The 144,179-nt window shown below is 42.8% G+C and overlaps 1 protein-coding gene and 2 pseudogenes across 14 annotated transcripts; 2 read left to right on the top strand and 1 right to left on the bottom strand.

Moving 5' to 3' along the window:
• The first annotated feature begins 11,164 nt into the window (after positions 1-11,164).
• Positions 11,165-14,165, top strand: LOC147463585 (uncharacterized; annotated as a pseudogene).
• A 25,406-nt stretch (positions 14,166-39,571) lies between these two features.
• LOC147463583 (uncharacterized) lies at positions 39,572-117,118 on the top strand. 14 transcript variants are annotated; one of them, XR_015185221.1, is made up of 11 exons: positions 39,572-39,803; positions 39,992-40,089; positions 45,334-45,408; positions 45,646-45,768; positions 107,875-114,234; positions 114,321-114,742; positions 114,832-115,037; positions 115,114-115,533; positions 115,769-116,132; positions 116,215-116,394; positions 116,527-116,899. XR_015185221.1 is itself a non-coding variant. In XM_086489699.1 (6 exons), the coding sequence occupies exons 4-6, from the start codon at positions 114,399-114,401 to the stop codon at positions 117,034-117,036; spliced, it is 771 nt and encodes a 256-aa protein (XP_086345825.1). In that variant the 5' UTR covers positions 39,572-39,808; positions 39,992-40,089; positions 107,875-114,234; positions 114,321-114,398; the 3' UTR covers positions 117,037-117,118. The 14 variants fall into 14 exon arrangements, 2 of the variants coding, with proteins under 2 accessions (XP_086345825.1, XP_086345822.1); XR_015185218.1 differs by having other exon boundaries at positions 39,572-39,808; XR_015185215.1 differs by lacking the exons at positions 45,334-45,408; positions 45,646-45,768 and having other exon boundaries at positions 39,572-39,808; positions 107,875-108,028; positions 108,170-114,234.
• Positions 55,269-56,993, bottom strand: LOC147463584 (uncharacterized; annotated as a pseudogene).
• Positions 117,119-144,179: the final 27,061 nt, after the last annotated feature.

The following is a 144,179-nucleotide window of genomic DNA, read 5'->3' as shown; positions in this document are numbered from 1 at the left end:
ACAGTGCTGTTTTCGTCGTATGCCACATCGTAGGAGACATGGTAGTCTCAGAGATGTATGTAGTGATGCCATGGACTCAGTTGCTTTGACAGTTGAGGCAGATGTAGTGTCGGAATATACTAGTGACGGGGATGTCACTTTTACTTCGAGCTATGCACGAGATGCTATACATATGGATAGTGCACTCCCTTCGCAGTGGTTGCTAGACGCAGATGCTATGTTTCATGTCACGTCGCATCGTGAATGGTTTTGTAGCTATTCTAGCGGGATGCTTGGCAGTGTACGTTTGACCGATGGATCGGTGCATGCGATACCAGGTGCAGGAGATGTGAGACTGTCATTACCGAGTGGTGCATCTTACTTGTTACGACATGTGCGCTATGTACCAGATTTGACAATGAGTTTGATCTCAATTGGTCAGCTTAGAGATTGTGGATGTCAGATTTCACTACGAGAGCGAGATTTTGTGATGCATTTGGGTTCGCTAGTGATTGCGAGAGGTGCTAGGAGTGGTACAGGTTACCCATTGCATGTGGATCACGGGAGAGACGGTGTTCTCTGTGATCATGCAGCCAGGTAGAGAGAGAGAGAGCATGCGAGTCTCTTTTGCTTGTGGGTTGCAGGATGCTTTGCATGGAGTGCAGAGCAGTGACCTTGTTGTGCAGGTTGCGTCTACGGATGCACAGGTAGAGTGGGACAGCTATAGTGAGTCACAGTAGGATGAGTCATCAGAGGTGATGACAGAGATGACTCACATGGATGCTGAGATGTCGGCTATTGTGGAGTCATTTCTTGATATGCTTATGCCAAAGCTTGATGCAGATTCAGGACAGATGGATACTCTTGGTACACATGTGATATGTGGTGGGCATGAGGAGTCACTCCAGAGCTCGGAGTCAGAGTGCCATGGTCTCTATGATAGGGGACAGGATTACCATGAGTTGAGTTCTGAGTTGGAGGTGGCAGAGGTTGCCAGGGTTGCATCAACATTCGGTGTCCTCATGTACGGGATGCTGATCTCGAGGCCCGACATAACAGCTGCAGTGGGAGCATTTGCAGCAGGGTTGATTAGTTGTTCGATGACTGATCTCGGCATAGAGCATAGGGGAGGTTTGCAGGTATTGGACGGATACTTGCAAGAGTGTATGAGCTCTTGTAGACTCTTTGCAGAGCTTGGAGCTAGCTCTGTGTGGCTTCCGCAGCGGGATGTTTGTCTATCAGTAGAGCCGGATGCACTAGCTCATCGAGAGTCAGTGGGCATAGGTTGAGAGAATATCTCACCTTCTATTAGTTGTACACTAGTAGATCTTGCTTAAAGGCACATTGGCCTTTAACTGGAAGGTTGTTGGGGTTAAGGCCTATGTGCCTTGACCGGTCGCCCAGGTCATGGGCGCCCGCCCACTGTTACCCTATACTTATAGTGAGTATACTGTATAGGGGGAGCTGCCACTTCACAGTCTCCCCACCCATATCTGTGTGTCGTGTGTCTCCTTCTCTCTCTCACTCTCCGTCTGTGGTACCATAAATTCCACAAGTTTATGCTTTCTCAAGGCTACAAACGTAGTGAGTTCGATCATTGTCTATATACAAAGAAGGCTAAGGATGGTAGTTGGCTAATCCTTATTTTGTATGTGGATGACATGTTGATTGCTGGCAAGCACTTGGAAGAAATTTCAGCTTTGAAGTCAAAAGCCCAATGTGGTCGCCCAAGTAAGTGGGCGGGCCGCCAGGTATGTACACATATTCTTTTGTAAAAACCTAATAAGAACTCACTATGCTCTACACATTACAGTAGAGCGAGTTCACCATATCGTCGTGCTCTTCTTCTCGCACTCTCTCTCGCGTCACACTTCCGATCGTAATCCTTCACTTGGAAGCTCTATGAGTTGGCATCATTAAGGGCTTTGTACAACACGAGTCACACAAAGCATTATGCCTTCAATGAGAGCAATGGTGATGCCAAGTAGGCTGAAAATGAACATAAGAGCTCAATAATTGTAATTGGTTGAAAAAGTACGCGCACACACACACAATGCAATTATTAAAAGGCCACTAATCAAAAGCTTACTAATCAAGAAGGACAGTGGTTCATTGATATTTCCAAGAACATGCCAAGATTAATTAGTGATTCTAGTGATTAGGGAGAGGGGAGAGAGGAATTAAGTAGGCCTAGGTATGAACTGTCGGCTCTGACACCACTTGATAGGTTAGTTGATATGGAAGTGTACTCCCTAATCTCCAATGATTAGAATTAGGCTATGGAGGGTGAAGCCTTAGCTTAACCATGGTATTAGGGCTAGGGTTAGAGAGATGGTGATTAGGGTTAGGGTTAGAGAGATGGTGATTAGGGTTAGTTTATGCCAAAATCATGAGCATAGAGAGAGAGAGAGAGACAGAGTGTAGACACAATGATAGGACTCAAAGTGCAAACATTAATTAGAAAATAGCCTCTAATATAGGCTTGGTAGTTTACATCCATTGGCTAGAGAGGTTGCATCCTTTTCCTATTGGACCAATTCATTATTTCATCCATCCTAGTAGACTAGGGATCTTCCCATGTAGTGCCACTAGAATGGGCATACTCTAACAACTCTAAAAGAGGAAGGTCATTGCAAAGTAGCACCACTCTCTTATGCTTGGGGAAAAGTAAGATAACATGATGCTTTCATACTATTTGATCATGGCTCCACCCACAACTTTATGTTGGTTGAGCTAGCTACTAAGCTAGGAATTCATGACTTCGAGATTGGGGATATGGTAAAAGCAAAGAGAGCTTTCAAAGGGCAAGAGGCCTTAGTCACTCCATTGATTAAGAAGCTAAGGCTCCATGTATGAAGTTTCCTAAAAGAAAATTCCTCTTTCCTATAGAGGCAAGGATGTTGCACTTGATGTAAATAGTGCAGACAATACCATATCACTTGTACAGACTTGAACTTTAGACAAATTAAATAAAAGTTCTCTTTCTTGTATGTGGTCCTAATGAAGTCAAATATGAAACTAAAGAGGATTTAGAATTCTTTGGTTTCCTAAATGATCTTCAAGATGTATTTAGGATGACATTCCTAGGGAGCTACCTCCCAAAAAGAGGAAAACTTAGCCATGCCATAGAGCTTCTACTTGGTAGTTCACCTCCTAATAAGACTCCTTATCGAGTCTCACTAGCTCAACAAGAGGAAATTATGAGACAAGTGAACGAGCTTCTGGAATAAGGGATGGTTAGGCCTAGTTCATCTCCATTTTGTTCACCAATTCTACTAGTATAGAAGAAATATGGTACTTATAGAATGTGTCTATTCATTCTAATTATATTGTACAAATACAAAAGTCAGTTGAATACTGTTTTTTTTTTTTTTGCAAACCACCTTCCTAATGTCTAAAGTCAGCTGTCTTTTGAACAAAATGTTCTTTTGCGTGTAAGTATTATCTTAATACAACAACACACACATATATTTATATACATGTACACACATATATAAACGTGTATTCTCTCTCTCTCTCTCTCTCTCTCTCTCTCTCTCACACACACACACACACACACACACATTTAAACAAGACAGCTTGTTTGTACCCTTTGTAGATGAGAGCTTTCTGTCTCATTCCATATACTTGTTCGGATTCCCTATCATGTATTGTTGTTATGAGCTTCCTTCACAAGGATTGGCTTCCCACCATGTAGACCCTACCTTTGCCACATTGTCTGACTGTAGGGATCACACACACATTCTTATTGAGAAAAAAGATTTTATTTTTACCCTCCATTGGATATAGGTCACAAACACTGGCAATCAGGCTCAAGCATCTGCTCATACTCAGTATCATAATCTCAATGATGGTTTGTTTTAATATCTTACAATTCTCTATGATAATGCTTTCTGTAAGAGTTTAGACGTGTCCTCAATGGCTTTATCATTTCTACCAAAAAATTGACAAACGCACGGAGACATACTTGTAGCTGGTTGACTTACAAAATGGGATGTATCTTTTAATTGGATCTAACAAGATATTTTGATGTTCTATAACTGACCTACCCACCTTACCGACACATGCTTTAAAAGGTGTCCCAATAACCTGCTTCATACTTAACCATATGAAAGAGAGTTATGATCCCGTAAGGGCAGTTAGACTTTTGCAAAAATAAAAAACTCTCCTTCTAACCTCCAACATAAACAAACGCCTCCTCTACTTCTTTCTCAGCTCACATCGATGCACCACAGTGTTTGCGTTTGCCTCTTACTCGCCCGTCGACTCTGGCTTGAACATGCTTCTCATTTGCTACTGACACGTTTCCTAGAGAGTTACACACACACACACACACACATGCAAGTACATGATGTCCTTCCTCCTCAATGAACGGTATTATTGCAGGCTCGTCTCTTACATACGAGCATCTTTATGCATGATTCCATCTCCAAACACACACACACACACACACAACTAAGAGGATGGGATTGGACATTCTGCTATGGTTTATCTTCTGTGTGGTGTGTTGAGATGAAGCTCCGATATGTACATGCAATCCCGAATCGATATTCAATGATGGAAGCATATCTGGTCATGAGGTTGCAACCCTTGCGATAAATAGAATCAACTGCTACAGATCCATATATGGGAAAATGGAAGAACAACATTCAGGTAGGTGCATCTGCACCTACTCAGCACATTTAGAATTTATCTTTTTGCTAAAGTATCGTTCTCCTTCAATTTTCTACCTATGCTTAGTTATTCATGGAAATTTTGTTTAAGATGCTTGAAGACCTTTTCCCTTTGTTTGATTGCATTTATCTGACCACCTACCTCTACATAGATCAGATTGACACATCATTGACACATCAATAACTTGGGGCCTTATAGACATGGTCACATTGCTTGAGCAGTACAAATTGGTAATGTGATCATAAGATATCCTTTCATCGGTTTTTTCTATATACATAACACATGAATAAAGTACACTAATGATAAAAAAGTTGAACTAGTAGCTGTGTGGAAGCTTATATTATATGTCAAATCTGGGTTGTTGTTTCTGAGTAATCTATACACTGAAAATAACCTACATGGTTATGGCTTCCTCGTGCATGCACATCATGTTGTGCATTAAGACCTACCTACTCCTTTTTGTGCTTGGATTATGTATAACCTGAATAGATACTGACAGGCTTAGTAAGATATTGGTACTGGTCTTTTCTGTGAATTTGTCAGTGAAACAAACATGATAGAAAAATTTATCCTTTAAATCTAACTCAGCGGCTATGTTCTGGATCGTCTACAGAAAATGGGTTGTTTTATGTATATTCCAGTCTCAAGCAGGAGGTATGCTTACTGGTCCTTTTTGACATGTTCTCAATAAAAAAAACGAGGTGCCGAAATCAATTTTGGAATTTAGCTCATCCGCTGGTTTTTGGAAAAAATTTGCTTCCTTTTGGCACCTATATGTATGTGCATGAAAATTATGTTTTATAATATAACCTACCAGCTAGATATTGGCTTCAAAACTTAGGCATCTCTTCACCAGATCATGTTTGTGTAGCATCATGATTTGCATACATATAGGTGCTTGGGCACCTACTCAGGAGGTTTAGACTTTTTTACTTGCATTTATATGAGAATTTTTTGGGGCCACGGCTCCTAATATGTGTAGATTCAATTGATTATTTTGAAAGCATACATTGAAGATCGTGGCAAGATTGTTACATCCAGTACGGCATATAGATAAGTGCTTATGCACCTACTCAGTACATCTAAAATTTTTGGATTCTCTAAAAATCGGTCTATCTTCATTATTAAGCATACAGGTATATACTCTGGAAAAGATTTGTGTCAAGGAACTTGGACCTTTATCAGATTATGTTTACCTGGCTACCTACCTATATATAGTGCATAACATAGATTCCATGCCATAATATTGAACTTGTGGTGATTCTACCAGACTTTAGGGTTTGGAAGCGGAATTGTGTAGCATTCAAACTGGTTTTCTAATGCACTTTCTGGTCCTATAATGCATTTGGATAATGTTCAACTCTTATTTTTGGATAAATGGTCATATGCACAAGCAAATTGCTAGCATAAGTCATGCTCAGCTGAAAGTTAATGAAAACGGTTTCTTAGTTACTATTTTGGATCTACATTCAGTCATAAAAGGATCTGAGAAGTCTCAACGAAAAGTTAAGGAAAAAGTTTCTTTACTCATCTATATTTAGTCATAGGAGGCATATCCCTATTATTGGTATATATTTCCTCTGAGCCAGAAATGGTAGAGGATAATGATAAAGTTTGTGTATTTATGCTTTTTGATGCACTTTCGGATGCACTTTCTGGGTCCTATAATGCTACCTCTCTTTGGTTTTTAATAATAATTGCAGGCTTTATATGCTGACTGTACAGAACAATTCAAACATCCACCTCACAACATGGTTTTGGTAGAACGGGTGTTGGGGATCCAGTGGCACTGGTATTTGCCTAGGTTGCTAACTACGTTAGTCATTTGGTTAAGGAAAGATCTTAAGCAAAATGTTACTACCTAGTTCAAACTTCTTGTTACTACATGGTTTTTACAGTTGATGCTAGTCTTTTTAACATCTATGGTGGTAGGTATATGACTATAGTTGTATGGCTATAGATGAGTATATTCACTCTAGTAAATTCAATAATGGGAACCGCTTTTCAACACTTTTATCTTTGTTGAATAGATGCATAACTTTTGAAATTAGTGTTAGTGGTTTTCTTTGAGCATACTCCAAATGTTTTTTTTTTTTAAGAGCCTTAATCCTCACGTGAGGGTCTCGGATGAGATGGCATTGGACTAGACTTTTGAAAATTGATTCAAATTACAAAGGAGATGCTATCCGATTTTTTTGGAATTAAATGATGTAAACATTATCGTAAAGCAATAGCCCATTCTTTGTACTTAATATTGGATCTATGTTATGATGTTAGTTTTTGTTGTAATTTTTGACACCAATAACAAGGGGAGGGAGTCGTTGACACCTGTCTTCCCAAGTAATGCCAGTTCTGATAGGCTTGTGTTTCTTTGATGGTGACAGGTAAGAGATTCTTTCCTTGTGATTACAACGACAATTGTAGCAATAACAGAAGATCGTCCAATGTTCGGTTACTTTATTGATGATAGATAACCATTGTATATGATTTTTTGATAATAAGATGTAATACACTATATGTCAGTATCAAATCTAAATGTTAATATAATCTTAACTTTACCTACTTGGTATCTAATATATACATAATATGTGGTTATTTACACATTGACTGGTCTCTAGTCCCATTGTATGGTTCAATAGTTTGTGAAATCAAACTATTGTTAGATTATTCATTCTTAAAAACACACACACACACACACACACGCGCGCGTCAATGTATTTTAGCTTCGGAGGAGTCCGATGGATTGTGCTTCATACATTACATGACCCATATTGTCTCCAACTACAAAACCATGTTCTTCATCCAAAAAGGAAACAATACTCACACATTATATGCTCAACCCTATCCCCTTGACAATAAACACTATCAGAGCTGTTTGGTTTTTCTCCCACTCCCTTCAATGCGAAATGAGGCATTGGGGCAATGGAGATGAGTCACATCAACTTTGAACATTATGCTCACTACAAGTATGATAGTATGAGTAGCACAAACTACTAGAGTGCTCATCATTTTCCCACATTTGAGTTTGCTTCCCTCACACTTTAGCCATGGCCTAGACCTACACACTTTAGCCATGGCTTAGACCTACACACTTTCCTTTCTCCCAAGCACAATGTGGGCTCTCCATGTGATTCTCATCACCAAAATTTTGGAGCATCAAGAATCACTTATCAGCCCCATTCAAAGTACATCACATGTCTCTTTGGCTCCATAGGTCATATTTGACCTTCAAGCATGATAATCGAATATATGTTTATCTATATCTCTCTCTCTTTATCAAGCAAAGAATCCTCTCTCTCTCTCTCTCTCTCTCTCTCTCTCTCTCTCTCTCTCTCTCTCTCTCTCTCTCTCTCTCTCTATTAACGATGCTCATACAGACAATTCTCTCTCTATGTTTTCTTTTTTATCATGCTATGCCACACCCTTTCTCATGAATGCACGCATGTACTCTCTCTCTCTCTCTCTCTCTCTCTCTCTCTCTCTCTCTCTCTCAACGATGCTCACACCGACACTTCTCTCTCTATGTTTTCTTTTTTATCATGCTATGCCACGCCCTTTCTCATGAATGCATGCATGTACTCTCTCTCTCTCTCTCTCTCTCTCTCTCTCTCTCTCTCTCTCTCTCTCTCTCTCTCTCTCTCTCTCTCTCTCTCGCAAGCATGGGAAACAACCAAGAACGACTTCTCGGAGCGCATCAACTTCCTCAATGAGACTCTCAATACAATCAAGCTCGACTACAATGCAATAGATTGTATCACCTCTAAAGGCCCTGACAAGCCTATACCACATGGGCATGCCATCTTGGAATTCGGAAGTAGGGAAGGTCGGCTCAAGCTTCTTCAACAAACACATCTTCTCAAAGGTACCAAGCTTTGGATTGCAGAAGAACTCACTCCTCTACAACTCAAATGCAAAAGTGAAGAGCTTAAGAAGGTACATGAAGCCCGCAAACAAGGTAAATGGGTTGTCTACAAAGGTGGTAAAGCTATCATCCAAGAGTTTTGAAAACCCAAACCGGCTCCCCCCACAGATGACCCCCTTAGGTTTTTGTCTTCCCCCCTTTCATCTTCCCAATGGACCCTTAGTCCTTAACTGATATGTATTAGTGTGATTTGCCACAAAAACGCACCCGTTGTAATGTGTGTTTGGTCCATAGGTCATATTTGACCTCCGAGGACGATAATTCAATCTCTCTCTCTCTCTCTCTCTCTCTCTCTCTCTCTCTCTCTCTCTCTCTCTCTCTCTCTCTCTCACAATACTTTCAAATGCAGCCAAATCTATCTACCACCAAGAAGGGTTGCTGGCAATACTTCTTAGCTAATTATGACATTGATATAGTATAAAAATCTACCAAACATAATATCATGTGTGATTCCTTGAATGACATGCCAAAGATTATTGTTATTGGTTTGGTTTAAATTACATTATTTGATGGAATACAAAAGGCTATGAAGAGAGATGCAATGTGTGATCATATGCTCATACTCGTTCCATATCCACCCCTCGTTAATGCACAAAGATGAGAGAGATAGTGTGTGTGTGTGTGTGTGTGTGTGTGTGTGTGTGTGTGTGAGAGAGAGAGAGAGAGAGAGAGAGAGAGAGAGAGAGAGAGAGAGAGAGAAGGACATTACCTACGAAAATTAGGGAGAGAGATGGAGATGGATAGATAGAAATGGTGCTACCTAAGATAAATACCTAGAAGATGGAAGGAAGGAAGGGGAGAGAGAGAGAGAGAGAGAGAGAGAGAGAGAGAGAGAGAGAGAGAGAGAGAGAGAGAGAGAGAGTATTGGATGAGAGATAAGTGGCCATAGACAAAGGGGGTGAAAAAGGAGGAAAAAAGAAAGGAGACAGAGGGAAGAGAAATCAAGAGATATAGTGTGTGAGAGATGGACAGGGACACGGGGAGAGAGAGAGAGAGAGAGAGAGAGAGAGAGAGAGAGAGAGAGAGAGAGAGAGAGAGAGAGAGAGAGAGAGAGAGAGAGAGAGTGTGTGAGAGAGAGAGAGAGAGATGAAAAGAAGGAAGAGAGGGGGGGGGGGGGAGGACTTTACCTAATAAAATTAGGGAGAGAGATGGATATGGTGATGCCTAAGATAAATACGTTCACCCACATCGAGTGTGCACGTGTGGGTGCATGAGAGAGAGTGATAGAGGCATATAGAAAAATGAGGAAAAAATAAATTGGAGGGAGGAAAAAGAGATCAAATGATGGATAGATAAAGACGGTGCGACTTAAAATAGGTATGTACAAAGAGAGAGAGAGAGAGAGAGAGAGAGAGAGAGAGAGAGAGAGAGAGAGAGAGAGAGAGGAGGCGGGTTGAAATTTGGTGGTGCAACATGGAAGAGCAAGAGGGGTCGTGTTGACTCAAAGAAAGGGCCACTTGATGTTGGTGGTAGAGGCAACAATGAGCAACATTTGATGGTAGTGTGCGACAGAAGTGGAGGGAGTTTAAAAAGATCACTCCAAAGAGCTCCATTCTCCCCTCTGTTAACAAGGTCGTAGCTGAATAGATAATTACAATGGTTTACTTAATGGAGAGAGATAGTTTTCACACACAAGAGAGATAAGAGAGAGAGAGAGATATGTAGATAGATTAAATTATCGTCCACGGAGGTCAAATATGACCTATGGGACCAAAAACAAACCATTACAACGGTGCTTTTCAACGAAAGCGTTAGGTACATTTCAATTAAGGACCGAGGGTCCACTTGCAAGAGGAAAGAAAAACTAAGAGGGGCTAGATGAGGGGGGAGCCGGTTTGGGAGTTTGAAACTCTTGAATGGCCGCTTTAACCGCCCATTTGCCTTGTTTGCGAGCTTCGTGCATCTTCTTGAGCTGGCTTTTCTTAGTCTTCAGTTGATTCGTAGTCATTCTTTGGCAATCCAAAGACTTTGTCCCTTGACAAGGCGAGATTGGCGTAGCAACCTTAGATGCTCTTCTTTGCCCTTGAAGGTGAGGATACAATGCTTAGGTGGCACCAGCCGGAGTGTATCATTGATCCAAGAGACGGTTTCGGGCTCTATGTGAACTGGTTGAAGGATATCATTCAGCTTGGTGATGGCTTCGTCAAGGGTGTCCTCATTGGTGCACCATGGTGATGGAAGTCCCCCAATCCTGACCTTGAGGCCGAGTGATTCTTGTAGCCTACGCTCTTGTAAGACCCCTTGTATCTTAGTGTCAATCTTCTTGGTGATGTCGTGTGCTACCGAGTGAGCTTGGGTGATTTTTTCTTTGACTTGCTTCACCTTGTTGGTAGTGAGATCTACCACAGAGTCAAATCGAGCCTCAAGTTTGCTAAGGCGAGCCTTGAGGTCATGATTCTCTTCCATGACTATGTCCAAGGCTGCTTGGAGTTGTCCATTGCGGTCGGCCTTGCTCGGGGCCGCTATGATGGTAGTGAAACTTGGCCGTGTTCTCATGGGTGTCTTTTGAAGTGTTTTCTTTGCCTTGGTAGCCATGTCCTTCACCTTGTTGGTTGGGAGTGGAGAAATCCACTGGCTTTTTGGTTGAAAATGGATAAATCCATTGTCTGTGTTGTAAGAGGTGTGACCGTCTCAAATGAATTAAGTGATTGTGTCGACCAAAACCTGTTGTGTGAAGGCAAGCTTGTGAGGACTGAGGAGGAACAACGTGTTGAGCGTGCTGAGAGAGCCACACAAAGCTATAAGGCCCGAGGGCACTACTTAAGCACCGAGAGAAGCAGGGAAACATTGTAGCAAGCGTTGTTGACGGGCAGGGTGCTGAGAGAAGAAGGAAAAAAAAGAACAGCAGGGTGGGCTCGAAGTGCAAGGTTGAGCGTTGTCAATGGGCTTGGAATGTAGGGCGGAGCTCAAGCTTAATGCCCCCCTCCCCACACGGCTGCCCCTCGCCCAGGGAGGGGACTGTGGAGGTGGCGCTAGGGTTTGGGGTGCAGCCGAAAGTCTCTAAGCTGAGAGAGAGAGAGAGAGAGAGAGAGAGAGAGAGAGAGAGAGAGAGAGAGAGAGAGAGAGAGAGAGAGTGTGTGTGTGTATGATATACATGGTTCACCCAAGTGTGGGCTATAACCATGGGAAACCAACCACTAAATGGCTTTGCACTTCAATCTTGAAGTAGATTACAAAGGGTTTAGCAACCCTTAATGAAAATCCCACCTTGTTTCACTCTCTTACACCAACTCACACGCTTCACCACTTTACCACCTTCATTCTATTTTGTGTGTAGAAGAGGCCTCCTTTTATAGGCCAAAATGGGTTGCCCTCTCTCATGAGAGACACCTGTGTGTGGCTGCCCTTATGTAGAAAGCTCAAGTACAACTCTCTTATGCACCATTTGTGGTTGTCCTTAGGTAGACAAGTCCACTTGACATTCAGCACCGGCCATAAACTTTGGGCTACCAGCCAACCGGCCACCTATTGATCGTTTTTCGATCACTTTTTGGCAACGACCACGATATTCTAGCAAAAAGGAATATTCCAATAAAGGTTTGGTTTTTCAAAGGGTGATTTTTCTCATGCATGATGGCTTCTCCTCATAACAGGGGCCTTGCAAATGTGAATTTTGAGAATAAAAATTACAAGGGGTGAATCGAACTCCATAACGCCTTCCTCTCTCTCTCTCTCTCTCTCTCTCTCTCTCTCTCTCACACACACACACACACACACTAATATTTGAAATATATCATTTTTCCAACCATATGTAATTCCTATTTATGAAGTTTCCAAGAGAGTTTCAATTGGCATTTTTGAATTTCTAAAGTGACACTATTATATGTTGAGATGCACTTTTCTTGAACAATGAAACATACCTATAAGTTTTTAACGTCGTTGGAACCATCATAGGAACCATTACTAAGAAAAACCATTTTCTTGGCCTTGTTTTTGGCATGTCCAAAGGGCAAAGGCCTTAGAGTTTCCTTCTCTTTTAGCCTGCCGAAAGGGCAAAGGCCCTAGAGTTTCCTTCTTTTTTTTTTTTGCTAAAAATAGTTTTTGGGACTTATGCAAAAACAAAAAGTAATTGTGGGTGGACTAATTACACGATTGGTTGATAGAGATAAAGAATCATCATGCTATGAAGATCATTTCAAAAAAATGATGGTATCTCATCATCCCCTCAAGTAGGCTCTCACAGTAATTATGACAGCAAACCCAAGGTGCAATAACATGTGTGAACTCCACAAAGAAGCAGCACTATAGTCTAGTCTCTAAAGAGTCTTCATCTAGAGTAGCAGATTCTCCACTTAGCTCTTGTCTCATCGCCAACTTCTGTCGTTGTAAGCATCACCCCTAGTCAATGGTCCCCTACCATGGTCGGATTCTACCATTGTAAGTAGATAGCAGATGCTTAGGACTTGCAAGTAGTTAGATTGCATGTGGTATACCAACTTGGCATGCTACAATTAATTTGGAAGTTGTGGTATGTTCCGTGAGAGCATTCATATCTAACATGGTATGAAAGCTCATATGAAAGGCACCTTGTGTAGAGGACATCAAGGACGATGGTTCATACAACACAATCAATGGCAGCAATAGAGCCTAATTTGGTGCAGAATACAATAGGCTATAAGGTAGTTATGGTGTGTCTCCACAAGCCTCTACCCTATCATGGTTCTCAAGACAAGGTAGCAAGGGGAAACATGTGTCATCTTTTCCAAATTCAATATCAACTTTGCCGGTGTATTCTGCAATATGAAGGATTGCAAGGCCCATACATAGGCTTTCCTACTTCTCTCTTGGGTTATTATTCCCACACATGTTCTCTACATGAGCACATTGGAAATTACTAGGAGTGTTGCAAGGGAAACTGCATTGACATTGGCGAGGTTTCTACTTCGACAACGTCAACGAGTGCAAATGCAGTGGGTAGGCTTTTCGCCTCTATGGTGCCTGTTTGGACGCCTGTGGGCGTGATAAGCAAGAGGCTAATGGTACAAGGAAATAAAGCAGTAAATGAGTTACATGAGAAGTGAGAGAAGTGGGTCAAGTAAATTATGCACAGATATCATACAAAATTGTGCATCAGAAAGGTACAAATATAGGTTTAAATAGCCAAATTATAAGGGTGGGCTTGATGCTCATAGATGCATAATACAAACAAATGGATGGACGAGACTGTACCAAGGGTTCGGTATGTCCATCCTACCATATGTACCTTTGAATGCATTATGGTGGATATCTTATTATCTGGCATAAAGAACAGTGTGGGGAACTTTGCGGTATCACAAGGATGCAGCAAGGTAATGATCCGCTTCTCCAACCCCAACTTTTAGTTATTGGAGTACAAAGTGTAAGCACAGCATGTGCTTGTGCTGTGACTGCTCTGCATACTATGCCATTAGACACCTTTAAAACTCGTTTACAGGATGAAAATAAGAGGGACACTCCAAGAGAGATAGTAGTTAGCCTCATTAAAGATGGTGAGTGGAGAGCATGCTACAAGGGTTTGGGGCCTCAATGGTCTATGATAGCAATGTCGATTGTCACTTACTAGTTTTTGAAGTGGTCGTCGACAAAACAATATATCAGGACTGACATATGATTTTACATTTTGTGATTGGGTAATAAGTAACAAAGCAAATAAACTGGGGACTGCCAGGCAAAAGATAGAAACTCAACTTTAGGGGATGGTGTGTGGTGTTGAATTATCACACTCATCTCTAGATGTGTGGTGTTAAATAGAAGTTTCATCTCTTGAGTCGATTGTCTTCAAAGTTCTGTAATTGATAGACAAAGGCAAGGGAAGGTATGCCTTGAAAGTTATCAATCCAAGCTTATATAAGAAGTTTTAAAGTGGGTTTCATGTTTTTAAATATAATTCATTTGCTTGATACCTCTGTGTGTGCATTGGAGTGTTTACGATTCTCCTCATAATGCAAGTTGTCTCAACAACTAGCAAGGGTGTGCATGCACGTGTGTGTGTGTAGGTTACCAAATAGAAGCTCTCTAGAAAGCAAATAAACAAGGGATTATGCCAAAAATAGTAAAGCATAATAAAAAAATCTTGAATTATGGTTGGGTAAGTGGTACAAAAGGAGAATTTTGCAGACCACCAGACTTGGAAGGAGAAGTTGCAAAATGAATAGAGTAAGGATCCCTTCTATTATACATGCCACCATCACAACCAACAAAAAGAGAATGTTAGACACTGGAAGACGTGTCAAAAAAGAGATCCATGTGTTGATGTCAATTATAAGCATAGAGCATATGAACCCTTCAAGGCGGTGTAATGCGAAGTAAAACAACTAAGTAGTACCCTCCATAGCCGACTTGGCATGAATGTAAGAATAAGGCCCAAGCAGCTTCTCCAAGATCTGTAGAATTTGAATGTCATGCACAACTACTCTAAGGTAGTATGCCTCATGTTGCACCAAGTCAGAGAAAAACAGGCCATAGCTCCTCATGTGCAAAGTGTAGTTGAGGTGGAGCCCGATTGCAGTAGAGAAACTAGTGAGTAGTGGGGGGCATATGAGCCCACGGGGGTGGGGTACTGCCACATGCATAGGTAGTGGGAGTTTTAAGTTAATGATGTGTCTTTACATGAGGCCAAAAGTGCAAATAATCCAGTAGAGTTAAAAAAAAGGGTTAGGGTGTGTTCCCATGGCTTAAATAAGCTAAGGGTGCATTTAGATATAAGGCTTGGTGTTTTAGATCCCTCCATCCACTCCCACATTAGGGCCTTAAGAGGGGGCACTAGGCCCCCTCTAAGGGGTCCTAGTGCCCAACACCAAAAAATAGTTGTGCCAAGACTTCAATAGGGTTACAAGTATAGGGTGATGGTGTAAGCCTAAATAGGTTGTGTCTTACAAGTCTCCACAATTTTTCCTTTTCAAAACCTTTTGCACAAAAGGCATTTATCACTTGATAAATGCCTTTTGTGTCTTACAAGTCTCCACGATTTTTCCTTTTCAAAACCTTTTGCACAAAAGGCATTTATCAAGGATTTGATATCTTTTCCTGCACTTTTGGCACTGCTATTGCAGAAGAGGATAGGTTTTAGCTGTGAGAGGATAACTTTATGGGACCAATTGTTAGGTCTATTACTAGCCCTATGAATGTATCTGATCCCTAGGGGTGCATGGAAAAAGGCCATCTTTTTTGGCAAGAGCTTTAGTAAGTTTCCCTTGGTCTACAAATAAGAGAAGGTTGAGAAAAGTAGTGTTGGAAGCTTTTTTGCCTTCAATAGTGAGTTCAGGAGGGTAAATACCATTTTTAGAGAGAAAAATTTCAGGGTTTTGACAGTTAATCAACAAGATATCATCAAAATATCTGAAAGGATAGGCCAGGTTTGTCAGCTTTTCCTTATTAATTGGGGACATGAGCATCTCTTGAAGATAGTTATATTCAAGAACATGAAGATAGAGATTACACCATATTGGTGAAAAAGCTAAACCCATAGGGATGCCATTGGTTTGTCTATAGAACACTTGGTAACATTGGATGTACATGTTATTGATCAACCAATTGTCGATCTCAATCACATCTCCAAGATTAAAAGAGAGTCCATTTTTGTATTTTTTTATTGGTCCAGATTCCTTGTTGGCATGAAGAGGGGAAGTTTTTGAAGGAGATAAACTCTTCAACAGTAGACTTGAAAGCCCATGATATGAGGTTGGTTATGAGGGGGATTAACCCATGTTGAACATAGTGAGGGATGTTCTCATAGCATTTTTCTGTGTTTGCTAAGAAAAGGGAGGAAGCATTGCTTGGGAGATTGAGAATACAATCATAAATGGAGTCAATAATCCACCAAGATTGAAGTATGATATTATGGCAGAGTAATGCTTTTTGATCGAGTATCCTGGCCCTATGTTTTAGGGCAGTAAGGATAACTCAGTGTAGGCACTATTAGCACCACAAGTAAGCCATCAAAAAGAATTTTTGTGTATCTTATAAGATGCCATTAAAAAGGGGAGGGGTAAATGGTTAGGTAGACTCATCTTGTTCAACATAAGTTCTACTAAATTAGTTAGATTTGCTTCACAAATAGTGAAATTTGGGCTAGAGACCCTCTTTTGTATTTCAGAGTGTGCAAAAGCTTTGCAGATAGAAAGGGGTTTATTGGGGAATTTGTCAATACAAGTGATAAGGTATCTATTTTTGAGAGAGTGAATCAAGATATTGCAATCCATATGTGGGGTATAGGAATGTTTCCTTGGTAACCACTCATGACAGTATGCAAAAAACCATTCTTTAACATTGCAATTACCAACCAGTGGGTGGAGGATAATTTTGTCGGACAAAATCTTTTCTAATACAGAGAAAATTTCATGGCAAGCATTGTCTATATTAGGAGCACACGAAGGAATGTGATTGAGTCCGAACTTGATAAGCTTCATTAATCTAGGAGGGATACTTAAATTATGTACCTCAGTAAGTACATGCCCAAAACAAGGTACAAAACCTGGGCTAGAGGGTGAACAATAGCAAGTGGGGGGATTATCAGAAGTAAACACATCCTTATGATTACAGAGTATCCATTTTAGAGTAGGCACGAAGTTCCAAGTGAATAAACAAGCTTCCCATAATTGGAAGGAGAAGATGCAAAATGAAAGAATAAGGATCCCTTCTATTATAACTGCTGCTGACGGGAGCAAAGCGAACCCCGAACCCCGACGGCCTCTAAAACGCCGGGGGCCGAATGGCGCACCTCGAGCCTGCCACGGTAAAGCGAACAGGGGGCACCACCCAGCTTTGAGCGGCTAGGACGCAAACCACGATGATATGAACACCGCAAACTTACACACACACACACACACACACACACACACACAGAGAGATTTGCAAATGATGAAAACCCTCAGGGGTGTGAGGGAGAATTATTTTTTGCAGTATTTACAAATGGCATGCCTTGGTGGTAGAGAGGTAGGGAGAGGAGGTGGTGCAAACTACTTGGTGCGTTCTCTAAGACGACTCAATGATTGTGAAGCTTTCTACCAAGAGTGTGTATACGTGTGTGCATCGACCATTGGAGTCGAGAGATGGACGTGGTTCCCTTCGCATGGTGCAATTCCCAATGCAAACCCAACACACAAGCCCCCTCCCCGTGATGGTGATAGTGTCAACTCTTCCCACTACACTCTACCAAGTGTTGACTTCTCATGGACTGCCCCCCCCCCCGATAGTGACCTCTCAGTGCCAATTTATAGGTGTTGGCTGCTTGGATTATGGTAATCCCAGTGTGATTAGGGTAAGCTTAATCGAAGAGACAAAGCAAGTGGTGGCCCTAGTGTGGTTGACCCTTGCTTTGTTTTGGGAGGTTATTACAAGATGAGAATCTCTAGGTGGGCCTTTGTGACCATCACCTAGAGAGAGGATATTTACAAAAAAATGGGAATTTTACAATGGCTCGGGTGAAAACTGAAGAATGAAAATAACCTATAAATTATTGGAATGGCATCGTGGTTACGTGTTGCCGGCGAATGGTGTGTTGTCGGTGCGTCGGTGTCGAGCGTCCTTCTTTTCGGGGTCGGCCGGGGCATACCTTCGACACATTTTCTCTTTTTGTTGTTGGCGGCGCATGCTTTGGGTCCTTCTTCTTTTTTGTGGTCGTCGTAGTCGCAGAGTCCTTCGTTTCCTTTGTATTTGTAGTGCGTATACGCGTGTGTGTGTGTGTATGTATGTGCATGTGGACGGATGTGTATATATATATGTATATGGGTGTGTGTGCGTGAGTGCGTGTATGTGTGCGCGAACGTGCGGTGGGAACGGGGGGCTTATGTACATAATGTATATATTATATATATATGTTTTTATATTTATTTATTTTTTCCCTTGTGTTTGGCTGCCAGCGGCAGCTACGCCTGCTTGGGGTGGGGGGGGATGGTGTATGTGTGTGTGTGTGTGGTGTGTGTATGTATAGAGAGAGAGAGAGAGAGAGAGAGAGAGAGAGAGAGAGAGAGAGAGAGAGAGAGAGAGAGAAGAAACGTGCTGCGCCTGTACAGGCCGAGAGAGAGAGAGAGAGAGAGAGAGAGAGAGAGAGAGAGAGAGAGAGAGAGAGAGAGAGAGAGAGAGAGATGGCGGGTGGCTGCTGCTGCTGAAATAGAGCGCGAGAGAGGGAGAGGGGATTGGGGTGTGTGTGTGTGTGAGTGTGAGGATGAGGGAGAGGGTGAGTATGAGGGGGTGAGTGTGTGGTGTGGGAAAGCATGGGCTCCATGGCTCCGTGCGCCGCACGAGCGTGCTGAAACGGAAGAGAGAGAGAGAGAGAGAGAGAGAGAGAGAGAGAGAGAGAGAGAGAGAGAGAGAGAGAGAGAGAGAGAGAGAGAGAGAGAGAGAGAGAGAGAGAGAGATAGGATGAGGTGGCGCTAGAGGGAGGGGAATCCCATAGGGCGGGTGCCCACCGGGGGGGGAGAGTGTGTGAGAGGGGGGGGGGGGGGGGGGGTTGGCTTATCCTCCGTCTTACATGCTGTCTCAAGGATGAGAGGAGGGGAGAAGAAGTCAATGGTGTGGGGGGATTAGGGGATAGCGGGCCAAGGGGGGGGGGGAGTGAAGCCGAGGGGAGGGTGAGGCGAGCGGGTGGGGAGAATATTAGCGGGCCAAGAGGGGGGGAGTAAAGAAAGGGGGGGGAAGAGTGTGAGAGAGGGAGAGGGTGAGTGTAAGAATACGGGAGAGTGGGGGGTTCCCATGCGGCTCGACACAGAGGGAGCACGAGAGGAAAAAAACGAGAGAGGGGTCGGGATGAGTGCTCGAGGCTTGCGCCTGGCCGAGGGTGGCTAGTAGGGGGGGGGGGAGGTTTGAGAGAGAGAGAGAGAGAGAGAGAGAGAGAGGATATATAGAGAGAGGTATGTAGGGAAAATGAGAGAGAGAGAGAGAGAGAGAGAGAGAGAGAGAGAGAGAGAGAGAGGCTGGCGTTATTTCATCCAATGCCCGCCGGGGGGGAATAAACTACGTGGGAAGAGAGAAAGGATATCTGAAACCGAGGGCGGCCGGCTAGGCTAGGGTATAGACAAGCGGGGGCCTGAGGGTGATAAGGCGCGGATTGACCAGGCGGTGCCGAGCCTTCCAACAGTGTCGCCAAGGCTCCAGCAGAGGAAAAATAAGTTTTCTTTTTCTTTTTTTTCCTTTGATTTTCAAAAAATGGCCATCATGAGCCCTCTCCCTTTGGCTAGAGGCATTTATGCTTCTAGCCCGTCTCCTGCTTCTTCAGTTCTGGAGTTAGAGGGTTCTCCCTCTTCTAGAATATCTAGCATGAATTCTGGATCAAACCTAAGAAAATACATTTTCAGTCTCCATCCATTGACCCTAGTCTTGTGAATTCTCTCCACACACACACTCCTACTCTTGTGAATTCGCCGTTGTCATAGCGTTTCCTGATGATGTATGGCCCTTCTCATCTGGGTTGAAATTTCTTATCCTTCCTAGTGTCAAATCTGTTGTCGTATCTCAGTACTAACATACCTTTTTCTAGTCCCTTTTCTTTAAGCCCTTGATTGAAAGTGAGACGGCGTCGTTCTACCTGCGATGCATAGTGATTGATTACTTCTTCCCTATCCAGTTGGAGCCTCTCCAGATCCAAGATGTGGTTTCGGAGGTTTACAATCGGATGATGTATTTGGCTAGCCAAAACTCGTAAGCTGGCTATCTGTACCTCAATGGGTAGAATTGCCTCCTTCCCATAAACTAGATGGAAAGGGGTGAAACCTAGTGATGTTCGGAACTTTGTTCTGTAGGCCCAAAGAGATGCCATGAGATGTTTATCCCAATCCCCTGTGTGATTGTTCATCTGCTTTGTGATGATTTTGCGAATCATTCCATTTACCTTTTCTACCAGACCATTGCATTGTGGATAGTATGGTGTGGAATGCCGGCGTGTGATGCCTAACTTCTTCATCAGTTCTCCCACCAAATCACCTCTGAATACTGGTCCTCCATCTGATATTATCTCAAGAGGAGTGCCAAAACGGCAAACGATATGCTCAAAAATGAACTTTGCTACCTCTTGGGCTGTAATGCGGGTGGTGGTTGTTGCTTCTTCCCATCGAGTCATGTAGTCTACGCCCACTATGATGTACAGCTTACTTGATTGGGCCCTTGGTAAAGGACCGATTGCATCTATTCCCCATTTCTCAAATGGACCACATGAGATGATAGGAGTTTGTGGTTTGTAGGTTAATTTTCGATCACTGGACATTTGACAAGCCTTACATGTTTTACACCAATGGTGTACATCCCTGTTCAAGCTAGGCCAAGAGTATCCTGCTTGTAGAATCTTCCTACTGGTGATATCTAGAGCAAAATGACCGCCGCAGGTGCCATCATGGTAACTTGAAATTACCTTTGTGATCTCACTGGAGGTTGGCACCCGCCTGAGAATTTGATCCTTGCCCTTACAATACAAATGGTCGTTTACAAGGCGGTACCTAGTAGCCTTCCTTACCAGCCACTGTTTTTGGCCTTTGGTGTATCCTGCTGGACATTCTCTTGTATCTAGAAAGTTGATGATATCCAGCATAGCATCACTACCTTGAAAGAGGGGTAGCTTTAGTTTGATTGCTCCTACAGAAACGTCTTGTATTCTTTCTTTGGCTAGAGCATCTGCCTCCTGATTTTCTGCTCTGGGAACATGAAATAGCTTTACTGCTTCAAACTTCGTTAGAAGGTCCTTAACTTGGCGAAGTTGACCAAGTAAAACCTGATTTTTATAATCCCAGGTGCCATTTATCTGCCTTATCAAAAGCAAAGCATCACCAAACACATTTAGGCGCTGAATTCCTTGTGAAATACATTGTTCCAACCCAAGAATTAGAGTTACATATTCTGCTTCATTGTTGGAGTGGGAGTGTAATAACTGCTCGATGGAGAATACTCTTTCTTGCTGTTCGTTGAAAATGACTATGCCTGCTGCTGCAGACTGATCCATTGTTCTCTTGTATGCTTTGTCAAAGAAAAGAGAGTGAGCTCTTTCTAGCCTAGGATTTTCTACCATTGGTGTTTCTTCCTTTGCTTCCGTGTTGACCTTCAGCTTCTTCTCATAATGGCGATGACTGAGAATTCCCGCTAAACTAGCCCTGGTGGAGTTTTCTACTTGCATGGTGTAGTCAAACTCTTGTAATCTAATCAACCACTTTGAGATCGTAGATGAGACATCCATGTGTCGCATTACATATGGGAAAACCTCTTCCATTGTCAGGATTACAAAGGGTCTAGGCAGGAGATAGGAGCGGAACTTTGTGGTAGCAAACATTAGTGCCAGAACCATGTGTTCTACTTCGGTAAATCCCTTTTCTGACGAGGTCATGACACGACTAGAGAAGTAAATAGGACACATGAAAGAAGTTTTGGGGTCCTTTTGCATTTGCACGGCTACGAGTGTATCACTTCCCACACTAGGGTTCACATAAAATGGCTCGTCCCACTTAAGAGGTGAAATAGTGGGAAGCTTAGCTAGGATTTGCTTTACCTCAGTAAACTGTTGTTCATTCTCTTCACTCCATGAGAAGACATCCCTCTGGGTGAGTTGTTGTAGGGGAAGGACCACTTGAGATAGCACGTGAATGAACCTGCTTAAGTATCTTACCTTCTGAAGGAAAGAAACCAGCTGTTTAGCGGTGGTGGGTGACGATAAAGATACCAAGGCCTGAATCTTGCTAGGGTCAGCCTCGATCCCTTTTTCTGAAATTACATGACCAAGGAGAGTGACTTTGCTTTCACCAATGTGACACTTATCCACGTTGAGTTGGCCACGCAAGGTTTGCAGCGTGGTTAAGCCATCATAGACTTTGCTTAAATGAAGGGCTCGTGAACTATAGATGCAAAAATCATCTATGAAAACCCGTATTGATGTTCCAAAGTAGGGTTGGAAAACAAAAGTCACATAGCGCTGAAATGTAGTCAGGGCGTTAGTGAGGCCAAACGGCATCCCTCTGTAGACCACATCCCCAAGGTGTGATGAAGGTTGTCTTCTTCTGATCTTCCTCCGCAATGCTAATCTGAAAGTATCCTGAGTAGCCATCGCACACTGTGTACCGCTCGTGACCTGCCACTTCATTGAGTATCTCATCCTAGAATGGGAGGGGAAAGTGGTCTCTCTTCGTGGCTGCATTGAGAGGTTTATAATCCACACAGACTCTCCACGTACCCTTTTTCTTTGGCGTGACTACTACTGGGGAGACCCATTCTGAGTCTTCGACAGGGTAGATGAAGCCTGCTTGTAGCAAACTTCTCACTTCTTTAAGTAGTGCCTCTTGTTGGATTACTCCAAGTCTTCTGAGCTTTTGTACTACGGGTTTACTTCCTTCCTTGAGCTTTATGTGGTGTTGCACTACTGTAATTCCTGTGATCTTATCATAGCCATCAATGAACAACGTAGTGAAGTTACCTAGCATGGAGACGTACTCCTTCCTTTCTTCATTGGTTAACTCATTTGAGAGCATTTTTTGTAACTTACATGCATCCTCCAAGGACTACATTCCCGATGATCCCTCTTGGTTTGTCAAGGGTGTTTCAGATTGTGTCAATCTATTTGGGTCTTTAAGAACGATCCCCATCACTTCAATGCTACTGTCACTTCCGTCGGTGGCGGTCGTCTCTTCTCCTGAGGTAGATGAGTAGTCGTTGGTGGACTCGTCTTCTGAAGCCTCCAAGATCATGTTGCGCTGCTTCCCAGTCCTCATGTCGTAAAATATGGACTTCCCTTCAGCGTCCTTCATCTGAATCATCCCGGTGCTCCAGTCTTGTTTAGCTTCCATGGCCATAAGCCAAGGCCTCCTAAGAATGATGGGGTAGCCCTCCCCTTTGTGTGGTATGACGAAGATGTCTACCTCTACTTCTGTATTGAATGCTTTTACTTTGACCGCATTTACAATGCCCACGCATTTCACTCTAACATTGTTTGCCATCATGGCTCGGCAGGGTGCCGACGTACTTACTTCTAGACCTAGATGGTGCATCATCTTTTCACTCATGACGCATATTTGCGCGCCACCATATATGTATACATTTGAGATTCGTTGCCCCTTGATGTGAGCGTCCATGGTTGGTAGGATGTCGTCGAGATCCCTTCCAGAGATAGCCCCAGCTATCCTGGGCCTTGATTTCCTGGTACTTACCATTTTTGTCCATTGCCTCCTCATTTTGGGTGCAAGGTGGAGTAATTGGGGCCAAGTTATCTTCGGGCCCTGCATTAACACATCCTAAACTAAGTCATAGGGTTTTGCATACTCACCTAGTGAGAAGTCCACGATGTCTATCTTCCACCGCGGTTTAGCTGCTTGCTTGCTAGACTCGGCCTTCCCTTTCATCTTCTCTTCTTTTTGAGATGCTTCCTCGTGCCTCGTACGCGTCACTCCCATAGCATCCACTTCTTCTACCTTCGCTTTTCCTTTGTGCTTCTCTCGAACTGATTCCTCTACCTTTGCCTTTCCTTTAGCCTCCAAGATAATAACACTCACCGCTTGGTTCACAGCAAGTGGTGGGGGTAGTGGCGGAATGAGAGGTTGGGGTGGTGGTTGCTGTTGTACAGGTGGTCGAAGGATTTGGACCGATGGGATTGGTCCTGGTTGCCTAGGTGATGGTGGTCTTGCTCTTGGCGGAGAGATCCAATTCTGTCTCCCCCCTCTATTGAAATTCTGCCTCCTCGGGTGTGGGAAGTAGTACATTCCATGGCCATCTTTTTCGCAGTTGTAACAGTGGTACTCTTGGTTCTACCTTCGTTGTCCTCTTCCTTGTTCTGGATTCCTGCCAGGTGCATGCCCTTGCTGCACCAGATGCACAGATAAACTCTCTAGTTGGGTGGTGGTGCGACTTAGTAGGTCTTGCTGCTCTTCTGATGCCTCCTGCGGTTGGACTCTATGATTGGTTGTTGCAGTCACTTGGGTTGGTCGGGCCGAGCTTGTTTCCTCTGACTCGTTTACTCTTGCTTGCATGCACAACTTCTTGTCTTTAAGGCGGGCTACTTCGACTGCCAACTCATATGTTGCAGGAAACCTTCCCTTCCCCTTCTCTCTAAGCGGCGACCATAGACCAACAATGAAACGGTCCTTCTTTAGGAAATTAGGCACTCCTTCGCCTTCCTCCAGTGAGGCAACCCATATCTCCCATAAGTCCACAAATTTGGACTCGTAGGTGGCATACTCCAGCAGACCTCCATGCTTTAATTCTGTCAGTAGCTGCCATAGCTTCTCCGAGGTTATGCCTCCATCGAACCTCTTTACAAAAGTAGCCCTTAACACATCCCATGCATTCTTGGTGGCCTGGGGCAATGCATTATACCAGGACTTGGCCTCTACTTTCATCAGTAGAGGAAAAATTCTAAGTCATGAAGCGTCGTCATCTTTGTTGGAGACGACACAAGCAATGTCGAAATCATCCAAAAAGTCGGTGGTGAGATCCTCTCCCTTCTTTCCACTGAACGTGGGGAAAGAAACACTTGCCGTGGTAGTGACTCGGGAAATTACAAACTTTTTTAAAAAAAAACATTACATTAACAGTAGCGGCTCATAGCGGCTTTTTACAGGGGTGGGTGGATAGGTTAAAACAAGATAAAGATAGAAACATTAAAGGAATGATGGTAATCCAATATGGGGAGAATGATAGGGTTCGGGGAATTGAGGATTTCTCCTAGTACCGTCGCATCGAATAGGTGTACGATCTTCTGTTGGTAGAAGACTTTCCTATCTACATAGATATTCACATGCATATGCTGCAGGAATCTGAACGGGAATGTCGTCGGCCCGTTTTCCATTATGCATAGAGGGTGGAATACTTACTTATACTCTTACCGTGCCAGTGTTGATGAGTCGGCACATCCACAAGAGGTCGTCACCTTTCGTGGGCTCTACCTTTCCTTAATTGCTCAGCACGTACGGGGTGATGGCGACGCGTCTGACCACTCCCAGCCTCTTGGCTAACAGCAATTGCAGGTAATTTCCGTAGTCAGCGTGTTGCATGAATTCTACTCCATTCAATTGCAAATCGTCCCCAGCCCACTGGGTTTCTCCCGTGGTAGAGAGCTTCTTCAGGATAAGTTGTACAGGGAGAGGAGGAAGATCCTCCACTCACTTTCCAAAACAGCGAGAGCAATAGCCGAACCACTCTTCTCTAGGACATGGGAATCTTCTTACCGCTTCTTCTTCAGGATTGTCGAAGTGGATTGGTAGCACTCGCATGCGTCGTGCAAATCGGTAGGCGACCTTCCGCTGCTTAGCTTCAGATGACTTCCTCTTTGGCAAACTGGGTACAACCCGGCTTTCTGAGCTTGGAGCACTTGCTTGGCCAGATGCTTCTCCCTTCAGGGTCATGTGTTTCCAGACAGGCTTAACTTCTCCTTACCTTTGGCACGAGCCACCCCTTTAGGCCACTTTGGAGTTATAACTTTGACTGCAGTTTCTTTAGGGAAAAGAGGCCTCACCGTTTTCTTCCCTTCTTTGATGTGGATGACTTCTTCGTGATGAATGTCGATGTAGATGACTTCAGCCCTTTCGCTGCCTTCGATGCTGGCACTCATTGACAGTGTGCCTTGGTTGACAACAATGATGGCACTTCACTGACCTCGCACCTGATGCTCTCAACTTATGGTTAGAACGAGCAACACGAGATGGAGAATTTACCTCTTGAATGCTGACAACACTGCAGCCTGGCAGTAGCACCTCAATGAAGGCAGCTAGTGCCTCCTTCGTCTCCTCTTCGTCCGTCCTCCAGTTAGAAAATTCCTTCAGCCATTCGTCCATGATTGATAGTGGGCGTCACTTTCAGCATTGTAAACTGAAGGGTCTTAGAAAGCCCTCCTCAGTGGGGGCACAAAATGACGGGAGCAAAGTGAACCCCGAACCCCGACGGCCTCTAAAATGCAGGGGCCGAATGGCGCGCCTCGAGCCTGCCAACGGTAAAGCGAACAGGGGACACCACCTAGATTTGAGCGGCTAGGACGCAAACCACGATGATATGAACACCGCAAACTTACACACCGAGAGAGAGAGAGAGAGAGAGAGAGAGAGAGAGAGAGAGAGAGAGAGAGAGATTTGCAAATGATGAAAACCCTCAGGGGTGTGAGGGAGAATTATTTTCTGAAGTATTTACAAATGGCATGCCGTGGTGGTAGAGAGGTAGGGAGAGGAGGTGGTGCAAACTACTTGGTGCGTTCTCTAAGACGACTCAATGATTGTGAAGCTTTCTACCAAGAGCGTGTATACGTGTGTGCATTGACCATTGGAGTCGAGAGATGGACGTGGTTCCCTTCGCATGGTGCAATTCCCAATGCAAACCCAACACACAAGCCCCCTCCCCGTGATGGTGATAGTATCAACTCTTCCCACTACACTCTACCAAGTGTTGACTTCTCATGGACTGCCACCCCTCCCCCCCCCCCCCGATAGTGACCTCTCAGTGCCAATTTATAGGTGTTTGGCTACTTGGATTATGGTAATCCCAGTGTGATTAGGGTAAGCTTAATCGAAGAGACAAAGAAAGTGGTGGCCCCAGTGTGGTTGACCCTTGCGTTGTTTTGGGAGGTTATTACAAGATGAGAATCTCTAGGTGGGCCTTTGTGACCATCACCTAGAGAGAGGATATTTACAAAAAAATGGAAATTTTACAATGGCTCGGGTGAAAATTGAAGAATGAAAATAACCTATAAATTACTAGAATGGCGTCGTGGTTGCGTGTTGTCGGCGAATGGTGTGTTGTCGGTGCGTCGGTGTCGAGCGTACTTCTTTTCGGGGTCGGCCGGGGCATGCCTTCGACACATTTTCTCTTTTTGTTGTTGGCGGCGCATGCTTTGGGTCCTTCTTCTTTTTTGTGGTCGTCGTAGTCGCGGAGTCCTTCGTTTCCTTTGTATTTGTAGTGCGTATATGCGTGTGTGTGTGTGTGTGTGTATGTATGTGCACGTGGGTGGATGTGTATATATATATGTATATGGGTGTGTGTGCGTGATTGCGTGTATGTGTAGTTGTATTTGTGCGCGAGCGTGCAGTGGGAACGGGGGGCTTATGTACATAATGTATATTATATATATATATGTTTTTATATTTATTTATTTTTTCCCTTGTGTTCGGCAGCCAGCGGCAGCTACGCCTGCTTGGGGGGGGGGATGGTGTATGTGTGTGTGTGTATAGAGAGAGAGAGAGAGAGAAGAAACATGCTCCGCATGTACAGGCAGAGAGAGAGAGAGAGAGAGAGAGAGAGAGAGAGAGAGAGAGAGAGATGGCGGGTGGCTGTTGGCTGAAATAGAGCGCGAGAGAGGGAGAGGGGATTGGGGTGTGTGTGTGTGAGTGTGAGGATGAGGGAGAGGGTGAGGATGAGGGGGTGAGTGTGTGGTGTGGGAAACCATGGGCTCCATGGCTCCGTGCGCTGCGTGAGAGTGCTGAAACGGAAGAGAGAGAGAGAGAGATAGGATGAGGTGGCGCTAGAGGGAGGGGGAATCCCATAGGGCGGGTGCCCACCGTGGGGGGGGGGGGGGGGGGGGGGCTTATCCTCCATCTTACATGCTGTCTCAAGGATGAGAGGAGGGGGGAAGAAGTCAATGGTGTGGGGGGAATAGAGGGTGGGGATAACGGGCCAAGGGGGGGGGGGGAGTGTGAGAGAGGGAGAGGGTGAGTGTAAGAATACGGGAGAGCGGGGGGTTCCCATGCGGCTCGACACAGAGGGAGCATGAGAGGAAAAAAACGAGAGAGGGGTCGGGGTGAGTGCTCGAGGCTTGCGCCTGGCCGAGGGTGGCCAGTGGGGGGGGGGGGGGGGGGGAGAGAGAGAGAGAGAGAGAGAGAGAGAGAGAGAGAGAGAGAGAGAGAGAGGATGTTAGAGAGAGGTATGTAGGGAAAATGAGAGAGAGAGAGAGAGAGAGAGAGAGAGAGAGAGAGAGAGAGAGAGAGAGAGAGAGAGAGGCTGGTGTTATTTCATCCAATGCCCGCCGGGGGGGAATAAACTACGGGGGAAGAGAGAAAGGGTATCTGAAACCGAGGGCGGCCGGCTAGGCTGGGGTATAGACAAGCGGGGGCCTGAGGGTGATAAGGCCGGCCAATCGAAGGGGGGGGTGTGCCATGCCCGTAGAGGTGTTGTGAGGATTGACCAGGCGGTGCCGAGCCTTCCAACAGTGTCGCCAAGGCTCTAGCAGAGGAAAAATAAGTTTTCTTTTTCTTTTTTTTCCTTTGATTTTCAAAAATCGGCCATCACTGCCACCATCACAACCAACAAAAAGAGAATGTTAGATAGTGGAAGATAGGTGTCAAAAAAGAGATCCACATGTTATTGATGTCAATTCTAAGCATAGAGCATATGTAATGCTTCAAGGGGGTGTAATACACAGTAAAACACCTGAGTAGTACCCTCCATAGCTGACTTGGCATGAATGTAAGAATAAGACCCGAAGAATAAGACCCGAGCGGATGCTCCAAGAACTATAGAGTTTGAATGCCATGCACAACTACTCTAAGGTAGTATGCCTCATGTTGCACCAAGACAAAGAAGAACATGCCATAGCTCCTCATGTGCAGAGTGTAGTTGAGGTGGAGCCCGATTGCAGTAGAGAAACAGCTAAGTAGTGGGGGGCATATGAGCCCGGGGGGTGGGGTACTGCCACATGCATGAGGTAGTGAGGGTTTCAAGTTAATGATGTGTCTTTACACGCAACCAGAAGTGCAAATTATCCAAGTGTTGAGTAGAGTTAAAAAAAGGGTTAGGGTGTGTTCTCATGGCTTAAATAAGCTAAGGGTGCATTTAGATATAAGGCTTGGTGTTTTAGATCCCTCCATCCACTCCCACAATAGGGCCTTAAGGGGGGGAACTAGGCCCCCTCTAAGGGGTCCTAGTGCCCAACACCAAAAGATAGTTGTGCCAAGACTTCAATGTGTGTGTGTGTGTGTGTGTGTGTGTGTGTGTGTGTGAGAGAGAGAGAGAGAGAGAGAGAGAGAGAGAGAGAGAGAGAGAGAGAGGTCCATGCATGCCTCTTAAAGGTGGAAAACGGTTCCATTGTGTATAAGATCAAAACAAAACAAGTGCTTTTGTCTTCGCAGTGAACACAAGGTTCTCACCAAAGCTTGCTTCCATTGTGGGATTCAAGGACACCTCATCAAGCAAGAATTGTGGAAGTCAAAACACTCCAGGTTTCCACTTAAGAGGCAAAACCCCTCATCAAGGCTCAAGAAGTCCTCACTTAGCTCTCTCTACAACGTCGACATAGGTGTAGACTTTTGCCCACTTGTCCACAAGTGGGAATTTTGTTGAGCATGTACTCTATTGGAAGGAGATGATAAAGAAGTGAGTGACTTGTCTCATTGCAAAGGGAGGGAGCTAGTGTTTGGGGAAAGTGTCTCTCAGCTTGCCTTGAACCGATTTGAAATTCAAGACAATCGAGGGAACAAAGAGCATTAAAGGAAAATTTATGCTTGAAATTTGCAAGAAAATAGTGTAAATATAGCTTAAACTATAGTTTAATTTGAAAAATTTCCACCTAAGTATTGGCTTAAAGGGATTTGTGTATGTCATGGGGTAAAGGATTTTCCTAAACCGACCACCACGTCAAAAAACTTTGTCCCTAACAATTTGCGAGAGTCCTAATTAAAATAATCCCTCAATAACAACAAAAACGATGCGCTAGTCTATAGCATGTACAATAGGCAATGAGGAAGCATGTAAATTTGCAACAATATCAGTTAGACGTGAAAAGGACAGATACAACACACACACACACAGTGCAAGGACACTTTAAAGAGAAAAAAATGCTAAAGAGAAAATAAACAAAGAGAGAAACACAAATATTTAATGTGAAGTAGACCACCTCTTTATATAGACACAAAAGGTCTTTTGACTTTCCACCTTCATTTGTGTTTTCATTTCCTTTTTTTTTTTGGCAAAACTCACGATTGCGAGTGATTGTATTATAAAGTCACCAAAAATATACAAATCAACCTCAAGCTCGAGCCGAGCCTTGAGGGACAGAGAGTTACATCCGAGCTTAGTTAAAAGTATCTAGTAGCATACTATTATGAAAAGCCCAATCCTTTACAAAAACAAGGTTTGATCGGATGGCGAGGATCGCTCTAAGCCAATCATCTGAGTTATGCCTTTTATCTACCACATATATTAACTCCTTGGTTTTTTGTACAATCTTCGTGAAGCTAGCCACAGAAAGGTCGCTAATCAAACACACAACCATTCTTGGCCTTCCAAATATTACTGAAGAAACATGATCTGACAATTTGAGTACATAATAGAAGAGCAAGACTTTGAAACTATTTGCTACCAAGACACAAATCCTTCCTGAAAAACCCTATTTTTCATATTATTTGTATCCATTTGCACATCTTTCCTGCAGGGCCCTAATAGCAAGGCATTCCACCTTCATCTATCTTTTCATTTCCTAAACTCACCCTTCACTTACTTGCTCAATATATTTTGAGAGACTTTTTATTTTTTCTAGATTGGGGAGACCTAATTAGATACTGGCTATCTAAAACAAGCCCCTAGTGAAGAAGTGAGTCAACATCTTCGTTGTTTGCGAGTTGTAAAGTACCCTCTTATGAACTGACATATGCTTTGCTTTATAGTTTGTAAAATACTCCCTACACTAAAGAGGCTCATATAAATTCTTTTTATTCTTTTTGTTTTAAACGCCCAACCTAGCCTTCACCTTGTTTGAATGTACCATAGTGTACATTAAGAGCAATAGGAAATGGAGAACACCTCAACATCAAAATGCTAGAGAAGTAGGTCAAACTCCTTTCTCTCGTTATTCTCTCGTTGTGCTATCATATACGTTTACACAATTGGTTTTCCAATTACATCATGTTGGAGGTGTTAAGAATATATCTTGTCCACAAACTGATGAAGAAGTTTGACAATGTAGTGATGCCAGTAGTAGGCGGTCCCAATTTTGCATCAATTTGTTTAGGAAGAATATCCAGAGATGCTGTCATCTCTCCAAATTGAAAATGCACGTAGCCAACACGTGGACAAGTGATAGAGAGAGACTTTTGGTCGAAGACGAGGGAGTCAAAAGTGGGCACGCGAAGGAGCGAAACGGAGACAGAGATGAGTTCGCGGATACAAGGCCCTGTCGGGTTTGAGGGGAGAGTGCCCGAGTGCAAGATGTGCAAATGACGGGAACGCATCTCTCTCTCTCTCTCTCTCTCTCTCTCTCTCTCTCTCTCTCTCTCTCTCTCTCTCTCAATACGCAGAGCAGGGCAGGCTGTTGAAGGGTCGGACGGCCAAGGATCTGTGGGGGCCATCCGGACGCGATGGGGCAGGGGGCGAGCTCAACGTGCAGGCGAAGGGAATGCACTCAACGTCGAGGCGCGTGGGAACACCCTCTGCGCAAAAGCGATGAGGCTTGGCAGGGCGAGGAAGAGGGTATCTCAAAAGATTCCGCTTAATCGGAGCGTAGACCCAGTAGATGCCAATCTGTGAATCGAAGTTTGACTAGAATGCATGGAAATGGCCCGGAGCAGTCTATTATAGAAACCCCATTCTAAAGACATATATCATACAATGATGCAGAACAAGAATTGGTCTAGCCCCCTTAACAAGTTATGGGAAAACAATGGCCGAAGGAAAGGTGGGAGCAAGTAGGCTAATGGAGAACATTTGGAAGCCAAATGTTCTGCAACACATGAAGGTATTTTTGTGGAAGGTAATTTGGGGTGCTCTAACTACGAGGGTGAAGATTCAGGAGAGAGGGATCGGGACAGATCGATGCTTGGGGTGCAGGTTGGCTAGCGAATCGCAGACACGCAAAAAGAACAGAAAGAAAAGAAAAAATGGAGCGCAAACACCAAGAAAGAATGATCTGGCCCACCTATTCATGGAATGCCCAACTATCAGAGGCCTCGCTGGGAAAATATGCAAGTGGGTCCAAAGGACATGAAAAATTGGTGTTTTCAAGACTGATTTATTCCTTGGAGGTAAGAATTTGGGAAGTCATGCCCTCCTCATCAGCACTCAAATTGTTAGGTACTTCTTCTTACATAATGTATGGCAGACAAGGAATCACCGAGGGTTTGAAGGAGATCCTGAGGTGGCAAGCTTCGAATAATTTTTTTAAAAAAAGTAAAGTACTAATATGGACGCTCGGACGCAAGCAAAACTCGAATGATTGGCCTAAGATTACCGATGTGTTGTACCAAGGATAAGGGGGCGGGCCGTTAGGGTGGCTCCCCAATTAGCCGATGTAATTATAGTCTCTCGATGATGTCATGGCTTGGCACGAGCATGGCAAGATCTTGTAATTTGATGGGATGATCAATATAATTCACTCACAATTGTGAGTTTTGCTATATATTAAAAAAAAGAACATATCTTGTTTGACCAGCTTGATGCAAACTGAGGTCAAGAAGAGCATGGCCAACAGAATGCACAAAAAGTGGAGAGAAACTAATGCAAGGCCCTGAAAGCTCCATGAGAGAAGAGTTTAGTCACAAATTCGTTGGCACACAAAAGTCTCTTGCAAAAAAACTCACGACATTAATGATAGTGTATGCTCGATTCTACCTAAAACACACAAGAAGGAAGGGGTAGTGCTCATACAAAACCAATAAACAATTAGAATGCACATTATGTGTATGTGTTATACTTTACAATCAGGATGAAATGTTCTCTGTTCTATTTCCTTGCGATAAAAAAACTATAAGAACCCAAATTCCCTCTTGTCAATTGCTTTTAGATGCCATTGTTTTAAATTTCCTCATTGTGGCCAACATTGAGACTTCCAAAATTATGGGGATGTTGATCACCATGTACTTCAAGCCCAGATGCATGGGCACCTTCAATGCAGTGTCCTTGGTGATACTATTGTGCATGAACTACAACACAAAGGGCAGGTGTAGCTCTGCCTTGTCAAGTTGGCCACCCACATGCTGCATGATGACATGCATTGCACGTTGGCTTTGACAAAACTCATGACGTCATCACAACATAGATGGTATTGATCATCATCTCCTTATGTAAAACACACATAATTGATGATAGAGTCATGTAGTTGACCAAAACTTACACTTGAAAGCTTGCAACATACCATGAGAAGTGGAAGGGAGAGGCCATTCTAGTGATGGGAGAGCTGAGGCAAAAAATTGGTTGATTAACCTTCTAGTCATAGTCGTGGGGGCAACAACGAAGGGGTGGAAACCCCCTTTAGAGTGCATTAGATCTAGTATAGCTTTCCCTGAGAATCCACTCTTTTGCTGCTTTATGGCACGTGCCATTAATAAATAAATATATATATCTATATATATCTCCACATGCCACAATCTCCCTTTTTTCCCTCGAAGGGATGGGAGGTTCTATTAAACCAAAGTAAGTATCTTGTAAGATTCGCATGGAAATGAAATGGGTGCCACCCTACCTAGCCATTTTAACGAGGTTTTCTCTTTTGGTCTCAAGTAACTTCGAAGACCAAGTGGTTATTCTTATGAATGTTTTGAGCTCATCTTTTAGTTTAGAAGAACATTGAAAAGGTACTCTTAGTTTTGATTGATTGAGAGAGAGAGAGAGAGAGAGAGAGAGAGAAAGATGCCTTAAAAAAGAGCTGTGAGATAGGTGCCTTAAAAAAGTACACCCTTTCAATTTAAGCCTATGTCGCATTGGGGTGCCGGTCATCACTAATGTGGCCTTACTTGGGCAGCGCCTTGGAGGGTTGTCTTGTCCACCAGGTCACATTAGGTGGACGGATAATTTGAACGAGCATGGAAAAGAAATCGAATGCGACTTTTGTGACTAATCAACTGAGCAACATTAACTTTGGACGAGGGGAAGGGGTCGCCCATTGCATGGGCGCTGCTGAGCTTGAAGAGGCAGCCACATTGGAGAGGAAACTTGTGACCTCTGTCGCGGGTGACAGGAGAAGGTCATGGCAACTCATGTCATTGGACCAGCTTATTCTGGAGTGTGTCCATTTGGACGGGGCTGACATGGGCCTAGACAAAAATTTGAAATATACTTGAAATCTTGCTTATGCGTCAACTTGTGATTTGCTGAAAACTATCCAACTAGCAAGCCTTGGACGTCTCTAACCCGTAAAAATCCTCAAATATCAAAAACTCTCAAATTGACTGTCCAAAAGAAATTAGTATTACTTGATTTGCCTTTTCATGAGGAATCTCATGAAAAAAATTTATTTCAAATTTGACCAAATTTGCAAATCCCCCCCCAAAAAAAAAAAAAAAACAATTACATTTTTTTTTCCTTGAGTGCCTCTAAACTGGCTTCTCACCCCTACGGAAATCTCCCAAGAGACCTCAAAGACCCCAAGAGAACACCATGGGTACAATCCTAAGAGACCTCAATACCCTATCGTGACTAGTTTGCCTCAAGATGTGTGTGTGTGTGTGTGTGTGTGTGTGTGTGTGTGTGTGTGTGTGAGAGAGAGAGAGAGAGAGAGAGAGAGAGAGAGAGAGAGAAAGGAGATGCTTTGTTGATCATCAAGCAGTTGTTGGGCCAATGGCATGTGAAATGGGATTCGTTGAACCATTGGTTCTATGACATGAAGAAGTTGTTGAAGTTTTTTGAAGAGTGGTTGGTCATGAGACTTTAAAGGAAATTGAGGACCTTCTGAGCACATGCCAGTGTTCATAAAGGTTTTCCAAGCTGCAAAAGCAGAGGATAGTGCAAAAGTCTTGTAAATTTACATTAATAGGGGAGGATCTTATGACCTATGGACGGGATGAAGTGCTGCGGAGGATGCTTTACAAAGAAGCAATCGGTATAGTGCTATAACAATGTCACGAGGAGAGTGGACATCATGCTAAGGACCATGTTGTGTTTTTTGAGTGTTAAGGGCAGGGTTTTGGTGGCCTTCAGCAGTGTGTGATGTGCACTATTGGGCAAAACCTACCATGAATGCCAGACTATGAGTGAGAGGAGGCTTTTTTGGAGAAGCTGGGCATTCAACACCGGTTCTCTTCACCTTATCATCCTCAATGAAATGGTTTGGTGGAGAGTGCAAATGGTCAAATCATAAAGATGCTAACAAATTATGTTTGACCTTTCTGAGTTTCTCGCACAAGTTCTTGACCTAGTTAAAAATGCCAGGGGTGAAGGGCCTCTTATAAAGGGGTGGAAGCTCCATGTTTTCTATAGGCCAAAACAGGCATATGTCAGGATGTAGTAACTACAAATGGCACAATGCATACATTGGAGCCGAGGTAACTCAAGTGACTTAAAGGATAACATACACAAATTGGGCCCGGTTGTGCACTTGTTTAATGCATGTGTATGGAATACAACATATGTATGGGTCTAATGTATGTAAGGATGACGTATATCAATCAGTGTACATTTGCAAGGTCTACATTATGCGGGGTTTCTTATGGGCCTACACAATGTGGGATTTAGGTTGTCAATTTGAAGATTTTTACGCTATATTCTTCCCCATTTTTTGGATTTTCGTATCTCTTGTTCAAAAATTTGAGATAAGTTGCTAACTTGCACACGTGGTCAATGTCGTTTGTCGGTAACTAAGGTATGTCTAAAATGTAAACACTAATCTTGGTTTTTGGCCAGCCAAAGGCAAGGCCTTAGAGATGACTACTCTTTTTGCTTAGCGAACAATCTAAATGTTTTACGTTCTATTCTAGATTTCTCCTATTGGTGGAAGTTTTTTGATGTCCCTCATATGATTATTTAGCTCATTATACTCTTTTATTGGGTGTCCATGAGTGCTTCAATAGAAGTAGCGTAAATTTTGAAATTTAACCAATTTTTTATTGGTTAAAAGAAATAGAAAGTACTCATTACAAAGACGAGCAAATATATCCCAAATTGACACTTAATCATCAACATGTGTGCGAAGTGCAAGTCTTGACTCTTGACACCCAATTTACTCACAAATTCCACGGGGCCATGACTTGAATCCCCTGAGTCAGTGCTGCTCTCAATGAGAAGAAAAGTGTTCCTCGTCTACACATGAGCCGTTGATAGGTCATGAAGGCCGATAAGTTTTGTGCTACATGTTATCGATGTTCATGTCCATGTTGCATAAGATTTGGCAAGCAGTTCCTAAAACAAATCCTCTGCAAGAACTTCAGGAGTGCAACCTCGCAACACTACTTGCTTGGGATCAGGTTGACTTGCATGGTAAGTGCCGCTCATGGCATGAGGCCATCTTGGCCCTTGAGACTTCATGTACTATCTCTTGCATGAAACTTCTTAGGACTAATCCACTTCTGTAAGTGCTCTCTCTCTCTCTCTCTCTCTCTATCTATCTATCTATCTATCTTTCTCCCTGTCTCTGCATCGCTAATGAGATTGTCTAAGGCAGTGAAAATGGTTCCCCTTAAACCCTAACCCATTGCATGAAACTAGCTTCTTGCGTTAGAAGCCACGATCGATATAGAGGATGGCGTCTAGTCTTCTGCCGAAAGACCAAATGATGCATTGCTAGTATATCCAATTGAGTGGCAAGGGATGGTTAGTATGCTGGAAGTAGCTCTTCTTATTAGGGCGGTAGAATGCCGATGAAAAGCAAGAAATCTTAAACTATTTGGACATGCCTTGAAGTGCTTGCAAGCCTTCAAGTGTTTATCATGACGTCCCTGCAAGAGTGTGGCCTTCAAGGGCTTCCTCTTTCATACCATTCTCCACAGATGTGTGAGCAATAGTAAAAGGAGCAACATGCACTAATGGATGCATCATCTTAGCCTACTAGTATTCATGTCTTTTGAAAAGTATGAAGAGCTTGAACCAAGGTTTGCAAATTTATGGAAGTGAGAGAAAGAGAGAAACTCCTCCATTAAACCTCGACTGCCAATGTCAGAAGCTGATGGCCAAGACTCACATGTGGCACATGTAAGAGCTACAACTATCGCTTCATCCATGAGACATTATGTAAAGTATCTCGAGATCCATAAAAAACCAAGCTCATGGCCTTATCGAGACTTGGAAAGCACTATGTAGTAGGTGCATGATAGAGGGATCCAATACATTGAGGGAGTGAGTAGCAAGCAACCCATGAAGTGCAAGATCTTTTGACTCTTTGTGACATAGGTGCATTGGGTTGCATGGAGAATCAAAGGACAGCAAGGGGATTACTCTGTGATCCATCATGATTCATGGAAAACATGAACCCAAGGCTGATTGCATGCTTGATAGATTGAGACTCTCATTCTTGTGGGTAGAAGTTCTCTCTCTCTCTCTCATACACACACACAGGTGTGATGATACTGAATATCTAATTGCCGAGGTGCACAATAAGTAGCACTCAAGGGCAGAAAATATTCAGCAACAACCTATGGTTTGTTTGAGCATTCTTGAGAATGGTAGGCACCATGATGCTATGTAGATGTAGCGACCACAATGTGTCAAGCCAACAAGTTGGTGCAAAGCCAAGGAATTTCTGGCATTGTATCATTGCCTTCAAGAAAGGAGAGTTAAGGAGCAGTTATCGATGGTGGAAAGTGAGCAATGCAATTTGTGAATAGCACTAGAAAGGTAAGGATGACCTTTAGAGATGCTGTCGAAGGAGATGAAGAGCATCAAGGAGAGGGCATGCTTGCCATGCCACTGCAAGCTGCTTCTATCCTCTCTAAAAAAAATGCCCTACTTGTCCTCCTCCTCCTTGCAACTTGTTGTACTTGTCTGTTGTGTCTGCAAAGTGAATAAGCATACTTTGTTGCTGAAGCTATCTAGAAGCAAACCCAAGGTAGCCCAAATGATTTCATACGTGATAGTAGATTGGCAAAAAGTGTCATGTCAGAATCCACATTAGCTGGTATAGTTCTTGCATGGCTAACAAGGGGAATTGATGGTGCTTTGTGTGGGTAGAGGCAAAGGCCTACTAAGTTGCTAAAGTGATTAAATTCAATGGCCTGGCTCAAGAAGGGGGCAACATTATAGGCATCTCAACTGGAAACACAAGGAAGTCTAGGATGTTGAATAATGTTTCAAGTGTAGCTAGGGGATGCTTAAAATGCTATATATAGAACCATGGGTATTATGATAACAGGTCTTGAGTTCAACTCTCCTCGCCGGCTAGATCTTTAAGGTCTCTTGGGATAGTTTCCTACAACGTTAAAACTTTCTTCTTCTCTCTCTCTCTCTCTCACCAATGCAATGAGATTTCATATCCCAAGCAAATGTTGTACCTAAAACAATGAACCTTCCTAGCAAAACAATGTAGAAACTCACCTTTCCCCTTCACCCTCTTATCAGATAAGGCTGGCTTATATCTCAGAAAACACTTCTTCTATTAGGGATTTTCATTGGAGCTTCCTACTCCCCTCACAAAATCAAACATATAGTGGTGCTAGTTGGCTATGCTACTGATAAAAAGGGTATCGAATATTTGTGATTATAGAACTCCTCGGGTACTTAGAGAGAGAGAGAGAGAGATTCTTCTTTATAGTGACCATGATCTTTCTTGCATGGTGAAAGATGGGTCACACACTAGTCAATGGTCATCAAATAGTATAATAGCCTCGACATAAACTATATAGCTTCCACACACACACACACACACACACACACACACACACACTTATCGACAATGTATGTAAAGTTTTTAAACCATATATAATCATCGTTTTGAGTAAACCCCTTAGACGAACCTTGTGATTTTATCACTTATTTCTCTAGCGTTGCTGAGGAGATAACTAATGGTGGGGGAGAGAGTGCAAGAAAGTCTACTGAATGTGCACATTACTAGGCAGGCATCGTGATTTTATCACTTGTCAGAGTCCAGACAACCAATCAGGATGTATGTTAGAATCTAGGGAAAATGTCCAATTTCTAACCTTGAAAATCAAAGTCAAATGGAAGTATAAACGGGATATGTGAGCACTGGTAGGAACCACCTCACACAAGAAGTTTTGAACAAATTTTCACAATAATTCCCACATTGTGACTTATCTCAACATCATGAGCTTCTGCTCGAGAGGCACCGCATACCTAGCTAGGTACGATTGGGGGCATGGGACACCGGCCCACCAATAGTACCTAGCTAGGTATGGAGTGCCTCTCGAGCAGAAGCTCATGATGTTATTCATTGGATGAAAAACATTGGAAAAGTTTTCCTACATGAGACAATTTCTAAATCTTCTTGTTCGAAGATTGAACCCGAGAAGAGAGAGAGAGAGAGATAGAGATCACATCAGCATTGAGCAATGAGCATGCGTTAATGAGGCGACTCGCTCAGGCAAGAGTTAATGTACGTGTACGTGAAAACGTGACAAATAACCCGGGCCCCGGCTCTCACTCTGCTCCCTTGAATCCTTCTTCCTCTCAAACTTCTGCCGCGGCGGTGTCCTGCAGTCTCGTTGGCCATACAGCTATGTACTGTGTTTCATTTGAGCTTCTTCGTGTGCATGTGGCATGTCATGTTGACTCACTTGTATGCAAGCACTTCACCAAGGAAGTACCGCTCATACGTGCACGCACAAACACACGCATGAATTCTTTCACGTGTATAAAGCCCTCTCATCATTTGTGCTGAACGTAAGCAGAATGTGTACACAGGTTTCTATATCTCTGAGAATTGAAGGTCTCTATCTACCAAGATGTAGCTGTCAAATCCGACATTTGGTCCAGCACTCATGTGTATACGTGCATAACAGGTGAGGACCCTTTCCTCACTCAAGATTGGCTATGGTGACAATTTGTTTGTAAGCAGTCTCCCATTATACGCCACTATAACACAAGAAGTTTTGGACAAATTCTCACAATAATTCCCACATTCTGACTTACCGGCCCCCCAATACCTAGCTAGGTACGATTGGGGGCAGGGGGCCCAATCGTACCTAGCTAGGTATGCGGTGCCTCTCGAGCAGAAGCTCATGATGTTATGCATTGTATTAAAAACATTGTAAAAGGCTCCGTTTTCTTGTATGCATACTGTTTATGTGTGAGAGGAAGACTTCAATAGTCACCTAGAAAAGAAAACTCACCCGCTTTAGACTTGTGTTAGTCATCCAAAAGGCAATATAACCATCAACTTGCACCGTGCTGATATTGGTTGTAACTACGACATCTCAGCATAAGGGTTATTTATAACTACGACATCTGCAACTCGAGCAGAAGGAAACTTGGACGAAAGCTTGATGTTGTCCACATGCCCCTTCGTCTCAAACCCACAACCTATCCTTTGATGGTGGTCATTCGTGGGCTAACGATTTACCTGCCGAACCAGCGTTTCAGAAAACATTCCTCTCTATGCTTTTTTAAAAGGAAATTTAAGAAAGTACTTCACTGTTTTCTCATATTTATACACTATTTTTAAGAAACTTGAGGCGTTCATGAAGTTTCAAGCGGCATGATTTCAAGCGGTACTACTAAAGAAGCCCAATTGCAAGTTGAGACACTTTTTCAAAGATTGCACCCAACCATGTTGAAGGGAAGAAGTGTAAGGCTTATGGTTACGCAAGGCTTAGTTATCGGTTACGGACAACTACGCCAACTATGCCGGACAGAGCATTATTAAATGAATAACTAAGCCTTTTGCATGGTCACTCAAGGCTTAGTTATTCATCTTGAATTTCACAACTTTTCCAAAATTAACATAGTTACAAACGGCAGGCATAGTTATTCATTTAATGCTCTTTTTTTGCGTGTGACCAAGCATGAGGCACCGCATACCTAGCTAGGTACGATTGGGGGCAGGGGACCCCCGGACTGGACACCACTTCATGCATACTGTTTATGTGTGAGAGGAAGAATCCAACAGTCACCTAGAAAAGAAAACTCACTTGCTTTAGACTCGTGTTAGTCATCCACAAGACAATATAACCATCAACTTGCATCGTGTTGATTTTGGTTGTAACTACGATATCTCAGCATAAGGGTTATTTATAACTATGACATCTGCGACTCGAGCAAAAGGAAACTCAGACGAAAGCTTGATGTTGTCCACATGCCCCTTGGTCTTGAACCCACTACCTATCCTTCGATGGTGGTCATTGGTGGGCTAACGATTCACCCGCCGAACTAGTGTTTCAGAAAACATTCCTCTATGCTTTTTCAAAAGAAAATTTAAGAAAGTACTTGACCCTTTTTCTCATATTTATACACTATTTTTAACAAATTTGAGGCGTTATTGAAGTTTCAAGCGGCATGATTTCAAACGGTACTACTAAAGAAGCCCAACTGTAAGTTGAGACACTTTCTCCAAAGATTGCACCCAAGCATCTTGAAGGGGAGAAGTGTAAGGCTTATGGTCACGCAAGGCTTAGTTATTGGTTACAGACAACTATGCCAGGCAGAGTATTATTAAATGAATAACTAAGCCTCATGGTCTCGCAAGGCTTAGTTATTCATTAAACCTCCCAAGTATGCCTTGAACTTCACAACTTTGCCAAAACTAGCATAGTTACAAATGACAGGCATAGTTATTCATTTAATGCTCTTTTTTCGCGTGTGACCAAGAATGCGGCTTAGTTATTAGTTCAAATAACTGATAACTAAGCCTTGCGTGACCACCACCTAAGGTAGGAGCATTATATAAACTAAATGAGAATATGGATTCATACAGATCTAGGTGTTGGTTAGGTTTAATGACTTGACATATCGAACGACGAGGTTTCCAAGGTTCACAATTGCACATTGCGCTCCATAGATTTCTTTGTCTCCTTGTCAAAATGTGTCTTTTAGCATGAAGGTCACAATTAATCATATTGATGGGAGTTTGGATGTGATGAAGGGCATCTTAGTGATAAGGATCTTGGTTAGTGACTTTGTTTCAAAAACCCGTTTCTTACTAAATTTTTCTTTTTAAACTTGGTTCTCTTATCATAGAAATCTATAAGCTAGCCATTAAATATTTCACGAGCTATCAAGTTAATGTTGCTTTAACTTGAACACTAGCAAAGAAACTTTTGGTTCTCAGTGTCTTCCTTAGCTTCTTATCTCTCATTCTCATCGTAGTTTCTCATCATCCTTGTTTGGCACCTTCAGTTGGCGATGGTAGCAGGTGTTGTTTGGAGGCTTTCTTCTAGATTGTTGATTAGGCAGAGCTGCCAAGGGTTTAGAGTCCAAGTGTGGTGGTCACTCAAGATAGCTCACAAATGAGCCCAAGATTCTATTTATAGGACTCCTTAACTGCCCTAACCATAGGGCCATGGTCACACATAGCTCAGGCGTCCATTTGTATCTTTGGGGCTGTAACACTTCCTCCCTTGTTGGCACTGCTTGCTTGTAGGGAGTGATACAGGCGTCGAGCGGATGAAATGCTTTACATAATTTTTAGCCTTTTTGAAGCATTTTTAAGATGTTGCTTTTCAACGTTCCTTTTGAGCCATGCTTGCAATAAAAATAGTGCTTGCGTAAAAAAAGCTTTGTCGATAGAAGCAATGCAAGGAGACGAGTGTCACAAGGCGGGCACCACGTGCCAATAGAAAAGAACAGACTGAACAGACTTTTAGCACTTGAATAACAACTGAACTGAAAGAGAGACGACACGTGACACGGAGTGGCGGAATTCTACCCCAGAGAGTATTGGCCCCAAACCTTGGCGCCCCTTTCGGTATTTCTTTATATTGCATCATCAAAGTACAAGCTGATACTCCAGACTCTGCACCTTCTCCAGGAAGCATGCCAGAGAATGAGCCCTAGCCTCATATTTAAAGGCCCTTGGCCTAAAAAGCAGTTTACATGAAAAGCTTTCAAACTCAAAAGCTTCTGGTCCAAAAAGCAGTTTACATGAAAAACTTTCAAACTCAAAAGCTTCTGCTCCAAAAAGCAATGCCAAAAGCTGCCAGCGTAAATCACGGAAATCAGGTTTCTAGAATTAGGGTTTGCAGGTTTAGGGCTAGGGTTTCAGCAATTAGGGTTTTTGGCAAAAATTAGGGTTAGGGTTTTCTGCACTCGTGCAACCACGCCATCACTCTGTGACACTTCTTCTGTTGCTTGTTCTTCTTAGGGTTTAGGTCCCTCGGTCGGTAGCTCCGTTCTTCAGTAGGTCGACACGTCAGCAGTTTGTTACATCTCCCCTTCTTGAAAGAGAGTAATCGTCCGCGATTACAGCATATTTGCAAAACAACTTAAGTTAGTTCAAAAATTTTCGAGGGACATTCCGAGGGACAATCAATTTGCTCTTTTTATTAAGGAGTTAGCTTCTCCTTTCTGCTCTTTTGATCAAGGAGTTAGCTTCTTCTTTCGGCTGTTTTGATCAAGGAGTTAGCTTCTCCTTTCGTCCAGATCGGAACTCTTGATATTCTGGCGTAGTAAAATTAGCCATCACACCCAGACTGTATTGATCTTCCACGGGTGTCTTGATGCACTAAAATTACATACCCAAGCAATCTCATCCAATTAGGAATATTCAGTAGTTGGCACGTCACAATGCAACACAAATGCTTAAATATGCATGTTACAAGACATAGAAACATAAAGCCGTTGATGAACACTCCTCCCATATACCTAACAAGGTCCAAGTCGGGAGATATTCAACGACTCCCTCATCACTCCTCCTGCATAACCTAAAAAGGTCCGAGCCGGGAGATATAGAGGCCTTTTACAACCAAACGTCCCCCAGACCGCAGCCTGCGTCGTTTGGAGGTGCTGAGAGTAACCACTACTCAGACTTCTTAATACTCCTCCCTCATAACCATCCAGGTCCGGGCCGGGAGTCACAACAACAATTATTTTACAAGCATACAACCAAATGCTTCCGAGGCATCGGCCTGCGTCGTCCGGAGGTTTTCAAATATACAACGAAACGCTCCCCAGGCATCGGTCTGTGTCGTTCCGAGGTTCAAACAATACCAAAACAATATTTCTCACTTATCCACCCGGGAGTAAAATCACCAATCATTGAAACCAGTATCAAACTAGAGTCAAACAGTTCAAATCGGCACTAAAACAAGTTCAAAACAGATACCATCCATTTCAAACAAATTCCAAACAGGATCACCAAACAAGATCAAACAGAACTCAAACTTAAAAAGCAATCTTGACATCAGTCGAGCTCGAAAAGTCGACTGACTTTCCATCCCGAAACCTGCACCAAAAATTAGGGTTAGGTTTCTTCCATAAGATCGTAGCCGAGCACAGTATGGTCCATCAGCTCTTGGACAAATAGTGTTTCTTTGGCGGCGATGGTAGTCCCAAGATAGCAATCGCACTCGATCTCCAAGTTCATCTGCTCGTGAAGAGACATCTATTGGGAGATGTCGAGAAACTTCAAGTTATAATCTGCTAGGGATACCACTGTCACAAGGCAGGCACCACGTGCCAATAGAAAAGAACAGACTGAACAGACTTTTAGAACTTGAATAACAACTGAACTGAAAGAGAGAGACGACACGTGACACGGAGTGGCGGAATTCCACCCCAGAGAGTATTGGCTCCAAACCTTGGCGCCCCTTTCGGTATTTCTTTATATTGCATCATCAAAGTACTAGCCGGTACTCTAGACTCTGCACCTTCTCCAAGAAGCATGCCAAAGAATGAGCCCTAGCCTCATATTTAAAGACCCTTGGCCTAAAAAGCAGTTTACATGAAAAGCTTTCAAACTCAAAAGCTTCTGGTCCAAAAAGCAGTTTACATGAAAAAATTTCAAACTCAAAAGCTTCTGCTCCAAAAAGCAATGCCAAAAGCTGCCAGCGTAAATCACGGAAATCAGCCTACTGCCCTTAGGGTCAGGGTTAGGGTTTCTGCAGTTTTAGAGTTAGGGTTTTCAGAATTAGGGTTTACAGGTTTTAGGGTTAGGGTTTCTAGAATTAGGGTTTGCAGGTTTAGGGTTAGGATTTCCAGAATTAGGGTTTCGGCAATTAGGGTTTTTGGCAAAAATTAGGGTTAGGGTTTTTTGCACTCGGGCAACCACGCCATCACTCTGTGACACTTCTTTTGTTGCTTGTTCTTCTTAGGGTTTAGGCCCCTCGGCCGGTAGCTCCGTTCTTTAGTAGGTCGACACGTAAGCAGTTTGTTACAACGAGAGCCAGGTATGTTGCTACAGTTCATTACAATTGAGAGAGAGAGAGAGAGAGAGAGAGAGAGAGAGAGAGAGAGAGAGAGAGAGAGAGAGAGAGAGAGAGAGAGAGAGAGGTATGCTAGTATGTTGCAACCTTACTAGACGTCAATAGTAGTTCTTTTCTCTAAAGTAGTCTATGCAGGGCATTGAGTGTCACAAAAATACGGAAGCGTAAACTGACTTTTTAATTGCACTTCAAATACTCAAGAGAATTTGAGAGAGAGCTTGACACTTCATTGGGGATCAGAAGATGGGAGGTATAGGCCCCTCGACCGGTAGCTCTGTTCTTTAGTAGGTCGACACGTAAGCAGTTTGTTACAACGAGAGCCAGGTATGTTGCTACAGTTCATTACAATTGAGAGAGAGAGAGAGAGAGAGAGAGAGAGAGAGAGAGAGAGAGAGAGAGAGAGAGAGAGAGAGAGAGAGAGAGAGGTATGCTAGTATGTTGCAACCTTACTAGACGTCAATAGTAGTTCTTTTCTCTAAAGTAGTCTATGCAGGGCATTGAGTGTCACAAAAATACGGAAGCGTAAACTGACTTTTTAATTGCACTTCAAATACTCAAGAGAATTTGAGAGAGAGCTTGACACTTCATTGGGGATCAGAAGATGGGCTGCCTCCCCCCATAAAGAGAATATCTGTATTACTAAGGAAGAATCTTTACAAGCACAGGAACATGGCAAAAGTCCGTTCTCTATTCTTTATTTTCTGCTTCTGACTGAGAGTAAGAAAAATACTCTCTGAATACTGAGAGGATTTTCCCTCTGCTGTGAGATTTTGGGAAGCTCTCAGAAGCGAGAGTCTATCTTCCACAAAACTTAACGGAAGCTCTCGAAAATAAGAGACTACCTTCCGCTAACTGTGTCCCTTTATGCATAATCATTCTTGCAATAAAAACAAGGGAGAAACACGCAAAATGCACGCACACATACTTGTTGTAATTTTCTCCACATAACCTGAAAATGTTACTTGAGCACGTTCCGATGCGAAAAGAGATCTTTTTCGCGATGGAATCGCACCAAACCTTGTGTATGCATAGTGTAGGTAGAGAACAACTAGATTCTATATGTACTTTGCTAAAATTCACCCTAAAAGAGATGTTCAGGGACTGAAAACAGAGAATTTACAGCCACCACACTTTACGGAGAGTGCCTTTTGCAACTTCTCGTGACGAATCTTCACCAAAAGCTGGATATGGCTATGGGAATCCTTGTTCTAGACAATGGGAGCACGAGGCCACCACATATGTCGCAAGGGGTTGCTCTCAAGCTTCCATGGAGGGTTCCAATGCATAGAGCACACTCACAATAGGAGGGGGGGGATAGGAGCACTGCCAACACTGAGAAGAGGGGGAGAGGTTGCTCTCTTATAGACTCCAACAAGAAGGAGAAGAAGAGAGAGGGTAAGTGAGTGAGAGAGTCACTTTGCATTCACTTACTTAATAACTTAAAAACCATTCAGCTTTTACATTTTAAAAGTCCCTAAGCTATTAATAAAATGTGCAAATTAACTCACAACTGCACACATGGATATTGCTAATAAAAATGTAAGCTACTCCGAAGCACAATGCCGTACCGGCCTTGCTCTGGCGTTACTTGTTCGCACTTGTCCGGCCATTTGGTCCGGCCACAAACAATTTAAAAGTATTTTAACCGACTTATCCTAAGGCCGTAAAAATAATTCACGCCTTTTGGGTTACTGTTCCAAGGACCCTATCTCATTCTTGTGCTCGCACTGACGCGCTTATTTTTTTGAGCCTAAAATCTGAGGCTATTATCTACCCCTTTATTGAAGACCCGATTTCCCAATCACTAGGGATTCATGGTATTTTTTGCTAGGTTCTCCCTGAGGTGCTCTGGTCCAAATTTGGGCGCACATGAGGCCCCAGAACTGCTAGATCTATTCTAATGTGCACACAACTAATTAGATAATTATTTCCTCGTAAATAAATTAATTATTTACAAAGTTTGACATTGTTACATCCCTCTTGGTTCTAAACAGTTGACCTCAATTGCAGAGCGTCAACATAACTTTGCAAGATGTCTGGGTAGTCCTTGAGATCGGACTTAGTCATCCACTTTGCATCTATAGGGGTGTAATTCTTGAACTTGACTAAATACTTTCGATGTAGGCTTTTGGACTTTAGTTGTCTCTCAGAGTTGTGTATTATCTGTCTAGGTTGAAGGATTTTCTCAATCTGTTCGACTTCTGGAGGATCTTCTTGTACTGGCGCCACTGGAGGAGGTCCAACGTATGGTTGGTGGAGACTTACATGAAAAGCATTATGGATGCACCAATGAGAAGGCAAATCCAATTTGAAAGTCATTTCATTGACTTTATTTGTAATCTTGAAAGGGCCGTAAAATCTATGGGAAAGTTTAATAACTTTCCCTTTTTCGACCTGCTCTTTCAATCTAGCTTTCTCAAACTTAATTAGGACATATTGTCCTGTTTCAAGATTGAGTTTCCTTCTGTGCTTGTCTGCTTTTCTCTTCTGCTGCTCTTGAGTACGAAGAATCGCTTGCTTTACTTGTTGGTAGGCAGTATCAATATTGCGGACAAATTCATATACTACAAAGCTGTTTTCTTTGGTAACCATAACAGGAAGTAAGAGTGGCTTTTCATGAATAATTTCGAAGGGAGATTTACCCGTTGAGGAATGTATGGTATTATTATACGCAAACTCAACTATGCAAACTCAACTAACGGTAAGTATTGTTCCTATTCGGATTGTCTTTCCCACACATAGTACTTGAGGAGGTCTAAAACAGTGGCATTAGCGATTTCGCTTTGACCATCTGTTTGAGGAGGATAGCTGACAAAAAATCAAGCTTAGTCCCCAAGTTCTCGAACAATGCTTGCCAAAATAGACTAGTCATGCGAGGATCTCTATCATTGACAATAGTCTTTGGCAATCCAAGGTGTTTAAAAATTTGAGCTAGAAATATTCTAGCCATGTGATTAGCTTTGATCGTTTTCTTGACTCGAAGGAATTGTGCTTGCTTACTGAATCTGTCTACTACAGTCCGGATTGCATCATTTCCATTCTTGGATCTAGGAAGATCCGTAATAAAATCCATGGCAATACTTTCCCATGGCGTGTTAGGCACAGGGAGTGGCTGAAGCTTGCCATAAACCTTATGTCTGTCATATTTCACTTTTTGGCATATTAAACACTTGCGTACATATTTTTCAATGTCTCCCGGAGTGTTGGCCAAAAGAAATATCTTTCGAGGGCACTAGTGGTAGCAGCAATTCCACGATGACCGACATAAGGAGAATTATGTGCTTCATCCATCACCTTTTGTCGTAAGGGCTGAGCTATGCATATTGCTTGTTGACGATATAGTGGACTATCCCTAATGGAATAAGGTAGCCTTGAGTGACCAGCTTGAAGATCTACCCAAATTGTAGCGAAGTCTGGATCTTGAGGATACATCTCACGGAGAGATTCTAGTTCCTCATGATAAATTGTTGTCATTGCATTGATCTTTGGACGCCTGGAGAGAGCATCTGCAACCGCATTCTTTGTTCCAAAAGTGTGTAAAATCTGAAAATGGAACATTGAAAGAAAGTTGGCCCATCTCATCTGCTTTTCTGATAACTTTCTCTGTGTGAGAAAGTAGCGAAGACTCTGATGGTCTGTTTTGATTATAAAATCAGCTCCTAACATATAATGTTTCCAAATGGAAAGAGCATGAATTACTGCCATTAGTTCTTTCTCATAATGCAACTCTGTATCTTTAAGGCGCCGACTTTCGTAGGCTATGGTGTGATCCTCTTGGTTCGGTCCGTGACTGAGTAGACACTTAAGCTTTTCAAAAGCTTGTTTTTGCCCAGGTCCCCAATGGAATGGAATCCGCTTCTTTGTCAGATATGGAGAGGACCGGCTATGGCGGCAAAGGCTCGAATGAAACACCGATAATAGGAACAGAGGTCGAGAAAACTTCGTACGTATGTATTGTAGTTGGCGTAAGCTATTCTACAACTGCTTGAATCTTATCAGGGTCCATTCTCACCTGATTATGAGATACTATATGGCCCAAGTAGTGAATTTCTTTTAGAAAAAACACTCTTCTTAGCATTCACAAATAATTTGTGTTTGTGTAATTCTTCAAACACTAATGCGAGATGCTTATAGTGTTCCTCTTCTGTCTCTGAGAAGATTAAGACATCATCGAAGAAAACTCGTGTAAATCTTCTATATGAGTGAAAAATTCTATCCATCATTTTGTTGAATGTGGTTGGTGCATTAGTGAGTCCAAAAGGCATCACTAAGAATTCATACAACCCGAAGGTTGTTCTAAATGAAGTCTTATGCACATCTTGAGGAGCTATGCGGATTTGATGATACCCGCTCTTCAAGTCTATACGACTAAAGACACTTGCTCCTTGTAACTTATCAAGAATGTCATCAATCCGAGGGATTGGGAATCGATTCTTGATTGTGATCTTGTTTAAAGATCTATAGTCTATGCATAGGAATGTGCCATCCTTTTTCTGTACTAGCAAGACAGGTGAACAATATGGAGAAGTACTAAGTTTTATTAAGCCCTTCTCTAAAAGTTCTCCCATGTGTCACGTGACACATCCAACCCTATGTTTTCGTGGACAAGCTACAGTATGACCAGGGTTCAGTTCATTCAAGTCAGTCGAGAATAGGAAGTGATTTGGCACTTTTGTGAGTGTGTTCGCAGACCGTGCATGCCCAGGTACTTAGAGTAGATGCATATCATCTGGTTGCGCGCAGCATGATCATCAACATTACCATTAGAATCCATCAGGAGCATTTTCCAATGCATTAAACCTATTTTCCCTATTTTTGACATTTTTCACTTATTATTTTTAAGTGATTTTTGTTGGAAAGTAGGTAGGGCAATTTTGCTAAGTTTGTATAAATAGAAACCTAGCGCTAGCACTTTCTGGCAAAAGAGGCAGCAGGAGCACCTTGCTCAACAGGCAACTTCTCAGCAAGACCAACCCCCACGACAACTCTGGTGTTTTCTCTCACCAGAAGGCCTAGCGTTTTTGCACCAGATCAGCCAACATTTTTACACTTGCAGATTCCCAACGACAGTAGACAGCAGATCAGCCCTAGCGTCAGCAGATTTCCCCGAAACAGTAGATCAGCCCTAGCATTAGTAGTTCCATCAGCAAGGATAGATTTCAGCCCCTAGCGTTTTTGGTTTGCAGATCAACCCCAGCCTTTTTACAGATCTTCGCGACGGAATCAGCCCTAGACTCAGCGTTTTCAGTTTTCAGCAGTCAGTACCCGCAGTAGAACCCCCGAACCTCGCAGATCTCACCTTCCCGCTGCAGATCCTCGCCGCACAGTCAGATCTCGCAAGGTTTGCAGATTCAGCCCGGCAAACGCAGATTTCAGCGTCTGCATTTTCCTTAGTGTTTTCAGATCTGAGCCTGTCTCGTCGTCCTCCTCATCGTCGTCGACATCGTCGGCAAGTCCAAGCATTGTAGAGATTTGTGCAATCATAAGTAGACCGCTCTTGCCATAGAGATTGGGGCCTTTGGAGGAGGGTTTGACAACATTCTGGTGTCGTATTCTTCTCTCTCTATCTCTCAGTCTCAGCACCTTCATTCACAGTGTTCATCACTTTGTTTGTGTCCATTGCACTCTCTCACTAAAGGAACGGAAGGCTCTCCCTTTCGTAAGTAAAAGGAACCCTTGAGCCAGTTCGGAACACTCATCTTGAGCAAAGTTCAACATTCACTTCCGTTGCACATTACATTGGTATCAGAGCTTTGGCAGTGTTTTGTATCACTCAAGGAAAGAACCACAAGAATTTTTTTACTTGTTGCGGTCGCACGTAACCCTAGTCCTCTTGGGCGTGTCGATTCCTAATCGTGTTTTTGAAGAGTGACAAGAAACCAAAGAAATAAGGGCTTGTCCAACCTCCCCTTGTGCCTCTTTTCACTCATTGAGAGCGGACCGTGCACTCAGCGGCCGGCCAATCGACGTGAGGTGGAAAAAAGCAATTTTGGTGTGAGTGCAAGGCCGCCAAGGGGTGCGCCTGCGGAAAAGAGCAGAACTCGGGTGAAGAGAAGATCCTTCCTAACATAGATTGCAAGCGAAAGAAGAACCTCAAGAACCTCAAGACCCCCAAGAACCCAAGAACCCAAGACCCACAAGAACTCAAGTTCCTCGTGAACTTAAGAACCTACGACTTCAGTGGACGGTCATCACTCGAAGCGGAATGGATACTTTGCTCGGAGGTGATGAGCACGAGAGAGGCGAAGAAGAATTTTCTCCACCAGGAGGTTTTTCTGACCCTTCCCCTTCCCCATCTACGCCAAGGATTGCACCAGATCCTATGGAGGAGTTGGAGCAGATGTTTATGGACAACAAGTTAGAACGCGAAGCAAGAGCAGAAATTGATCGTAAGTACGAAGAAAGAATGGCAGCCATAGCACGTGAACGCGACGAAAGAGAAGCAAAATTTGATCTCAAGAACAAAGCCAGACAAGTAATGAACGACTGACGTATGAAAGAGATGTTGCGACTCTTTTCTCAAGTTCAGGCACAGATGCGAGAGATTCAAGAAAAGGAGACTCTCTCAGTCTCTTCTTCTCCAAAGCAAGACACACAGGAATTACATGATTTGCATAACGATTTGAATGATAATGACAAGCATGAAGAATTGTATGACAATGACAAGCATGATGATTTGCATGATCAAGATGTGATTTCTCACGAGCATGATGATTTGTATGACCACGATGTGATTGTTCACAAGAATGATGGGTAAGTCGATACTGTTTCTAGTGAAGCTAACCTCATTGCAGATTCAATCAATCACGAAGAACCGATCTTCGCTTTCGAGTTTAGGTCCAAAGAACTCCCTTAGGAAGAACCGATCTTGGCTCTTGAGCCTAGGTCCAAAGAACCCCCTCAGGAAGAACCGATCTTGGCTCTCGAGCCTAGGTCCAAAGAACCCCCACAGGAAGTACTATGTGTTCGCATGATTAGTCAGCACGCATTGTTCAAGTGTTTCATTCGTGATTGTTTCTTGTATTTTAGTCAGCGTCTTTATGTGATCCCTTTCCAAAGGCATGCCATATTGTACGTTGAGCACGATTCACTCATGAATGAGCACGGATGTATGCGGATTTCTCATGAAAAGCTGAAAGTGCTTGCTTTTCCTTGTGCACAAATCTAACACAGTTCGGAATTTCCTCCTGACTATGGATATTCCGTTTCTGATGCACCCGTCACCCACCTTGTGACGCATCAGGAATACCAATCACCTAGTCCTTTCCTACCGAACTTACTATACAATCTCCTTCGTGATGCTCTATGTCACCCATCCTATGACGCATCAGAGATGTCAGTTCCCAGATGGTCGGATACTTCTTTCCGATGCTCCCTATCACCCATCCGATGTGATGCATCAGAAGTATCCGTTCCTGGTGGCCTTACAGATATTCCCGTTCTTAGTGCTCTCGTCATTACTCTGAATGACGTACTAGGAATGCTCTGTACTCGAATGTCTCCAGTGAGAAAACTCCTCTCACTTAAAATTCCAATAATCCATTTAGAATTATTTTTCCTTGGTGTTCCAAGTGAGAAAACCCTCACTTATATATCCAATAATTCATTTAGAATTACTTTTCTGTCAAATAAAGTCAATTTAGCAACAACGGATGAAAGCCAAAGCTTTGTCATTATCACGCCGTCTGTTGTAGGTGTCGAATTTTACATCTTTGTCACCTGACTTGAATGTTTTGTGCTTGTGGTGCTTCCTCTTAGGACGCTCCTTCTTTTTATGCTGAGACTCCTTGTGGACATGAGTCCTTTCCCTTGAATGCACTTCCTGCTGCGATGGATCGTCAAGAAACATGTCTTCTGGAGTGACTATGTCATCCAGATCCTTAATGAAAGAAAACTGAGAAGAATTAGGAGGATCTTGCTCTTGAACCTTTGGATTAAACCACACATGACGTTCTGGAGGTTTCCTCTGTCTCTCGTGCATGCGGGAGGTTCCAATTAAAGGATCTTTCTTTGGTTCTTGTGTCTTTGGGTTCTGCGGGATTTCTTCCGACCCGATTTGCACTTTCTCCTTCCCTTTCTCAAGGGTATGGAGAATCTTCTGGACTTTTGGATGGGAGAGAGATTTTTGCAACTCTACCACCTGTTGTAGAAGCATAGAGAACTCTATCTCACTTCCTTCCATTTTTGCAGTTTGCCAAGAGTCGTCAATCCCTTAAGAAAGAGAGAGATGACTTTGCTCTGATACCACTGGTATCATCTTCTGGTCACCAATGAAGTGTCAAGCTCTCTCTCTCTCTCTCTCTCTCTCTCTCAAATTCTCTTGAGTATTTGAAGTGCAGTTAAAAAGTCAGTTTACGCTTCCGTATTTTTGTGACATTGAGTATGGGTCATTGAGAGGAAGTGACATCTTCTCGTTATTGCTTCCAAGAACCATGGAATTCAGCCCACTGTCAGCAACACCCACATCATCTGCAATAAATTCAACAAATTCATGAAAGCCTGTTAAATTGGCTATGTATTGCACATTCTTCGATAGGTTATGAACATTGCCCATTGCATGATCTAGTTACGCCGACTCGTAGGAAATGAGAGGCGAGTTTACCTTCTCGTACTTGGGTAAGACAAGACCCATCAAACTCATTGAAGAAGCTCACATACTTGAGTACTACATAACCGTCGAGCTTGACCTTGGAATCAATAGCCCCAGGACTTGCATCAGAGGATGCATCCTCAGCCCGTCTATGAGGCTCATATGCAAGTATTGCTCCATTTTCGACACTGATTTAAAGGTTTCTTCAACATTCTCAATGACGATTCCTATAGCGTGTACACCAAGTTGGTCGTGTGATTGGAAGAAGCGATGGACATCCTCACTATTTTAGCCAGCATAGGAGGTAGATTGCGTTTAAGGTTGGAGCATTCGGGTATGTCTTGTTAATCTCTCACTCATGTAGACTCCATAACTCTCATTGTGGGTGGTTGGGGTCGTGCAACATTTTGGATTGAAAGCACGAACTTATAAAGGAGGCAGGATTTCTACTATTTTTGTGATCTTGAATGGTTGCGATTAGATGTTGTTCGTCCTATTCTTGCATGCTTTGTTCCATAATGGTCGTGCGTGGGTCACCTCGCATGGTTGCGACGAATGGAGTTTGAAGAACATGTAGAGTATTTGGTTAGAAAGTGTCAGTCTTACTCTTGCATGCTTTGTTCGATGATGGTTGTGTGTTTTTCATCTTGCATGGTTGCGACAAATGGAGTTTGAAGAACATGTAGAGTATGTGCTTAATCTAGTCGATCATGTATAAATCCTTGCAGCAAGATGACTAGCTCTTCTATACAACAAATGATCAATACCAAGCAATTTGCCTTTCTTTCTACTTTTATTTTGGCAGTAGCTTACACATTCCTGTGCAGCTTCTAAGTTTCCCTTGGTCACGTGAGTGCTTTTGGTCAATCAAGCTTGACTTGCATTGGCTTAGTATAGAAGTCTTGTTGGATGACGAATTGAAGAGTTCTCTCTCCAGTGACATGGCTTGTTATAGAATTCTTGTGGGCCGGTTTTGATGGTGCATGCGATACGTGCGCTCAAGTGGTTTTCCACAATGTGATTTTCTATGGGGAGAGGGACATGGTATAGGTATGTAGGTCTCTGTGGGGCACTCAGTATGTGTGTTGTGTGAATTAGGGTCATTGGGAGGAAGTAACACCATCTCGTCATTGCTTTCAAGAACCATGGAATTCACCACATCATCTGCAATAAACTCAACAAATTCATGAAAGCTTGTAAAATTAGCTATGTATTGCACATTCTCCGATAGATTATGTACATTCCCCAGTGAATGATCTAGTCTCGCCAGGCCATAGGAAACAGGAGGCGAGTTCATCTTCTTGTACTTTGGCAAGAAAAGACCATCGACCCCATTAAAGAAGCTCACATACTTGCGTACATCACCATAGAGCTTGACCTCTTACTTGCGTACATCACCATAGACCGATGGGTGTGACGAGTTGTGGAGACCTTTGTTGGAGGTTGTGGAGCATCTATTGCTTAGCTTTGCTTAAATGGTAGATGTGTATGCTTTACACGAGGAAGCGCAAGTTGCATTATGGACTTCTTGGAGTGCACTGTACTGCTGTTGCAAACATGTAAATCTAGTTGCATAATTTTCCTTTGTTAGTACTGTTCACTTCTTGTTGCCTAACTATGCACGGAGAGCTTTGATCTTGAAACAATTAGAGGAGCATACTCATCATCATCATCATCATCAGTTGTGTTCTTTTCTTCCATGTCGAAACTCTAGCTAGTGAAAGGCACCAATGTTGCAAGGAATTAAATGTTTGCAATAGCTTGCCAGAGTCGCTTCTTTTGCATGCTCTTGCCTCTGGTTGCAAAAGATTACAACAAACAAAACAAGAAACTATTGGACTGGCCAATTGAACTGTTTGGTTCACGTGCCATACTTGAAGTTTGTGATCTTTGCTAACTAACTTTGTGATCTCGGCTAACTAACCTATAGTCAGCTTCTTCTAGACGTAGCACATGCTCCAGTGGATCTTCAACCTCTTAACTCTTTCTATATGTTGCAAAGCGCTCTCCATCACAATAGCACCCCAATTTGGGCTTTGTTGCGGTATGCGGCCAGAATTTGACAGGTTCAGGTCCTAAGGCTCGTCGAGATTTCGTAAAGTGCTCCCAAATGGTTGTGCTTTTTCTTCGATCATGTGGAAATTCCAACCACTTGGTGTAGCTTTGATGTCGTAGGGAAGCTTGTGCTATTGCAAACGTTCATCCTTCCAGCAGATTGTGTCTGCATTTTCATAGCATAGTAGAGGTGGAAGGTCGATGAGCTCTACATTGGAGCTTTTCATCTCGTCAAGAGTAGACGGAAGGCTTGAGCATGCAATTCATCTTCACCAATGCAAAGCCCTCCTTATTTGGCTGACCTTCTGCTCAAGCATTGTTGAGGTTCGTAAGACTGATCTTGCAAGATGGACTACTGGACCAAAATGTACAGTCAATTATGCTCTCATTGCCAAGTCCATCCATGAAAGAAACATTGGAGTTTACTTCATTGCAATCTCCGTTATATACAAAACGCTTTATCAACAATTGAACCAAATCTTCACTCTGTTCCACATCTTGCAGAGTGGCCGGCAAGGAGTAGGGAGTTCTCAATTTTGAGTTGGGGGAAAGTCAATATTGGAGTCGGACTAGAAACCACAAGATGTACCGTAGTCATATAGATTAGTAGTGGAAGCATTTGAAGAAATCCTTTTCGGATGCGCGTCAACCTCTTTGATTGATCTCTAACAAAGTCGGTAGACCTTCGATCACCTTACTCTCATCCATACTAGAGTAATCGCATGAACTCGGATCGGACTCATGTCTTTAGCTTGTCCAACTTTTTACTCCTTTGGAGTTGATCATGAAGCAGGAAGCAGAGTTCTGCTTCATGACTCCTGACAGAAGGCCGCCTTTTATAACAAATTGCCAAGTTTCCACTAGAGACTGTTTTGACCTTGAATTTGTTGTGTTTTTGTCGCATGTATATGTGAGACCTCTGCTTTCCTCAAACCAGTTTGCAACTGAAAGCAGATAATGTCCAAAAACATGATCTACATTCATGCTTGTTTCATCGACGACACCCTCTTTGCAACAGCCTCCAAGGTTAGCCTCATCCAAGGCCATAGAAATTAGAGCTTCATGTCTTCCAACGTGGTAGGTTCAACTGTTAATAACAATGGCTAGAGTCTACCTAAGAATTGAGCTACTGCTTCGTGGAGATTTTGCGCCAACAACGTGAGAGCTTCCATGGACTTGCAATTGTCATCCCAATTTTGATAGGTACCACGTTCTCAAAGTGATCCAGTTGTGCCAAGACATCTTCTGACGGCGGACCCGCAAATGATTTGGGGCTGACCACTAATAACATTCAAATTTCAAGCGCCTAGCCTTCGAAATCATTCACAAGTTAAATGCGAGTGTAGTAGCAAAAATCAGCTTCGATCATAGGGGTGAGACTCAAAAGCATGTATAGTATTGGGCAACATGTTCATTGTGCCTTGTCTGTATTCACGATCCATCAACAAGAAAATAGGATTGTACAAGAAGGCATGAGATAGGGCAGCATGTAGCCAAGCCTCCAATCGTCTGGATCGAAATCGACCCTCCAAACTCCCATTATCATGTTTAACTCCAAGCTAAGCAGAAACTTCCATCATTATCATCTTCATCATCATTGGTATCGGCGTTGTTAACTAGCTCCCATTGATTTAAATGTTTCTTGGTAAAGCAAGCTTTTGAGCTTGAGAGCTGATGCCTTTCTCAATTGTCACTCGATCCTCTTTCATCCCTTGCACCAATTGCTCCCTTCTTCTAAGTGACGCTTCTACCACATTGTAAATGAGTGTGTTCTGTGGCGCCGCGGCAACTGATCATCAAGCCTAACTTCTTCCCTTCAAGTCCTCTAACCAAAGACTCTTCTCAGATAATCATCCTCTTGATCATACCTCCACTAGTACTACTGTGGGAGCCACTAATCATGTAGTTGATTTCAGTGAATTGATGATCAGATGTTGAATTCACCGTTGGAGATGAGGATCAGTCCTTAAGAAAGCATGAAGAATTCTTGATGGTATTCTTTTAAAAAGCTTGATATTAATAGCTGCAGTTCACTATGTGCGCGCATGTGTGCATGCATGAGAGAGAGAGAGAGAGAGAGAGAGATGGAATGAAATGTTGTATTAACGTTTTCAAAAGGCCAAAATGACTAATGAGATCAATAAACTGGTGAATTGGATAACAAAAACCGAGGGGAAAATTACCAAAGTACCCCTCTGATTTGTGAAAATTCTCAAAATACCCCTCAAATCTAGAAAATTCCCTAAATACCCCCAATATTTTGTGAGAAATGCTCTTCAAATTTTCCTAAATTCCAAACTACCCCTAGTTGTGAGATTAAATCTCTCCAAAGATAAAAAAAATTGTATCTTTTCATAAGAAGACTGATTATCTATCAATACAAGATGCTAAAACTAGAATTTGAGCTAGTTATGTAGGCTTCGGAGATGAATTGCTTCATTATTTTTAGACATAGTTGCCTTTTTTTGGGATGTAGTTTGTGACAAACTACATGCAAAGCACTCGCAAACGGATCTCAATTGTCAAAAAAGAATAAAGATTAGTAAATCTTGAACAATCCAACCAAAATAGATACAAGGGTATTTTGGGAATTTTTGAAATTTGAGGGGTATTTTGGGAATTTTCTAGATTTGAGGGGTATTTTGGTAATTTTCACAAATCAGAGGGGTACTTTGGTAATTTTCCCCTCGGTTTTTGTTATCCAATTCACCAGTTTATTGATCTCATTAGTCATTTTGGCCTTTTGAAAACGTTAATACAACATTTTTGAAATTTGAGGGGTATTTTGGTAATTTTTCCAAAAAAAGATACTAAAATGAATCTAGAAGTGCGACTAGCTGGAACTGTGTGGGGTATGATGAATCCATTATCTATACTTTGCATGTCGAGACAATATGGCTCGAATCCTTTGCTATAGTCTCTGTCGATGCTGTGAAGCTCCTCCTTAGTCGTGGGCGTCTCGATCTCCCTAGCTCCAATGAATCTAGAAGTGCTACTAGCTGGAACTGTGTGGGGTATGATGAATCCATTATCTATACTTTGCATGTCGAGACAATATGGCTCGAATCCTTTGCTATAGTCTCTGTCGATGCTGTGAAGCTCCTTCTTAGTCGTGGGCGTCTCGATCTCCCTAGCTCCAATGCTCGGTCAATGAGAGTACCTGTAACGGGAGAGCACGATGTGCCAACGAAAAAGAACAGACCGAACAGACTTTAGACGCTTCAAAAAAACTGAACTGAAAGAGAAACGTTGCACACGAGACACGGAGTGGCGGAGTTCCATCCCAAGAGAATATTGGTCCCAAACCCTAGCGTCCCTTTTGGTTTTTCCATTTTTTTTCCGAGAAAAAGATCCTTCCATTAGTTAATAAAGCTGCCCATAGGGCTACAAACCACCTCTACAAGAGAGGGCAACATCAAAGACATGGGGAGACTCTCCCAATGAGAAAACAAAAATATGTACAATGAGGCTAAATCACAAAATGGGAGGAGGGAAGAGGCACACAGGTGGCCGGTAGTGCCATCTGGGCACATCCTGGTCCAAGGTAAATAAGGGCTTTGGGCGCCAGAGACACAGGAAAGCCTCTTTGCGCTCCCGCATGCGGTCGGAGCTACCTTGAAGTCTCTCGAACTGACCCTTGAGAGTATGGATCAACGCCAGCCAAAAGTCACGAACTGTCTCTGCGGGTGGGACAAGGCGAGCCTCGAATTGCCCATCTGTCTGCGGGTGGGGAACGAGAACGAGAACTACAACCCCGTGCCAATGTTCTCACAGATTGCCCTCCAAAACAACTAGTAGACCGGGGATCTCAGTCCGATTGGGCTTAACTGTCTTCTTTATTGGAATGAAGTGGGCATGCTTATTGAATTTGTCGATGACTGTCCAAATGCCATCATGCCCACTCTAAGTCTTGGGAAGATAAAAAATAAAATCCTTGGCCATGCGTTCCGAGGGACGGGAGGTATGGGTAAAGGCTGAAGAAGTCTTGGTACCTTATGCCTGTCAAACTTGACCTTTTGGCATACTAAACAACTGTAAACAAACTCGTCCACATCCTTTTTAAGCCTCGGCCAGCAAAAGTAACGCTCAACACCCTTCAAGGTGGTATCTATGCTGCGGTGGCCGGAAAAAGGTGGACAATGGCACTGTCAAAACCTTTTCCCTCAAAGGTTGTGTAACACACAACATCGTTTTCCGCATCAAATAGCCGTCCCGTATGGTGTCACAAAATGATGACATGGCTCCTAAATTGATGACCCAAAGTTATACGTTGTCCCCCTAATAGGGTCCCGTCCGATGGGGCCCTAGGGACACTAGAAGATTAAAAAGAGAGAAAATTGTGTGGAACTGATTGACATGGCAGCTGTACGAACGCTTTGCGATTTGCGCTGATCGATGATGTGGCAGTTGTACAGAATTTCGCAATTTGCACTGCAAGCTTACGGTGCCTGCTTTTGGTGCCAGTTTTTGGACCAGAAGCTTTTGAATTGATTGCTTTTGGGGCTTTGCTTTGAGCATCCCTTGTAAGTTTATAAGAGTCCTTGGGGCATCACTCTGAGGGCATCTGGACGGTCCGTGGGGAATTGTACCTGGCAATGATTAATGATAAAGAAATACCAAAAGGGGTGCCAGGCTTTGGGGCCAATACCTTTGGGCACGGAACTACGTCGGGCCGTGTCGACTCTCTCTCTCTCTCTCTATTAAAGTTCAATGACTTTGAAGTTTTTGTTTGTGTGTTGCTATTGATTTCTCGCTTGGAGGTTCAAGCATGCTATAGTGGAATAGCCTGCAACTATCTCTTCACTCTGTATCCAATGAAAGATATTTGCAAAATCAAGATCTGTGGCGTACTGATCTTCCATATCCTTGAAGCTTCAATGATGATCGTAGAAATAGTCAGAACCAAGGGCTTTCTAGACAACGTGTCTGCCACTAAATTCTTCTGTCTGTGAACATGGACTATATGGAAATGAAACTATGACATGATGTTAGCCCACCTCATCTGCTTTTGCAGAAGCTGCTTCTACGACAAGAAGTAGCGTAAATTGTGATGGTTTGTGAAGACGGTAAAGTCAGTTTGGAGTAGATAGTGTTGCCACTGTGTAAGAGCATGGATAACTGCCAAAAGCTCTTTCTCATAAATCTGCACAACCCGTTGTAACAGACTTGGACACTCCAAGTCAAAAATCTACCGCGACAACACCATATAACCACTTCAAAACAGTCCACAATTCACAATTTATTCGACACTTGGCCCGGCGGAGTTTCATGCCTAGAGATATTGGCCCCAGAGACTGGCGCTCCTTTCGGTATTTCTTTTTGTATTAATCCGAGTTCAAAGTACAAGAGTGCGGGTAGGCGCTTATGCTCAGACTCTGCGTCCAGATGCTCTGAGTTGTGAGAGGCCTGCTCACATATTTTAAGGTTACAAGGGATGCCAAAAGCAGAGCCCCAAAAGCTGAAAATCAAAATCCCCAAAAAGCTTCTAAGTTTAAAAGCTTTCAGAATAAAGCAAAGGCTCTTTCTCTCTCTTTCTCTTGCTTAATGTGGAAATAAAGCAATCCAAAAAGCTCCAGCTTTCTTTAATAAAGCAGAAGACTTTCTCTTGCGTAAAATAAAGCAACAAAAAGCACGCCAGATTTTTGCCCAAAAGCTGCCATAAATCCCGCTGCTGCTTTTGTTCCGTGAATGGCGTCGCAATCTGCGGAAGTCCGTACAACAGTTCCACGTGTCATGCCGTACTGCCTTGCCACGTCACCAGTTCAACGTTCTCCGAGAGGGTCTTTGCCACTGCAAGAGAGTGTGTATGTGTGTGAATGGGCAGCCATGTCACCATTTGTGACCCCCGTCCAAGACATGAAACGCTACGACATGGCCTTCTTGCATCAAGACTGCTGTTAGAATGCGACCACAAGCATAACAGTAAACTTCGAACGGTTTTTGCAAGTCTGGCAAGGCCAACATTGGTCCTGTGATCAACTTTTCCTTGAGAGTCTGAAAGGCTGCAATCTCTGTCGGTCCCCAAGTAAAAGGAACTCCTTTCTGAGTCACCATATGCAAAGGAGAAGCTATCTCTGCAAATTTCCGAATGAACCGCCGGTAATATGAGCACAAGCCCAGAAAGCTTCTAGCCTCATGAACATTCTTCAAATCAAGCCAATAACGAATAGTCTCAATTTTGGGCGGGTCCATCTTTACCCCTTCTGTTGAGACGATGTGTCCCAAGAAATGTATCTCAGGCAAGAAAAACTCGCTCTTTTTCGCATTTGTAACCAACTTATGCTTGCAACAAGTGGTGTTTGTGTTCTGCTTCATTCTTGGAAAAGACGATTATATTGTCAAAGAAAGTGCCCACAAATGATCGGTCCTCTCTGAAAATCCTATCCATCATGCGGTTGAATGTAGCCGGAGCATTCGTAAGACCAAAAGACATCACCAAAATATTCATACAAACCAAAATCGTCTTGAAAACTGTCTTGTAGACGTTTCCGGAAGCAATTCGGATATGATGATAATCACTCTTTAGATCAATTTGGCATGTAGAATCCTGAAGTCTCTCGAGTATATCATCGATCCTCGGAATGGGGAATTTGTTTTGGTTCATTATTTCTTCATTTTGGGCTTGGCTAGGTCGGTATGATGGCCGGTTTGGTGGTGTTCTATCGGGAATCAAATCAATCGTATGGTTTTCAAGACGTGGAGGCAATAACTCGCCTGGTAAGCCTTTAGAGAAATAGTCAGCCTGCGCATTGTCGTTGCTTTTCTAGATCCTTTGTTCATCATTCAATTCTTTCAAGAAAATCAAGTAAACAAAAAGATTGGATTTCATTAATTTTGAAATGGTTGGAAGCCAATACCAGTGGGACAAACTTGCTGACGCTTGTCCTAGAGTCACTAGAGTATGAGTGAATGAGAGAAAAGGTTGAATTATCCCACATGTAATGGTGCAAAGTTGTAGAGCTACTTAAAGCTCCTTTCATGAATAAACAAATCCATTCCAAGTTTGCTTTACATGTCTCTTGTCTATGGTGAGCTTGTGATGGGTAAGCAAACTACTCAAGATCGTGTGTATGAGTCCAAGTTAATCTATCTTGGAACCTAATTCGCTTGAGTAACAATCTAGCCTACACACACTCACACGCGTGCACAATGTTTGTCTATCACCCACGTTAGCTAGTATGATCCCATTCGCATCAAGTGGTATCAGAGCTATGATATGCTAGCTAGGTTTGTTGTTATGCATTTGTGTGTTAGTGATTAGCATCTCCATCAGAGTGATTAGTATTTCTTAATCATTGTTATGATCCATCGGTATTTTTTATAACTAGTTGCTTCTCTCACTAATTAAGCCCTAATCTAGCTATGTGCAAGAGGCTACTATCCTGCATGGCTAGGTAGGCTTGATTAGGGAGAGGATTAGTATCCATTTTTGCATTTGCATTTAGATCACTTTTTGGTGTCGATTTTTTGTAGTTTGCATCTTCAATTAATTTCTCCAATTTCGTGATCACCAAGCTTTGCTCACTTCACTTCGAAGCTCTCGTTGCAAGCTTCTTGTAGAGCCCTCAAGCACTCCAATCGGACATTGGGAGCTCCCTCATCCATTTAATTGGCTATATTTAGGTGTGTGTGTGTGTGTGTGTGTGTGTGTGTGTTATTGTGTGCTTGTGTGTATGAGACATTGCCAAAGTGGGCTCTTCAAAGATATTTTCGAAGGCGTTACCCAAAGGCACAAGCCTTGTTGGCAAGCTTAAATTGGGAAGGCTATCCTTGGCTCGGCGAGGTCGTGGGGTTGATATCCCAATTTTAGCAATCGAGCAAGGTGCGCAGATTTGAGCTACGCGGTAAATTACAATTTGCTGCATGGTCGGGTCCGCAAACGATTGATCACGCGCTCAACTCTTTTTTGGAACCTCGCTCGTTTGCCCGACGCGTTGCCCACGCTTGCCCGGCTACCTGTCCGTTGGCTAGAGCCCGACTGCGCTGCCCGCTTTAGTCAACACCAAAGCTCCTTTGCTTAGGGCACGACCCCACTGCTCCAAAAGCTCGACCCTCCAAGGGGAGCAGTCCCACGGGGAGGAGCAATTCATTCAAGTCTTGGCACTTCTAGAGCCCAGTCCCACCGAGCTGCAGCAAAGCCAATTCAAGAACTTCAAAGAGCTCACCAAGGGGTCTCTCCCACAAGCAAAAGTCTACAAGCACGAGGCTTCAAAGGTAGTTTCTTGTGCATAGCTCTCAAGAGCTCCAAGTGGAAGGCATCAAGATAAAGCAACCAGAGATTGTGAAGGGTGACTTCACACAGGTGAAGAGGTACTTGACATTGAAGGCAAATTTGAAAGTACGCATTAGAATTGAAAATCTTGCAGCCAAGCACAATTTCTTGCAATGTATGTCACTACATCTATTATTAAGGAAAATAATGTCATCGTGCACTTGTGCGGAGTCAAGACACTGGACTTGGAGAGTCTCCAAGTGCAAAGACCACTCCAAGGCACCATGGGAGAATTTGGGAATTCCACCTCAAGAGGAGGGAAACTGGCAGCAACAGCATTTGCATCCGTGTTAGTTTTTGTATCAATGGTTTTTTGCATCGTACTTGTTTTCAATAAAGCTCAAGACAAAGCTATGGTAACATCGACATCATTGGCACCAACATGGTGCGGATAGAAGACTCCAAGAATGGAATGAAGAAAAAAAGGGGAGGATGGGCGTGTTTCAAGAATCAAAGACAAAGATTTCTACTTCAAGGGGAGGATTCCTCTTTTATTGTCATCCTGTGTGGATACCATTTTGTCATTCTTTGTGGAGACATCTTGTGTGGATATCATGTGTCATCCTTAGTGGATAAACAATCTTCAATGTATTATCGGAAAATGGTATAACCTTTCTATCACCCAAGTGTGGTAGATGGGTTATGCCATTTCCCTCTTAAATAGCAGGTCTTGAGTTCAACTCTCCTCGTCAGATAGATCTTTAAGGTCTCTCAAGATAGTTTCCTACGACGTTAAAACAATCTTCTTCTTCTTCTTCTCTCTCTCTCTCTCTCTCTCTCTCTCTCTCTCTCTTTTTTACATAACAGGTCTCAAGTTCAACTCTCCTCGTCGGATAGATCTTTAAGGTCTCTTGGAATAGTTTCCTACGACGTTAAAACAATCTTCTTCTTCTCTCTCTCTCTCTCTCTCTCTCTCTCTCTCTCCAATGGGATAGGCTCAAGCATGTAAGGGTTAGTATGGTTTCTTCAGCAACTAGTCTTTTTGGTGGGCCTTGCTATATAACTTCTATAGAATACAATAGGACATATGCAAAGTGACATTTAGTATCTAGCACTGAAGGAAACACGACTAATTTGGCAAGGGCGGCACTGTGTGAAAGGGATATATATTTGAAATAATGTTTATGGGAGGAGACAAAGTTAAGTGCATCAATTATTTGAGATTATAGGGATAATTACAGTTGAGATTTTATCCAAGGGAGGTTGTCTACTGATGAATGTTTTTTTCTTGTATACGTGCTACATGTAAATTCTTGCAAACGTAAAGTATTTTAAAAAGAAAATTTTCATCGAGTGGTTGGTAGCATAGAAGGTGGATGTTGACTGTGTTTTGCCTTTCTTCTTTTGTAGTTATTTGTGTTTTGCCTTTCTTCTTTTGCAGTAATTATGAGTACAATGAATGAGGATAGTGATACATGTAACCTCACCTTCTTTGTTTTGTGTTATGGCATCGACAAAGCATGTTGCACTGTTTGCCACACCGATTGTCAAGTCAGTGTTTTTAGTGATCAATGCAGCACACGCCAATTGCGATCAAATCTAGCTCGTTGAACTTAGGGTCTAGGAGCCACTACTGAAGGACATTTATGTTACCCCCGTTCGTCTTTATTTCAACTTTTGTAATGTCAGTTTGATTGTACAACTTATTCAAGGCCAGGTTGTTATAGTATTGAAAGTCTTATTTGTGAGTACAAATTATCGAGTAAAGTTGTTGATGTAGTCATGCATATGTGCTTCATCTATAATACATGCACCCAAGGTACAATTGATCTCATCTACAGCTGGTCTTCTTCACGAATAATGGTCAAGAACTAAAGCAATTCAGGGTCCATTGCATGTCTTACAGAGCATGACATCCTAGAGAAAGTTGCATGTAGACAGTGGACCGAGCTTGTGATATGGCATGTGTTACAAAGCTCCCGTGCGTGACTACAAACTGGGGGTAGTTGGGCAAGATCACCAAGCAAGAGAACACATTTGTTGTTGAAGGGATCTGCCAATGTATTGCTTGTTATGTTGACATTTTGTCTTACAATAAGGTAAAAAGTTGTTTGGATTAACATGGATAGCGCTCCTCTATAATTATAATATCCGCCTTTATAACATGGATAGCTCCTCTATAATTGTAATATCTGCCCCTTTTCTGTCCAAAGATCACTTATCGGTGTCATGAATAGAGAGGGGTTACTGCTGATTCATGGTTGGTATCTTGAACTGGTAATGTATTCTAGATGCAATGTTGCTAAGTCTTGTTGTTCCCGCTCCGATGGCAAAGCGCCCAATAATAATATGGAAATGAGGACAATAGGAGTGTCTATTTCATTTGTCTGTCAACCTCGTTTATTGCTATATGTGTGAGGTATGCCGCCGTGCAGGAGGGACATATTTCTAGATTATGAGCAAAGATGTCAGATTGCATGCTCCAATCTTTATACAATGCAATAATTTTAAACCATGACCTAGAATATGGATGGTAAGCTAATTTCAAGTTGGTTGCAGTTTGCTCCCTGGCTTATTGATACTTGGATTGTATCTTCTAGGTCTTGAGAACTTCATACTGACACCTAGTACGTGAGAAACGAGGACATATATAGTATGATATAAATTATTTTGACACCTAGTATGGTATCAATTATTTAGAGCCAAAGTAAAGTTGCACAAGGTGAATTCACTACTGTGATACACCACATGCATTCACTACCGTAATACATTACATGCATTGGCTAGCAACCTCATGTAAAGAGTTGCGTGTGTAACTAATATTTGCAGAGATCGACATCAAGTGTATAGTCTTGAAAACGAGATCCAAATAAATCGAAGCAAAGGAAGTAATGCAAAAAATTCTAAAACAAGCAAATAGATAAAACATAAATGACCTGCAACAATAAATGAGGTGCTTTACTGACTTGCAATGTTGTAATGCTGCTTTTCGATTGTCCAATCTACAGGCCGATGTTTGAGTCGAGCTACAAACAAGCAATGTGAATAGTTAAACATATCGTTTTGCAATGAAACGGCATAGATTTAAAGTGCAAAGTATACAGTGCACGTCATACAAAGGTGCCATACAAAAATACGGTGGAGAGTTGGCACTGTGGTCTCTCCAAAAAATTATAAGAAATGGAAGCCGTGCCCTGTCCCATAGCATTTATGTGTTGCGCCAAGCAAACGTATGCGCGTGGGAAATTGGATGCGGATAACGAACCTTGCAGTGTTGTCGAGTTGGAGTCATGCTTGTGCAATTGGATTGTGTAGTGTTGTGCATATATGTCCTCCTTGCCATGCACAAAACACACAGATGTAACTTTAGGTTCTTTGTCCTCTGATCAGTATTACCTTGTGTGTGTATTGTAAGCTGCTTCGGTCAGCAATTATGTCTTCTTGCCATAGAGACGGTATACTCAAGCTCGTCACCAACAATTGTAAAAGATCTATTGATTCCTTTGACAACGATCTCATTTTCAAGAGCAATAAATTTGTTTTCTGTATTGAGCGTCTACTTTTGAACTTCTGTGAGTCCCGTGCTTTGAGCAGTAACGAGCAAAAAACAACTCTAAAGATTCATCGATTTTGGGCCTCCAATAACCACTTTCCGCGTGCAGGGGGCGCAACAGCCATCTCTAGTGAAAACATGCAACTTGAAGGCTCTCAAGGTGCGATCCCTCCAAAAATGATGCAGAAGTCAGTGCTTATGACAGTGGTACGAGTAATTCTGTTAATGATGCAATTGAGGTGGCGGCATGAAGCCTGCGAGAAATCTAAAGGGCGCATACAACCAGATTCCATACGTTCAGTCCAATCGATGTCATTGCCACCACCCCATGCGGCCAACTCTCCTTCTCAAGCCCTGGCGGCCCTCCAATCCACAACACCCCAGCCAACCCCTCTGTCTAGACAACCCTTCTTGAATTTTTACCGATGTAATGGATCTTATGTGCTAAGCGAGTAAGAGATGCAAAGAAAGCTGACTCATCTGTACAAGAAAATTGAGAGAAGATGCAGCATCAAGAGGAATATATTTGGAGAAGAGGACGCTTGGCACCCAACATATATAATTTATTGAGTGTATAACTAAATAAAATAATTTCTGAATCTTGAGGCTGCAAAATGCATTCAACAGTAGATAAACTCTGTACAATTCTCTTGACGTTGAAATTGGTTCCGCACTCGGACAATATATTAGCAGCAGTATGCCTTGCGCTATGGAATGTTAAGTCGTTGTTGGCGATAATTGCACTCAATCTGTTCGGCATACTATAGTTGCTATATGGGGTTTCTACCTCAACCGCTTGTTGCACAAAAGACCTTTGAGAAGATCTGAAAAGATTATCATTGCCCGCCTTGGAGTAGCTTTCATCCAAGGAAAATGAGGGTTTGTGTTGGCTACAATACCAAACTGATGTCTGTCATTTGTAGCCATCTGAACTTGATCCGATAGCTGCTGCGGACATGGACCTTTGCTCATAGGATCCTCCACCGAATCATGGTTATTAGCAAGAGAAGCTCTTTATAGGCCGCAATATTGGCCATATTGTCTATAGAGTTTTTGCTATCCCACTCAGTTGTTGAATGGGCAGCAGTGAATTGCTCGTGGAGGCTAATAGGTGCTGACATATTGGTATGCTTGTCTCCAGAAATGCCATTACTCCGCAGTCCGTGCTCGTCAGCTTCTCCAGCATCAAATCTTTTTGTGTGGAAAAAAGAATTAGCTTTTGCTTCTGCTCTTTGACTATTCTTTTGCTCCTGATCATCAACAGCGTAGGCACTTGCATGATTTACTACTTGACTTCCACTACAATACTGTTGCATCTCCTTGGAGCTACACATTAACCAACTCTCGCGGACACCATATTCTGCGTTGAATTGGTCATGAGAGATGTTTCTGTTTGTCTGCAGATCGTTCCGAAATGCTTGTCTCATCAAATTTTCAGATAGGCTATCAATAGAGTTGGACGAGGAGTGCAATTGAAGCCAATGTCTCATTAGACCATGACTTGCACTAGTGGCAATATTCCCCAATGCCTTTTCCTCGACATTGAGCTGTCTGCCACTAATCCCCTCGCACACTGCTAAAAGCGCAAGCAGCTAGCACTGAGGCCGCTGGCTTAATTACTTGAGGATAACCATCATAAGCTTTGGTGTGATCGATCCTGCTAAGCTTTTCTGCCCTCATGTCCACTTTGAGGTTTACTCGTTCCATTTCTTTTGCCTGTACCGTCTGCATCGCCAACAGCCTAATAGTACCAGTAGAAAAATGTGCTGAACGGGCTTGGGAAGGCAATGAGTGTTGGTGATTCGACTCCAGATTAGGCCATCTGATCATTGATTGAAATCTGATATCTTCTGTTTCAGTAGCTAGAACAGACCTCTACCATGGGTTGATCGCACAAAATATCTGAGTGCTCATCACGTTGGCAAGCATCCGAAGTACCCTTCAGCTTGATGATCTGCGACTGCAATGCAGGCAACGCAGAGTGCTTTTTTATTTTATTCACCTGGTAGCTTTTCACGGCGGAGTTTTTTTTAGAGCTTTTCATGGCAGGGATGTTTTTTATAAAAGAAAATCTAATGCCACGTGGTGGTTTCTGCATTTAGATAGAGGAAAGAGAGCCTTGGGCTCACCAAGTACTCAAGACGTGCATGCGTGCACACACACACACACGCACACACAAAAAATGAAATGAAATTTATATTAAATGTCTTCAAAAGGCAAAAATGACCTATGAGACCAAATTGATACAATCTTGGTGGATCTAATACAATGTACTAAAGTGAAAAACTAAAATCTTAACTGCTAGATGTGAACTAAACATAGCTTGAACTGTGTAGGATATGAGTAGAGGGGTGAAAATAGTGACTGGCGGCTAATACAACACAATGTGGGTGTGCGTGTGAGAATATCATGGGTGAGAGTTTATACAAAGGTTGATACAAGATGAGCAGGGTGACAATCCTTAAAAGAGCTAAATCATAGAAGTGATCCGAATCCTTTGATGCAACCTCCGTTGATGTTGTGTAGTTCTCCACAGTCGTGGGCGTCTGGATCTCCCTAGCTCGGTCGCTCGATCGGTCAACGTGCCTTTGGTGTGAAGAGAATGTGAGCTTTGTTGTGGTAGCTGCTCCTCCAATTGCCCAATGTCCGTTCTAAAGAAGTCTGTGATCCGTCATTGAGATTGGCTAGCCTCTCCTCTCATTAGGCTCTCTCTGTGTCTGCGCAGCTCGAGCAAAAAACAGACCCAGACATCTCTGGTCCTCATATCCCATGACTCTATAGAGAGTGATCCAAAGCCCTCTCTGAATAGGCAGTGAAAGAGGCCTTGTATCTCGTAGTAAACTGGGCAGTCGCATGTGTAGTGCAACTCTGTCTCAGGCTCCATGTGACATACTAGACATGTCCTAGCCTCTGCTGGTACTCCGCGGTATCTACCAATCTTGATCCGAAGTTGGTGTGAAGATGTACGTATCTGGCCAATACCACATCGTATCCTATGAGATAAGTGGGTGGCCGTGTATCTAGGCCTCATCACAAAACCATCCTCAGTAAGCTGGAGAAGATGGTCTCTATAGAAAGCCATCTTTGTGCCCAACTCTTGTGCCGGTTGTATCCAAGTCCTCCTAGTGTCTAGCTGAGTCAGGTCTTGGTGGATGAGCCTGGTAATTTTGGATTGTGTAAGAGTCAGAGAGGGTGCATCCAATGAGTACTGGAAGGGGGGAAATCTGTCCATGCTGAACCCATGTACCTGAAACCATGATGGCATCTCCCCATACTAGCATGTTGTGTCTCCTTGAAAAGCTTACTATCGAGAGGACTGAAGTGCTAGGCGGGCATATCTATCTCTGGGGAGGTCCCACAAGCGGTGTATAAAGGAGACTGATTTGGTAAGTTCCGGCAGCTAGCTCTGCATGTCATGTGCTACTGAAGCCTCAACCACTATTGGGGGGGTAGCTAGCTGTGCTTGAATAATGTCATGTAGTATTGAAGCCTTGTCTCTAATAAGCCGCGAGATCATAGAGACTAGAGGCTTCTCCATGTCTCCCCATCCATCATTAGGGCATATCTATCTCTGGGGAGATCCCACAAGTGGCGTATAAAGGAGACTGTTCTGGTAAGTGCCTCAACCACTATTGGGGGGGGGCAGCTAGCTCTGTTCGAATAATGTTATGCGGTACTGAAGCTTTGTCTCTAATAAGCCGCGAGATCATAGAGACTAGACGCTTCTCCATGTCTCCCCATCCATCATTGCGTGGCCCTCATATCCGAACTCCATAGAGCAATGCGGAAGCCACCAGAGTGTCAAAAAGCCAAAGCTTCGTCCGAGGCTCCTGAAACTGAATCTGTGAACACATCCTCTCCAATCCACCCAATGTTGCATGTGCTATGGTCAGTCTAGTGTCTGCTGCTCTCCTCAATGAAAATGCTGGTCCACTAAAGACCACCCCAAGGTAGGTGTAAGCATCTGTGTACTCCACTCTCTCATCAAAATGGCCAATCCATGTGCAGTCTCCACGTCTATCAAGTGTTGTCTATACTTGGTATGCTCCACATCTTGTGATATTCTAGATAGGCTCATCTCTGCAACATCTAGCTCCCTCAACATCTCCTCTAAAGTATCATAAAATATTGTCTGGTGATGGGCAATCCTAGCATTGAAGTCCCCCAGGATGATAATGTCACCATCCCTAGAGAACTCCCATATGTAAGCATCTGTGTACTCCACTCTCTCATCAAAATGGCCAATCCATGTGCAGTCTCCACGTCTATCAAGTGTTGTCTATACTTGGTATGCTCCACATCTTGTGATATTCTAGATAGGCTCATCTCTGCAACATCTAGCTCCCTCAACATCTCCTCTAAAGTATCATAAAATATTGTCTGGTGATGGGCAATCCTAGCATTGAAGTCCCCCAAGATGATAATGTCACCATCCCTAGAGAACTCCCATATGTCATCATCCGTCGGAGGAAAGTAGCAAATAGCAATGTAGAGGTGTCTGCCTGCCTCTGCCCTCAGTCTCACCCATATGTACTTGGCTTGTACATCCTTGCGGGCTTTATGTATTGGGCTACAACTCCTCCCTGAATAAGATTGCCACTCCCCCTGAGCCCCGTCCTCTGTGCTCTGATCGAGTTTTCTGTCTGCAAGCTATCTCCCATTTGTATCCGCTGACATGTGGCGCGCACACACACACACACACACACACACACACACACACACACACACACACACACACACACACACACACACACACACACACACACACAGAGAGAGAGAGAGAGAGAGAGAGAGAGAGAGAGAGAGAGAGAGAGAGAGAGAGAGAGAGAGAGAGAGAGAGAGAGAGAGAGAGAGAGAGAGAGAGAGAGAGAGAGAGAGAGAGAGATGAAATGAAATGTTATATTAACGTCTTCAAAAGGCCAGAGTGACCTATGAGGCCAGAAAGTTACAATGTGGTGGATCTAATACAAAGTCAGAGTAACAAGATGACAAAAATGAAATGACAAATGTCACAATAAAATACTATGGAATCCTAAACTACTAGGTGTGAACTAAGCAGCTAGTTGGGATAGCTAGATCACAAGAGATCCAGCATCGGTCGCTGGCGGATCTCATCAATCTCCTCCATGGTCAGTAGTCTGACCGGGTTTAGTGCATGTCGGGCCAAAGTGATCCGAATCCTCTGATGCAGCCTCCATCGATGCTGTGTAGTCCTCCGCAATCGTGGGCGTCTGGATCTCCCCAGCTCAATCGCTCGGTCGATCAGTGTGCCTCTGCTGTGAGGCGACGAGCTCTGCTGTGGTAGTAACTCCTCCAGGTGTCCAATGTCACAATAAAATACTATGGAATCCTAAACTACTAGGTGTGAACTAAGCAACTAGCTGGGATAGCTAAATCACAAGAGATCCAGCATCGGTCGTTGGCGGATCTCATCAATCTCCTCCATGGTCAGTAGTCTGACCGGGCGTTGTGCATGTCGGGCCAAAGTGATCCGAATCCTCTGATGCAGCCTCCGTCGATGTTGTGTAGTCCTCCGCAATCGTGGGCGTCTGGATCTCCCCAGCTCAGTCACTCGGTCGATCAATGTGCCTCTAGTGTGAGGCGACGCGAGAGAGAGAGAGACCCTTAAGCAACCAAGGAGAGCTACATTGGTTGCCAAAGGGCGCGTATTTAACTTGTGCTCCCCAGCACCCTGGCATACAGGTAGCAACAGAAAAGAGATTGCACACAATCTCCACACTATCTTACATTGGCATGTTCAAATGGGATCTAGGTTTGGGAGTTTGTGGACCATCTGATACAAATTCAAGAAAGTTTGTCAATTTTGGGCTAAAAGTAAATTTGGTTCGGCTTGTAAAATTAAACTTGAATTCCCACTACACCCGCATGCAATATTGAAATATAGGGGATTTAGATGTGTCATAAAATCTAATATCTAACTAACCCAAATGATTCTCATATTAAACTGATCATTTAATGTGGGAGAATAAACGGGACCAAGAGTTAGAATATAGACATGTGCGTTTAGATTTATCTCAGCACGAGACCAAAGGCAATGGGTCCAAATGGGAGATGGTCTAGCAAAGAGCAAAGCTAGCTAATGGAGCTTAAAAGACCTTAGGGTTAGCTTCATTAAAGACCTCAAAAGGTTAATTTTAAAAGTCCTTAGACCTAGGACCTTAGGCAAGCTAGGGCTGAGATTGAGGTGGGAACCCGGCCCAAGCTTGAGGTGCTTGTCATGCTTGTTGACTAAGGTGCTTGAGGTGCTTATCATGCTTGATGATTAAGGTGCTTGAGCTGCTTGTCATGCTTGATGATTAAGGTGCTTAAGGTACTTGGGGGCCAAGGTGCTTGAGGGGCTTGAAGTCAAAGCATGCCTACAAAGGAAGGGGCAAGCCATGCAAGTACGGGATGAGAGAGAATGATCTTTCCCTCACCCAAGGGACACCCCTTGCTCAAAGAGGCATATTGGACACGTGTCAAGCTCTCAGCTAGGTTGCCCCCATAGTGTGTCTAAAGCCTATTGGATGGCCTTGGGAGAGGTCCAATGAGCATTTAGTTTAATTAAAAAATTATCTAGGTATTATCAAGCCCTGTCTCTCAAAGGGGTAAGAAGGACGCTTGTCCAAAGACTACCCATGTTGCTTGAAATGCATTGTGCATGTGATTGGCTAGGCTTAGAGGGGTCCAATGAGCTTCAAGCTTGAGCTACAAGGAGGGGTCGATCAAAGCAAGCAAGGGGGGTGCTTGGGGGGTATACTCCCTCTCACACACGCTCACTTTCTCTCATTCTCCCTTTGTGAAAGTGCAAGAGTTCATCTCCTTCCACAAGCTTGAGAAGTTGAGAGCCTACACCAACACTCTTGGCTATGGAATGCAAATCCAACCAAGAGCCATGCTTCAATGCTATGCTAGGGATCTTCTTCATCTCCATTACTATGATACTATGCTATGCTAATCTTCAAGAGTAATACAAGTGAGGATTCTATTTCTTTCTCGTATGATACTTCTTCTTCCTCTTCCCTCCCCTCACTCCTTGCTAGCTCTCTCCACCTTTGAAGGTGTTTGAGGTCTTGCGATTGAGGCCAGGGATATGTTAATGTTTTTGCAAGTTAATTAAGGACTGTCATCTTCATTGCACCAACTAGGTCTCAAGGAACACAATCTTGTATTGTATCAAGTCTCTCTCTATGGGGGAAACTATGATACAAAAGCCTTTTGGAGGGTGGACCCGGCCCCACATAAATCCAGTCCTCAAATGTTGTCAATTTCTCTAACCCTTTCTCTCTCTCTCTCTTTTACAAGTATTGTTCATGCCAAGATAATTAGGTGTAATGTTCATTTTGCTACGTTTGATCCATTACTCTTCTTATGCTCTTTAAGAATTCTCTTAAAGGAAATGCTCACTATCATAATTTCAATTTCCGCTACAATCAATGTTATAGCCATATTCCATTACATTGGTATCACTCTTTTCTTGCTTAAGAAGAGAGGTCCTTAAGTTGTCCATGAAAGGTTGGACGTGTTCATTGCAAGAGGGTAAGTGGCACAAGGATCTATCATCTTGGTTGAAAAGGACTTAGTTCGAGGTACACCGTTGGGAACTATAGACTTAATAATGGAGTCTTTCGGGGTTTGCTTTTGGCTTAACCATCATTGAGCTACTAGCAAGCTCAACAGGAACTATAATCAACCGAACAATGTTAGACCCTCTCCACTACTCTTTGCAATCAACAGTCTCTAAATCATGGGTGTGGCTGCGTGAGAGCTAATTTTCAAAGGTAAAGAAGAGTAGCAACTAAGGGTACCAAAGCACAAAGTAGCATATACATAAGTTTTGGTTAGCATGGCTGACAATAATAAAGAGTAGAATGGATATTGACGGCTGATAATAATAAAGAGAGTAGAATGGATATTGACAACTTTGTTTTTGCGCATGAAGGTGCTGCTGATGATGCCCCAATGTTTGTGAAGTATCTAGTTACTAAGCTGCAACACGCTATGGGAAACCTTGCCTTGCAAGGCGAAGTTACTTAACAACTTCGTGCTTATGGGATTTCCCTACCTCTCCAAGAAGAGAGAGAGCTTAGGAAGCCTCTTGTTGAGACTTCCAAAAGAAGACTCTCCCCGATAAGAGAAGAGGAAGAATTCAATGAACACAGTGAATCTCCGAACTCTGAAGATGTGGCTGCACGAAGACGGCTGTCTCGACGATCCCCAACTCCTCGCAAGAGGAAAAGATCATCCTATAGTCCTCCTGGTCACTTTGAAAGGGAAGAGAGGAAACAAAGGAAGAAAAAGGCGAGAAAGTGGTCACTCTCTTCTCCTTCTTCATCACCTTCCTCCTCTTCGGACGAAAGCAATGGCTATTCTCCTAGAGAATACAAGAGGAGAGGACATTGCAAATCCTATCCTGCTTGGAAAAAGTCCCACAAGCTTAAGAAGTTCAAAGAGGAAGGAAAGAGTATCTTTTTTCTCACCTATGATGGCACCTTTGGTGCTATTAACAAAGTAAAGGCCTTCATCCAGCAATTAGATGCGGCCTTTGGAGACGAGGGCTTCACAGAGTTCTCCAAGCTACATCATGTAGCTATGCACTTTCAAAAATCTTCTCGACAATGGTGGGCTAGCCTTCGTGGCAACGGCGAAGCTCCAAAGACATGGAAAACTCTACGAGTTTCCATCATGAAACAATTGCTAGCAAGCGACGCCAAAGATAAAGTGCTCACCGAATGGCAGAGTTTGAAGCTACTCTCTAATGAGTCTGTCCACAATTATGTAGAAAAGTTTTGGGATTTACATCTCAAAGCTACAATCTTTCAAAAGATAGACTTTGGCGAGCAAAAGCAACAATTTTGTGCGGGGTTACCTGGAGAAATGGCCGAGTATGTCAACTCACAACGGCCTGGTTCTATAACCGAAGTCATCCATCAAACTATGGTTGCTTCTCGTATTAATTTCCAACAAGGGGCTAAAAGGAATGCCAAGCCCATGGAAAACAAAGATCGGAATGATTCGAGAGGGAAGAACAATACTCAAAGTTCTTCCCAAGGCAATTCCAACAAAAACAACAACACAAGACCAAGGAGAAAGAAGTTTCTAAAAATAAACTCTCTCCTAAAGAGCTAGAAGCCTTTGTAAAGAACATAAGTGCTTCAAGTGTGGGGAGCAAGGGCATTGTTACTGTTCTTGTCCCAAAAGAAATACATGCAATGAGACTCCTAGAGCTTCCACGGTCGAAGCTCCAAAAGAGGATGCTGATTGCAAAGGGTCATCCCTCTCCTATGCTTGGGGAAAGGTGAGGGAGTATGATGCCTTCATCCTTTTTGACCCTGGCTCTGCTCACAACTTCATATCAACGGAGTTGGCCGCTAAGCTGGGCATTCAAGCTTTTGAGATGGGAGCTACTGTAACTGTTGATGGAGCTTTCAAGGGACAACAAGCCTCCGTTACTCTCTTGATTGGGAAGTTGAGGTTTCATGTCCAAAGCTACGTCGACAAAGAAGACTTTTTTATCTCCCCTCTCCAACATGAGGATGTTATCCTAGGGGCACGATGGTTCAACCGCATGGTTGCCAACATGAAGTTCCCTGAAAGGAGAATTTATTTCACCTACAGGGAAAAGAATATGTATATAGATGCCAATGAGTCGGGTCGAGCTATACCTCTTGTAAATTCATCTACTTTTGACAAGTCAATGAACAACTCGGTTTCCTTGTACATGATTTTTGTCAAAGAGTCTCTAAATGATGCTAATGTTTTAACAAAACAAAATGGTTGGAATCAAGAAGAATTAGACTTGTCTAATTTTCGAAATAGATTCCAAGATGTATTTAGCGATGATATCCCTATGGAGTTACTTCCAAAGCGAGAGGATGATGACCGTAAGAGAGAGCTTCTACCTGGGAGCTCACCGCCTAATAAACCTGCTTATAGAGTTTCTCAAGCTCAACAAGAGGAGATTATGAGGCTAGTGCATGAGCTGTTAGACAAGGGGATGGTGAGGCCTAACTCCTCTCCCTTTTGTTCACCAGTCCTACTAGTGCAAAAGAAAGACGACACATTGTATGTGTGTCGACTATAGAGTACTAAACTGGAGCACTATCAAAAACAGATTTCTCGTACCGCGGGATGGTATCTGTATGGATCCATCAAGTTAGAGATAATAAAGGTATGGCCTAACCCATGGAATCTACATGAGCTATGAAGCTTTATAGGTATGTGCACATACTATAGATGCTTCATAGAAAAATTCTCTCAACTAGAAGGACCACTACATGACTTAACAAAGAGTATTCATGGATTGCTAGAGAGAAAAATGCTTTTGACAAGCTTAAAGAAAAGCTTACCTCCTAACCAGTGAAGTAACAGAAGAAGTCCTACCAACTTATGGGGACCCCGTCTGATGGGGTCCCAAGTGACATAGAGATTAAAATAAAGCAGGACCGTAGTTGATGACGTGGCAATTTCCAAAAATTGCGCTCACATGATGATGTGGCAGGTTGTACGGATTTTCGCGTTTTGCATTGACTGATGACGTGGCAGTTGTAGAGATTTTCGTAAATTACGTTGGCAGCTTTTGGCATTTTGCTTTTTGGACTAGAAGCTTTTAGTTTGAAGGCTTTTCATGTAAACTGCTTTTCAGGCCAAGGGCCTTTAATATGAGGTTAGGGCTCATTCTCTTGCATGCTTCGTGGAGAAGGTGCAAAGTCTGGAGTACCGGCTTGTATTGTGCTGATGCAATATAAAGAAATACCGAAAGGGGCGCCAAGGTTTGGGGCCAATACTCTCTAGGGTGGAATTCTGCGGCTCCATGCATGTTGTCTCTCTCTCTCAGTTTTGTTTTTATTGAAGTGCTAAAATTCTTTTCAGTCTGTTCTTTTCTATTGGCACGTGGTGCCCGTCTTGTGACAACCAAATGATTTTCTCATATTAAACTGATCATTTAATGTGGGAGAATAAACGGGAACAAGAGTTAGAATATAGACATGTGCTTTTAGATTTATCTCAGCACGGGACCAAATGGGAGATGGTCTAGCAAAGAGCAATGGTAGCTAATGGAGCTTAAAAGACCTTAGACCTCCAAAGGTTAATGTTAAAAGTCCTTAGACCTAGGATCTTAGGTAAGCTAGGGTTGAGATTGAGGTGGGAACCTGGCCCAAGCTTGAGGTGCTTGTTGTGCTTGCTGACTAAGGTGCTTGAGGTGCTTGTCATGCTTGATGATTAAGGTGCTTGAGTTGCTCGTCATGCTTGATGATTAAGGTGTAACAAACTTGGACACTCCAAGTCACGAATCTACCGCGACAGCACCAAATAACCACTTCAAAACAGTTCACAGTTCACAATTTATTCGACACTGGCCCGACGGAGTTCCGTGCCTAGAGATATTGGCCCCAAAGATTGGCGTCCCTTTCCGTATTTCTTTTTGTATTAATCTGAGTTCAAAGTACAAGGGTGCGGGCAGGCGTTCATACTCAGACTTTGCATCCAGATGCTCTGAGTTGTGAGAGGCTTGCTCACATATTTTAAGGTTACAACGGATGCCAAAAGCAGCGCCCCAAAAGCTGAAAATCAAAAGCCTTCATAAAATAAAGCAAATTCTCTTTCTTTCTCTCTCTTAAGCCTTTATAAAATAAAGCAAAAAGGCTTCTCTCTCTAACTTATGCTTTAATAAAATAAAGCTCTCTTAAGCCGCCTTGCCTGGATTAAAGCATCGCCCAAAAGCTGCAAAAAAAAACTGCCTTACAACGTTGCTACGTCAGCAGTACGGAATTTTGCAATTTGCGCCGCGTTTGCGCTGACATCCGTACAGCCTGCCACGTGTCAGCATTCGGGTTCTTTGCAGCCAGCAAGCCACGTCACCATTTAGGGTTTCCTGCAGGGTGTGTGTGGATGTGTATTGGCATGCCATGTCACCAGTTTGTGACATACCCCCCTCTTGAAAGCATTGTAATCGCCCTCGATTACGCCAGCAAAACAGACAGAAGCTATAAACTGTCTTAGCAGACACTGACTGTTAGTACCTACGCACTAGGAACACACATCTAACACATGTACCAATCGATAGTCACATCACACGACATCACAAGACATCACTTGACATCACAGGATATCACATGACATTCAACATTTATTCGGATCTTAGACCATGATCTATCGGCAATGCAGTTAGCAATTAGCAATCGCATCTAGATCTAGTCGGGACCTCATAGATGCCCGGTTGACTAATCCCTATTGCAACCATGTCTATTCGAGATCATTTAGACCAAAATGCTGCAATCATTTCGTCTATCAATTGCTGCACTTAAAAACAAGTCAAGAACAAATCATTTCATATTTCGGAATTTCATTTCATAAAGTCATACAGCAGAATACTGTTAGCTCTCAGTATCCCTGAAGCTCAAAGAGACATCAGTGACTCTAGTATTCTAAAAATCAAGGCATCTGTTGACAAAGGAGTGGAGTAACTCCTCTCTTATGCATCCCACTGCACCAGATCTGCAGCCAAGCTGAATTCTGGGTTCCATTTGGAATTGAATATGCTAAACCAAAAGCTTCAAGATAAAGGTTCACAATCTGAGGAGTATCTGCTAGGTCCTCCTCCTCGATCCACTTGGCATCCAATGCAGGATAGTTCTTGAATTTAACCAAGAACTGCCTTCATACTTTACCCTTATTCTTTGTGTCCTTATGTGCCAAAATCTGTTCAGGAACAAGGATCTCCTCGTTTTCTTCCACTTCGGGTTGCTCATCGGGCTCCCCATCTTCAAGCACATCACCTTTGAAAGGTTTCAAGAGACTCACATGAAATGCATTGTGAATTCTCCAAGTGTCAGGCAGTTTCAGTCGGAAGGAGACATCATTGATCTTTTCGGACATCTGGAAAGGTCTGTAGTATCGCATACTAAGCTTTGGAAAAGCCTCTCCTTTCCCTTTTCTTTCTTAGGCGTGCCTTCTCAAAACGTAAGAGCACCCAATCATCCTCCTTCAATTTCAAATCGCGACGATGGCAATCCGTTGCCTTTTTCTGTCTTTCTTGAGATTTCTACAAAGCCTCACGGACCTTGGCAAAAGCCGTGTCTAAGTTGCGCGTATACTCATCAGCTTCAAAAATCTTATCTTTTGTGCTTAGGAAGGGTGGAACCTTCGCAGCACCTTCAACAATCTCAAATGGCGCCTTCCCCGTCGAACAGTGTATCGTGTTGTTGTAGGCAAATTCCACCAAAGGTAGATACTTTTCCCATTGAGTCTTCTGATCCGAGATATAAGACTTCAATAAATCTAAAACCACTGAATTGGCAATCTCAGATTGCCTGTCAGTCTGTGGGTGGAAAGATGATGAGAATTGCAACCGCGTGCCAATGTTCTCCCAAATTGCCTTCCAAAACAAACTCGTAAATCTGGGATCCCTGTCGGAGACAAGCATGCCATGTAATCTGAAAATCTGGGCCACAAACAGTCTCGCTAAGTGATCCGGCTTGATTGTTTTCTTCAATGGAATGAAATGAGCCTGCTTGCTAAATCTGTCAATAACAGTCCAGATATCATCGTGACCACTCTGTGTTCTCAAGAGATCAAAAATGAAATCCATTGCAATACTTTCCCAGGGGCGGGTGGGTATGGGCAAAGGCTGTAACAATCCCTGTGCTTTATGTCTGTCAAACTTGACCTTCTGGCATACCAAGCGACTGCGCACAAACTCGTCCACATCCTTCTTGAGTCTCGGCCAAAAGAAGTATCTCTCTACCCCTTTCATGGTGGTAGCAATGCACTGATGACCCGTAAAAGGCGGATAGTGGCATTCAGTCATAACCTTTTTCCTCAACGGTTGTGTAACGCACAACATGGTTTTCCACATCAAGTAGCCATCCCGAATGGAATATCCCGCTACTGTCTCCCCATCCCATATCCGTGTGAAAACGTCTGCAAAATCTGTATCTGTGGCATACTGGTCGGCCATATCCTCGAAGCTCCTACGATGTATCGCGGAAATAGCCAGAACCAACGGCTTCCGAGACAAAGCATCTGCCACCAAATTCTTTTGTCCCATGAACATGGACAATCTGGAAGTGAAACTGTGACAAGATGTTCGCCCATTGCATCTGCTTTTCCGATAGCTGCTTTTGTGACAGGAAGTAGTGTAAACATTGATGGTCTGTAAAGACAGTAAAATCCGCTCCGAGTAGGTAATGCCGCCACTGAGTAAGAGCATGGATAATCGCCAAAAGCTCTTCCTCATAAATCTGTGCCACCCGTGAGAACAATTGGTTCTTGTAAGCAATGACATGGCCTTCTTGCATTAAGATCTCACCCAGACTACGACCACAAGCATCACAATATACTTCAAATGACTTCTGCAAGTCCGACAAAGTCAAAACTGGTCCCGTAGTCAATTTCTCTTTCAAAGTCTAAAAGGCAGTCACCCCTGTGGTCCCCACGAGAAAGGGACTCCTTTCTGTGTCAAGATATGCAAAGGCGAAGCAACCTCTGCAAACTTTTGAATGAACCGCCTGTAGTACGAACACAATCCCAAGAAGCTTCTAACTTCATGGACATTCTTGAAATCGGGCCAACCACGGATAGTCTCTATCTTGGCCGGATCCATTTGCACAATGTGTCCCAAAAAGTGTATCTCTGGTAGGAAAAATTCACTGTTCTTCGTATTAATCTCTAACTTGTGATCTCGTAATGCCTGAAAGACCTCTAGCAGATGATCTCTATGTTCTGCCTCAGTCTTGGAGAAAACAATGATATCGTCAAAGAAAGTGCCAACAAATATCTCTAGACTGTCCACCTTCCTTAAACTCTCGGACTTTCTTGCTTTTATCTTCCAGAAAGTCATACTGGTTGGCCTTGTAAAAATTCTTCTTCTTTGCATAAAAGTTGTTGTCATCAGAGTCCGAAATGTCTATAGACGAGTCCTCTGTAGAACTGTCAACTTCTTTGCCTTTTTCTTGCCCTTTTCGAAGCGTTGCTTCTTGATTCGCTTTTTGCCTTTTCTGACTTCTTCGCTCGAGTCAGATGAGCTTGAAGAATTGTCAGAAGAAGAAGAGAACTGGGTGCTCCTTCAAATCGAACACGCTTCTTCTGCTTTCTTGCCTTTTCAAAGTAGACTGACGACCCAAATAACCCAGGAAGTTAGTGCCTTTCTTCTGCTTTTTGTTGTGCTTTTTAGCTTTGTTTTGCATGTCAAAAAGGTGAGCAATTCGTGCATCAACTACCTCTTCTAATTCCTTCTTTGTATACCTCTTGGGAGTAGGAGGTTTCTTGAGAGCGGGTTTTCGGGGTGGTTTTGTGGTCTTCTGCCACTGCATATGCACCTCTTCGAAAGAAGTCTCGCTCGTATATTTTGCAAATTTTGCATCCTCCGCAAAATTGAGCATCATCTTTGTTGCGTCGCCGATCAATCGTTGACGCTCCGCCTGAGTAGGCCGAGGCGGGCCATACTCCTTGCCGGAATCTTCGTTGTGATCCCTCCCCGCATCTCCGGATGCAGAGGGAGTCGATTGATCTTTGCCTGAAGCCATGAGTGCCGCGGAAAAAATTTATGGATCGGATTTCCTGTAGAAGAGAAATCGGCCGTGCTCTGATACCACTGTAACAGACTTGGACACTCCAAGTCAAGAATCTACCGCGAGAACACCAAATAACCACTTCAAAACAGTTCACTGTTCACAATTTATTCGTCGATACTGGCCCGGCGTAGTTCCGTGCCTAGAGATATTGGCTCCAAAGACTGGCACCCCTTTCGGTATTTCTTTTTGTATTGATATGAGTTCAAAGTATAAGGGTGCGGGCAGGCGCTCACACTTAGACTCTGCATCCAGATGCTCTGAGTTGTGAGAGGCATGCTCACATATTCAAAGGTTACAAGGGATGCCAAAAGCAGAGCCCCAAAAGCTGAAAATCAAAAGCCTTGATAAAATAAAGCAGAGTCTTTCTTTCTCTCTCTTAAGCCTTTATAAAATAAAGCAAAAAGGCTTGTCTCGACTCTCTCTAACTTATGCTTTAATAAAATAAAGCCAGTTTAAGCTCTCTCTCTTAAGTTGCCTTGCGTGGAATAAAGCATCGCCCGAAAGCTGCCAAAAAAAACTGCCGTACAATGCTGCCATGTCGACAGTACGGAATTCCGCAATCTGCGCCTCGTTTTGCGTTGATATCCGTACAGCTTGCCACGTGTCAGCATTCGGCTTCTCTGCATCCAGCCAGCCACGTCACCATTTAGGGTTTCCTGCAGGGTGTGTGTGTGGATGTGTACTGGCACGTCACGTCACCAATTTGTGACAAAAGGTGCTTGCTTGAGGGGCTTGAAGTCAAAGCATGCGTACAAAGGAGGAGGCGAGCTATGCAAGTACGGGATGCGAGAGAATGACCTTCCCCTGCCTCAAAGAGGCATATTGGACACATGTCAAGCTCCTAGCTAGGTTGCCCCTATAGTGTGCCTAAAGCCTATTGGATGGCCTTGGGAGATGTCCAATGATCATTTAGTTTAATTAAACAATTATCTAGGTATTATCAAGCCCTCTCTCTCAAAGGGGTAAGGAGGATGCTTGTCCAAAGACTACCCATGTTGCTTGAAATGCATTGTGCGTTTGATTGGCTAGGCTTAACGAGGGGTCCAATGAGCTTCAAGCTTGAGCTACAAGGAGGGGTCGACCAAAGCAAGCAAGGGGGGTGCTTGGGGGGTATAGTCCCTCTCACACACACTCACTTTCTCTCATTCTCCCTTTGTGAAAGTGCAAGAGTCCATCTCCTTCTCCAAGCTTGAGAAGTTGAGAGCCTACACCAACACTCTTGGTTATGGAATGCAAATCCAACCAAGAGCCATGCTGCAATGCTATGCTAGCCATCTTCTTCATCTCCATTACTATGCTACTATGCTATGCTAAGCTACAAGAGTACTACTTTTTCTTTCTCGTATGATACTTCTTCTTTCTCTTCCCTTCCCTCACTCCCTGCTAGCTCTCTCCACCTTTGAAGGTGTTTGTTGAGGCCGGGGATATGTTAATGATTTTGCAAGTTAATGAAGGGCATAATTTTGGTGTATGAAGTCTACCATCTTCATTGCACCAACGAGGTCTCAAGGAACACAATCTTGTATTGTACCAAGTCTCTCTTTATGGGGGAAACTATAATACAAAAGCCTTTAGGGGGGACCAGCTGCACAGAAATCCGATCCTCATTTGTTGTCAATTTCTCTAATTCTTTCTCTCTCGTATTGTTCATGCCAAGATAATTAGGTGTAATGTTCATTTTGCTACCTTTGATCCATTACTCTTCTTATGCTCTTTAAGAATTCTCTTAAAGGAAATGCTCACTATCATAATTCCAATTTCCGCTACAGTCAATGTTATAGCCATATGTTATTACAAGATGTGTCATTTTGAAAATGCGGCCGGATGTGTGTGTGTGTGTGTGTGTGTGTGTGTGAGAGAGAGAGAGAGAGAGAGAGAGAGAGAGAGAGAGAGAGAGAGAGAGAGAGAGAGAGAGAGAGAGAGATGAAATAAAATTTATATTAACGTCTTCAAAAGGCCAAAATGACCTATGAGACCAAACTGTTACAAAATTGTGAATCTGATACCATGTCTGGGTACAAAAGAGAGAGAGAGAGAGAGAGAGAGAGAGAGAGAGAGAGAGAGAGAGAGAGAGAGAGAGAGAGAGAGAGAGAGAGAGAGAGAGAGAGAGAGAGAGAGACCTATGAGACCAAAAAGATACAATTGGTGAAGTTGATACCATGTCTGAGTACAAAAGTTACAAAGTTACAGAGAGAGAGAGAGAGAGAGACTTCATTTTGGTGTATGCTTGGCAGGGGGATTCTCAGACACGTGATGAAGTTTTTTCAGTCATCACTAGTATTACACTATGGAATGTTTGGAGAGCTCGTTGTCTTCACATTCTAAGTGCGGCTTCACAGCTCCTTCAAGATACCCTCATTGCCATTTGGCTGGACATCATTCACACCGTGATTTGGTAGTGGGATTCTTCCTCATGTACATCTCGAGTAGCCGAGGCTCGCCGATTTGCCTTCCTTCGGCGTTGGGCCCGATCCCCACTCTTCTTCACACTGACAGGTGGCCAGATTACGTGGCATTATGGCCCTCCTCGGTGGTTTCTCCTCCACTCATCACACCGACCACCATGAGATTGTTCTAGTCGAGTAGTCACTATAGTGGCTCTCCTCCTTACATTCAGCTTGTACACCCCACGTGATAGGCTATTTTGGCATCCGTTGGGGATTATATTGTACTCAGTAATATACAGCCCTGACTTTTTCCAAAAAAAAAAAGAAAGAGAGAGAGAGAGATTTAAGTATCGTCCTTGGAGGTCAAATATGACCCATGAGACCTAAGATACGTGTGATATACTATGTAGGAGAGGAAAGTATGTAGGTCTAGGCCATGGCCGGAAATGTGAGGGAAGCAAGTTTGAATGTGAGCTAAAGCTGAGCACTCTAGTAGTGTGTGGTACTCAGACTCGAACTTGGAATGAGCATAATGCGCAAAGTCAATGGGACTCTTCTCCATTGCCATGCCCCGTCTCGCATTGAAGGGAGTGGGAGCTAGGCCGAATGGCTACGATAGTGCGAATTGCCGACAAGGGGATAAACATATAAGGGTGAGTATGGTTTCCTCTTTTGGTGAAGAATATAATTATTTGTAGTTGGGGGCGTGTCCCATCAGATTCCTCCCAAGCTGCAATACCTTGGTACCTTGGTGTTGTAAAAAAGTTTCATTCAATAGGGAGTTTACTGAGGTATCATGTGGTAAGTGTAATGCATCCCATCTCCCAAACAACTTCTTTATGTCTTGCATCCATCCCATGCCCAAGATCTTGAGGGAGAGAGAGATTCAAAAACAAGAAAGTTTTTTGTGCAAATACTTGTTGGCTAGACCAAATGGCATATTGTTCTTTTGTGACTTAAGTGATCTATATAATATATATCAACACATAGACCAAACACAAGACACAATTATATATGCACAGTACTATTTCTCAATTTTTGTGGTTGATGAATATCTTGTAAGTGTCACCTGTTTTGTGTCCATAGAGCGGCATCAAATCCATAGAAAAATCTAGGGAAGAAGCACTATTCGCTAGACAAGTCATCAGAGCATTGAGATTTTCTTTTCTGACGAGAATAAAAGCCTGTGCTCAAGAGAAGAATGTTGGAATTAGGGTTGCAGAGAAACGCACACAGCTTGGAGAAGACGAAGGAAGCTCAAGGCACACAATAGAGAGTGTGTTTCTTAGTATGCAATGGAAAGATAGATAGCCCTAGATTGATGGGCGTATATACAATGCACGGGGGAAAAAACCTCCTTAAGATGGAAAAAATGCGCGGGCGGTCCTAGTGTGTTCACACACATCACTACCACATGTATATGGTAACAAATCCCCCTTGGAGTGATGCGGTGAACGAGAGCTGACACATGAGTAAAGGGAAGTGCCATGCCCTAAGGACATGATCAGTCCACAAAGGGGAGTAAGCCCAAAGCTTTGCGGAAGGATTCAAGCTTCTCACGAGACAATGCCTTTGTGAAAAGATCTGCAAGGTTGTCCTGTGTTGGCACATAAGCCAAGTTGATCTCTCCTGCTGAGAGCCTCTCCCTGACATAGTGATAATGCACCTCAATGTGCTTTGTGCGAGCATGAAAAACTGGGTTCCTCGCAACTGCCAATGCGCTCTGACTGTCAGTGTAGATAGTGTTGGCAGTGTCCTGTCCAACACCCAAATCAGCCATAAGGCGTCTGAGCCATACACACTCAACCGTAGCTGTGAAGACTGCCCTGTACTCAGCCTCACAACTCGAAGTGGCCACAGTAGGTTGCTTCTTGCTCAACCATGATATACATGAACTGCCAAGCATGAAACAAAAACCACTTGTGGACAAACAACCAGCCCAATCTGAGTCCGAAAAAGCATGTAAGTCTGGCGGCAATGATCCCCCCTTGGGATAAAACAAGCCAAGATGTAAAGTGCCACTAAGGTAGCGGAAAATCCTCTTGACAGCCTGCCAATGCTTAGACCTTGGGCTATGCATAAATCTGTTGACCTGTGAGACTGCAAACTAAATATCTGGCCCCGTGTTGCATACATAATCGAGGCAGCCCTGGGCTATGCATAAATCTGCTGACCTCTGAGACTGCAAACTGAATATCTGGCCCCGTGTTGCATACATAATCGAGGTAGCCAATAGCACTTTGGTAAAGAGTGACATCAGCACGATTGCCAGCATCATGTAGACTCAACTTCAAACTTGTTTCCATGGGAGTGGCAATAGGTTTGCAATCCTCAAGTCCAAACTTACATAGCAATGTCTCTATGTAACTTTTCTGACACAAGGCAATACCACCATCACACTGCTTAAACTGTATACCGAAGTAATTTCTCTTGAAAGTAGCATTCAAATCAGCCTTAAATTCAGCAATATGTCTCTCATTTGGTCCAGTGATCAGCAAATCATCAACATAAAGAACCACAATGAGAAGTACATCACCCTCACGCTTTACATACAATGTGCTTTCTGTTGGACTGTTACGAAAGCCTCGTTTAACCAAATGAGTGTCAGCTTTCTTATACCAAGCATGAGGAGATTGCTTCAACCTATACAAAGCCTTCTTACATCTGCACACTTTGTCCTCTTGTCCTATTATGACAAAACCGCAAGGCTACGTTACATAAACTTCCTTAAATATGTCACCATTCAAGAAAGCAGTAACAATGTCTGATTGATGTACATCCCAACCAAAATGAGCTGCCAATGCACATAGAAAACGCACAGTAGTCATACGACAAGTGGGAGCAAAAGCCTCTTCATAATCAATGCCCTTTTGCTGTGCATAACCCTTTGCAACAAGCCGAGCCTTATGGCGATCAATCTCACCATCCGGCTTGTGTTTCAACTTGTTTGAAGCACATAAAAACTTCGGACTTCTCTTTAAGCGGAAATACCCATGCATGCCTGTAGTAATCATCAAATGAAAGTCACGAAGTACAGGTAATTGCCCAAGGATGGAGTTTGCATGGGCCCACAAACATCACTATGCACAAGCTGCAACTTGCATGTGGCCCGAACTGAACCATCCTTTGGAAACTTAGAACGCTGCATTTTACCCAAAATACAGCCTTCACAAACATGTTTGATAGGTGCTTCAAGAGGTGGCAAAGAAGCAACCATATCAGATTTCTGCAAACGCAGCAAACTGGCAAAATTTAGATGACCAAAACGTGCATGCGAAAGTTTTGCATCTGAAATAGCCCTTGAATTTGCAACAACATTTGCAAAATTTTGTCCACACTTGTCATACAAAGTGAGCTTATACAGCCCACGACACAAAAGGCTAGATGCAACAATTTCATCACCAAAACTGAGATCATGAACTGTACATCTGTCATCCACAAATTTGACTACAAGTCCAAGTCTAGCAAGTGCGGATACAGACAAGAGATTCTTCTTGATCCCAAGTACATAAAGTGCATGAACAAGTGTGAAAGAATTGCCATTAGCAGCAGTAAGCACAATTTTTCCAACTCCCTGAACTGGATAAGAGGCATTGTTGGCACAAGTGACTGAATTCCCATGAGGGACAGACTCGAGAGAGGTAAACAATTCACGATGTGAGGTAATGTGCTTTGTAGCACCACTGTCGAAATACCACACATCTGAATCTGCAGCAACTGACAAGCATGCATCATGGACAACAGGATTGTAAGCTCAAGGCACACAATAGAGAGTGTGTTTCTTAGTATGCACTGGAAAGATAGATATCCCTAGAGTGATGGGCGTATATTCAATGCATGGGGGAAAAAACCTCCTAAAGAGGGAGAAAATGCCTCGGTGGTCCTAGTGTGTTCACACACATCACTACCACATGTATATGGTAACAAAGAATTTGTACCAAGTCAGTAGATATATATTGTTGTGGTTACTTCAAAAAGAGGCATATTTAGAGAGAAAATTTGGAAGTGTATATGCCAAATGTGGTACCCTCATGAAACCACGAGACGTTCTTGATGGGCTTCTTGTCCGGAATTTCATCACTTGGAATGCGTTGATAATTGTAAGATATACCAACCATGGTTGAGACAAGGAAGCTCTGTGTTGTTTTCACCGAATTGGAAGGAAGGGCTTCTCTCTAGATGAATCACCTATGCGTGCACCTTGATGGCCTATGCCCTTATGCTAGACGTTGATATGGGTGAGAATTCATGATGAATTGCTAGTTAGGGGCTGTTGTAGAAAGATGTCGTGCTTGGTTGTGTTTAGATTGTATGCCAAATGTGGGGCCCTCACGAGAGCACAAAAAGTTCTTGATGAGTTTTCTGTACAAAACTTTTCTCTCTTGGAGCACGTCGATTGTAGAATATGCCCAACATGGCTCCAAGAAGGAAGTTTTGACTATTTTAACTAGATGTAAAGGAAAGGCCTTTCTGTAACAGACTTGGACACTCCAAGTCAAGAATCAATCGCGATAGCACCAAATAACCACTTCAAAACAATTCACAGATCACAATAGATATGCACTGCCCGACGAAGTTCCGTGCCTAGAGATATTGGCCCCAAGGACTGGCGCCCCTTTCAGTATTTCTTTTTGTATTAAAATCAATGTCAGAGTACAAAGAGGGGTTAGGGTTTCACTCTCAGACTCTACGTCCAGATGCTCTGAGAAGTGAACCCTAAACCGTGTATTTAAAGGTTACAAGGGATGCCCAAAAGCAGAGCCCCAAAAGCTTCCAAAACAAAAGTAGAATCTCTCTCACACAAGCTCCTTTGAGCTCTTGGCCAAAAATAAAGCAAAAATCTCTCTTTCTCTCTCTCACACATTTGGCGTGAAGGAAAAGCTGAATTTTGCGTCGCTCAGCTGAAAATCAACCTCCGTGATTTCTTAAAATCCGTACACTGCTGCCACGTGGCGATTTCCCGCCTAATCAGGGTTTTCCAGCCACTTTAGGGTTTCAACCAGCAGTTAGGGTTAGGGTTTCCAGAAATTAGGGTTTTTGAAAATTACGGTTTCTGGCAGAAATTAGGGTTTGCAGGAATTTTAGGGCTTTTGGCAGAAATTAGGGTTTCTGTTGTCGGTAGCCATGTCATCACTTTGTGACATACTCCCCTCTTGAAGCATTGTAATCGACCGCGATTACGCCTGCAAAACCGACAGAAGCCATAAAACGTCTTAGCAGACATTGACTGTTAGTACCTATGTGCTAGGAACACACATCTAGCACATGTACCAAATCGACAGTCACATCACAGGACATCACATGACATTCAACATTCACTCGGATCTTAGACCATGATTTATCGGCAATGTAGCTAGCAATCGCATCTAGGTCCAATCGGGACCTCATCGATGTCCGATTGACTAACCCCTATTGCAACCATGTCTATTCAAGATCAATCAGACCAAAATGCTGCAGTCATTTCGTCTATCAGTTCCTGCACTTAAAAGAAGTCAAGAACAAATCAGTATCATAATTAGGAATTCCATTTCATTAAAGTCATACAGCAGAATACTATCCTTGAAGCCCAAAGAGACATCAATGACTCTAGTATCTAGATCAAGGCATTTGTTGACAAAGGAGCGGAGTAACTCCCCTCTTGTGCATCCCACTGCACCAGATCTCCGGCCAAGCTGAATTCTGGGTTACGTTTGGAGTAGACTATGCTAAACCAAAAGCATCGAGGTAAAGTTTCACAATCTGAGGAGTATCTGCTAGGTCCTCCTTCTCCATCCACTTCGCATCCAATGCAGGATAGTTCTTGAACTTAACCAAGAACCGCCTTCGGACTTTACCTTTATTCTTTGTATCCTTATGTGCCAAAATCTATTTAGGAACAAGGATCTCCTCGTTTTCTTCACTTCGGGTTGCTCATCAGGCTCCCCATCATCAGGCACATCAGCTTTAAAAGGTTTCAAGAGACTCACATGAAATGCATTGGGAATTCTCCAAGTATCTGGCAGTTTCAATCGGAAGGAGACATCATTTATCTTTTCAATGATCTGGAAAGGTCCGTAGTATCGCATACTAAGCTTTGGAAAAAGCCTCTCCTTTCCCTTTTTCTTTCTTAGGCGTGCCTTCTCAAAACGTAAGAGCACCCAATCATCCTCCTTCAATTTCAAGTCGCGATGATGGCGATTCGCTGCCTTTTTCTGTCGTTCTTGAGACTTCTGCAAAGTCTCGCGAACCTTGGCAAAAGCCGTATCCAAATCTCGCGTATATTCATCCGCTTCAAAGATCTTATCTTTCGTGCTTAGGAAGGATGGAACCTTCACAGCACCCTCAACAATCTCAAATGGCGCCTTTCCCGTCGAAGAGTGTATCGTGTTATTGTAGGCAAATTCCACCAAAGGTAGGTACTTTTCCCATTGAGTCTTCTGATCTGAGATATAAGACTTCAATAAATCTAGAACCACTGAATTTGGAAGCTCAGATTGCCCATCAGTCTGCGGGTGGAGCGATGATGAGAAATGCAACCGCGTGCCAATGTTCTCCCAAATTGCCTTCCAAAACAAACTCGTAAATCTGGGTCTCTGTCAGAGACAATCGTCTCAGGCATGCCATGTAATCTGAAGATCTGGGCCACAAACAGTCTCGCTAAGTGATCTGGCTTGACTGTTTTCTTCACTGGAATGAAATGAGCTTGTTTGCTAAATCTGTCAAGAACAGTCCAGATACCATCGTGACCACTCTGTGTTCTCGGGAGATCAAAAATGAAATCCATTGCAATACTTTCCCAGGGGCGGGCGGGTATGGGTAAAGGTTGTAACAATCCCTGTGCCTTATGCCTGTCAAACTTGACCTTCTGGCATACTAAGCAACTGCGCACAAACTCTTCCATATCCTTTTTGAGTCTCGGCCAAAAGAAGTATCTCTCTACCCCCTTCATGGTGGTAGCAATGCCGCGGTGATCCGTAAAAGGTGGACAGTGGCATTCAGTCATAACCTTTTCCCTCAATGGCTATGTAACGCACAACATGGTTTTTTCTCATCAAGTAGCCTTCCTGAGTGGAGTATCCTGCTACTGTCTCCCCATCCCGTATCCGTGCGAAAGTATCTGCAAAATCTGTATCTGTGGTATACTCGAAAATCGCCAGAACCAACGGTTTCCGAGACAAAGCATCTGCCACCACATTCTTTTGTCCCTGCACATGGACAATCTGGAAGTGAAACTGTGACAAGATGTTCGCCCACTGCATCTGCTTTTCCGAAAGCTGCTTCTGTGACAAGAAGTAGCGCAAACTCTGATGGTTTGTAAACACGATAAAATCCGCTCCGAGTAGGTAATGCCGCCACTGGGTAAGAGCATGGATAACCGCCAAAAGCTCTTTCTCATAAATCTGTGCTGTCATCTCCGGCCTAGAGAACAATCGGCTCTCATAAGCAATGACATGGCTTTCTTACATCAAGACCGCACCCAGACTACGACCACAAGCATCCCAATATACTTCAAATGACTTGTGCAAGTCCGACAAAGTCAAAATTGGTCCCGTAGTCAATTTCTCTTTCAATGTCTGAAAGGCAGTCACCTCTGTGGATCCCCTCGAGAAAGGGACTTCTTTTTGTGTCAAGATATGCAAAGGGACAGTAAACTCTGCAAACTTTCGTATGAACGGCCTGTAGTACGAACACAGTCCCAAGAAGCTTCTAACTTCATGGGCATTCTTCAATTCGGGCCAATCATGGATAGTCTCTATCTTGGTCAGGTCCATTTGCACTCCTGCTGCTGAGACAACATGTCCCAAAAAGTGTATCTCTGGTAGGAAAAATTTACTTTTCTTTGCATTAATCACTAACTTGTGATCTCGTAATGCTTGAAAGACCTGAAGCAGATGATCTCTGTGTTCTGCCTCATTCTTGGAGAAAACAATGATGTCGTCAAAGAAAGTGCCAACAAATAGCGTGTACTCTCGAAAAATCGTGTCCATCATCCGGTTAAATGTCGTAGGAGCATTGGTTAAGCCAAAAGGCATCACCAAAAACTCAAATAACCCAAAAGTAGTCCAAAAGACTGTCTTGTAAACATCTCCCGGCGCAATTCGGATCTGATGATATCTACTCTTCAGGTCAATCCTGCTAGAGCACAAGGATCCCTGTAACGTGTCGAGTATATCATCGATCCTAGGAATCGGAAATCTGTTCTTGATGGTGATTTTGTTGAAGCTCTATAATCGATGCACATTCTCCAAGATCCGTCTTTCTTCAAAACCAACAACATTGGAGAGCAATACGGTGAAGTACTAGGCTGGACAAGACCCTTTTCCAAGAGGTCTTTCATTTCGTTCATAATCTCTTCATTCTGTGCTCGGCTCACACGGTAAGGTGGCCGGTTCGGTGGTGTGCTTCCAGGTATCAGATCAATGGTATGATCTTCAGGATGAGCAGATGGTAACTCGCCTGGTAGGCCCTCTGAGAAGCAATCGGCGTGAGAGTGGAGAAAATCTTTGCGTTCTTTATCAAGTTTAGACATATTTGTTCTATCCTTATGGCTCAGTTCTTTCATAAAGATCGAGTAAACAAACAGACTGGATTTTATTAATTTTTAAATGACCGAAGCCGATACAATAGGGACAGACTCGCCGTTTAGTTTAATATCGAGTACTATTGTTCTGCCCTTTTCTGTAGTCAAAGTCGCTTTTCTTGCCCGATAATCGACCACGGCGTTGTTCTTGTGGTACCAGGGAATCCCTAAGAGAACATCACAACCCTCCAAAGGCATTATGAAGAAGTTCTCATGCCCCAAATACCCCTGACAATGCAACTGAAGTTTGCCAATGACAGGTGTAATGGCTACGTCCCTGTCGGGTGCCACTATAACTGCTTCCGCAAGTGGTCCCATCCGATCGGGAGTAATCTCGAGCCATGCCGCCAATTCCGGTGAAATGAGGTTGGCCTTGGCTCCTCCATCGAAGAAGATGAGGGCCTCTTGATCTTTCACTTTGCCCCAAGCTCGGCAAAGTTCTGTACTCTAGTCCATGGTGTCGGGATCGGTACCCACACAATCTGGAACCAGTCCTGTTTTCATCTTGCCTTTTCGTCCACGTTCCTTAGCTGCTCTTGAACTCTCAGGCCCGTCTCTTTCTGTGCCTTTTTAGGGCACTTCTCGGAGATGTTCACCACATCCAAAGCACTTCCCCTCCTTGATGAATTGAGCTCGCTCCTGAGGAGTAAGCTTGGGTCGTGACTCGTGCATCCTTTTTCTCTGGGTTTCTCTTTTTCTTTCTACCTTCATTCCCAGAAGTCTGTTCGGCTCGTTGTGTCATGGCCTCATATGTGGGGTAGGTCAGACTGCCAGAGTGAATGGCAAAGCCCCGCTTCGCATGACTCATCAACTCCTGAATAGAAGCTGACTTCTGTTCCAAGCAGTGATCTTGGATCTCTGTAGGTAGACCCAAGGTGAACCGCTCAATCTGTTCTCTGAACGAGATCTTCTTGAATGAAGAGGCGGGTAGAAAAGAGTTCCAGAATCTTTCACAGCAAGCATTTATTGTATCTTTCGTGGTCATCCGAAGATGGTTCCAAGCAGCTCGTATATCTCGTTCATATTCTTGCGTCAACCAAGAAGAAATAAAAAGCTTCCTAAATTTCAGCCATTTAACTGGCGCAGTCTTGTTTAAAAGAAGCGTGGACCACCAAGTACGAGCATTCCCCTTAAAGTAAGAGGCAGCTCTCCGAATCTTGGAGTGCTCTGAATAGCGTCCTCCCGCGAAAGCGATGTCAAACTGCTGTATAAAGGACAGCCTTCGAAGCATGTATCAAAGTATCAAACTTGATCGAGTGGTCACCTCCTTAAACTCTCAGACTCTCTTGCTTTTATCTTCGAGAAAGTCATATTGGTTGGCTTCGTAAAAATTCTTCTTGTTCGCATAAAAGTTTTTGTCATCGGAATCTGAGCTGTTTGTAGATGAGTATACTCAGTAGAACTGTCAGTCTCTGGGTGAGATTTAGCCTTCTTTGCCTTTTTCTTGCCCTTTCCGAAGCGTTGTTTCTTGCTTCGCTTTTTACCTTTTCTGACTTCTTCGCTCGAATCTGAAGAGCTAGAAGAACTGTTAGAAGAAGAAGAAGAACTGGGTACTCCTTCAAAGTGAACATGCTTCTTCTGTTTCTTTGCTTTGTCAAATGTCGACTGGCGACCCAAATAACCCGGGAAGTCAGTGCTTTTCTTCTGCTTTTTGCCGTGCTTTTTGGCTTTCTTTTGCGTGTCAAAAAGCTGAGAAATCCGTGCATCAATCACCTCTTGTAATTCCTTGTCTGTATACCGTTTGTGATCAGAAGGCGGGTTTCAGGGGCGGTGTAATTGTTTTCTGCCACTACGCATGCACTTCCTGAAAAGAAGTCTCGCTCATATATTTTGCCAATTTCGGATCCTTCGCAAAACTGAGCATCATCTTTGTTGCATCGCCGATCAATTGACGACGCTTCATCTCTCTTTGCTCCGCCTGAGTAGGCCGAGGTGGGCCATACTCTTTGCCGGAATCTTCGTTGTGATCCTTGCCCGCATCTCCAGATGCAGAGGGAGTCGACTGATCCTTGCGTGAAGCCATAGGTGCCGCGGAAAAAAAATTGGGGATCGGATTTCTCGTAGAAGAGAAATCGGCCGTGCTTTGATACCACTGTAACAGACTTGGACACTCCAAGTCAAGAATCAATCGCGATAGCACCAAATAACAACTTCAAAACAATTTACAGATCACAATAGATATGCACTGGCCCGACGGAGTTCCGTGCTTAGAGATTGTGGCCCAAAGACTGGCGCCCCTTTCGGTATTTCTTTTTGTATTAAAATCAATGTAAGAGTACAAAAGAGCGGTTAGGGTTTCACTCTGAGACTCTGCGTCCAGATGCTCTGAGAAGTGAACCCTAAACCGTGTATTTAAAGGTTACAAGGGATGCCCAAAAGCAGAGCCCCAAAAGCTTCCAAAACAAAAGCAGAATCTCTCTCACACAAGCTCCTTTGAGCTCTTGGCCAAAAATAAAGCAAAAATCTCTCTCTCTCTCTCTCTCTCTCTCTCTCTCTCTCTCTCTCTCTCTCTCTCTCTCTCACACACACACACACACACACACACACAGTTTGCGTGAAGGAAAAGCTGAATTTTGCGTCGCTCAACTGAAAATCAACCTCCGTGATTTCCGGAAATCCGTACACTGCTGCCACATGGCAATTTCCCGCTTGCTTAGGGTTTTCCAGCCACTTTAGGGTTTCAGCCAGCAGTTAGGGTTAGGGTTTCCAGAAATTAGGGTTTTTGAAAATTAGGGTTTCTTACAGAATTAGGGTTTGCAGGAATTTTAGGCCTTCTGGCAGAAATTAGGGTTTCTGCTGTCGGTAGCCATGTCATCACTTTGTGACACTTTCTTCAAATGCAATCACCTCTACTCGTACTTCGAATTTACGAGACTACCCGAATTTACTTTTAGCCCCGAATTTGTATATGTGTATTGGATAGCTCAAATCCCCTCAGCCGTAGATCCCTTTTGAAGCTGCCTATGTGATATAGCATGGAGGGTGGCCCTAATGAGAGAATGCATCATGAGACTACTAGCTAGGGGCTATTGGAGAAAGCTTGACAATGCTTTGGTAGATATGTATGCACGAAAATATCTTGATGGGCATCCTCTCCAAGATGCCTCTTGTAATGCATCGATTACAGGATATGCCCCACATGGCCGTGGCAAGGAAGCTTTGGTCTATTTTCACTAAGTGTGAAGGGAAGGCCTTTTTCAAAATGCAATCACCTATGCTTGCAAGACCTTCACATTGGTGAAAGAATTCACAATGAAATTTCTAGTCGAGGGTTGTTGAGATGTCGGGAGTGGTGGACGGTTATGGTTGCAAACAGCGGCAACAGGTGCACAACCTCTTGTATCCAATGGCGGAAAATAGCAACCTCTGAATGAGAGCAGCCCCGTCTCATAGTGATCTCCTAGATCTACAAAGATGTCGTAGATGGAAAGTCGCATAGGGTAGGAGAAGGCACGAAAGGGGAGAGATTTGCAAAACGCAAAGGCAGAGAGAGAGAGAGAGAGAGAGAGAGAGAGAGAGAGAGAGAGAGAGAGAGAGAGAGAGAGAGAGAGAGAGAGAGAGAGAGAGAGAGAGAGAGAGAGAGAGAGAGATGAAATGAAATGTTATGTTAACGTCTTCAAAAGGTCAAAGTGACCTATAAGACCAGAAAGTTACAATGTGGTGGATCTGATACAAAGTCAGAGTCAGAGTAACAAGATGACAACAATGACAAAAATGAAATGAAGAGAGAGAGAGAGAGAGAGAGAGAGAGAGAGAGAGAGAGAGAGAGAGAGAGAGAGAGAGAGAGAGAGAGAGAGAGAGAGAGATGAAATGAAATGAAATGTTATATTAATGTCTTCAAGAAGGCCAAAGTGACCTATGAGACCAGAAAGTTACAATGTGGTGTATCTGATACAAAGTCAGATTAACAAAATATATTAAACTAAGATAACAAAATATAAATACTGTGGAAACCTAAACTAAGCTGATAGGTGTGAAAGGTGAAAGGTGAAAGGCGTGAAATGTGTGAACTAAGCAGTACAATGTGTAGACAATATGGGAGGGAAGTGGAGATCCATCTTCATGTGGACTCTGGACGATGAAAGAGTATGGCTCGAATCCTTTGCTGTAGCCTCCTTCGAAACTTTGTAGCTCCTCTTCTCCATCGGGGTCGTCTAGATCTCCCTAGCTCCAATGCTCGGTCTATGAGAATGCCAGTAGTGCGGGCAGACCTCTCCACTGTTGGTTGCTCCTGTGTCTATTCTTTTGGGTGTACAATATCTAGTGTAAAGAAATCTGTGATCTGTCTCTGGGGTTGTCTCTCTTCAGCTCTCCTCAGTAAAGTTTCTCTATGCCTGTGTAACTCAAGTAGATATAGCCTGAGAGAGAGAGAGAGAGAGAGAGAGAGAGAGAGAGAGAGAGAGAGAGAGAGAGAGAGAGAGAGAGAGAGAGAGAGAGAGAGAGAGAGAGAGATGAATGAAATGAAATGTTATATTAACGTCTTCAAAAGGCCATAGTGACCTATGAGACCAGAAAGTTACAAGGTGGTGGATCTGATACAAAGTCAGAGTAACAAAATAACAACGGTACAAAACAAAGATATATACTATGGGTTCCTAGATTGGTCGATGTGAACTAAGCAAAAAACTAAGCAAAAATGGGCGGCTTGCTGGGATAGCTGAATCACAAGAGATCTATCATCGGTCGTTGGCGGATCTCATCAATCTCCTCCATGGTTAGTAGTCTGACCGGGCGTTGTGCATGCCTGGCCAGCGTGCTCCGAATCTTTTGACGTAGCCTCCGTCCATGCTGTGTAGTCCTCCGCAGTCGTGGGCGCTTGGATTTTCCCAGTTCAATCGCTCAGTCGATCAGTGTGCCTCTGGTGTGAGGCGCGGGAGGGCTCTGCTGTGGGAGTGGCGCTTGCAGCTGTCCCGTGTCTGCTTTGAAGAAGTCTGCGATCCGTCTTTGAGACTGGCTAGCCTCGCCATTCATCAGGCTATCTCTGTGTCTGCATAGCTCGAGCAAGAACAAACCCAGGCATCTCTGATCCTCGTATCCCATGACTCTTGAGAGTGGTCCAAAACCCTCTCTGAACAGGCAATGGAAGCGACCTCGTATCTTGTAGCAGACGGGGCAGCGGCATGTATAATGCAGCTCTGTCTCAGGCTCCATGTCACACAAGGGGCATTTCCTGGCCTTTGCTGGTACTCCGTTGTATCTCCCAGTCTCAATCCGCAGCTGGTGAGAAGATGTGCGTAACTGGCCAATAGCACATCGTATCCCATGAGACAAGTGGGTATCCATGTATCTGGGTCTCGTCACAAAACCATCTTTCGTAAGCTGGAGAAGGTGGTCTCTGTAGAAAGCCATCTTCGTGCCCAATTCCTGTGCTGGTTGTATCCATGTCCTCTTGGTGTCTAGCTGGGTCAGGTCTTGGCGGATGAGCTTGGTGATCTCTGACTGTGTAAGAGTGAGAGATGGTGCATCCAATGAGTACTCGAATGGTGGCAGCCTGTCTATGCTGAACCCATGCGCCTGAAACCATGATGCCATCTCCCCATACCAGCATGTTGTATCTCCTTGTTTGGCTAACTGTCGAGAGGACTCAAGTGCTATGCGAGCATATCTGTCTCTAGGAAGTTCCCATGTGCGGTTTACGAAGGAGACTGATCTGGTGAGCGCCTCCACCATTAGTGGGGGGGCCGCTAGCTCTGCTCGGATAATGGCCCGTGGTATTGATGCCTTGGCTCTAATGAGCCGCGAGATCATAGAGACCAGAGGTTTCTCCATGTTCCCCCATCCATCTGTGCGACCCGGCCTCTCGCGGTGATCCAATGAAGGTCCCCATATCTCAGCTCCATAGAGCAATGCTGAAGCCACCAAAGTGTGAAAGAGCTAGAGCTTCGCCCGGGGCTCCTGAAACTGAACCTGCGAATACATCTTCTCTAATCTACCCAGTGCTGCGTGGGCTCTAGTCAGTCTGGTCTCTGCTGCTCTTCTGAGTGAGAATGCAGGTCCGCTAAAAACCACTCCAAGGTAAGTGTAAGCATCTGTGTACTCCACAGTCTCTTGGCCGTATGTGAATGTAGGTGCTGACCTCCTGATCCACTGTGGGGTGGTATTAAACACCATAACCTTGGTTTTACCAAGGTTGACAGACAAACCACTTTCGTGGGCAAACCTATGCAAAGCATTCAGTTGACATTGCATTCCCTCTGGAGATTCGGAGATCAACACTACATCAACATATAACAAAAGTGAAATCCATGTCCCTGCCAACTGTGCACCTCTATCCCCATCGCTCTCAATGTAGTCAGAAACCTCATCCACATACGTACCGAAAAGAGTAGGAGAGAGCGGGTAACCCCGCTTCACCCCAATAGTGGAGTGAACCGGTGTAGAAAGTCCCTCAGGGGTGCGTACATGCCCTACTATTGATCTGTACAATGCCGTGATCCCCCAAATGAGCTCTGTGGGTACTCCCATTGCTTGTAATCTGCGCATCAATCTAGCTCTGGGTACTGTGTCAAATTCTTTGCGGAAGTCCACAAAGCTACAATAGATCCGTCTCCCATAAGATCTGCCTTCCTCGATGATGGCCCTGAGTGTCAAGATATGGTCAAGAGTAGAGAAGCCTCTCCTGAACCTTGCCTGCCCAGTTGCACGCATTCCTTCCCTCTCTGCCTATCTACTCAGCTGTTGTTCAAGAATGGATGCATACAACCGTGCCAGTGTGTGTCCAATCATGATAGTGCGATAATTCTCAGGCTCCATGGGGTCTCCTGACTTGAAGATAGGTACGATCGTAGATAGGCTCCAAGAGTCCAGTAGGCCCTCACACATGGCACGGTTAAACATAACTGCTAGAAGCTCTGCTAGTAGGTCTTTGGCATGCATGAAATGCTCAGCGACTAAGCCATCATGATCGTATGCTCTCCCAGTCCTCATCCTGTTAATAGCTTTCTTCACCATCTCAGCGATGAAAAAAGCACATGTGTGTGGGCATGGATCGGGGGGTTTGGGGAGGGGCGGCTGTCCAGGTACTGTGTACAAAGATGATGCGTACTGACCCCAGGTCTCTGTGGAGGAAATAGCAGGGGGGGGGGGAGGATTGCTCATGAAAGAGCTGCCACGCTTCACGCGATTCCTGACTCAAGAATAGCTGGTATAGATCCTGCTCGAGTCGAGCCAAAAAAGCCCTCTTCTTCCGCCGCACCAGGCGTCGAAAGTCAATCTGTGACTGTCTGTGAGTGACGTCCCCCAAAAGCACCTCCCTCTGAAGTCTGGCTCTAGTCTGGCGGCACTCCTCATCGTACCAGCTGTACTGAGGCATGCTCCCTGATCGGCGGCTCTGTTCAGGCTGGGTGTGTGGGTATGCCTCTGCTGCTGCATCATGTAATGTCTGTGTCAGTATAGTAGTTAGCTCCTCCAGAGGTCGCCCCGGGTCCTCAGTGCATAGGCGTCTGTAGATCCCGTCCATGTATACAGAATCCGACTCCCGTGTGAAGGTGTAGCGAGTAGGGGCTGTTACCCGTGGCCTGTGTGCTACACTGAACTGGAGGGAGATGGTCATCGACACCAGAGCATGATCCACTGCCACCCCAACCGGTCTGGGCCCAACTGTGAGATCCTGGATACTAGAAATGAGATTCGGCTGTGCCATGACATAGTCCTGGATACTAGAAATGAGATTCGGCTATGCCATGACATAGTCCACTGTGGTGGCTCCATGTCTGTGTGGGAAGCATGTAAAACCTCCCGCAGCAGGAAATCTCTGTAGGCCGTTCAAGATGGCCAATCCATGTGCGGTGCCCATGTCTATCAGGTGTCGCCCATACTCAGTATATTCCACATCTTGTGATAGTCTGGACAGGCCCGTCTCTACAACATCTAGCTCTCTAAGCATCTCCTCTGAAGTATCATAGAACACTGCTTGGTGATGGGCAGTCCTAGCATTGAAGTCCCCTAGGATGATAATGTCACCATCCCTAGAGAACTCCCATATGTCATCATCCAAAATAGGGAAAGGGGACTGTCCTCTGGGTGATGCATAAACTGATGTACTCGGGGGAAAGTAGCAAATAGCAATGTAGAGATATCTGCCTGTCTCTGCTTTCAATCTCACCCACATGTACCTAGCCTGCTCATCCCTGCGGGCTATATGTATCAATGGTTGCAGATCCTCTCTAAATAACACTGCCACTCCCTCCGAGCCCCGTCCTCTGTGCTCTGAGCGTGTCTCCTGTCTGTAAGTTGTCTCCCACCTGTATCCACTGATGTGAGGCATGGATTGCCCAGGGGCGTGGTGTCTCAGAGTAAAAGATGATGTCTCTTCCAGTAAAGCTATCCTCAAAAGCACCCACATCAAGAGGCATAGATCCATTACAGTTCCAGGCAGCCACTTTGAGTGTGGTCCCATAAGTCTCGCACCGTCATGTGGAGCGTAGAGAGAGAGAGAGAGAGAGAGAGAGAGAGAGAGAGAGAGAGAGAGAGAGAGAGAGAGAGAGAGAGAGAGAGAGAGAGAGAGAGAGAGAGAGAGAGAGAGAGAGAGAGAGAGAGAGAGAGAGAGAGAGAATGAAATGAAATGTTGTATTAACGTCTTCAAAAGGCCAGAGTGACCTATGAGACCAAACTGATACAAAAGTGGTGAATATGTTACAATGTCTGAAGAGTGTGAAAGTGTGAAAATAAATGCGAAAAACTAAGTACAAAGTATTAGATAAACTTCTTAGGAACATTCTGGGTGTCTGGCTAGAATGCTTCTAATCCTTTGTTGTAGTCTCCTCCGGTGAAGTGTGCTTCTGCATCTCGGTCGTGGTCGTCTCGATTTCCTAAGCTCGATTGCCGTGTCAATGAGGGTGCCTTTGGTATGAATGTGGCTACTCCTTTGTGCTCGCTGTTGGCCTCTTGCTTCTCCTTCCATTCTTGCTTCTCTCGATCCGAAGAAATCTGTGATGGGCTGTAGTGCTCTTTGTCTTCTCATTAGATTATCCCTGTGCCGATGTAGTTCCAATAGGTACAGGCCTACGCACCTTTGATCTTGGTATTGCATGACTCTATCTAGAGGTCCAAAGCCTTCTTTAAATAGGCAATGGAAACACCCACGTATCTCATAGTATACGGTGCAATGACATATGTAGTGTAATTCTGTCTCCGGTTCCATTTCGCATAACTTGCAAATTCTGCTCTCAGGTGGGATTCCCCTAAATTTGCCAAATTCAATTTCCAGTTGGTGTGAGGATGTACGAATCTGACCAATAGCACATCTCAAACCATGAGACAGGTGGGTATCCATGTAGCTCGGGCGAATCACAAAACCATCTTCACATAGCTGTAGGAAGTTTTCTTTGTAGTCGGCCATCTTCGTGCCCAATTCTTGTGTAGGGTCTACCCATGTCCTCTTGGTGTCCAACTGTATAAGATCCTTGCGGATGATTTTATTAATCTCCGTTCGTGTGATTGCCAGTGATGGAGCCTCAAGAGAGTATTGGAAGGGGGGTAATCTTTCCATACTGAATCCGTGTCTCTGAAACCACGAGGACAGTTGCGCATACCAGCATGATGTATCTCCTTTCATTGCTAATTGTCGAGAGGATTCGAGGGCCAATCTAGTATATCGGCAATTATTTGTATCCCACAAACCATGTATAAAGGACATTGATTTGGTAAGAGCTTCAATTTCTATCGGAGGGGCAGCTAGTTCCGCTCGAGTAATCGCGTGTGGTACGGAGGCCTTGGCTCTAATCATTCGGGAAATCATAGATACCAAAGGTCTCTCCATTGACTTCCAATTATCCTGATCCATAGATGGTCCCCAAATTTGGACCCCATAAAGCATAGCCGAAGCCACCACAGTGTCAAAGAGCCAAAGTTTTGTTCGTGGTTCCTGAAACTGCACTTGTGAACACATCCTCTCCAACCCTCCCAAGGCCGCAGAGGCTCTGGACAATCTAGCATCCGCTGCTTTCTTAAGAGTAAACTTTGGTCCTGTAAATACCACACCAAGGTATGTGTATGCATCTGTGTACTCTACTGTATCCTGGCCATATGCAAATGTAGGTGCCGATCTCCTAACCCACTGCGGTGTGGTGTTAAACACCATAACTTTGGTTTTACCCAAGTTTACCGACAGTTCGCTGTCTTCCGCAAATTTATGTAATGCATCTAACTGCCTCTGCATTCCATCTGGTGATTCTGCTATCAATACAATATCATCTGCATACAACAACAAAGGGATCCATGACCCTGCAAGTTGAGCACCTCTCACACCCTCTCTATCAATGTAATCTGATACCTCATCTATATACAAACCAAATAAAGTAGGGGACAGTGGGCATCCCTGCTTTACTCCAACAGTGGAATGAACAATGTCGGAATCCCCTTCTGGAGTACGTAGAGAGAGAGAGAGAGAGAGAGAGAGGGGGGGGGGGGGGGGGGGGGGGGGGGGGGGGGGGGGGGGGGGGGCGGGGAAAAAAAAAGCGCTGGAGAGAAAACGTTGGGGAGAGACAGACCTAAAACACTAGCTTTGATCTACAAGTGCACAAAATGATACAACTAGGGTTTCATCCTCCCTATATAGAGAATAACCAGATTGCCCATAGCTTCCTCAATGACTATTGCTTGTGGATCGGTGACTTCTACGTCTTGTGTTGCCGGATCTGTGATTTCACTCCTTACATCATTTTGATCAGCACATAAGCTTTAGGATTACCTTTGCAATCTATACGAGGTGGTTACCTCTACTCGAATCCTTGCTCTAGAAACTTCTTTGCTCAACTTGCAATACTTGTAGTTCCTTTCTCTTCAGGCTCTTTACTTCTCACATGAAGCAGTTTTGAGATGAGCTTGCCGTATGTGGCAAGGTGATCAATTCAAAGGACATGGCTACTCGACTTTTGGCCAAGCTTCCTTCACAGTTTGACTCTCTTTACCAGTCCCTCGTTGCCTAAAGTTGGCTCACTATATCAGTGTACGTCCTGCCACTCTCCGAACATCTTGTACCATTCTGCTTATGGACTTTTTGACTGTAGTGGGTATGGTGGAGTGGTGCAATCTTATCCTAAAAGATGGACAAGGTTCATCGAGTGCATATGTGCAAGTTGATTTTGAAAGACGGCGTCAATGCACTCAAACCAAAGGCAAACAGCTAAATCTCGTCTAGAATGAAACCTTTGAATTCGAGAAACCCGTTGATATGGCAAGATGGACCTACCATCTGGTGGAGAAAAATGCAGTACTTGTATGTGAGGATGTGACAGGAATCTTTGATCCTTATGTCCTCAAGATCAGGGCATGGGATCAAGAACATGCAAAGAAAGATGATTCCTTGGGTGCTGCTTGGTTCGATGTTTAGGAAACGCTTGTGAGAGTTCCTCCCGACAGTCCCCTTGCCCTGTGGTATAGTGGTATTGACGAGAAGAGGTCCGAGGTTAAGACAGTGCAGGCATGCTCTCTGTTTGTATGGGGACACAAGTTGATGAAGCTTTCTCTGAAGCATGGATTTCCAACACGGGGATGGACACTTAATTCTGTTGCCAAGTATGGGCTAAAGTGGGTTGCATCGTGCACTGTTATGGATAGTTACCAGCCTCGATGTACTGAGAAACACACATGGGAGGTCTATGACCTATGCACAATGCTTGTGATGAGTATGTTTGAAAATTCACAGATTGGAACAGGCTGGAAAGTGGGGCAGCAAAGATGTTTGCACAGGGAAGAACAAGATATGCTTACCTACACTAGAAGTCTTCGTGTATATATGAAACTCCTATCCCCTTCTTGTGTTGCACCCATATGGTGCCAAGAGAATGGAAGAATTGGAACTTGCTGTAAGGTTTTTGGTTACTTCCACTTTTACTGTTATGCAAGTCTCAAGATTTTGGAACTTAAGGTGCTCCAATGCCAACGTGTACAGAATTTTGTGTGTCCTTTCACCTGCAGTTGTGTCTAGGACACAATTGGGCTCTTAAATATTAGGTATGCTGCTATAAAATAATTGCAAATTAACAACAAATATTATACTAAGATGACACACAGACACATTAAAGTAATGGTTTGTTTATAACTCATCAACGCCTAAACATTGAAAATGTAGTAACCAAAAGTCATGCAATGATCAACCAACACACAAACACAAACAATGGTTTGTGTGCCCTGTGACTCGATTCTTCTGATGGTCAACAGGATCAATTTGGACAACCGCGAGTTTTCTTTGAACGGCACAACATGAAAACATCTGAGGAGTGGCTCATGCACTCAAGAGGTTTAGGCCACTAAATTGGCTCATGCACTCAGAGAGTCAATATCCGATTTCAAAAATCCGATTTTTTTTTTTTGAGATGGAAAACTTTGCAAAAAAGCTCAATCTTATTGTCCAACTTGAGTACTTCATGTTCTTGTTATTTATTACTGTCTTTTACTGTGTGGTGGGCTTATTTCCCTGAAAGCTTTAACTTTCAGACCTTTTGCAATCATCATTAAGTCTCACTGTAGATAGCGGTTTTTTGTAATCGTTGTGGAAGTCCGGAAAACCCAGTCATACTTCAATCAGACTCAGATGAGTCGGGTAGTATGGTTCTCCAACTGGATGGGTCTGGAAAAAAAAAAATGGTTATGGTAGCTTTATATGTCCAAAATTTGGCTTCATATATGCCTATGATACTTATGTGATTCAAAATTGTAATCACTCATTCAGACAACGTGTTCTATGCTATACAAATTAAAAGGCAGCAGAGCTAGATTCATCCAGAATTTTGGCTTCCGCACCTAAAATTCTGAGTAGACTGGCTAACAAATAAAAGAGACAAAGTTTGACATTGAAATATAGTTTGTAGCGAAACTTTCTGTATAACAGTGCTCGAAAAAAACCTAGGTTTAGTGTAATCCCACTTACAAAATGACATTTTAAATTTGAAGGTGAGAAAACCTACAAAATTTAGAGAAATTTAGTGTGTAAGAACCTTCAAATTTAGTCATGTGTAGGACAGAAGTTAGGCATACATTTGACTTTTGCTCGTCAAGCATCGAACGATTGAAATGTTCTTTGGTATTTTAGTTTTCTGTAAATGGGTCCTTCCATTTAAGAGTCTCATATAGGGCCTTTTCATTCTTTTTGTTTTAGAATGCCAAGGATGACCCTTCACCCTGTTTAACTTAGATTCTATACCAAAAAAAGAGACTTTTGAAATGGTTTGAACATCAGGAATGCTTGATAAACGTTTAGTGTACTTTCAGCTATAAATTTTGGAATTTATGTGCGAGAAGTAAAAAGAGATGATAACATAGAAAGAATTAGTACAAGGACCTTCAGATCTGTCAGCCTTTTTAAAATTCCTCATTGATTGCTCCGTAATTATGGAGAGTTTTTTTGAGCACTGATTATGAGTAAAATTGCTGGACTTTGAAAAGTTTGTTCTTATGATGAAATTTGCAAAATGTAGAATTTTTGTTTGCCGCACAAGCTGCTGTTGAAATTATGCATAGCCAATTTTGACAAGGTTCTTTTTTTCTGTTTTTGCAGATATTGGTCTCTAGTTGTACTAGCAAGGCCATTACTTCACACAGCCAATGGTAGCGTTTTGTGTGACCACCTCCCAAGGTGCTCAAGTGCGGAGCTTTGAAGCTCGTGGGAACACGCCATAAGAGAGTGGAAGCTCAAAGTAAAGAGCTGTAAGGTTGTGAATTTTTTTTCAAATCTGTTCATATACAGCTCACTTGCAAGCTTTAAGATGCCATCATCAGGTGTTGGAGGTGCATTGTTGTGAAGTTAAATTTATATGTTTGATGCTGGCTTTCTTGTGTTACTGTCTCTCAAGGTGCGGAGCTTTGAAGCTTGTGGGAATTAGGCATAGAGACAGGAAGCTCATTGTAAAGAGCTGTAAGGTTGTGAAATCCTTTCATGGCTGTTTATACACAGATCACTGGCAAATAACGATGAGTCCACCTTTAAGATGTCATCCTGAGGTGTTGGCAGGGTAGCAAATTTCAAATTTCCTACAATCCTTTTAAAGGGTAGCATTTTCCTAGTCCTTCTCTACCAAGGTTAAACCCCCCATGGAAGGGTGTGTTGCAGCCTTCTAATTTTAGCGTTGTGGGTGAGCTTTATATGCATGGGTCACTATTTCTTGGGTTGATTATGATCTTGGTAAGTCCTGCAGCATGCATGGGCATGTGCGAACCAAAACAAACCATTCTTTTGACTTCAAGACTACCTAATTAGTTTGTTTCACACACAATCTTGTGCATGCTTATCCCCTTTAGTGATGAGTGAGTCGGGACTCGGGTTTTTAAACAAAAACTAGTGACCATTGCTATGAGCTTTGGCTTACTGATTTGTTCCTCTACTTTTATCCTGTGGTTTTGTTGAACATTCTTTGCTCATGCTTGAGCAAGGGGACTCCACTATAAACATGTCCGTGCTTATTTTTGTGTGGTGCATGGGTACCATTTGGCTTGCATGTTAGTCGGTGTCCGTATTGCCCAAACGCGGGGAGTTGGATGTATAAACACCCTTACAAAACCAAGATTTAGGCAAGAATCTATGCTACTTGTCGCGACTTGTGATCACAATCATCAATCCTCAAATTTTGACCTCGAAATTTAATTGATGAAAATTCATCCAATAATTTTTCTATTCAACCTACAACATTCAAGTTGATCATTTTCAACCTTTACTGTCCCCAGTCCTCAGGAGCCTCAAAACGTATACAAGATAATGATATGTTAGACATTCATAGCACCCTAGCTGATTTTGGAACGTAACTTTTGGTGCATGGAATTTGTTACTGCCCAAATTTGTTCCATGCTGTTCATTCCAAATCCTGCCATTTGGTGTTGCAAAGGTGTTTATTGAAATTACAGAGTGAATTTTTTGTTATCATCCTTGTACTCTATTACCGAAGGTTTTTGCAAAATATTAAAAGGCCCCTTTACAGTCTCAAGGGCTCAATACCATATTGAAAGACAGACGTTGTATAGTACCAAATTCTTGCACAATATGAAAAGTCGTCGGTGTTGTGCATTTAAATTCTTCAAATTGGGTATTGCATAGTACGAGTGCTATCCAATAGAATGCCAAATTTTTGTCATACTTTTTTCACATGTCAACCGTACCTAGGACTTGGACAGGTATGAAAGTATGGATCAGACCTCTTGAGGATTCCATACGGCAGACTAATAACTACATATGACACTCAAAACAATCAAGAGGAACATAAAACCATAGAATACAGTGAATCACCATGGAAACTTTAGAATCTAGGTCAATCCAAGATCATTTTTCCTTGTACATATCAATCACAATCATGAGTAAGTCCCAGGTTTTTTGTAATCGTTGGAGAAGTCTAGAAAATCTAGTTATGCTTCAACCGGGCTAGGACGGGTCCGGCAATATGGTTCTCAATTTGGATGGGTATGGAAAAAATATGGTATTGGTGGCTTTGCATGTTCCAAATTTGGCACCATATATGTGTGTGATACTTCTATGATTCAAAGCATTCACATGATGTGTTCTATGTTGTACAAATTAAAAAGTAGCAAAGCGAGATTCATTTGGAGTTTGGCTTCCATGCTATAACAAATAAAAGGGACAGAATTTGACATTGAAAATAGTTTGTAGAGAGGTTTTGTTTAATGCACACAATCTGTTCTATAAGTACAACAAGCCTTATTGAGACTCCTAATCTTTGGGAGCCTCAAAACTTCTAACAAGGCATTCATAGCACCGTGGCTCTTCATTTAAAAAAACACCAAACTTGTGGTATAGAGTAACGACTTTGGTGTTGTTGCAATGCCAACTTCGGTAGTATAAGATAGTCGTCATTTTGGATTGCAATTTTTGGTGCTTTAGACCACCAATTTCGTACTAAAAGTTGGAATGAATAGCATCAAATTTGGTGCTCCATATCCCTTATTTGGTACTTATATGTAGTACTTACGTAAGCGGACACTATCATACAATACCAACTTGTTGCTATTGTTGAGAGTACAAAATTGGTACCATCGAGTACAAATTCAGTTCATTTCAAGCCATTTGGTGCTATGGGGAGCCTTTTTGGTGCTGTGAAAGCGGACTTTAGATGGTTTAGAGATTTGATTTAGTTTTGTGAAGTATAATTTTGATACTTAGCTTATTTTTTTATTGTACTTCAACATATCATTCTTGTGCTCCCTACTACCCAATAGAGTACACGACAACAATACTTGTGTACAAACTTGGCAACATAGTGCACCATTTGGGACTATTTTGGTTCATTTGGGCATTACACAACAATGATCTTTTGGTAACACATTAATTTTTGGTGTTGTGAAGGCGTCTCTTGAAATTATGGAGTGAGTTTAGTTTTTCGTACTATAGCATTTGGTAGTGTAAAGTACCATCCTTGTACTCTATATTACCAAAGGTCTTGCAAAATATTAAAAGGCCCTTGTATAGCCTTAAGGGTTCAATACCATATCAAAAGGCATTGTATAGTGTACCGAATTCTTTGGACAATATCAAAAGTCCTTGGTGTAGCACTCTTCAAATTTGGAATTGCATAGTACTAGTGCTATGAAATAGAATACCAAATGTTTAATTATATGGAATCATTGTACATTCTTACAAGTGAATACCAAATTTTGAATTAAAAAGAATCATTGTGGATTAGACCACAAAATGAAGAGAGAGAGAGAGCATGCAAAGGAGGAGGAAGCTTCTCTAGAAAGAACATTGCAATTCTTTATTTATTGATAAGATAATGTAATGAATAATTGGCTAGTGAGGTAGTTTATTAATGGACATGGATGGTTGAGGAGAGAGAGAGAGAGAGAGAGCATGCAAAGGAGGAAGCTTCTCTAGAAAGAACATTGCAATTCTTTATTTATTGATAAGATAATGTAATGAATAATTGGCTTTTGACCAACCAACCTTCCATTTAAAGGCCAATATGCCTAAGTAAGCTGTGGACATTTATCCTACGTTTGTTGAGTGTGGATCTCTACCCAATGCCTATAAGTACTCAATAAGTGTAGACCTTTCATAAAAACATCTTTAGGATTGTCATGTGTGAACCTTCACAAGCCCAAGGTGATTGTACTTATGCACCTTGCAAATGAAGCAATTCCTCACTCTTTGTGTGAAACTCTAAGTTCTGTGTTGGCTTGATGGTACGCTAACTATCACAAGGAAAAATTGAAACCTTGTAGTGAGACTGGCGTAACTCTTCCATTAGAAAGTAAGCCATGTAACTTTCTTGATGTTGGGGTAAAAGCCCCAGAGGGGCAAAAACTCACCTAGTATGTGTGAGCCCCTTATTCTCTGTACATATAGAATAAGTGCAATGGGTGGGTACATGTTTCAAAAAGTGGGGACCAATAAAACTTTTGCAAATAAGATCCAAATTTGTTGGAGGTTGGATATTTAGAATCTATTCTTCAAATACTATCTATTGGTATATAACATGCATGTATCGAACATTGTCTTCATATACATCTAGAAAAAAGGTGATTTCACATCACCGTAACGGTAACAAAAATTAGATGATTGAAAAAAATGGCATAACTTCCATAGAATTTATCCAAACTTTTTTTATCTTTGGTCTTTAGAATCTAATTTTCAAGAGCTTTACAATGATAAGTCATATCATGGGGTTCTGAGAAATATTTAGAGAGGTTTATCGGGTTGCTTTCTTTTTGCAGCTTTGATGATGTGGCACCCTTAAAAGGCCCAAAAGTGAGCTCAATATTTTTCTAATAATTGTAAATGCAGTGTCTACACGAGTCTTAATCATGGTGTACATCAAAGAGCTAACACCAAATGCATAAGGAATCTTAGTGATCGTAGTATCGTCCTCTCTATATTGGGATAATTCTCTCTAGTATAAGGCAAAAGGATTTTCCTATCTCCATATTGGAATGCTTCATTATACAAAAAATGTTTTCGTTTTCTAACAAGTAAAGAACCTTATTTGATCTTTCATGCATAATGCATGTACATGCTAAGAATATGGTGTTCTTTTCCCAAATCCTTTCTTAAAAGTTCTCATGTAGCTTTGTCCTTAGTGCATGTCACACACACACACACACACCGACGTAGGGTGCGTGTATGTTGTCACACACGCCAGCACGAGGTGTGTGCGGTGTCACACACACACGTACACGCACACATGGGGGTGTGTGTGTGGACGCGCATCCACCATACACACATGCACTACACAACGCGCGTACACCACACACACAGACACACGCATCCACCTCCCACACACACACACACATATCTCCAATAAAAAAAAGTAAAAAATTAATTATTTTTTAATTTGAAAACTTTATAAAGAGCTTTAGAAGCTCTTTTTCATATCATTATGAACTCTTAGCTCTTTATGTTCTCCTCATCTCTACTTTCCTATCTTACACTAATTTCTTTGTCAAGCTTTTCTTTGATCCTACCTTCTTTCTCTCAAGCTCTTAACTTCATTTTCTTATAAGCCATATTTTTTCTAATTCCTTAGGTAAACCATGAGAATAAGAAATCAATCCAAAGACAATGGTGCCGTGGATGAAGTTTATGTTACTACGTTGCAAGAAGTCCCTCCGCGGCACTCAAGAGAGCGAACAATCTCAAACCTTAAGCTCTCTAGATCGGATTGTGTCCATGGTAACCAGTGTGGGTGGAACAACACAATCAAGTGGAGAATTTAGCCATTGTGTGGAAACTATTACCACAATAGAAGACATAGGAAATGAAGCGTTTGTTGACAAGCATATTTCTTTGGGTTGGGTGGATTCTCATAGAGCTCCCTATGATGGCAAACTTCCGCGCTTACGTCTATGTCGACTTCTTTCGAACCCCGCCATCCGCACGCACGATGACCATGTAGTGGATTTGCAACTCTCCATTGCAAATAAAAGCTACCAACCAACCATGGTAAGATTTATTGTAAGCAAGCGGATTTCTGGGGATGATCATAAGCAATTCTCTTATCGTGGTCACATTTCGAGAGATCTTGCAATGTCATATGATTTGGATGAGGAGCTTCATCTTATCCCCGAGCTTAGTCACATGGTCGAGAGGTACTTTGTGGTTTGGGATGGAAATCCACAAATTGAAAGCATGGATGTGGTGGTGGATGAACGAGAATGACATCCCAATTGAGAAGGCACCAAGGGTGGAGTGCGTACTTGTCGATTTTCAACCCTATGAAACAGCGGAGTTTCTATTGGTTTTGAGAATGATAAACATGTAAATCCAACTGTTTTTTGCAAATGTAAATGCATCTTATTGTTTTTGACAATGTGTATTACATCCGAGTGTTAAACAGAGCCACAAGGGTCTTAGTCCCTCACACCACTACGCATGATATATTCATGATGAGAAAGCTAGGGTTGGCCGACCCAACTTCACTCCTGCAAAAATTTCCAGAAAGAGCGTGTCTGGCAGCAAAGAGGGCTTTAAACTTTAGGGGTCTAAACAAAATCAAAGTGGCTAAAATTGCCAATGGTTGTCCTTGCTCAACTCATTTGGAAGGTATGCTTGAAAGCAATGCCAAATGAGAATATGTTTTGATTATGAATTCTTAATATATATCTTTTGATTGTGTCCTTGGCAAATGATAGGAAGAGTTCAATGCTATGTACAATAGTAAAACTGAAGGGTTGCCATCAAAAGGGAGTTTCGACTACGACTTGGTATCTGACACATACAAGGAAAGTATCGTTTTGCGCTATCTCAAACAGAGCAGTATTTCATGCGTAAAGGGCTTCAGATAGCAACCATTGCATATCCAAAAAATGGCAATAATTTTTTTCAAAAATGTATATAATTTAGAGGCTCGGATGAGAAGACCATCAAAATGACACCCTCTAGAGTGACAGAGGTTGCGCGTACACGCATTAGCCAAAAAGAGTAAGTAAATGTTATTTAAGTCTTTTGATCTCTTTCTATTTTGATTATGTCGCAATGAAAAATAAGACTCCCTTTTTCTTTGGTAGGAAGTGCCGCTTAATTAACTTGCTCCAAGGTGGTGATGCAACCTTAAAAGAGAATGGCATAGGGTTGACGGAGAAGGCATGGATCCAGTGGCTTCGAAATCACGTGTATTGGTGGCAATTGGAAAGGTGGATCAAGTAATTATGTCCTCGAATCAATTTGCTGGGGATTTAACTTGTGTCATATTATTTGCTGCAGGAGAGTGTTTGAGATGGTCGAGAAAATGGAGGGAAAGAATCAACACGTTGCCATCTAACACGAGAAGACTGAAGAGGCATGGCTGCACACTTGCACACACATTACAAAAATACATACGAAACTACTTTGAGAAAGCCTTCAAGAAGTGGAGTGCTCGAATCAAGTCCACACAAGATCCCAAAGTGCAACCCCACTTTGCTTGCACGGCACGATGCATGTTGTACAGGTTAGACATCTTTGATTTAAACATTACGTATGTTGTAGGTTATGCTAATCTTGTCATGGTGGCTCAAAACATTATTTGTTGTCTTGTAGATGGTGGATAGATGCTCTAGTCTTCCCCATTCTCGAGCACCACAGTGATGCATTGTGTAGGTCGGAGAGAGAGAGAGGAGATATGGACATATATCCGGATGCGTGGATAGATGACTTGCGACCAAAGGAAGCATGGCTAAAGTGTCCTTGGTGGTTGGATTACCCGGACAAGGAGTATCCACCCGAAGAAGAAGCGCTTTATATAGGTATCGTACTATGTAAATTTTGCCTTTGCCATGCAATACGACATGGGCACAATAACTTTCTTTTTTAAATCAATAGCGGAGCATATTGCTTTACGGAAGAAAGCCGTTGTGATAGAGGATGCACTCTCTCCAAACACATCAAAGAATCCAACCTCAAAGAAACCGAACTCAAAGAAACAGGCCTCAAAGATAGACACAAAGATTGACTCCACATCGGCCCTGCAAGCACCCTTGGCTGACCGGCAATGTAGGAAGAGAAAGAAGAGAGATGTTGCCTCCAGTGATAGTGAGAGTGAGCATGTGATTGAGGAGTATTCTGTACAAGTTAGCGATAGTGCTCAATGCCTTGGTGCTATCAGCCACAGTGTACCTACACTTTCCTTCACTCCGAGACGAGTAGGGCGTACCCAGGAGTCCCCTCCATGTTCACTGTCACAGGACAGGGTTGTAGAGGACCTATTGGACATGGCTAGAGTGATCAGAGAAAACCCTCCAGGTACGTTAAAATGGCTAATGTTGTGTTGTTCTCTTTAGCATTGTATGCTAGATATATTTGATCTTATGTTGAGCATACATATATGCATGTAGAGCCACACTAGTTTGTAGTGCATGCTAGTGTCAAGTGCTTGGCAAAATCTATTCCAGATGTGTTGTGCAATGACAGGTAAACCATGCTTTTTTGCCTTCATAGTTATGTCCATAATTTTAGTACTACCAAAAATTGCATGCAGTTCTATGCAGCCACTATGTAGATTCTTGGGCTCTCTACCAGAAACAGGGCAAATGAACCCTGACTTCAGATTGGGTGGCGTACGTTTGATGTACATGGCCTTTCCCTTACACACTAGGCCACATGCAGCTCGCACGGGTCGAGTTCCTTTATAGAACCAATGGGATAGCGAGCTTGTGGATGCTGTATTCCTTCTCGCAACTGAGTTTCTTCTGGTTGATGGCATGGTTGTGGTGACATGTCATGCAGAACATTTGTCCATTGTCACTTCAAAGGCAGAGGACGCTCATTTTCAGTTGTTGAGGATATTATACATACGACTGTCAGAGTCTTGCTGCACGATTGTTTAGAACTATGTAGAGGAGGTATGTTGTTTTTTGTTTTGATATTGATCAATATCTTTGTTGTTCACATTTCAAAATATCTACGTTTTAATGTTATTCATAGGTTGGTACTTTGTTGCTAGTCATTTTTTCGCCCCTAGAAGCGGCGGGTGTCGGCTTTCGAGGTATGATCGAGCGGATGGAGAGATTGCAGCAAATGTAGGTGGCTTCTCTGCAGATGACGACATGTTGTGGGAGAAGCTACCATGTACAGATCCCACCCAGTGGATGCTTGATCGTATGGGTAGGCCTTATCGTAGAGGTGTTGAGAGGAGTCCAACATTTGCCAAGTGCTAGATACTTATTGAATGTTTTTACTTCATGTTACTAAAAAATTGGAGGTATAACAAATCTAAGGATTTTTGTTGTTTTGTAGGTGGCTACTAGGTACCTTCACAAACATGGGAGATGCTGTGTTGGATTGTTTTGCAGGAGTGGGGACATTGGCAGCACAATGTTTACTGCTATGCAGGCATCATATCAGTTGTGAGAAGGATTGGTCAGTTTTCAGTGCTTGTCTAGGGCTGGGTGAGTGCCTACCTTTCGATTTAGGCTCAACATTGATGTTTCATAGGAGTGACATAGTTCATGTAATTGAGCATCCGAAGCAGGTGACAGAGCATATTCATCCGCTGGAGCCACCTTTTCGGACACCAGTCAACAGTCAGGGGAGACAATAGCAGCTCCACATACTACTTTCACGGCCTCACTGTTGGCATGGCGTGCAACTGGACCATCCACCAGTGCATTCAGTGCCTCCATATTTAAGGCCCCGCCCGGAGTTGATGCATTGCCTCTTTCACTACCTACAGGCCTCCCCACATATGGTTCAACCCTCTTCCATTTGGAAGAGTTCCCCCACCATTTGGTGCACTGCCCCCATTAACACGACCTTTGTTTCCTCCCGGAGGATATGGCCCCCACCCCGCCCGCCCTTCTTTCATTCACCTCACCCATGATGTATCCCCCCTCCCCCCCCCCCCCCCCCCCCCTCCCCCCAATATGTATTTACTTTTGATTCTATGGAACACATAGATTTGGGGTTTGCTATATCAAATATACCATAATTGTGTGTAAGGAACTTCTCTTTGTCTTATCAATAGTGTATTGAATGCATCCATGGTGGTAAATCATGTTTTTGTTTGAACGTAAGTTGGCACGAAACATGCAATCTTCAATGTTACATTTTAGTTGGAGAGAGAGAGAGAGAGAGAGGATCTTTTGGGAATCCGCTTGCCCAATTCTTAAAAAGCGCTTGCTAGAATTGCTCGCTCGAAAATTGCACCCATTTTTGGCTATGTAAGATAACCCGTTTTCTGCACCCAAGCAATCTCTCTCTCTCTCTCTCTCTCTCTCTCTCTCTCTCTCTCTCTCTTCAACTAAAATTGCTCGCCCGAAAACTGCACCCGCTTGTTGGTAAGTTAAGTTAATATTTGTAATCATTTAAAGTATAAATTTCTTTTTGTTTTGGTAAGATTATACATGAGAAGACATGATAAAGTAGAGGAGATCTACAAATGATGTTCAAAGAATAAACCTCAGTGTGATTCTCGCCATGCACTTGTGACATCAAAACTTAACAGTATACTGTTGAAATAATTGTGTTGCTTGACCACAGGTCAAGGTCCCATTTTCACCATATCTCATCTTTAGCCCTTTGATTTTTGTCGTCATGGGGGTTCTAGGGGGGGCTTATTTTCAAATTTTTAGCAATAACTTTTGTTTGAAGAAAATTTTGGCTATTTTAAGGTTTGTACACAATTTAGTTCATTCTAGGTTTTTCTTTCAGTTTCAAATTTTGACTCGTGGCACTCTTTGGGGGCCACTTTTGAGGGTATTAAGGCGAGATTTTGGGAAAGTTTGGAAAGTAGGTAATGCATCCCTTAACACAAGGAAAAGCATTGGTTCTTTGGGTATTTGCAATATTCATGGTTTTGATGCTCGTTGAAGCCCGTAGATTAGGAAGAAGGTAAGAAATGTTTATTTTACAGCATTTTTATAGAATTTGTCAACTTGCTGTTACCACATACAAGTGGTAGTGATGTGTGTGAATACACTTAGGACCGTCGAGGCATTTTTTTCCTCATTAGGAGGTTTTTTCTCCCATGCATTGTATATAGGTCCATCACTCTATGGCTATCTCATCTTTTATTGCACACTAAGTAATACTACTCTCTGGTGTGTGCCTTGAGCTTCCTTCATCTTCTCCAAGATGTGTGTTTTTCCTACAACCCTATTTCCAACAATTGGTATCTGAGCAGGTTGTGTCCTCCCGAGCTTAGTCGTCAATGTTGCCAGTACATGCCTGCACATTTTCTCAATTTTTAGAGAGATTTAGTAAGTGCCAGTAGGTTGAAAAATATTTCAGGATGACTCGTAGAGCTCATTCTGCTCAGATTTTCCATTCGGACTCATTTCGGCCTCTGTTTCCACTATAGAAAATACTGCGCATGCATTTTTGTCATTTTGTGCAAATTTCTTATCAGTCTCGTTTTGTGAATAACATGTCCCTTATAGTCTTCTATAGGTTGTTCTATATAGCACTTGTTGATCTCACTTCATTTCTCCTTGTTTCGGAAAGTTTTCACATCAGGTGCAGGCATTTACCATGGTTGACAACAACATAGATGTGTTCAAGAGGTTTGGTGTTGAGGATGAATTGGATGGGAAAAATTACCTAATGTGGGCTTACTTGATGCAACGTGTTCTTGTGTCAAAGGGAATTGGGAATGTTGTGCAGAGCATTGATGTATGTCTTGATCTCAAGGATGCATGCGATGTTGAGGATGTTGCAGGGTTGCTACTGCCAAATATGTTTTTCCTACGGCTGAGCAAGCTCGTTGGGATGTTAGAGATGCGCAGGCTCATGCATTGATTGCATTATCTTTGAATGACACTAGTACTCCTCACATTTGTTCATGTAATTTTGCAAACATGCTAGGGATATTCGACAATGAGGTTAAAACTGTATTGCTGCGTAAAGAACTGGAGTAAAAAATTATGCATGAGGAAGATGAAATAGACACTTGTCTTGCTAGTATCAAGGATATATATTTCTGCAGGCAAAGTCATTTTTGACAATTCCCTTATGCAAACTATTATGGATGCTTTGCCAGATTCTCACTAGACTTTTGCTAGTACTTGGAGACTTATGACCCAAGGAAATCCAGAAGTCAAGTTTGATGCATTATGCACATTGATGTTGCAAGAGCACTTTCAAGAAAAAAAAAAAGACTAAAACAGTGTTCAATTTAACAGGCTTTTATTGATGCTCAGAGGAAAAGTGGTAACAGCAATGTAACCACTTCTCATGGTTCTTTGGTGAGTGGCAAATCACCTATTTCCAATGCTTTTTGCTGGCAACACCTCGTCTGGGAATTCTAGTGAAAAGGGAAAAAAGAAGATGCGTTTCCATTATTGTAAAGCTAATGATCACATGATCAAGCAGTGTCCAAAGACGAAGAAAGAGGCTGGTTCCACTACAAGTGCAGCAAATGTAGAGTCTTCTGTGAAAGGAGATTGTGATGTTGACGTAGATGCAAAATGGGCTTTTAATGCAGAGTGCACTTATGATCCTTCTGTCCATGGTGCATGTATGTCAGTTCTTGTAGATGCTCATGTGTGGTACTTTGGCAGTGGTGCTACAAAGCACATTACCTCTCATCATGACTTGTTTACCTCTCTTGAGGATGTCCTCACAGGAATACAATCACTTGTGCAAACAATGCCTCTTATCCGGTTAAGAGAGTTGCAAAGATTGTGCTCTTGGCAAAAAGGCCATTGATACAAAGTGGGTTTACAAGTTGAAATGCAAGCTGGATGGTGAGATTCATCCCTATAAGGCTTGACTTGTTGCAAAGGGTTATGCACATAAAAAAGGCATAGATTATGAAGAGACTTTTTCTCCCACTTATCGTGTGACTACTACACGTTTCTATGTGCATTGGCAGCTCATTTTGGTTGGGATGTACATCAATCAGAAATTGTTACTGCTTTCTTGAATGGTGATATATATGAGGAAGTTTATGTAGCACAACCTCTCAGTTTTTTCAAGAAAGGATAAGAGGATAAAGTGTGCAAATGGAAGAAAGCTTTGTATGGGTTGAAGTAGTCTCCTTGACAATCTTTTGGTCAAACGAGGCTTTTGAACAGTCCAACAGAAAGCACTTTGTATGTAAAGCGTGAGCATGATGTACTTCTCATTGTTGTTCTATATGTGGATAATTTTCTTATCATTGATATGAATGAAGCATATATTACTAAATTTAAGGCTGATTTGAATGAGGCACATATTGTTGAATTTAAGGCTGACTTGAATGGTACTTTTAAGATTTGGGGATGTTGCATCATTAATTGGGCACACAATTTAAGCAGTGTGATGGTGGTATTTCCTTGTGTCAAACAAGTTACATAGAGACATTGCTATGTAAGTTTGGACTTGAGGATTGCAAGCCTATTGCCACTGCCATGGAAACATATTTGAAGTTGAGTCATTATGATGCTGATGATCCTACCAATGTCACTCTTTACCAAACTAATGTTGGATGCCTTATTTATGTATGCAACATTAAGTTGGATATTCAGTTTGCAGTCTCATGGGTCATCAGATTTATGCATAGCCCAGGTTCTAAGCATTGGCAGGCTATCAAGTGGATATTTTGCTACTTGAGTGGTACTTTACATCTTGGGTTTCTTTATCCCAAGGGAGGATCATTGCCGCCAAATTTACATGCCTTCTTAGACTCAAATTGGGATGGTTGTTTTGACAAGCAAGTGTCAACAAGTGGTTTTTGTTTCATGCTCGGAAGTTCATGCATATCATGGTTGAGCAAGAAGCAACCTATTGTGGACATTTCCACTTGTGAGACTGAGTACATGGCAATCTTCATAGCTACAGTTGAGTGTGTATGGCTCAGATGCCTTATGGATTATTTGGGTGCTAGAGAAGACACTGCCAACATCATCTACAGTGATAGTCAGAGCGCATGGGCAGTTCCCAGTTTTTCATGCTCGCACAAAGCACATTGAGGTGCATTACCACTATGTCAGGGAGAGACTCTCAGCAGGAGAGATCAGCTTGGCTTATGTGCCAACATAGGACAACTTCACATATCTTTTCACAAAGGCATTGTCTCGTGAGAAGTTTGAAGCTTTTCAAAAAGCTTTGGGCTTACTCTCCTTTGTGGATTGATCATGTCCTTAGGGCATGGCACTTCCCTATACTTTATGTGCAAGCTCTTGTTCACCGCATCACTCCAAGGAGAGATTTGTTACCATATACAAGTGGTAGTGATGTGTGTTAACACACTTAGGACCATCGAGGCATTTTTTCCCTCATTAGGAAGTTTTTCCCCCCGTGCATTGCATATAGGCTCATCACTCTAGGGCTATATCATCTTTTATTTCACATTAAGTAATACTACTCTCTGTTGTGTGCCCTGAGCTTCCTTCATCCAAGCTGTGTGTGTTTCCCTGCAACCCTATTTCCAACACTTGCAGGTTGATTTTTGGAGAATTCGAGTAGGATATGAATTTTTACGATCACACAATGGTTGAAGAGTGCTATGAAATAAACAAATTGATGTGAGACAAGTCCGAGAAGACTCCGAGTCGATTGGGAGCTACAAGCCATTGAAAACATCCTTAAAAAATTGAGGACCAAAAAAAAAAGTCGTAGGTGCTCAAATATGTACTATGCTTTCAATACAACACACGTCACATCTCTATCTAAAGGATATGGATTAAAAAATAAGGTTCTCAACTAAAGCCCAAGGACCCTGTTTGGCCATTTTGTGCACCCTAGTGACCCCTAGTCCTTGTTTGTCCATTTTGCACACCCTTGTGGTCCCTCTTATCGAGGAGCCATGGGGCCTTAGAATGGAATGCAGTCCCTTTTTTTTAATGCATGACCATGAGATAGAGATGTGATGTTCAATGTATTGAGAACATGTTCCTTCCCCCCATTTTGCTCTATGTTCAAAGGCCCCACAAATCCTATGCACTAAACACTCAGCACTTGAAATTGCCTAAACAACGGGCCAAATTTTACTCCATTGTGTCTATCCTGGTCTTGGCAACGTTTTGGTAAAGCCGTTGCTTTTGTATTTGCAACCACATGTGGCTCCTATTGCTATATTATCCAACCAAAGGTTTCTTGATTAACAGTTTACACAGGCTCTAGTGGCACATGTATTCTATGGTTACAATGCATGCATCTATAAGTTATGTTTAAACTTTCTCTAGATCAGCTACATAATAGGAGCCAAATCCACAATTTAAGAGAAGTTATCAAGGGTAATAGATATTGGTATCATCTTGAGCAACAAATTAGCCAATGAATAGGAAGATTTAAGACGATTTGATACCAAAACTTCTTGGGAAGTATTTTTGCTAGTCAACACTACTCAAAAGTAGGTGGAAACTCAAAGGCTTTACTATATATGTATGTTGAAACATGAATCAATAATAAATTAATTGTTCAATTATCAATCATTGCTATACATCAACACCTCCATCTCAAGCTGTCCTTGCTCTAAGTCTTGGCATAGGCATACTAATATGGAAACAATAGCATTTTGAAAAGCAAGAATTTAGATTTCTCAACTTGTCAAATGTTGCTGATGAACGGTGATATATTCAACATCCCAATATAATGATATCTTGACAAAGGTTATGATTCACATCAATAACAATAACCGTTAATCTTTAAGTTGCAATCAAAATATGCTTGAATTTCTTCCTGGTGGAGAGATTAAGACTTGAGATTTGAAACATCTTAAAGGAAACCAATAACAACAAATCGGAATATACATAAAGGTCAACAATGTTTCTCAAATTTGTACGAAACTCCAATAATCTAGATTAAATAATCTCACTTAACATGAAACCATTTAAAAGAAAATAGGTCTATATTGCATCAAAATGGGTATAAATACAAAAGCATTTATAGAGGATTTCAACGTCATGCGAAAATTTACAAAGGAAGACAATGTTGTTGTTGCCAAGCTTCCCTTACAAGTATTTGTCGATTCATATACACTTGAGTCTTTGTGTGTATATCACACTAGGGAACATTATAGTACTCTATGAAGGTTTTTTTCTAGGAGCTCTTAGAGATTAGCTAACACAAATCCTATTATTCTTATTACAAGCTAATAACAATGGTATTGTAAGGTTCCTCACGGGACCAATAGTAGAGTGTTTTCCATCTCTGAACATGGTTATTTGTTCATGTCTCATCAAAACAAGTTGATTCTGTAAGTAAACATCAAATTTTGTGAGCATAAAGGGATAAAGTACAAAATGATATCATTCTAATAATCTAGTGACAAATGTACTATGAAGAAATTAGAAAAAGAATCTCTGAAAACTCTTCATCGATAACATAACTTACTTGCATTGTGAGACTCAATCACATGCTACGCAACACTAGATGGGGCACCAATGCCACCAACAAAATATCACACCCCATTTGTATGAAGATATTTGCTTAATTTTGATGTTAGAAGTGTGGAGCCCTAGGTGTTGAAAGCCATAAAGAGGTTGATTGTCTCTAGCATGATAAACTTAGAGATGGAGATGATGTCAAGCTTTGAATGTAAGCTGCAAAGATAGTTACCTTACCATTATATCCTTTTGTTGGGGGTTAACCCTTGTAACACCCACTCACCATTTACACCTTCTGTTGTTACGGTGTACAGGTCCTTTGATCCATCCTTTTGCCACCTTTGGGAGTAGAGGTTTGCATGTAGTGTGAGCGAATGAAAGTAGGAGGAGGAGGATCTTATTTCATGCTAGAATGGAGGTGAGAGAAGGGGAAGGAGCTTGCTTGGTGCTACAATGGAAGTGGGAGAAAGCTAGAAAAGAGAGAATGTGTGACTATAGGGTGCATGTGGTTGTTGCAGCAATAGAGAGCTTGAGAAAGGGTTTGCAGAGAGAGAAAATTGCTTTTTCACTGTAGGATAGTTTTAGGTCAACTTTGGACAGTGAAAAGTGATATTTTGAAGAAAAAAAAAGACTTTATTGAGTTTTAAGTACATAAGTTTTACTTTTGGAGGTCAGAAAAAGCTTTTTGGTAACTTTTAAGGAGGGACAATATGAGTTTTGAATGTTTTTTAAAATTTCACATTTTTAGTGTTTTTTTTAATCCGAGCCAAAAGGTAGGTGGAAGGAGGTCAAAGTGGTTCCCCCCCCCCCCCCCCCCCCCCCCCCCCCCCCCCCGCCCTTTCTCCTACCCATCCCTTTCCCCTAGCCATCTCCTTTACCTTCACTAAGTAAGAGGCCATAAGAGGTGTAACGCTACCTTGTCCCCCTACTTTTTTGAGCGGATAGCGTGTGTCTACCACCCTATTCTTATTGGCTGGCCTCTAATTAAGCTCAATCCAAAAGGACCCTAGAGGGTTTATATTTTTCCTAACGATTTCAAAACTATTCTTTTCAATAGTGAGCATAGCATCCACATACATGATAAGAGTCTAATTATTACTATCTATAAATTTCTTTCTATAGAGGCAATGATAGATTTTGTTATGCCATACCCTTGAGACTTCATAAACGCATCAACTTATGATACTCCTCCATTGGTTTTTGCTTCAAATCATATAGGCTTCTCTTAAGCTTATACAAATGAATCTCAATCAGGGAAAGTAGATAGATTGGTGGGTAAGGTAGACGAGTGAGCAAGCTCTAAATCAGCTCCATAAATGATGGGTTGACCCCTACCTATAGGGTATAGTCATGACATCATTTAGAAGGCGTTACTTAGAGGAGAATATAAGGTGAAAACCCCCAATTTGAAAGATTTTGTTGGAATTAGGGTTGCAGAGAAACGCACATAGCTTGGAGAAGACGAAGGAAGCTCAAGACACACAATAGAGAGTGAGTTACTTAGTGTGCAATGGAAAGATAGATAGCCCTAGAGTGATGGGCGTATATACAATGCACAGGGGAAAAACCTCCTAAAGAGGGAAAAAATGCCCCAACAGTCCTAGTGTGTTCACACACATCACTACCACATGTATATGGTAACAAATCCCCCCTGGAGTGATGCGATGAACGAGAGCTGGCACATGAGTAAATGGAACTTCCATCCCCTAAGGACATGATCAGTCCACAAAGGGGAGTAAGCCCAAAGCTTTGCAGAGAGCTTCAAGCTTCTCACAAGACAATGCCTTTGTGAAAAGATTTGCAAGGTTGTCCTGTGTTGGCACATAAGCCAAGTTGATCTCTCCTGCTGAGAGCCTCTCCCTGACATAGTGGTAATGCACCTCAATGGGCTTTGTGCGAGCATGAAAAACTGGGTTCCTCGCAACTGCCAATGCGCTCTGACTGTCAGTGTAGATAGTGTTGGCAGTGTCCTGTCCAACACCCAAATAAGCCATAAGGCGTCTGAGCCATACACACTCAACCGTAGATGTGAAGACTGCCTTGTACTCAGCCTCACAACTCGAAGTGGCCACAGTCGGTTGCTTCTTGCTCAACCATGATATACATGAATTGCCAAGCATGAAACAAAAACCACTCGTGGACAGTCGTGTGTCAAAACAACCAGCCCAATCTGAGTCCGAAAAAGCATGTGACTCTGGCGGCAATGATCCCCCCTTGGGATAAAGCAAGCCAAGATGTAAAGTGCCACTAAGGTAGCGAAAAATCCTCTTGACATCCTGCCAATACTTAGACCCTGGGCTATGCATAAATCTGCTGACCTGTGAGACTGCAAACTGAATATCCGGCCCCGTGTTGCATACATAATCGAGGCAGCCAACATCAGTTTGATAAAGAGTGACATTAGCAGGATCGCCAACATCATGTAGACTCAACTTCAAACCTGTTTCCATGGGAGTGGCAATAGGTTTGCAATCCTCAAGTCCAAACTTACATAGCAATGTCTCTATGTAACTTTTCTGACACAAGGCAATACCACCATCACACTGCTTAAACTGTATACCCAAGTAATGATGCAACATCCCCAAATCTTTCATCTTGAAAGTGGCATTCAAATCAGCCTTAAATTCAGCAATATGTCTCTCATTTGGTCCAGTGATCAGCAAATCATTGACATAAAGAACCACAATGAGAAGTACATCACCCTCACGCTTTACATACAATGTGCTTTCTGTTGGACTGTTACGAAACCCTCGTTTGACCAAATGAGTGTCAGCTTTCTCATACCAAGCACGAGGAGATTGCTTCAACCCATACAAAGCCTTCTTACATTTGCACACTTTGTCCTCTTGTCCTTTTATGACAAAACCGCGAGGCTGCGTTACATAAACTTCCTCAAATATGTCACCATTCAAGAAAGCAATAACAATGTCTGATTGATGTACATCCCAACCAAAATGAGCTACCAATGCACATAGAAAACACACAGTAGTCATACAACAAGTGGGAGCAAAAGCCTCTTCATAATCTATGTCTTTTTGTTGTGCATAACCCTTTGCAACAAGTCGGGCCTTATGGTGATCGTTCTCACCATCCGGCTTGCGTGTCAACTTGTAAACCCACTTTGTACCAATGGCCTTTTTTCCAGGAGGCAAATCGCATAAAGTCCATGTGTCATTTTCAATAAGTGCATCGTATTCTGATTGCATGGCAGCCATCCAATTTTCTCAATTCTGTGCTTCATCAAAAGGCAGAGGCTCCTCAACATTATGTAAGCTAGACACAGCCAAAGCGTAACAATCTGATGCATAAGCTGCATGGCGAGATCCTGAACGAGTACGACTAGACAAAGGTGCATTCGATTTACTGTCACGCAAAGTGTGCACCAGCCATTTTGGCATACCTCTAGCCTGCTTCTTTTCAACCCTTTCCTCATCAAGTACATCATGTACATCTGCATCAGTAATAGGCTGATCTATAACATTTTTAGAAACCCCCATAGGGTGTACATTTGCCTCATTGGAACTTACATTTGTATTTCTACCACCGAAAAGAGGCAACAAAGTGTCATAAATGTTCTGTGAGCTTACATTACTGTCTCTAGTACAGCAAGGGCTGAACAGAATCTTCCACAAAACTACATCCTGTGAAACCAAAATACGTTTTGTTTGCGGATGATACAACCTGTAATCTTTGCTTTCAGCACTATAACCAACAAAAATACATTTGACAACCTTATCATCCAATTTTCTGCACTGTGTTTGTGGCACCAAAGCATATGCCAAACATCCAAAAACACGCATGTGCTCAATAGAAGGCTTTCTATCATGCCATGCTTCATATGGAGTAGAATATTGCAAAGCTTTCGTAGGACACCTGTTTAGTACATAAGTGGCACACATGATGGCCTCAAGCCAAAACGAATGCGGCAAGGCTTGACTTTTGACCATACATCGTGCCATTTCCGTAAGTGACCTGTTTTTCCTCTCAGCAACACCATTTTGCTGAGGTGTATAAGGCACTGTACATTGGTGTTTTATCCCACGACTAGCCAGAAATGCATTGAATTCATGAGACATATACTCCCCCCCCTCGATCGGAACGGAGGGTGCCCATAGTACATTTCGAGACATTTTCAGCCATAGCCAAAAATTGTTTGAAGCACATTAAAACTTTGAACTTTGCTTTAAGCGGAAATACCCATGCATGGATGGAGTAATCATCAATGAAAGTCATGAAGTAAAGGTAATTGCCCGAGGTCAAAGTTTGCATGGGCCCACAAACATCACTATGCACAAGCTGCAACCTGCATGTGGCCCGAACTGAACCATCCTTTGGAAACCTCGAACTCTGCATCTTACCCAAAATAGAGTCTTCACAAACATGTTTGGCAGGTGCTTCAAGAGGCGGCAAAGAAGCAACCATATCACATTTTTGCAAACACAACAAACTGGCAACATTCAGATGACCAAAACGTGCATGCCAAAGTTTTTCATCTGAAATAGCCCTTGAATCTGCAACAACAGCATTTGCAAAATTTTGTCCACACTTGTCATACAAAGTGTGCTTATACAGCTCACGACACAAAAGGCCAGATGCAACAATTTCATCACCAAAACTGAGATCATGAACTGTACATGTACATCTGTCATCCACACATGTGACTACAAGTCAAAGTCTAGCAAGTATGGATATAGATAAGAGATTCTTCTTGATCCCAGGTACATAAAGTGCATCAACAAGTGTGAAGGAACTGCCATTTGCAACAGTAAGCACAATCTTTCCAACTCCCTGAACCGGATAAGAGGCATTGTTGGCACAAGTGACTGAATTCCCATGAGGGACAGACTCGACAATTCACGATGTGAGGTAATGTGCTTTGTAGCACCACTGTCGAAATACCACACATGTGAATCTGCAGCAACTGACAAGCATACATCATGGACAGTAGGATTTTAAGTGCACTCTGCACTAAAAGCCCATTCTGCATCGACATCAGCATCATAGTCTCCTTTCACAGAAGACTCAACAATGGCTGCATTTGTAGTGGAACCAGCATTTGTAGTGGAACCACCCTCTTTCTTCTTAGCCTCTTCGGCCTTCAACTTAGGACACTGCTTGATCAAGTGATCATTAGCTTTACAATAATGGCAACGCATCTTCTTTTTGCCCTTATCACTAGAATTGCCAGACGAAGTGCTGCCAACAGAACCATTAGGAACAAAAGTTTTGCCACTCGTAGCAGAACCATAAGAAGTGGCTGCATTGCTGTTACCACCCTTTCGTTGAGAAGCAATAAAAGCCTGTTCAACTGCACGCTATCGAGTCTTGTTTTTTCTGGAAAGTGACTCTTGCAACAGCAATGTGCATAATGCATCAAACTTGACAACTTCTGGATTTCCTTGGGTCATAAGTCTCCAAGTACTAGCAAAAGTCTGGTAAGAATCTGGTAAGGCATCAAGAACAGTCTGCAGAAGGGAACTGCCTGAAATGACTTCACCTACAGAAATAAGTTGCTCATTGATATCCTTGACACTAGCAAGGAAAGTGTCCATATCATCTTCCTCATGCATAATCTTCGACTCCAGCTCTTTATGCAGCAAAGCAATTTTAGCCTCATTGCGACTTGCATAAAGACCAGCCAATATATCCCAAGCCTGTTTTGCAGATTTTGCTGAACGGATGTGAGGAACAATGGTGTGCTTCATAGACAAGGCAATTAATGCCCGAGCCTGCACATCCTTTACATCCCAACGAGCTTGTTCTACCGTAGGCAAAACAACTCTAATAGCAGCAATCCTTGCAGCAAGACCGTGTTGCATCATAGAAGCCCACATAGGGTAATTGTCCCCATCCAACCTATCCTCAGGAGCAAACATCTTGAAGACATCTGTGTTGTTGTCAGCCATGGTAAATGTTGCACCTGATGTGAAAACTGCCCGAAAATAGGAGAAACGGAGCGGGAACAACACGTGCTATACAGCACAAACCGTAGAAGACTGTAAGGCAGCTGTTATGAAGAAATTGGCATTGATAGAAATTCTGCACAAAATGAGAAAATTGCATGTGCAGACCTACGTACAGTGGAAACGGAGGGCGAAATGAGCCGGAATCATGAATCGGAGCAGACTAAGCTCTACGAGCTTTCCCAAAATATTGGTCGACCTGCGCATTTGTCGAAATTACCTTGCAGACCTGCCTGTAGTGGAAACGGAGGCCAAACCTCACTGTAATCGGAGAAAGTGAGCAGGCATGTGCTGGAGCAGCTCGCGACTAAGCCCAGGAGGACGTAACCTGCTCTGATACCAATTGTTGTAATTAGGGTTGCAGAGAAACGCACACAGCTTGGAGAAGACGAAGCAAGCTCAAGGCACACAATAGAGAGTGTGTTACTTAGTGTGCAATGGAAAGATAGATAGTCCTAGAGTGATGGGCCTATATACAATGCACGGGGGAAAAAACCTCCTAAAGAGGGAAAAAATGCCCCGATGGTCCTAGTGTGTTCACACACATCACTACCACATGTATATGGTAACATATTTATGGATCATAAAATTGAGAGTATATGTAGAGACCAAAGTTGGCATTTTTTCATCACTTTTTGGTTATATACTAATTGTTCTTAAGACTACCACAAGCCTAGATTAATGTATCATTAACGCTTTCTTGCCCCCAAGCAGGCCTACATCACATGATGCCTCATTGAAGAACCTGACAAATGGAAAGTTGCAAGTCTCGCTTGTCCTCTACCAAGCTTATGCACTAGCAGTGTCTAAAATAATATTAGAGTGGAAAGGTAAAACCAATGGAAAAGTATATATATTAATTTGATGATACCTCCCGCATAGGACTACTTTGTAATTCACCATTTCAGTTCATATTTTGTTACATCAATATCATCTACTTTATTTTGATTGCTTCATTGAGTCTTGTTGTTAGTTTATGATTAAGTGATTTAGATAACATAGTTAATTAACACTTTGAGGTCTATAATCGTCTTTGATTCACTTTGAATAATCTAGCCTAGCTAAGCTCCATTTTTTTAGTACTTGCATTTTTTGTAGCTACATTCTTATTTACATTAGCTCCAAAATCATCTATTATGCCAACATACTAATTTTGATTTTATAAAAGGAAACATCCTTGCCCAATCACTTGATGTGTACCAGGATTGTAACATTTGTGTCCTATCCACTCAAGGGAACAACCAAAACACACACACACACACACACACATTCAGAATTTAGAGCAAGCTTAGTTTGCAACTCATTTAGAGCATGCATATACAACAATGCATCCAAAAAATTTAAGAAGTTTCTTGTTACCATATACATGTGGTAGTGATGTGTGTGAACACACTAGGACCGCGGGGGCCTTTTTTCCCTCTTTAAGAGGTTTTTTCCCCCGAGCATTGTATATACGCCCATCACTCTAGGGCTATCTATCTTTCCATTGCATACTAAGTAACACACTCTCTATTGTGTGCCTTGAGCTTCCTTCATCTTCTCCAAGCTATGTGCATTTCTCTACAACCCTAATTCCAACAATTAGGGTTGTAGAGAACCCTAATTCCAACAATTATGCTTTGGCGAGCATCCACAGGTTGACAAGTATTTCGAGTATGCTTGCAGAGCTCGATCTGCTAAGATTTCTGATTCGGGCTTATTTCGGCCTCTGTTTCCACTACAGGCAGTGTTGCACATGCTATTTCGTGATTTTGTGCAGAGTTTCTGTCAGTGTTGTTTTTTGCGTAACAGGTGCCTTACAGTCTTCTACAGTTTGTGCTATATAGCACGTGTTGTTCCTGCTTCGTTTCTCCTATTTTCAGGCAGTTTTCACATCAGGTGCAGCATTTACCATGGCTGACAACAACAACACAGATGTGTTCAAGATGTTTGCTGCTGAGGACGGTTTGGATGAAGACAATTACGCTATGTGGGCTTATATGATGCAACACGTTCTTGTGTCAAAGGGCGTGTGGAATATTGTGTAGGGCATTGATGTATGTCCTGGTTCTGAGGATGTAGGCGATGTTGAGGATGTTGCAGGTCTTCCTTCAAGGATTGCTGCTATTAGAGTTGTTTTGCCTACGGCAGAACAAGCTCGTTGGGATGTAAAGGATGCGCAGGCTCATGCATTGATTGTGTTGTCTGTGAAGCGCACCACTGTTCCTCACATCCGTTCAGCAAAATCTGCAAAACAGGCTTGGGATATTTTGGCTAGTCTTTATGCAAGTCACAATGAGGATAAAATTGCGTTGCTGCGTAAAGAGTTGGAGTCAAAGATTATGCATGAGGAAGATGATATGGACACTTTTCTTGCTAGTGTCAAGGATATCAATGAGCAACTTATTTCTGCAGGTGAAGTCATTTCAGACAGTTTCCTTGTGCAGACTGTTCTTGATGCCTTACAAGATTCCTACCAGACTTTTGCTAGTACTTGGAGACTTATGACCCAAGGAAATTCTGAAGTTGTCAAGTTTGATGCATTATGCACATTGCTATTGCAAGAGTCACTTTCTTTAAAAAAACAGGACTAGGCAGCGTGCAGTTGAATAGGCTTTTATTGCTTCCCAAAGAAAGGGTGGTAACAGCAATGCAACCACTTCTTATGGTTCTACTGCGAGTGACAAAACTTCTGCTCGTAATGCTTCTGCTGGTAGCAATTCGTCTCGAAACTCTAGTGATAAGGGAAAAAAGAAGATGTGTTGCCATTACTGTAAAGCTAATGATCACTTGATCAAGTTGTGTCCTAAGTTGAAGGCCAAAGAGGCTAAGAAGAAAGAGGGTGGTTCCACTACAAATGCTGGTTCCACTACAAATGCAGCCATTGTTGAGTCTTCTGTGAAAGGAGATTGTGATGCTGATGTTGATGCAGAATGGGCTTTTAGTGCAGAGTGCACTTAAAATCCTACTGTCCATGATGCATGCTTGTCAGTTGTTGCAGATTCACATGTGTGGTATTTCGACAGTGGTGCTACAAAGCACATTACCTCACATCGTGAATTGTTTACCTCTCTCTAGTCTGTCCCTCATGGGAATTCAGTCACTTGTGCCAACAATGCCTCTTATCCGGTTCAGGGAGTTGGAAAGATTGTGCTTATTGTTGCAAATGGCAGTTCCTTCACACTTGTTGATGCACTTTATGTACCTGGGATCAAGAAGAATCTCTTATCTATATCCGTACTTGCTAGACTTGGTCTTGTAGTCAAATTTGTGGATGACAGATGTACAGTTCATGATCTGAGTTTTGGTGATGAAATTGTTGCATCTGGCCTTTTGTTTCGTGAGCTGTATAAGCTCACTTTGTATGACAAGTGTGGACAAAATCTTGCAAATGCTGTTGTTGCAGATTCAAGGGCTATTTCAGATGCAAAACTTTGGCATGCACGTTTTGGTCATCTGAGTTTTTCCAGTTTGTTGTGTTTGCAGAAATGTGATATGGTTGCTTCTTTGCCGCCTCTTGAAGCACCTGCCAAACATGTTTGTGAAGACTCTATTTTGGGTAAGATGCAGCGTTCTAAGTTTCCAAAGGATGGTTCAATTCGGGCCACATGCAGGTTGCAGCTTGTGCATAGTGATGTTTGTGGGACCATGCAAACTCCGTCCTTGGGAAATTACCTTTACTTCGTGACTTTCATTGATGGTTACTCCAGGCATGCATGGGTATTTTCGCTTAAAGTGAAGTCGGAAGTTTTTATGTGCTTCAAACAATTTCTGGCTATGGCTCAAAATGTTTCAAAATGTACTATGGGCATCCTCTATTCCGATCGAGGGGGGGAGTATATGTCTCATCAATTTAATGCATTTCTGGCTAGTCGTGGGATAAAACACCAATGTACAGTGCCTTATACACCTCAACAAAATGGTGTTTTTGAGAGGAAAAACAGGTCACTGACGGAAATGGCATGATGTACGGTCAAAAGTCAAGCTTTGTAGCATTCTTTTTGGCTTGAGGCCATCATGTGTGCCACTTATGTACTAAGCAGGTGTCCTACGAAAGCTTTGCAGTCTATTACTCCATATGAAGCATGGCATGATAGAAAGCCTTCCATTGAGCACATGCGTGTTTTTGGCTGTTTGGCATATGTTTTGGTGCCACAAACACAACGCAAAAAATTGGATGATAAGGCTGTCAAATGTATTTTTGCTGGTTATAGTGCTGAAAGCAAAGGTTATAGTTTGTATCATCCACAAACAAAACGTATACTGGTTTCACGGGATGTAGTGTTTGTGGAAGATTCTGTTCAGCCCTTGCTGTCATGTACTAGAGACAGTAATTTAAGCTCATAGGACATTTATGACACGTTGTTTCCTCTTTTCAGTGGTGTAAATACAAATGTAAGTTCCAATGAGGCAAATGTACAGCCTATGGGGGTTTCTAAAAATGTTACAGATAAGCCTATTTTGTGATGCAGATGTACATGACGTACATGATGAGGAAAGGGCAGAAAATGAGCAGGCTAGAGGTATGCCAAAATGGCTGGTGCATACTTTGCGTGACAGTAAATTGGATGCACCTTTGTCTAGTCGTACTCGTTCAGGCTCTTGCCATGCATCTTATGCATCAGATTGTTATGCTTTGGCTGTGTCTAGCTTACATGATGTTGAGGAGCCTCTGTCTTTTGATGAAGCACAGAAGTCAGAAAATTGGATGGCTGCCATGCAGGATTGCAAACCTATTTCCAGTCCCATGGAAACAGGTTTGAAGTTGAGTCTACATGATGCTAGCGATCCTGCTGATGTCACACTTTATCAAACTGCTGTTGGCGGACACTTCGAGTTGTGAGGCTAAGTATAGGGCAGTCTTCACAGCTATGGTTGAGTGTGTATGGCTTAGACGCCTTATAGCTGATTTGGGTGTTGGATAGGACATTGCCAACACTATCTACACTGGCAGTCAGAGCGCATTGGCAGTTGCAAGGAACCCAGTTTTTCATGCTCGCACAAAGCACATTGAGGTCCATTACCACTATGTCAGGGAGAGGCTCTCAGTAGGAGAGATTAGTTTGGCTTATGTGCCAACACAGGACAACCTTGCAGATCTTTTCACAAAGGCATTGTCTCGTGAGAAGTTTGAAGCTTTCCGCAAAGCTTTGGGCTTACTCCCCTTTGTGGACTGATCATGTCCTCAGGGGATTGCACTTCCCTTTACTCATGTGCCAGCTCTCGTTCACCGCATCACTCCAGGGGGGATTTGTTACCATATACATGTGGTAGTGATGTGTGTGAACACACTAGGATCGCCGGGGCATTTTTTCCCCCTTTAGGAGGTTTTCCCCCCCGTGCATTGTATATACGCCCATCACTCTAGGGCTATCTCTCTTTCCATTGCATACTAAGTAACACACTCTCTATTGTGTGCCTTGAGCTTCCTTCGTCTTTCCAAGCTGTGTGCGTTTCTCTACAACCCTAATTCCAACATTTCCTACCAATAAAATTCCCATCATGGGTCATATCATGTGTTGTAGCAATAGGAAATGTGATCATAATGTAACATTAGATCCAAAATCATCTATTACTCCAACATACTAAATTTTGATTTCATGAAAGAAAACATCCTTGCCCAATCACTTGATGTGTACCAGGGTTGTAACATTTGTGTCCTATCCTCTCAAGGGAACAACCAAAACACACACACACAATTCAAATTTTAGAGCAAGCTTAGTTTGCAACTCATTTAGAGCATGCATATAAAGCAATGCATCCAAAAAATTTATTGTGATCATAATGTAGACAATCGTAGATATTGACTCATCCTAATGACAGTGAGGCATGTTCTTCTCTTGAAACTTTTGTGGTGTGTCTAATCTTTAGTTTAGAAAAACCATTTTGTTGTGGAGTAGAAAATGCCTTTCAATTCCATGCTTTTAAAAAAAAAAAATCTCTAGTCTAAGTTGCATCGTCCCCGACAACAGTGCCATAATGTCAGTCAACCACCAAGCCTCACCATATCAATGCTAGCAAAGCAAGAACCACAACATAAAATGTCAATCTGTGGGGCGTACTTGATCCGACTAGTGCGCATGGAGGCTACAAGTGATAGCTAATCTCTCAAAAATCCCATGTACTCTTACTTAGATCGGTCTCAGATGTGTGTCAAACATCAAAAGCCACTTTCCTTACCGCAAGCTTAACTCAATGAATTTTTATAGCCACGATGCTCCAAATGCAATGAAACTTACTACCTAGAATGTGTAGAGTATTCTCAACATCTGCATGTGCTCAAAAGTCAATTCTGACACTTGGGAAAAATTGTGCCAAAGATAAACAACCTATTTTGGGTAGGTCTGTTTCAGCCTCGAAGCACTTTATACCTTCCTTGAGACGTGCTCTATCTATTCTTGTGGTCAAAGACCAGTTTGGATGCATGTATTGTGCGTAGGCAATGAAAATAAAATGTAGACAGACACGACTAAAAACACAACTTCATCGCGTAAAATTTATGTAGAAAGGAAGAACTTTTACATGTGAGCACGTTAATATGCTTAAAATCACAATGCAACACTGCATGAGGGAGACACAAACAATTGAAAAGATAAGAAACTCATAGTACTGAACTGTAGCGATGCTCACTTTAATTATCTAAAAACTTAGGTCAAAAGTTACAAAAATTGGCTTTTATACCTTAACCAAGGTTTAAGAAATAGATTCTTAGCTAATTGGGCTCAATGATAAGGCCTAGGGACTACATTTAATTACAACTTTGGAAGCCCTTGGCCCCTTTACACTCTTTGACAATCAATAGTAATACAACAGGTTTGGACTTTTACATGATTTCTCCTTAATAATGAGGTTTTCATACAATCATTAGGGATGAAAAATAAGGGTGATGTCCTTTTGATGCTCCTATTAGCTGAGAAGATAACAAAACATCAAGATCCTTCCCTTGCTTCACTTCAAGAATGGAGAGTCTTTTGTCCTTTATGGAAGCCTACCTCATTTGACTCAAGTGGAAGTACCAAATAGTATCCAAAACCCTATTGGAAGCTGCATCCTCATCACTTCATCCAACCTCTCTCATGCGTATCCATTGCCCTCTAGAAAATTATTATCAAACTATTACTTAATTCTTGAAATTTGGATAAAGCACTAGTTGACACAACCTTGGCAATGGATATTTCTCAACAAGGAGATTTGCTCATGTCTTTCACTCCCTTGTGGGGGAGTAATGTTAGAATTCAAGATCGTGAAAAGACATGGCATGTGAAAGACATGAAAGTCAAATAAAAGCCAAAGCTAAAAACTAGAATCGGCACGATCAACTTGCTCTTCCACTTTCGATTCAACCTCGATCCTAGCTGATTCCTTCTTTCTGCTATGTACCCAATCGTCATGTAGCTTGCATATCGTAATGCAATAAACTCTATATCAAGCATTGATGGTGGGATGTTGCACTTGAAAAAAAAAGGCGTACGCATCGTCATTTCCTTCTTGCATATGAACACCTATGATGACTTGAATTACGAGGGAGTGTGAGAGCTACTAATCCACGTCATCAAAGGAGATGCCTATCATTGCATCCCATAATGCTAAATACAAGTGCATTCAAATGAACAAGCGGGAAATTCTACACACACCTCTTGGTGTCTCTGAGTTGCTCTCTCTCGCTCCCTCACACTTGTGTCTACACCATCACTCTAATTTGTGCACAATGTGGCACTCACATGCACACTCTCTTTGATGGGGGGATTCTTTTCACTCATTTCTAGGTGGGCCATAGGAATTCCAACATGCCAATATGTTTCACACTTCTGGCTCATGTTCTCACCTTGTATGTTTGCCTCAACATATCTCTTTCTTTGAGAATTCCAAGAAAAAAGAGATTCCTTTGATCTCCAAGACGGTTGACTCCTCGGCTGACTCCTCTCTCTTAAACATGCCATCTTGAGGCTACTTCTTTCAATACCCTCCAAGATGGTCAGCCTAGGTGGCTCTTGTCAGTCAGCCTTCGCTGGTCAATAGGTGGAAGAGATGGAGATTTTGGCAATTGAGTGGGGGAAGACTAGCTACCCATAGGAGGCAAGATGCAGATGTTGTTGGAATTAGGGTTGCAGAGAAACGCACACAGCTTGGCCCACAATAGAGAGTATGCTTTTTAGTGTGCAATGGAAAGATAGATAGCTCTAGAGTGATGGGCGTATATACAATGCACGGGGGAAAAAACCTCCTAAAGAGGGAAAAAATGCCCCGGCAGTCCTAATGTGTTCACACACATCACTACCACATGTATATGGTAACAAATCCCCCCTGGAGTGATGCGGTGAACGAGAGCTGGCACATGAGTAAAGGGAAGTGCCATGCCCTGAGGACATGATCAGTCCACAAAGGGGAGTAAACCGAGAGATTTGCGGAAAGCTTCGAGCTTCTCACGAGACAATGCCTTTGTGAAAGGATATGCAAGGTTGTCCTGTGTTGGCACATAAGCCAAGCTGATCTCTCCTGCTGAGAGCGTCTCCCTAACATAGTGGTGATGCACCTGAATGTGCTTTGTGCGAGCATGAAAAACTGGGTTCCTCGCAACTGCCAATATGCTCTGACTGTCAGTGTAGATAGTGTTGACAGTGTCATGTCCAACATGCAAACTAGCCATAAGGCGTCTGAGCCATACACACTCAACCATAGCTGTGAAGACTGCCCTGTACTCAGCCTCACAACTCGAAGTGGCCACAATAGATTGCTTCTTGCTCAACCATGATATACATGAACTGCCAAGCATGCAACAAAAACCACTTGTGGACACTCGCGTGTCAAAACAACCAGCCCAATTTGAGTCCGAAAAAGCATGTAAGTCTGCTGGGAATGATCCCCCTTCCGATAAAACAAGTCAAGATGTAAAGTGCCACTAAGGTAGCAAAAGATCCTCTTGACAGCCTACCAATCCTTAGACCCTAGGTTGTGCATAAATATGCTGACCTGTGAGGCTGCAAACTAAATATCTGGCCTCGTGTTGCATACATAAATGAGGCATCTAATAGCAGTTTGGTAAAGAGTGACATCTGCAAGATCTCCAGCATCATGTAGACCCAATTTCAAACTTGTTTCCATGGGAGTGACAATAGGTTTGCAATCCTCAAGTCCAAACTTACATAGCAATGTCTCTATGTAACTTTTCTAACACAAGGCAATACCACCATCACACTGCTTAAACTATATGCCCAAGTAATGATGCAACATCCCCAAATCTTTCATCTTGAAAGTAGGATTCAAATCAATCTTAAATTCAGCAATATGTCTCACATTTGGTCCAGTGATTAGCAAATCATCTACATAAAGAATCACAATGAGAAGTACATCACCCTCACGCTTTACATACAATGTGCTTTCTATTGGAATGTTACAAAAGCCTTGTTTGACCAAATGAGTGTCAGCTTTCTCATACCAAGCATGAGGAGATTGCTTCAACCCATACAAAGCCTTGTTACATTTGCACACTTTGTCCTCTTGTCCTTTCTTGACAAAACCGCGAGGTTGCATTCCATAAACGTCCTTAAATATGTCACAATTCAAGAAAGCAGTAACAATGTCTGATTGATGTACATCCCAACCAAAATGAGCTGCCAATGCACATAGAAAACACACAGTAGTCATACGACAAGTGGGAGCAAAAGTCTCTTCATAATATATGCCTTTTTGTTGTGCATAACCCTTTGCAACAAGTCGAGCCTTATGGCGATCAATCTCACCATACGGCTTGCGTTTCAACTTGTAAACCCACTTTGTACAAATGGCCTTTTTGCAACTTGCGTTTCAACTTGTAAACCCACTTCGTACAAATGGCCTTTTTGCCAGGAGGCAAATCACATAAAATCCATGTGTCATTTTCTATAAGTGCATATTCTGATTGCATAGCAGCCATCCAATTTTTTGAATTTTGTGCTTCATCAAAAGACAGAGTTTCCTCAATATCATGTAAGCTAGACATAGCCAAAGCATAACAATTTGATGCATAAGATGCACGGCGAGAGCCTGAACGAGTACGACTAGACAAAGGTGCATCCAATTTACTATCATGCAAAGTGTGCACTAGCCATTTTGGTATACCTCTAGCCTGCTCATTTTCAGTCCTTTCCTCATCAAGTACAACATATACATCTGCATCAGTAATAGGCTGATCTATAACATTTTCAGAAACCCCCATAGGCTGTACATTTTCCTCATTGGAATTTACATTCGAACTTCCACCACTGAAAAGAGACAACAAAGTGTCATAAATGTCCTGTGAGCTTACATTACTTTCTCTAGTACATGACCGCAAGGGCTGAACAGAATCTTCCACAAACACTACATCCCGTGAAACCAAAATATGCTTTGTTTGTGGATGATACAACCTGTAACCTTTGATTTCAGTACTATAACCAACAAAAATACATTTGATAGCCTTATCATCCAATTTTCTGTGCTGCACTTGTGGCACTAAACCATAAGCCAAACAACCAAAAACATGCATGTGCTCAATAGATGGTTTTCTGTCATGCCATGCTTCATATGGAGTCATAGACTGCAACGCTTTCGTAGGACACTTGTTGAGTACATAAGTGGCATATATGACAGCGTCGAGCCAAAATGAATGTGGTAAAGCTTGACTCTTGAGAATACATCTTGCCATTTCCGTAAGAGACTTGTTTTTCCTCTCAGCAACACCATTTTGCTGAGGCGTATACGACACTGTACATTGGTGTTGTATCCCACGAGTAGCCAGAAATGCATTAAATTCATGAGCATATCCTCCCCCCTCAATCGGACGGAGGGGGAATACACAAAAATTGTTTGAAGCACATAAAAACTTTGCACTTCACTTTAAGCGGAAATACCCATGCATGCCTGGAGTAATCATCAATGAAAGTCACGAAGTACAGGTAATTGCCCAAGGATGGAGTTTGCATGGGCCCACAAACATCACTATGCACAAAATGCAACCTGCATGTAGCCCTAACTTAACCATCCTTTGGAAACTTAGAACGTTGAATTTTACCCAAAATATAGGCTTCACAGACATGTTTGACAGGTGCTTCAAGAGGTGGCAAAGAAGCAACCCTATCAGATTTCTGCAAATGCAGCAAACTGGAAAAATTCAGATGCCCAAAACATGCATGCCAAAGTTTTGCATCTGAAATAGCCCTTGAATCTGCAACTGCATTTTGAAAAATTTTGTCCACACTTGTCATACAAAGTGAGCTTATAGAGCCCACGGCACAAAAGGCCAGATGCAACATTTCATCACCAAAACTGAGATCATGAACTGTACATCTGTCATCCACAAATTTGACTACAAGTCCAAGTCTAGCAAGAGCGGATACAGACATAAGATTCTTCTTGATCCCGGGTACATAAAGTACATCAACAAGTGTGAAAAAACTGCCATTTGCAGCAGTAAGCACAATCTTTCCAACCCCTTGAACCGGATAAGATGCATTGTTGGCACAAGTGACTGAATTCCCATGAGGGATAGACTGAAGAGAGGTGAACAATTCACGATGTGAGGCAATGTGCTTTGTAGCACCACTGTCAAAATACCACACAAATGAATCTGCTGCAATTGACATACATGCCTCATGGAAAGCAGGATTGTAAGTGCACTCTGCACTAAAAGCCCATTCTGCATCAACATCAGCATCACAGTCTCCTTTCACAGAAGACTCAACAATGGTTGCATTTGTAGTGGAGCCATCATTTGCAGTGAAACCACCCTCTTTCTTCTTAGCCTCTTTGGCCTTCAACTTAGGACACTGCTTGATCAAGTGATCATTAGCTTTACAGTAATGGCAACACATCTTCTTTTTGCCCTTATCACCAGAGTTTCGAGACGAATTGCTACCAGCAGAAGCATTATGAGCAGAAGTTTTGTCACTCACAGTAGAACCATAAGAAGTGGTTGCATTGCTGTTACCACCCTTTCTTTGGGAAGCAATAAAAGCCTATTCAACTACACGCTGCCTAGTCCTGTTTTTTTAAAGAAAGTGACTCTTGCAATAGCAATGTGCATAATGCATCAAACTTGACAACTTCAGGATTTCCTTGGGTCATTAGTCTCCAAGTACTAGCAAAAGTCTGGTATGAATTTGGTAAGGCATCAAGAACAGTCTGCACAAGGGAACTGTCTGAAATGGCTTCACCTGCAGAAATAAGTTGCTCATTGATATGCTGACACTAGCAAGGAAAGTGTCCATATCATCTTCCTCATGCATAATCTTCAATTCCAGCTCGTTACGCAGCAAAGCAATTTTAGCCTCATTACGGCTTGCATAAAGACCTACTAGAATATCTCAAGCCTGTTTTGCACATTTTTTTGAACAAATGTGAGGAACAATGGTGCGCTTCACAGAAAATGCAATCAATGCATGAGCCTGCGCATCCTTTACATCCCAACGAGCTTGTTTTGTCGGAGGCAAAACAACTCTAATAGCAGCAATACTTGCAGCAAGACCTGCACCATCCTCAACATAGCCTACAGCCTCAGAACCAGGACGTACATCAGTGTCCTACACAATGTTCCAGATACCCTTTGACACAAGAACATGTTGCATCATATAAGCCCACATAGGGAAATTGTCCCCATCCAACCTGTCCTTAGCAACAAACATCTTGAACACAACTGTATTGTTGTCAGCCATGGTAAATGCTGCACTTGATGTGAAAACTGTCCAAAAATAGGAGAAACGAAGCGGGAACAACACGTGCTATATAGCACAAACCGTAGAAGACTGTAAGGCACTTGTTATGCAAAAAACAGCACTGACAAAAATTTTGCACAAAATGGAAAAATAGCCTGTGCAGTATTGTCTGTAGTGGAAAAGGAGGCCGAACAAGCCCGAATAAAAAATTTGAGCAGACTGAGCTCTACGAGCACTCCCAAAAATTTTGTCGACTTGCGAATTTTTTGTCGCCAAAGCTCATTGAAATCGGAGAAGCAGGCGTGTGCTGGAGCTGCTGGCGACTAAGCCCGAGAGGATGCAACCTGCTTTGATACCAATTGTTGGAATTAGGGTTGCAGAGAAACGCACAAAGCTTGGATAAGATGATGGAAGCTCAAGGCACACAATAGAGAGTATGTTACTTAGTGTGCAATGGAAAGATAGATAGCCCTTGAGTGATGGGCGTATATACAATGCACGGGGGAAAAAACCTCCTAAAAATGGAAAAAATGCCTCGGTGGTCCTAATGTGTTCACACACATCACTACCACATGTATATGATAACAAATGTGGGCAAACATTTTATTTTTTTGCAATGAGGTTGTTGGTCCAAGGCGGCTAAGGGAGGAAAAATGATGTCCTTGGCAAAACTTTGGATGACATGTAGATCAAATATGGTGTCTTGCTTGAGATGGATCTATTGGAATCATTGACTTTTTTATATGTGCAACATGGGCATGCTACAAAGCTTTATGATGTTTTTAATAAATGTGGAGCAAGGGTCGCCAAAATGTACTGCCTAAATTGCACTTATTTGCAAATCTTTGGTTGACTTGCATGCCAACTATGGTGTGCTTTTGAGAGCATCATGACCTGTTGACTTGGGGTGTAGTCCAAACCCGATATGGTCAGCAATAGTAGTAAGCTCATGAGCCATATTGTCTTCCCCACCTCTAACTCCAGCTTCAACCTCCTTGTGTTAGAAAAAGTCAGCTCTTGGGCTCCCTGCCATGATGTATTTTGTCACTAAGATTGTGGTCAAATGGAAGGGGAAGGTGGCAACATAAATATCCAACATATGCATCACCACCACCTCTCTTTTAAGCTTCCTAGAAAACTTCTCTACCATAATCACATTGAATGCCTCCATCTTGTGAGGGTTGGCTTGCCCCTCCTCAAATGGAGTCCCACTTGCTGGTACATTGCAATGCTCCTTACTTTTTTTGTCCTATTGCTTAGTTTTTTTGCAATAGATATCATAAAACTAACCATTTCAAGAAGAATCACATAAAAGTTTAGTACCTTTGATATATTCTTCAAAGTTCTTATAGTCATCAACATCAAGCTGATATCTCTTAGTTTCCAAATCATACGTTAGATTTTCAAGAGATATTATAGATTCCAAAAGGGTACACATTGATTGTCCACAATATTGTATGTATATCGTTTTGTTCCTTTTGCTTTCTGATACCATTTAAGATGTATCTCTACATTACCAATCCAATCAAGAAGATCAATGGGGCCTCTTGTCTCCCTCATAATAGATCCCACTATTCTTCTTGTGCACATGGTTGGCTAAAGCATGTAATTTAATGCAAACTACTTAAGGATAGTGACTAAGAGCTAATTTGGATTGTTTCTATAGTACACATTTGCAAGGAAATAGGGCTAGTCATATATCAATGAGCATGGGCTCCTCTCTTGAGGAAAAAGATGCTCTTATATTCAAGGCAGTGTGGATGGTGCAACGCATTAAGTGCAAGCCTCCGTGCCTTTTACACTACCAGACATTGGCGTTATAGAAAAGATTCAAGGAACATCTTGTCTTTCATCCCATATTTTGAACCACTTACTGGTATCAAGGGCAATGTGGATGGTGCAATGCATAAAGTGAAAGCCTTTGTATCTTTTATGTATTGCCACGCATTAGTGTTATAGAAAAACTTCATGCACTATATAATCTTGTCTTTCATCCCATCTTTTGAACCACTTATTGGTGTCTTGTTTGAGTA

This window comes from Adiantum capillus-veneris, chromosome 2 (genome assembly GCF_014529385.1).
Source record: "Adiantum capillus-veneris isolate H3 chromosome 2, ASM1452938v2, whole genome shotgun sequence".
NCBI lineage: Eukaryota > Viridiplantae > Streptophyta > Polypodiopsida > Polypodiales > Pteridaceae > Adiantum > Adiantum capillus-veneris.
The sequence above is the reverse complement of the archived record's forward strand: the minus strand, read 5'-3'. Positions and strand labels throughout refer to the sequence as shown.

What these genes read in the sequence shown, in the direction of transcription:
- LOC147463583 (XM_086489696.1), top strand. Translation starts at nt 114,399, where the DNA reads ATGGATCCAGTGGCTTCGAAATCACGTGTATTGGTGGCAATTGGAAAG. An exon ending in GCACGATGCATGTTGTACAG is followed by an intron (nt 114,743 to 116,526) that starts GTTAGACATCTT and finishes GTTGTTTTGTAG; the next exon opens with GTGGCTACTAGGTACCTTCA. An exon ending in CAGTGCTTGTCTAGGGCTGG is followed by an intron (nt 116,679 to 116,758) that starts GTGAGTGCCTAC and finishes GAGCATCCGAAG; the next exon opens with CAGGTGACAGAGCATATTCA.